At 39.9% G+C, this 144,179-nt stretch overlaps 2 protein-coding genes and 1 non-coding gene across 12 annotated transcripts; 1 reads left to right on the top strand and 2 right to left on the bottom strand.

The window, feature by feature from the left end:
- Window positions 1–34,250: 34,250 nt before the first annotated feature.
- On the top strand, window positions 34,251–35,510 carry GPR151 (G protein-coupled receptor 151). Its single transcript, XM_047851039.1, has one exon. It carries the CDS (start codon window positions 34,251–34,253, stop codon window positions 35,508–35,510), a length of 1,260 nt encoding a protein of 419 aa, XP_047706995.1.
- Window positions 35,511–37,602: 2,092 nt separating this feature from the next.
- Window positions 37,603–99,562, bottom strand: TCERG1 (transcription elongation regulator 1). 10 transcript variants are annotated; one of them, XR_007150526.1, is made up of 24 exons: window positions 99,469–99,562; window positions 92,716–92,941; window positions 90,317–90,469; window positions 88,959–89,406; window positions 84,116–84,358; window positions 79,731–79,793; window positions 78,384–78,584; window positions 77,287–77,399; window positions 76,436–76,524; window positions 68,460–68,620; window positions 67,161–67,217; window positions 66,944–67,010; window positions 65,794–65,844; window positions 64,313–64,448; window positions 63,368–63,457; window positions 54,780–54,898; window positions 50,080–50,230; window positions 45,600–45,764; window positions 45,158–45,340; window positions 43,005–43,184; window positions 42,253–42,336; window positions 40,820–40,920; window positions 39,902–39,995; window positions 39,485–39,625 (listed from the first exon to the last, which is right to left on the bottom strand). XR_007150526.1 is itself a non-coding variant. In XM_047850970.1 (23 exons), the coding sequence occupies exons 1-23, from the start codon at window positions 99,525–99,527 to the stop codon at window positions 39,424–39,426; spliced, it is 3,342 nt and encodes a 1,113-aa protein (XP_047706926.1). In that variant the 5' UTR covers window positions 99,528–99,562; the 3' UTR covers window positions 37,603–39,423. The 10 variants fall into 10 exon arrangements, 9 of the variants coding, with proteins under 9 accessions (XP_047706926.1, XP_047706954.1, XP_047706935.1 ...); XM_047850970.1 differs by lacking the exon at window positions 39,902–39,995 and having other exon boundaries at window positions 37,603–39,625; XM_047850998.1 differs by lacking the exon at window positions 39,902–39,995 and having other exon boundaries at window positions 37,603–39,625; window positions 84,116–84,274.
- Window positions 99,563–120,553: 20,991 nt separating this feature from the next.
- On the bottom strand, window positions 120,554–120,657 carry LOC125147107 (U6 spliceosomal RNA). Its single transcript, XR_007145010.1, has one exon. It is a non-coding gene; the product is annotated as a U6 spliceosomal RNA (small nuclear RNA).
- Window positions 120,658–144,179: the final 23,522 nt, after the last annotated feature.

Raw genomic sequence — 144,179 nt, 5'->3', positions numbered from 1 at the left:
TTTACCAATTGCCTAGGACTGTTTTATGCTCTAACAGCAGAGTGGAGTAGTGACCACATGGCCTAAAAAACATTTACTACCTGGACCTTTCCAGAGTATGCTGATCCCTACACCAGACTCTAGGTATCAGAAGGACAGAGACTATGTGCTTGTTATCAACATTTGTTATTTGGCTGCTCGGCCTCCATCTACTTCCTTTGAAAGGCCCAGTCTGGTTCCTTTCAGAGTCAGGAGGCGGGGAGCCTTTCCTCACTCCCAGCACAGTCCTTTGGGTGGGGCTCACCTCTGTGAGACCAATCAGTAATGCCAGTCCCCTCAGGCTCAACAGTAGGGTTGGAGGCACTTGACTCAGATGGTCCAGAGTGAATCCTAGGACTTTAAAGAGTTCCCTCCCTTTTCCCAAGGACATCAACCTGAGAGGTAGAATCAGCATCACTGCTTTCATGTACAAATTGAGTTAACACAGAGTGAAAGAAACAACAGGCATAGAAACAGATAGACATGCCAGGTGCCTGCAATATGATCTGAACCTGGATCGTGCAAAGTCTGAAGCCAAATCCACTCTTCAGTTCCAAGACAGTTTTGTTCATGTTTGTTTGAACTTGATTTCCTGTCACATGCAATAAGAAAAAAAAAAGAAGTAGTAGTCTTAGCCAATAATTCCATTTCCATTTGATTCCTGACAGCATGGAGGCCCACAACATTAATACCGGAAGGCTCTGTAAATGCCCATGAGTTGGAATGACAGTTTGAACAATTTAGAGCTAAGAAAAGGAATCCCTGCAGTTCTTTAGATATACAGAGGTAAATAAACACAAAGAATATAGAACCCTCAAAGGCAAGATAAGTTAAAAATAACAGCAGCAATATCAATGCCCACTGATTGTCAACACGTGCCCCACATTGGTTCAATCTTAACATGTCTTACGACAATGTATTAAAACCCCATGTAACAAAGACACAGACGCTGGGAAGTCTTTATCAGATGTTACACAGTTAGAGGAGACTGCAACCAGGTCTGCCCGATTTGAAAGCCCACACTCACAAATCCTTTGCCAATTAGAGCTCTTCTTCCTCAGACACAGGTCCTGTGAGGTAAGGCGGCCTGCCAAGGTCAACTTAAAAATCGGGTTCAAGTTGTACTGATCCCTTCCTATGTGACCTCCTGCAAGTGACCTTTCTGAATCCCCATTTCCTCACTTATAAAATGGGGTTATTGGGGCACCTGGATGACTCAGTTGGTTAAGTGTCTGACTTCAACTCAGGTCATGATCTCAACGACTCAAGAGTGTAAGCCCTACATCGGGCTCTCTGATGTCAGCACAGAGCTGATTTAGGATCTTCTGTCTCCCTGTGTCTCTGCCCCCATGTGCTTTCTCTCTCTCTCTCTCTCTCTCTCTCTCTCTCTCTCTCTCTCTGTCTCTCAAAAATAAAATAAAATAAAAACAAAAATTAAAAAAATAATAAAACGGTGTTATTATCTGCCTGTATCTGCCTTGGGGCACTTGGGTGACTCAGTCAGTTAAGTGTCCTACTTTGACTCAGGTCATGATCTCACTTTCTGTGCTTCAAGCCCCACACTGGGCTCTGTGCTGACAGCTGGAGCCTGCTTCGAATTCTGTTGTCTCCCTCTCTCTCTGCCCCTCCCCTGCTTGTGCTCTCTCTCTCTCTCCTTCTCTCAAAAATAAATGAAGTATTAAAACAAAACTTAAAAGAAAAAGTTGCCTTGAGGATTCGTTGGCCAAAACAAACGATAAAGCTCCTGGCACGTCAATTGACACATACTAGGAGCCTCAAAAGAGCTCATCTTCAGTTTCCATGCCTGGGCTAGGTCAGGGTGGCCCTGTAGAGCAGAAGTCTCTTCACAACCACAGTCTAGGAGAATTCATTCCAAGGGAACATGCACACGCTCAGCTGCTCTTGTGGGACCCAGAAGCAGGCACTAAACGCTGTGAGTGTACCCTTCACTGGCTCCTGGTAATGAATTGTGCTTTTAACCAGCCGGATGCAGCCAGACCTCACGTTCCCAAGCTGAAGCCCATTAGCATACACAGCCCCATTTACTGATAAATGCAAGTAATTTGTTTCTAGCGTGTCACTGTTTTATGGCTCCTTCCTGTCTTGGGGCTCAAGTGATGAAGTTTTATGCAGTTGTAGCTTTTTTTCCTTTTAATTGGAACTTTAGATTTCAAGAAACAAAAAATTCGTGTTTGATCTGAAATCTCTCACGGGTTTACAATCCTTTGGAGCATTTAAAGGGGAAAATGAAGGGGGAAAGAATGAGGGGGACGTCTAATTGATCAACCCAAGTAAAGAAAATCAAGGCAGCTTATCTTGTTAAATGAAGGAAACACCTAGTCACATGTCTTTTGTGAAAACTAGGCCATTCTGTTGTCTTTCCCAGCTGCTGTGACCATCTCTAGTGGACCAGGCAAGCAGAGGTACGAGTCCCTTTAACCTACACAATGGGTGTCAATGGAAGCAGCTACTCTGACACCCAGCCCTTCACCATACTTGTTTGTACAGGACCTTGGTTAATGATTTGTGTAAGTTTCAGCTTCCTGTTCTATAAAGCAAGCATAAAAGTTCTCAATTCACAGATATGACCAGAAATGTGGTTGCAGTCAAGGAGACTGTATGAGAATCTACACAAGTACAGATGGGCACACATGGAAGATCAGCAGGAGCCCCCAGTGCTCCACAGACAGGGCAGGAAGTCTGTCCAAAATGCTACTGCCAGCAGCTCAAACAGATTTCATCAGCCCCATTGCTGCCCTCTTGTCTCTTAGCTCATGCTAACATCCAGATAATCCAGCCTGAGGGTCTGCTTACCTAACTTGCTTGCTGGAGGCAGAGAGATTGAAAGTGTGGCAACCCTGGAGGGAGGCACTGCCCCATACCAGGGAGAGTCCCGTTAAGATACCCACCAAGGTAGCTCTCCTCCAGATGAGACATGTCTATGACAATAGGATGGTTTAAGAATAAACAACCTAACACACAGAAAGCTCTTAGCAATCTCCTAGAATATAACAGATGGCCAATAAATGGCAGCTATTATTATTGCTGTAATTAGCATTATTTTTAGCTACTACCACTCTGGCCACCAGGGGTGATACAGGCAGGTGATAAAAATAGACTCATTTTTGATGAATTCATGATGAGGGATCATGGGGAGAAGGCAGAACTATAGACATAAAACATACAGGCCAATGCTTCTGAGAAATAATACCTAAGAATATCAAGGCCACTCAAGAACTATTCTTTTTTTTTTAAGTTTATTTATTTATTTTGAGAAAGAGAGAGAGAATGTGCACACAAGCGCAAGCAGGGGAGGCAGAGAGAGAGAGCGAGAGAGAATCCCAAGCAGGCTCTGCACTGTCAGCACAGAGCCCAACGTCAGGCTTGATATCATGAACTGTGAGATCATGACCTGAGCCGAGATCAGGAGTTGAACACTTAACTAAAGGAGCCACGCAGGAGTCCAAATGATCCTTGTTGGGATCACCATCCACCTGGACACTGGGTTATCATCTCCACCTCCACAGGAAAACTGGTGTTGTTATGTCAGGGCCCCCCTTCCATTTTGCAGATTCCAGCACACCATGGGCAGGGTCCTCAGCTCTGCTCGTCAAGTTTCTTCCATTTTAATGACCTGCCTCACATCCCACATGTAGGCAAGATAAACCTGAGGTCCTCCTAAGGTTAACATGTGGGCTCAAATTTTGTCATTTAAAAAGAACATGGGGGGGGGGGGGCGCCTGGTGGCGCAGTCGGTTAAGCATCCCACTTCGGCCAGGTCACGATCTCGCGGTCCGTGAGTTCGAGCCCCGCGTCAGGCTCTGGGCTGATGGCTCGGAGCCTGGAGCCTGTTTCCAATTCTGTGTCTCCCTCTCTCTCTGCCCCTCCCCCGTTCATGCTCTGTCTCTCTCTGTCCCAAAAATAAATAAACATTGAAAAAAAAAATTAAAAAAAAAAAAAAGAACATGGGTATGCTTGCACATTGTTTGCATCCAAAATACAGTAGAAGTCTAATTATGAGCCCTGTGGAACTAGGAAGAAAATGCAAGGTTGACATGGCAATTAATTCTTTGCATCTCTCTGCAGTGTACAATGGGGATTTTTATTTTTTAAGGGGAGAATTCTCACCAGGGGCTCAAGTCCTATTTGTCAGTGGCTTTGAACTAAAATTACAACTGAAGTAATACCTTGCAAATGGTCTATAAGTCATTCTGTTATTACAAGAAAGGGAATTATTTTCCGAAATGTATGATTTGAGTTCCTTCTGGGAATGCTAAGGAAACTTCGTACTGCTTGGTTCTTCTACATAGACAGCGTACATGATGGTGTATTAAAGATGTACCTGAGGACTTAGAGGGCTCAGAAGGGACACGGCAGTTGAAAAAAAAAAAAAAACACAGCAGTGCTTGGCTGGCTCAGTCAGTGGAGTGGCATTGTGAGTTCAAGCCTCACAGTGAGTATGGAGATTACTTTAATAAAATAAAATATTTAAAAAAAAATCCCACATACTCAGTGTTGGGTAAGATTTAGTGAAATTAGTGGAAAATTAGTATTGGGTTTAAGGTCACTATCATCTAAAATATGTAATTATTACTCCATTTCCCACCATGCCAGATCTTTCCCAATATGTTTAAAATATAATTCAAGTTAGGATAGTGATAATGCTAATAATTTAGCATTATCATTAATCAAATTTTAGTTAAAAGTTAATGTACTGGGTAGTCATTCCTTCATCTGAACAGTAGCTATTCAATGCCTCCCATTTGGTGAAAGCAGTACTGAGTTCCAGGGATGCATTGAAGAGCAAAGGCAGTCAGGGAGTGCTGGAAGTTTCCTGACTTTTGTAAGAAAAAGACAGTGATTATAGAAAAATGCCAAGTGGTAAAAGCTATTAGTTCTAACAGAAGGGTAAGACAAATAAGGCTTCTCTAACCAAGTGCAGCAAACAAGCTGAGAAGTAAAGATTATGAGTTGGTACCCAGGTCAAGAGTGGATGGGGCAGGTAGAGAGGAAAATGTTTTGTCAGACAATCATCCAACTTGCCTCATCATTCCTTCCAAGGAATTTCAAAGGTCTCTGAACATCCTTGTTACCTGAAAAGTATAAACGTCCCTAGACCCATCCTTAGCGTGCCAACCAAATGAAAGACAAAAATTCTCAAATCCGGTGCTATTGTTTAAGCCACTATGAGTAAGACAATGAAGATTATACATACAACAATAAGGTGTGGCTCAGCCTTGCCCTCCATAATACCCAATCTCATTTTGAAGACAAATCTATAAATAAAAAATTAACTATGTTAAAAACCTAGTCATTAAAAATCTAACTCTCATGCATTGCTGGAGAGAATGCAAAAAGATACAAGGTACTTTGGAAGACAGTTCCCAAAGTTGCAAAACAGGCAGTTTCTTTAAAAACTAAAATTATTCTTACCATATGATCCAGCAATCACATACCTTGGTATTTACCCAAAGGTATTGCAAACTTAAATACACACAAAATCTGCACCCAGATATTTATAGCAGTTTTATTCATAATTGCAAACACTTGGAAACAAGCAAGGTATCCTTGTAGATGAGTGGAAAAATGCACTGATATATCAAGACAATGAAATATTATTTAGCGCTAAAAAGAAATGAGCTATCAAGCCGTGAAAAGACATGGAAAAACCTGAAAAGCATGTTACTAAGTGAAAGAAGCCAAGTTCAAAAGGCTACTTAAAAAAAATCTTACTATAGATAATTCCAACTATCTAACATTCTGGGGGAAAAGACAAAACTATGGAAACAATAAAAAGCTCACTGGTTGGGGGAGAGGCAGGGCAGGTGAACAGGTAGAACACAAAGGCATTTTTAGGGCCCTGAAAATGTTCTGAGTAATATAATGATGAGTACATGGCATTACACATTTATCCAAACCCATAAAATGTTCAACACCAAGAATAACCTCTAAGGTAAACTATGCACTTCAAGTGATTGTAATTAACAGAGGTTCATCTGTGGTGAAACAATGCACATTCTGGTGGGGATTGTTAATGCAGGAAGCTATACAAGCATGAGTGCAGTGTGTAATTAGCAAATATCTGTACCTTCCTCTCAATTTTGTTGTAAACCTAAAACTGGTCTAAAAAAAAAAAGTCTTTTCAAAAAGAAGAAACATAAGGTTTTCATCGGGTCTTTACGGGGAGTAGAAATTGATTGGTGAGAAAGTGAAGAAATACAGCCCAGGAAGATTTAATGGAGGAAATAAATTCATAGATACGAGATTGAATGTCCAGTTTGGTTCTGGCTGAAAAATTGATCAAGTTGGCCAACTTCTGCCTAATCTGTACCCAAGGAAGACAATTATGACTGATTGATCCCCATTCTATTCCTATTCCTAAAAATTTTTCTTTCCAGGCAACCAATCCTGAGAAGTTGAAATATAAAACTTACCCACAAAAATGGTGGCATGACTAACAGAAGCAAGGGAGAGAGGAAAGAGAGCTGAGATTTGAGGGAAACAGTAAAGATCAACTTAATTTGTCAGTAAGGGTGTGTCTAGGAGAAAACTAGTGAAATTCAGCAAGACATATTCATCTGGGAATCAGCCTCAGAAAGGTGCTTCCAGATTAACATTCACTCTCTTGAGGTCTCTTTGCTGTAGAAAAAAACACAAACCCAGGCTACTTTGGATGGGGATGAATAAGCTCTCCACTGCAGAGGCACCAGAGTTGTGGAGACAAGGTTGCAAACTGAGTGACTGTAGAAATATGCTAGTGGACCGGATCAGGGTTTTTCAAACTTCCTTCATTCATGTAACTGTTAGTGTAAAAAAGGTAGTGATAGATATACTAGCAACTAACCAAGATTTTGTCCTTGAAATGCAAAGATAACTGCAAGAATATACCTATGTAAGTTAAAGGCTATCCATCGGATCATTTATGTCTCACATTGTCTAAACATTGGACAACATGTAATTGAGTAAAATTTACTGATCATGTATCAGCCACCATTCTAAAAGATTTATGCTCAGAATGACTCTCTTATACAAAAAATATCTCCATGGCACAAGAACAGACACTCAGATCAATGGAACAGAATAGAGAACCCAGAAATGGACCCACAAACGTATGGCCAACTAATCTTTGACAAAGCAGGAAAGAATATCCAATGGAATAAAGACAGTCTCTTCAGCAAGTGGTGCTGGGAAAACTGGACAGCGACATGCACAAGAATAAACCTGGACCACCTTCTTACACCATACACAAAAATGAACTCAAAATGGATGAAAGACCTCAATGTAGGACAGGAAGCCATCAAAATCCTGAAGGAGAAAGCAGGCAAAAACCTCTTTGATGTTGCCCGCAGCAACTTCTTACTCAACACGTCTCCAGTAGCAAGGGGAAAAAAAGCAAAAATGAATTACTGGGACCTCATCAAAATAAAAAGCTTCTGCACAGCAAAGGAAACAATCAGGAAAACTAAAAGGCAACCGACATAATGGGAGAAGATATTTGCAAATGACATATCAGATAAAGGGTTAGTATCCAAAATCTATAAAGAACTTATCAAACTCAATACCCAAAAAACAAATAATCCAGTGAAGAAATGGGCAAAAGACATGAATAGACGCTTCTCCAAAGAAGACATCCAGATGGCCAACCGACACATGAAAAAATGCTCCACATCACTCATCGTCAGGGAAATACAAATCAAAACCACAATGAGATACCACCTCACACCTGTCAGAATGGCTAACATTAACAACAACTCAGGCAACAACAGATGTTGGCGAGGATGCAGAGAAAGAGGATCTCTTTTGCATTGTTGGTGGGAATGCAAGCTAGTGCAGCCACTCTGGAAAACAGTGTGGAGGTTCCTCAAAAAACTAAAAATAGAACTACCCTACGACCCAGCAATTACACTACTAGGCATTTATCCACGGGATACAGGTGTGCTGTTTTGAAGGGACACATGCACCCCCAGGTTTATAGCAGCACTATCAACAATAGCCAAAGTATGGAAAGAGCCCAAATGTCCACAGATGGATGAATGGGTAAAGAAGATGTGGTATATATATATACAATGGAGTATTACTCGGCAATCAAAAAGAACGAAATCTTGCCATTTGCAACTATGCAGATGGAACTGGAGGGTATTATGCTAAGTGAAATTAGTCAGTCAGGGAAAGACAAATATCGTATGACTTCACTCAAATGAGAACTTTAAGAGACAAAACATGAACATAAGGGAAAGGAAACAAAAATAATATACAAATAGGGAGGGGGACAAAACAGAAGAGACTCATAAATATGGAGAACAAACTGAGGGTTACTGGAGGGGTTGTGGGAGGGGGGATGGGATAAATGGGTAAAGGGCACTAAGGAATCTATTCCTGAAATCACTGTTGCACTATATGGTAACTTAATTTGGATGTAAATTTTAAAAAGTTAAAAATAAGATTAAAAAATATATCTCCAATTTATATACGAGAAAAAAAAGACACATGGACAGATTAAGAAATTTCCATGGGTCACACTACTGGAAATGGTAGAACTGGGATTGAAACCCCACCAGCCTCACTCCAGGCGCCACCCTCACTATCCGACTGTGCTGGCTGGCCAGCCAGTGGAGCACTCTTCTGTAGAGTGAGGTCATGGGAGCTTGAGTTGAGAGGTTGCTAAAGGTTCATGGACAGAGGGAAGGGTCTCTGGAAATCCAGAGTTTTGATGGATGGTATGTACCCCATAGTTACACGAATATAAGGAATAGCATTTAACTAATAAGACCGTTAAGATGAGACCTCCACAGGTGAGAACATCACAGGATTAAGTATTTTCAAAGAAGATAATTTAATATAGTCTATAAACTAATACAAATTCAAGATAGTATACGTGTGTACATGAGTATATGGAAGAGAGAGGAAATAAGTGTAAGATGGTATTTATTTACTGGTCAGAGTTTAGTGCAGAAAACAAAAACTACTCTAGGTATCTTGGGAAGATTGGAACTTAATTCAGGGATTAGATGCTTGCAAAAATCAATCTAAGAGTTAGCTGAATGTAATTTAAAAGTCTGCCTCTAGGCTTCTGTGGGAGTCTTAAGTGCTGCTCATCAGGGAGTTCAGCTCTCCACTTCTGGGACCACTTCCCAACCCCTTGGTGAGTAGGTGAAACTTATGACTAGTTCTGATCACTGATTTCTGAGAGCAAGGGGCATGCATTGTTTCCAGGTCAGAGAATTTGACTCTCAGGACAAATGAGAATTAATTAATGAATTACCCAGGACAATGTGCCTCCAGTTCTCCATCCCTCTTCCATGGTACCCAGCAAAGACTGAGTGGATGGCTACTTCATGTGTCTCAAGCTTAGAGTGAGGAGACGCAAAGCACAGCTCCTCGCCCATCCATAGGGGGCATGTAGCATAAACAAGAAATAAACTTTTGTTGTGATAAACCACTTAAGATTTTTGAGATTGTTTGTTACCCAGCAGAACCTCACCTACACTGACTCAAACAGGTTCCGACTTAAAGATTATCAACTATCACAGCCACGATCTGGAGAGCAAGAACAATGATTGCCAGTGAGCTATCAAGCTCTAGCTGTTTCCATGGCTACCACCACTGTTGAAGCCAGAGCTTCCCCAGACTACAAAAGTAAAGAACAAATAGTAAACATGGAGTCTGGCTGCTACCAATATTCACATATATATTGGCAGCACAAAATCTCAGAGCAAACAAAAAGAATGGTTTTTACCTCCCTACTACCTTCAAAATCTCAAGGTCATCTCCATGCCAGGACCTAAACTGTACCAAGAATCCTAAAAGCCAAAGAGTCAGGAGTATGTGATTTTTATTCTTCTCATCCCCGTGGTGGAGTACAGGGACACAGAAGGTGATAGACACTAAGTGCCAAAGCACAGGATCCAGCACAAATTCTGGAAGCTTGCTCCAGGGACCCTCTGCATCAGAACCACTGGGGGTGCCTACAACCAGGTGCTAAAAATACATGGGCGGAATCCCAGGGAGCTAGGCATCTGTATTTTTTTTAAGTTTATTTATTTATTTTGAGAGAGAGAGCACATGTGAGTGGGGGAGGGGGGGGGGGGAGAGATTCCCAAGCAGGCTCTGCACTGTCAGCGGAACCCAATCTCACACACCGTGAGATCATGACATGAGCCTAAATCAAAAGCCACACATTTAACCAACTGAGCCACCCAGGCACCCCTGGGCATCTGCATTTTTACAAGAACCTCGAATAATCCTCATACACACTGAAGCTCAGGTCCTCTCAATTACGGCAAAAAAGAATTGCCTATAAAAGAGGCCCAAAAAAAAAAAAAAAATCCAAAGCTAAATGGCTCCTACATGAAAATTACTTTTCTATTTTAGTGACTCCTATAAGTTGTATATTTCCTACATCGTTTTAAGTCATCTTAAAATTGCAGATTTTGTAAGTTCGATTTAGTCCTCAAAAAAATAAATAAAACCCAACTCTTTTGTCTCACAAACAAGGATAATAAAGCACAGACAGGTTGACTATGTTCCTTACGACAAAATATTTTTAGTGAAAAATTTTGTGGATCCAAGAAGTGATTGACAACCAAATAAATTAGATTTCATCTCAGAAGACAAGTTACCAGCCACCTGAGTATTACCTGCAGAGAAAACAGATCTTGGGAAACCCTTTATCCAGAAGCTACAAATGGATAGCTCAAGCCACAGAGATAATCTTTTGTTATATACTAGGTATCTCTTTAACATTTGAGCTAACATCTAAAATTTGGGAGATTTCACATAAAAATGCATATATTCGATTGCTTTTGAAAAATTAAAAGAGCTGACCATTTGGGGCCCACATTCCCAACTGGCTCTTCTGTGAAGCAGCTGCCAAATGGCCATCCAACCTCCTGTGGTACACTCTCCAGTTTACTATAATCCCCACTAGTCCTTACTCTCTCCTGGAATTTCAGACTGAGGGTCAATGTCCATTTATCACCAGGCTTGCCGTTTTCGCTGTTCAGAAAGATTTCTTGTAACTCTCTGTGAACCAAAAGTACAGTAACAAATATAGACAGTGAGGCTGCATGAGTTCTCGGATCTTCCCATTTCATCAATTTTTATTGCCTGCCTGGCCATTGGGGACAATCTGCCACTGTGACCTTAGTATCCGGTAGCATTTCCGTCCTGAGGACAAGTAAGCATGTGGCATACGGTCTGAACTCCAACTGAGGAGAGCCCCCGCCTGGTCACCTGCAGAACAGCACCCTGGAGAGCTCACTATTTTTCTATTCTGGCACGCAGAGTGGTTAGGCGTGCTTCTCCGTACAGAACACCACAGCGCTGTGTTTGAGGTAATTAGTTTGGCTCTAAAATTAGCAGTTAAATAAATGTTAATGAACAGCTGTTCCCAATAAACAGGATAAATTGAAATTAATAATTGCTGTATTCATTTAACTAATGAATTACCCACTTTTTAAACACACCGACATAACGTGTAATCTCCTGCCAAGCCAGGCCAGTCTAACGAAATTTATTTAGTGGCAAAATAGGGCAAACTGGGAACTGAGCAGGGCAGATACTGTGCCACCCGCTCTAAAGGTACCAAGAAAACAGAGGACCGCTTTGCTTCCATCTACTTTAAAAGGTAAAAATAGCTGATTGACTGTGATCCAAACACCAGGGAGAAGGGAGTAATTGCTTTTTGCTAAAAGTAGGATAAAGTTGTGCCACGTGTTTCCCAAAGGGCTTTGGTCCTGACACCCTCACCCTATCCCATCCCTTATTTTTTATTGAAGCTACTACTTGCCCATGACTCGTTAAGGAACCCAACCGGGTATTGCCAAAGAAGTAGAGAACCACTAGAAATCTTAAGTTCTCAAGCAGTGAGAAATCATGAGCTCAGGAGGACATGGGTAGTCCTGACGATGCCAATTACCTTAGTTTCCCCATATGCGCAATGCAAACAGCAGTGTCCTCACGGGACTGTGGTGAGCTTCGCCTGAGGTCATACAGGTCAAACAGCATATTTATTTGCCACATAAACTGCTTATTACGGAGTCATTTCCCTCTACACCCCAAAGGAAAAAGCAGATTCCAAGAGGCCAATGTGCCAGTCAGGTAAACCTTGATTTGCCAGAGCCTCTGCATTCATCATTCACACAACCCTCATTTACTGTGTCAGACTCTGTTGCAGGCAGAGATGCCAACGTGAACAAGGGCTCTGCTGGGTGGGGTTCACACACAATTGTCCTCAAAAGGGCAGACACACTGGTGATGCGCAAGGATTTCCAGGTGAGTAACCTCAGGGGACTTGAGAAATGGCTACAAGGCTATAACTAGAATAACAGATGTGAGGAGAGACCTCCCTGAGAGGACCCCGAAGCCAGCCTTGGAAAGACCTCCAGGTAAAGAACAAATGTGAGGATCTTAAAATGGGAACATCTGGCATATTCCAGTTAGAAGATCAGTGTAGAGTATAGTGACACTCTTTGAGTTTCACTTTTAAAAGGCCATTCCAGGTGATGTGAGACAAAGTCAGCAGGAATGAGAGAAGTAGGAGGCTCTTGCACAGTGACTTCAACTGGAGTTCTCCATATACTGCCATGACCTACCTCCTGGCCCCCTTTTGCAAAAGGATCCTCACTGCCCCAGGAATTCCCCCAGCACACTTTGTTTGTTACACGATATAAGGTCAATATTGAAGGGGCGCCTGGGTGGCTCAGTCAGTTAAGCATCCGACTTCGGCTCAGGTCATGATCTCGTGGTTCAAGGGTTCAAGCCCTGCATCGGGCTCTGTGCTGACAGCTCAGAGCCTGGAGCCTGCTTCATAGATTCTGTCTTCCTCTCTCTCTGCCTCTCCCCGACTCGTACTCTGCCTCTCTCTCTCTCTCTCTCTCTCTCTCTCTCTCTCTCTCTCTCTGTCAAATAAATAAAACATTTAAAAATTAAAAAACAAAAACCAAGGTCAATATTGACACAAGGTGTTATGGTGAGGACTACACTCTCTTCCTCACTAGGAACTGACCTTGAACGGAATGACCGGGCTGTCTGCACAACTCTTAACCACCACCCCTGTTCACTCCTTTGTCCCTCTTCCTACTCACAACATCCACACGCTTGTTATCAGAGTGCTGTGCAGATGGGGAGACTCAAAATGGTTGTGCTTAAAATATTAAATAATCACAGGCATATGCAGTGTTTCAGATTGGCTTAGAAATGCTAGCCAGCTTGGCTTGAATCCCAACACCACAATTTCTACCTGGGAAACCCTGGCCACCTCTTTCTTGTGTTGGTTTCTCCATCTTTGGAAGTGGGGAGGAAGGTCCCTACCCGAGAAGGTCAATTGTAACACATGAGAAGGTCAATTGGACATAAGCATGTCAAGCATATAGAAAATGCTCAGTAAGTGTCAGTTGGTACTAACAGGCTTTCAGTACATGGAGTTCTTCCCTGATTAACAGAAATTTGTTCCACCAGTGATCCAGGTGTGGCTATGTAAGAGACAGTTGAGGGGTGCCCCGGGTGGTTCAGTCGGTTGAGCATCCTACTCTTGATTTCAGCTCAGGTCATGATCCCAGGGTCATGAGACTGAGCCCTACACCAGGCTCCACACTGAGCATGAAGCCTGCTTAAGATTCTCTCCCTCTCTCTCTCTCTCTCTCTCTCTCTCTCTCTCTCTCTCTGGACACCAGGGTGGCTTACTCAGTTGAGTGTCCAACTCTTGATTTTGGCTCAGGTCATGATCTCATGGGTTCATGGAGTCAAGCCCCATGTCAAGCTCTGCACTGGCAGTGTGGAAAATGCTTGGGATTCTCTCTCTTCCTCTCTCTCTGCCCCTTCCCCAATTGTGTTCTCCCACCTCTCTCAAAGTAAATAAATAAACTTAAAAATATTTTTAAAAGATTCTCTCCCTCTCCCACTGCCCCTCTCCCTCACTCTCTCTCTAATATTAAAAAAAAGAGAGACAGTGGCCTTCAAAACTAGAAGCAAAGTTAGTGGTAAAATTACTTAATCGACAGGAGGTTTGGAGTTTTAGATAACAACTAATTTATAGATCTACTGGCAAACTCTTTAGTCTCAGCAGGCATTTCTTTGAAGCCAGTACAAGGGGCCCAAAACTTTACAGTAATCTAACATCAAGTGCAGGCAAAGTTAGGTGAGCCAGAACCCGCATACACAGATGGGGGAGGGTATACAATAGGATCGCCAGCTCAGAGGCAAATTTGGCCTTAACTGATATGTTCTGAATGTGCATAATTTTCAACTCACCATTTCACTTCCCAATCTCTCTTTTGGAGGATACCTGCTATGGTATGGATGTTTAAGTCCTCCCCAAAGCCTCAAGTTGGAATCCTACCACCCAATCTGATGGTGTTAGGTGATGGGGCCTTTGGGAGGTCATCAATGGTTGGGTCATGAAGGTACAACCCTCATGAAGGTGTTTAGTGCTCTGGAAGGTCAGGTGCCAGCATGGTCTGGTTCTGGTGAAGGCTCTCTTCCGGGTAGGCGGAGCTGAGGGGGCTCTGCACAGTACTACCCAACTGTGAAAATCGACTTATGTATAGTGAAACACTACAATCCCTAAAACATATTGTACTAGAGAAAAACAAGATGAAAAGTTGTATACGTGGTATAATAAATAAAAATAATGGTTTGTACTTTTATACACACATTTGCATGAAAGAAATTGCCAGTTGCCTTTTCCCCTGTTTTTTCCTAACAGAACCATGATTTTATTTATTGTAGCAATGAACGTGGCTGAAAGACTACAATTCCCAGCATCCCTTGCAATTATACCCTAATGACTCAATTCTGGTCAGTGAGAGACAATCAGAAGTAAGTCCAAGTGAGACCTTCCTACATTCCTTCCACGTCTGGCCCCAGATGTGGACATAATGAATGCTTTTGCCCCAATATTGGACCAGGAGGGGACCCTGAGGATGGAGAAAATGAACCGGGGATGGCAGACTGGTGCCTGGATCCCTGATGACACGATGCCAGCCCCGGACTGCCTGCACCCAGACTTTCCTTCTGTGACAAAGAAACTTCTATCTTATTTAAGCTATTTTTATTTGAGTTTCCCTATCACAGGCAGCCAAATCTAAATCCTAAGCAATACAGAAGCCAAATCCAACAGTCTGCAAAGATACACTCGACTCATTTCAGTTATCATCTGAAAGGAGGGCACGCCTGCAATTCCAGAAAGAAGTCCAAGGAAAATACAGCTCTTTCTCCTATTTCAGTTCTTAGAATCCATTCATGTGTCTGTACATCTAAGAATGGAGGTTAAAATAAAAGGGTACCATGCATGTTAAATGAAAACGAGAGAATGAGGCAGAGTCTAAGGAAGCAGCAGCTGGCAGGGCTAAGGGCCTCAGGTGCTCTGGAGCCGCTTCTCACTGAGTTGCTGTATGGAAGCCACAGAAGGGCCTGGCCATTTCAGCAACCACCTCCCCAGGGGACGCTTACCCACACTGTCAGCTGAGGACCCCCTTCGGACACACTGCACCTGCGGACTGACCGCCAGAAACCACCCAGCAGGCAGCAAGCCTGGTTCCTTCCAGATAAAAATGAATCCCAGCTGAGATATTTGCAGGGCTTTGTAGTCACTGAATCATTAGATCCCAGAAGGTGAGAGTTAGATTCATTTGCTTTCCCTGTCAGAAGGGTTTTGTCTTTCACCACCACTATTTCTAAGTCAGGAGGGAGGCGTATGGATGTAACAAAGATGATGTCATGTCAGACTTCTCCTGTATAGTCAGAGCAATGCCTTCCAATGCCATCCTGAGTCAGCCAAGGGCTGAGGAAGAAAGCTTGACTTACATATTCTGCTGGTCTTATGGTATCTCGCCAACCAACAAAGATAAGAGAAGCTAACGGGTTATGTCACTAAGATTTCACATCCACATTCAACTCACATTCACCAACTTTGGTTTACGTATTAGCAAAATCAGCAAGAAGCCCCAGATGTCTCAACAATGGGGCAGAAACGAAGAGCAGTTTTTCCTGATTTCAACATGTCTGACCTCTTTTGTTCCAGATTTGGCAAAACCCCAACCCTGAACAGCCCAACCATCAACTCCCTCTATGCACACACCTGTAAAGCCTCGCTTGCACAGACCAGTATCCTAGCAAATCAGCACCCCCTATCTCCAACAGGCATTAGACCAGACCCAATTCTGCTGTTGCAGAATGACCACATCTTCACTCGTCCTAATCCTCCCATCTTCCACCTTCGGTCCCCCTGTTTCTTGACAGTCTATATCAGGACAATAGTGCTAGACAGGAACTCCCACACCTGCCACCTCAAATGGAAAACCTCCATGTGTCTGCACCCATCTGTTCCTTCTGTCCTCTTACAAGAGCAGAGGACGGCCCGCCTCCTGTTTGAGGCCAGTCTGCCACACAGGATCTGGATTCCTACATGCCTCGCTTTGCAAAGCAATTGCTCCGTCTCTGGTGTGATCCATCTTTCCTTGGCTTCTCCCAACCCACGTTTACTCTAGTGAAATATAAGGTCTGATGTTGTTAATAGGAGATAGGATCTCCTAAGAAATACCAGGGAAAGCTTCCCAGAAGAAGCAATGCTTGAAAGATCTGAAGGATGAGGAGCAGTTAGCTCAGGGGACAGGGGGGCAAGAATATTCCATGCAGTGGGACCTTGCATGTTCACAGGCCCTATGATAGAATAAAGAGAGCACACGGTGCTTTCAAATTAACCTGTTAGAATCACTCATGTATTTTTACTGGCAAAAATAAATCCTGAAGAAGCAAAGTCTTCCTGACACATTCTTAACAACCAAGTAATCTTCATCTGGGAGCTATTTTAGTCTGCTCAGGCTGTTGTAACAAAATGCCACAGACTGGGTGGCTTGTAAACAGAAATTTATTTCTCACAGTTCTGGAGGCTGGTAATCCATTATCAGGGCACCCGCATGGTCAGATGAGGGCGCTCTTCCTGACCATAAACTTCTCATGGCTTCTCATGGTCATGGCAATAATCACATTCAGGAGGGTTTCACTCTCAGGACCCAATCACCTCCCCAAGGCCGTGCCTCCTAATACCCTCACCTTGGGAGTTAGGATTTCACCATGAGTTCGGGGGGACACAAACATTGATATCCTAGCAGTAGCCAATAAATACATGTGGCTATTTTAATTAAAATTAGTGTAACTAAATTTAAACTATTTAACACTTAAAATTAAAACTTTAATTATAAATTAAAACTAAGTATCCAACTCCTTAATTGCACTAGCCCATTTATACTGGGCAATACAAATGTAGAACATTTCCATCATCACAGAAAGTACAATCAGACCTTGCTTGTCTAGACCACTGGGAACAAGAGAATGGATACAAGATTCATAACAACGTTTATTTGATTTTATTTTTAACTGTATTGTTTGGGTTAATTATAGGAAGATTAGTAAACTAACGGTCTTTGGTTAATGTCACAAATTTAGTGATCCATATTCTTCTATAAACTTGTTAGCAAACGCAGTTTTCCCTACAAGTAGTTTCCCTCAAACACTTTCCAAGTTACAAATCCACAATCCTCAGAAGATAACTATCTAAGCTGACCAACTCAGTATTACAAGTTCTTTGCCCATTTTGAGTGAACACTTGGAAATTCACCTTTACGCTGAAAAGATGATAGGTAGAGATTTCAGTCAAATTTTATATTTCCCAATGTTATTATTCTGTCCTTCCTCTTATGTCTCTAAAGGATAAAGAATAACCTGAATTCAAAAATACTTGTGTCAATATCCTCTTTACTCAATATTTCTCATCATGTGCCATAGAGCTCATTGCCTGTGGTTTCAACTTTAACTAAAGCTGTCTTGGGGGGTTTAAAATAGTTTTGTTCCAAAGCTGTGAGGTCAAGAAAATGTGGCAAATACATGGCCAGGTGGCTGGAGGGCAAAGCAGAGGCCATGGTTAAGATCAATCCAGAGAAGCAGGCATGGGCAGGACTCTGGAGGGTTTAACTTGAGCCTAATGGCCAGGAAGAAGCCACTCGAGTGTTTCAAGAGTAAGAAGGAACAAGGAAGAAGGAAAAACTTGATCAAATTCGAGTTTTCCAAAGAGGATTCTGGTTGCTGTGTGGAGAAAAAGAACAGATAGGAGTCTGGAACAGGCCGAAGTAAATGCACACAGACCTCTTGGGAGGCTGTACATCAGTACTTGAGGGCAGGTGCCGGCCGGGTCATCAGCCAGAGGGTCACGACATTTCCCCAGTCCTAAGTCAAGAAGTCACGGGGAAACAAGATAGAATATTTGAAAAACAACCTCACAAACCTGAGTGTGTGGTCATTCCCACAAGATTAGGCTTATTATAAATACTTACTACTTATTATAAATACTGATTGAGACTCAAAAAAAGAATTTGTTGAAGGAGAATTTTTTACTTATAGGCAGCCCAACTCCTATCTCAGGATTCCAAAACAAAAATTTATGATCACCTTGAAATTTTAACCCAAGGAGGATTAACGACTGCATGACTTTCCCCTGAAATATTAAAGCAATTCTACCTTTTTTTCCCCCTATATTCCACACTCCTCCCTTATAAAGACATATGATGGTAATTTCCTTTTCTAAGAAGAGACAAATAAGTGTGGGCCATTTATAATCCTAGGATTATTGGCAGACCACAGGGCAAATTCAATCTACTTATGTGTCTTTTTTATCTGAATGATGCTTTAGAAGAAATTAAGAACTATTTTCCAATCAGCGAATTTCACAGAGAAAATTGCAATACTTTCTTCTCTTGAAAAAATCTCAAGATCTGACAACGGAGCTTTCTTCAAATGAGGCAACCATCAGCTAGCAACAAATGCAAGCTGGTCCTTTCAGACCCAGAAAACCGCTCCAGGTCAGGAAGATCTCCACTACCCACACACAACCTAGGTATTTAAATTCACACCCCCATTTGAGCGGTCAGCAGCAAGGTACTTTATTCCCTCGCCCTCTGCTGGCAAATCAATGCAACTGCACAAAACTACCACATAAGTCCAGTCGGCTGATTACCATCTGCAATTATCAGGTCAGCCTCTCAAAAACAAAATTCTCCTCCACCATATTCCTGAACTTCTTCTACCATCCAAAGATATGCGTTCAAGAAACACAAACTGAATCTGACTTTAACAGACAACTATTTAGGAAGTGAACAAGCACTTCATGGGATCAAGCCCCTCCACCGCTCTATCGTGACAGCCCAGCGCCTGCTTAGGATTCTCTCTTTCCCTCTCTCTGTGTCCCTCCCCGACTCCTGCTTTTTCTTTCTCTCTCAAAATAAATAAACAAACAAACAAACATTTTTTAAAAAGTGAACAGGAATGACAAACAGCAAATCCATTTAAACCATTCTCTTATTACAGTTAAGATTTGTATGGGGCACCTGGGTAGCTCAGTTGGTTAAGCGTCCGACTTCGGCTCAGGTCATGATCTCATGGCTTGTGAGTTCGAGCCCCACGTCGGGCTCTGTGCTGACAGCTCAGAGCCTGGAGCCTGTTTCAGGTTCTGTGTCTCCCTCTCTCTCTCTGACCCTCCCCCGTTCATGCTCTGTCTCTCTCTGTCTCAAAAGTAAATAAACGTTAAAAAAAAAAGATTTGTGAAGAAAATGCAGAATTATTTCATTTGCATAACAAAGCCTTGATTCCCCCCCCCAAATAGTCAGAACAAAATAGCTACCCCCCACCTTCCTGCATACGATTAAAGCCTATCAGTTTGGTCCTGAAGTTTTGAGAGCAACACTACATTTAGTCACTGTGATGCTCAACTTCTGGTCACAACATGATACTCAAAGTAGCCATCATGGAAAAGGGCTCAAAACGCAAGAGGCTCTTTGTCACTGAGCTGATGCCAATGCAACCATCGTCCAAGCAGGGGAAGTCACCAGGCCTGCCCAGTCTGCATGCAAACATTTTATAGCCCACTGCAACCTAACACACTTTGACAGCTCTATTTTGCTTTTTTTTTTAATTTGTATTTATTTATTATGTTTTTGAACTTCTCTGTGCATTGTGGTGCTTGAACTCATGATCCCAAGAGCAAGAGTCTCACGCTCCACCAACTGAGCCAGCCAGGCGCCCCTGACCGTTCTATTTTGAAAGACATTTATTTAATTAGAGATTTCTGCTCTATTTTTACCACCATTCTCCTCACTCGAGAAGATAAAATATGACAGGAAAGCCAAGCCCTGCTTTGATCCCACCCTGCAAGTTAATCACCACATTCCTAACTAGCAGCAGAACTGCCCGAGAATGTAAAATGCCAAGTATTTTGCAGCTGAACTGGAAATCGAAAGGTAATTGCCAAGTGTACCTAATCCAAGACTCTGGTGGAAATACGATAAACCCCACAGGTGTGTACAACCAATCCAAATTAGCAACGCTGAGAATTGTAATTCTTACAGAATTGTTTCAAGCCTTTCAAGTACAACCTGGGATCCCAGCAGAGCTCTGTCCCATTAAGCAATTAATTAATCTTAAAAAATTGTTTGCCTTCAACTACATCTATTTGCTTACAATGAATGTACTTTAGTCTTTTAAACTACCAGCTTCCTGGGAGTCCTGGAGACCCTCTCCAGAGGCCCATGAGATCGAAACTCTTTTCTATTAAGACTAAAATTTTATTTGCCTTTCTTACTCTCACACATTCATGAGTGCGCAGTGGAGTTTTCTAGAGTCTACGTGATGAATGATACTTCAACAGACTGAATGAGAAGCAGCTAGGAGAATCCAGCTCTCTTCTATTGAACCAGGTATTGAAAGAGATTTTCAAAAACATAGAACATCCAACAGTGCTCACTAGAATTTTGTCTTAGGAAGTGTGGTTATTTCTTAGGCGCCTGGGTGGCTGAGGCGGTTAAGCGCCCAACTCTTGATTTTGGCTCAGGTCATGATTCCAGGGTCGTGGGATTGAGCCCCTCACCAGACTCTGTGCTGAGTGTGGGGCCTGCTTAAGAATCTCTCTCGGGGCGCCTGGGTGGCTCAGTTGGTTAAGCATCTGACTTCAGCTCAGGTCATGATTTCATGGCTCCTGAGTTTGAGCCCTGCATCAGGTTCTGTGCTAAGAGCTCAGAGCCTGGAGCCCTGCTTCCGATTCTGTGTTTCCTCTCTCTCTGCCCCTTCCCTGCTTGTGCTCTGTCTCTCTCTGTCTCTGTCTCTCAAAAATAAATAAACATTAAAAAATTTAAAAAAAAATCTCTCGGGGCGCCTGGGTGGCGCAGTCGGTTAAGCGTCCGACTTCAGCCAGGTCACGATCTCGCGGTCCGTGAGTTCGAGCCCCGCGTCGGGCTCTGGGCTGATGGCTCGGAGCCTGGAGCCTGTTTCCGATTCTTGTCTCCCTCTCTCTCTGCCCCTCCCCTGTTCATGCTCTGTCTCTCTCTGTCCCAAAAATAAATAAACGTTGAAAAAAAAAAATTTTATAAAAAAAAAAAATCTCTCTCTCTCCCTCTACTCTTCCCCTGCGAGCACGTGTGCTCGTGTGCACACATGTGCTCTCTCCAAAAAAAAAATTTTAATGCAGTTATTTCTTATAAAAACTGTAACTTATGTTAATATGTTAATGGGCCATTACCTTTAAATGAATTAACATTTAAAATTTTTTCTCAGCTTTAGTTTCTAGTAAGGTCAATATAAGACAGGTATAATCCACACCAACAAAAACTCTGAGGGGGCCTCAATAACTTTTAAGAGTGTGAAGGGATCGGGACACCTGGGTGGCTCAGTCGGTTGAGTGTCTGACTTCAGCTAAGGTCATGATCTTATAGTTGGTGAGTTCAATCTCCGCATCAGGCTCTGTGCTGACAGCTCAGAGCCTGGAGCCTGCTTTGGATTCGGTGTCTCCCTCTCTCTCTGCTCCTCCCCCACTCACGCTCTGTCTCTCTGTCTCTCAAAAATAAATAAATGTTAAAAAAAAAAAAGAGTGTAAAGGGATCCTCAGATCAATAAGTTTCAGAACCACTGTGTTAAACAGATTTCCTGTTGTTTATTAGATTAAGCAAGCTCTCTGCAAGCTGGTTTCATCTTAAATAATCTTTTTTGCATCACTAATGAAAAGAGGGGTCAGGTTCAGAATTCAACCCTCAAATCTCCCTGCAGACCTCAGCACACGGCCCCTATTTGCCAACCCTACAGTCTTCACGTCTCCCATGGAGGCATTTCCGTTCTGTCCAGTGGCTCAAGGACTGTGCCGTATGATGATTACAGTCATCACAACCCATCATTTTTTCCACGGGTGAGCTTTTACCACTTGTCAGGCATGTAGCCTTCAATATCTCATTAAGAGGAGCTTCGAACAGGGCCTGGAATGCGATAAGCCCTCATTCGGTGTTGGCAGCGATGGCTGCCTTACAGTCGTCTGAGGAGGAATGTATGCTAGTCTCCCTCATTTGCAGTTAGACACCTGTTACTTGCTCACGCACACACAGCTACCAAGCAGCAGAGCCAGGATTTCAACCCGGCTCCATCTCAGTCTCAAGTCCAAGGGCCAAACACTGCTGCTCATGCCAGTCTTTCTCACCCTTCGTGGTATAGATAAACCCTCTAGGGTTCTTGGTAAATGCAGATTCTGACTCATGGAGTCTAGGGTACCTGGAAGTCTGCATTTCTTTTTTTTTTTTTTCTTTTTTTTCTAAATTTTTTTTAACCTTTATTTATTTTTGAGACAGAGAGAGACAGAGCATGAACGGGGGAGGGGCAGAGAGAGAGGGAGACACAGAATTGGAAGCAGACTCCAGGCTCTGAGCCATCAGCCCAGAGCCCGACGCGGGGCTCGAACTCACGGACCGCGAGATCGTGACCTGAGGTGAAGTCGGACGCCCAACCAACTGAGCCACCCAGGCGCCCCTGGAAGTCTGCATTTCTAACAAGCTCCCAAGAAGGCCAAAGCTGCTGGTCCCCGACGTACAGCTTAGAAGACTGTGCCACTGCCCTCTCATAAGCATCTTTAACCTTTTTTTTCCCTCTGCGTTCATTTCCCTCTGTCTTTACTGAGATGTCTTTAGCCCAATTAAAAGTGTTTTTCATCTTTGCCCTATTCAACAAGAGTCCCTAACCTTCCTTCAACCCCTGTTTTTGTCAGTCGTTCACGGGCACTCAAACTACCACTTTCACTCTTTTCTCCATCAGCTGAGCCAGTATTTCGAGCTGTCACAAGGGGGCACCGTCTGCTCTTCGGTAGTTCAGGCTCAGCATCACAGTCTTGGTCTGGATGATCTATGGAATTGTGTGATTTCGCGAACTTATTATTAAAAATGGACGGGAACTGGGAAAATCAAATTGCAGGTGTTGACCAGAAGTATAGGTCTCAAACACAGCACAGATGAAATAGCAATAGACATTATGAAGGGTGCCAAAAGGCAATAAGAACTATCTGGCCTTAGTGCAGGCTTTATGACAGTCCACTGTGTTTGTCTGTGTAAGATAAAAAAAAAAAACCAAACAAACAAGATGAAGAACTTGCCTGAGTCCAGGGCGCCTGGCTGGCTCATCTGGGAAAGCAGGTAACTCTTGATCTCAGGATCGTGAGTTCAAGCCCCATGTTGTGTGTAGCTCTTAATTGAAGAAAAAAAAAAAAAACTTGTCTGATTCCAGGAAATACGTCAAATATTAATTCTAAAGACAAGTTACTGGGTATTTTATCATATTTATTAACTACACTTTGAACAGAGCTCTGCCTCATTTTCCATAGATCACCTCCATACACACTTCAGGTATAAAAGCCCCTTACACCACTATGTTACACATATTACATAGTAAGAAAGATTCACTGGTGATGGAATCTAGTAAAATCCCATTTGCAACTGTATACGTATATATAACTTATTTGTAAATATGCATAAAGAAATATGTCGAAGGGTCTTCAGCAAATAGCAGGGCTGTTGTTGAAGGGGAAACTCTAAGAGAAAATGTTTAGATTCTGGTCGTCATCACAGGAGAAATAGCTAATTCATATCAAGCACATGGACACTGTCTATTACACACATTTCTACCATTCCCCAGGAGCTGATCCCGTACCTTCCTTTGACAATTCATTACCTAGGGTTCCATTTATTAGAAAGAAAATTAACTTTGGGGACATATTAAGGCTTTGGAGCCAAAGACAGACAACCTGGGATCAAATCCCAGGCCTACCACTTACTGACCACATGACTTTGAATTAGTTGCTTCCTAAAATGCAATTGAGTGGGCAAAGGCCTGGTAGTGGAGGATGTGAAGAATTCAAGGATTCAATATTCAATTGTCCAGGTAATCCCAGTACCCACATAACACAGGAAATGCAAATGACCTTAACAAGATTTAAGCCAGTTCAATGGTCTCCAGTGTCATTTGGCATTTATGGGCAAGGATGGCTCTTTCTAAATAACTGCTAATGCTGGCTCTGAGTAAGAAATATACCCGAGGTTGATGGGAATGGACTGACTTTGATCAGTGTCATGAGACCCTACATAAGTCCTTTCCTCCCAGACATGCGCTGTCCCATACAAACATAGAACAGAACACTCAGCAGCCATTTCAAAGATGTAGATCAACTGTTCAAGGTTAATTATGACATAATATGAAAAAGCCAATTTACAAAGTCATCTGGTAGCATTTTGTTAAAGTGACATATTACCTATGATATATCTTTGAAAATATACATATCAAGTTATCTGGGATGTGTCACATCTCACCCTTCCTGTGCAGCCTTCCTTAAGAAACCCAGAAACTCTCATGCCTTTCAACTTTTAACCCCTTTTCTAGATTCTCTGAGTGAATGATATACTCTGGAGTTTCAGAAACGTACCTCACAGGCCTCAAGAGTAAGTGAGGGGTGCTCAGATAATAGAACTATGATTCACTCCCCTCCTGCTTCAAAAAGAGCTTCTTTCATCTTACCTGTTGCAGATATTGGGCTCCTGATCAAAGGTTTTCCACAGCTAAATTAAGAATCAGCCCTACCGGGGCGCCTGGGTGGCGCAGTCGGTTAAGCCTCCGACTTGAGCCAGGTCATGATCTCGCGGTCCGGGTCACGATCTCGGGGTCCGTGAGTTCGAGCCCCGCGTCAGGATCTGGGCTGATGGCTCGGAGCCTGGAGCCTGTTTCCGATTCTGTGTCTCCCTCTCTCTCTGCCCCTCCCCCGTTCATGTTCTGTCTCTCTCTGTCCCAAAAATAAATAAAAACTTTGAAAAAAAAATTAAAAAAAAAAAAAAAGAATCAGCCCTACTGACCACAGTATTAGCTTGGTACATGCTTTACATTCCCAGTGGTATCATCTTATGTGACACTATGGATGATCTTTCACCAAAGTACATACTGTCTCCTCAAACAGCGGGCCTCAAAGACTTTACAAGACATTAGTCCTCCTCCCTTCATGTATCCACAATTATTACAATGGCTTCATAGATTCCTGTTGAACAACTGAAAGTAGTTCCACTAGAACATCCATCTTTACAGAGGCGGTCAGCTAACAACAACCAAGATACTTCCATCAAAGACTGGGACTCAATGGCTACAAATCTCCCCTGGCTTTTCTCATGACACCTGAAATCCTGTTTTACTGTCATCTCACACCCAAAAGCACGTCCTTCCCAGTGGCATTTTCGAAAGCTGTCAACAATTCTTCAAATAGAATTTTAAACCAAATACAGTATTATGCTCAAAAGTAAAGTAATTACATGGAGGGATGCCTGGGTGGCTCAGTTGGATAAGCCTCCGACTTCAGCTCAGGTCATGATCTTGTGGTTCAACGTCAGGCTCTGTGCTGACAGCTCAGAGCCTGGAGCCTGCTTCGGATTCTATGTCTCCCTCTCTCTCCCTCTGCCTCTCCCCCGCTCATGCTCTCTCTCTCTCTCTCTCTCTTTCTCCCTCAAAAATAAATATTAAAAAATTAAAACAATAAAGAATAAATAAAGTAATTACATGAATCTGGACTTGGGTCAACTTGAACAATAGATATGAAAAAGCAGAGTTGTGCTGTCCAGTGTAGAAGCCAACAGCCATATGTGACTATGTCTATTTAAATACTTCAAATCAAATAAATTTTAAAATTCAGTCCCTCAGCTATCTTCACAGCATTTCAAGTGCTCAATCACTATATGGAGTTAGTGGCTACCATATTGGAAAGTATAAATATAGAATATTCCCTTCATCACAGAGAGTACTGTTGCATAACATTGATATCAAGGCGACCGAGTCTATCATTTCATAAAGTGTTCTGAAGGACACTAGCCTGGTAAAATGCTATAATCCTGTCTAAATTAATCTGGAAAATTCTGCCTCCACACCCCCTGCCTTACAATGTATCAGAGTATTAACATCCTGAAACCTCAAGACTTAAGCTCTAGCGTCAGATCTGAGTTTGAATTCTAGCTCTGCCACTTATTAGCAGTGGGACCTTGACAGAGTTTCTTCCTTTGATAAATGAACTCCTTTGAATTCATTTGAACTCCTTACTATTGTCATGATAATAAAATGAGATACTACATGTAAAATTTAGCAAGGTGCTTCACAAATACAAAAGCTTTAACAAATACAGTTCTAGTAGTTGCTTTTTGAAGTGCAGAGAAGCCCTATTTAACTTTGTTTAGTCCTGCATTTCCCAAATTCACTACCACCAAACTTCTTTAAGAATACATGGAAGAGAGAATAATACCACCCTGCCCGCCCCCCCAATAAAGAGGCCTGTGCCCTAGCAACCTGTGAATATTTACCTCACATGGAAAAAAAAAGACTTGTCAGATGTGAGTGAGGAAAGGATTTTGAGATGAGATGACCCTGGATTATCTGGTGGGCCCAATGTAATCACAGCGGTCCTTTATATGAGGGAGACAGTAGGCTCAGAGTCAGAGAAGGAGATGTGATAACAAAGCAGAAGTTAGAGGGGGCACCTGGGAGCAGATGCTGTTCTGCTGGCTTTGCAGATGGAGGACAGCCCATGAGCCAAGGAGTGCAGGCACCTTCTAGAACCTGGCCAAGAGGAGGAAATGGAGTCTCCCCTAGAGCTCCTAGAAGGAATGCGGCCCTGCTGACACTTGACTTTAGGACTTTTCATCTCCAGGACGGTAAGATGGCTTGTATTGTTTTAAGGCACTAAGTTCATGGTAACTTATTACAGCAGGAATAGGAAACTAATACAGAATACCCGAAAACATCTCTCAAGCGACTGATGTTCCGTTGCAAGTCTTATCTGGTGGGAAGAGCTGGATCCAGAATCAGGAATCCGGGGTCTAGCTCAGTTCAGCAACTAACAGTTTTCTAACTATTATCAGGTCAAAATCTCTGGGGCTTTTAAGTTTCTTCTACCAAATGATGACACTATCAACTCCTTTATCTAATTTAAAAATTTTTATGACAGTAAAAATGATAAACCTACTTCATGAAAGTAACTCCAACTTACTTATTTCAACTTTTGTCCATTCCAAGTATGGGGGGTGGGGGAGGGCAGGGTGGGATAAAATAATGCAGAAAGTAGAAAAGTTTTACAAGAATGTCCTGAACTTTCATCAGGGATTTAGAACGAGGGGCTGAACGAGCATATGTTAATGCGCTCAGCAGCAAAGCTACCTGAACCAACATTGTGTACCCAGGTTGAAATATTTGGAATCAAGTTCTTGCCTCTTTCCCTCTCTGTCCCAACATCTTTTCTTTCAAAGATGTGGAGTTATGATATTCAGTCATTAAGGACATTTAATTTAAAAAATTTTTTTAACTTTTTATCCCTCCCAAGGATAAAAATGCAAGGACAAAACTTATAGACCACAAGAGCTTCCTCTCCCATTTTAAAAAGAAAAAAGAATCCCAGAGTCAGGGGTGGCAATGTACCACTCTTCCTTTCTTAACACACCTCGGGGAAAGGAGCTCAGCGCCGCATCTCTGAATACCGCACATTTCTTCCCCTGTCCGGCTGGTGCACAGGTGACAGACGATGCCAGGCGCCACCTGCTGGATTCTGTGGACACAGCTCTCTAGTCCGTGCCGAAGAAACCATCCCATCAGGACCGGCAAGAAGGTGCAAAGAGTAAAATACAAGAAACCACTGAACTGTACAGATGGAGTAGGCTGTATGGTATGTGAATCATAGCTCAACAGAGTTCTTTTTTAAAAAGAAGGTAAAAGAAATGGACATGGCATGGAATTTTGATTTTTTTTTTTGTTAACTAGATTTTCGTCTGAATGATGAGACCTGTCATTCCTTAAGGACCCACAACAAATGATACCCTACAAGAACAAAGTAGCTGTAGCCAGGGATGGGCTGACTGTGTCCAAAGCAGGATTTTAACCATTCTGGGCCCAAATAAATATTTTAGTCTTTTTCTTGCTGAAAGGTTATTCCTTTTGTGCCCTTTTATAAAACAATGTGCCCTTATAAAAGAGAGAGAGAGAGACCTGTGTCATCTTCACTGGGATGAAATCAATCCCTGACATAGTGCTCTCCAGGATGTCTTTGACCAGGGCCTCTGGTTACATTATAACAAAAACCATAGCTACAATTATCATTCACATTGTAACAATGTAAGAAGCAAACAAACTGTCAGGAAGGGAAAAAAAAGGTCAAATTAAATACACCGTAATATCAACCACAGCTGTGTTTCAATGGGACTTGGAGTGATTTTTTTCAAAAGAAAGTTTCAAGTTCTGCCTAAGCAGCCAAGATGCACCAACCTCCTTATACTCTTACTGTCCTTCACATCTATGTCCAAATGTTATCCTCCATAAAATCAAAACATGAACCATTAACAAAAAAAAAAAAAAAATCCTTAGCAGGAAAAAGGGCAAGACAATGTGAAAAACAAGAAGCGTCAGCTGAGATTCGTGGATCCCAGCCTCTGCCCTGCTACCCAGGATCCAGCGGCCTCAACAAGTCATGTCCACAGTTAGAGCATCAGTCTCCCTACCTGGAAAAGTTTTGACCCACACAGCACAAAAGGGCTGCTTTCAGGTATAACAGTCTCACTTTTTAGGGGCAGGGTTCAGATCTCCCGGCTCCCAGTCTACGGAATTTGAAATCTACAGGCTAGCCATCCCTACAGTGGACTTCAGAGGTACCTAACCAATAGCAGAAACAGGAGGGGGTGCTGTCTTGTAGGAGTGGCCACCCAGACCCGGCCAGACCCATTCACCACTCATAGACAGACTGTCACTCAGCATGCACCTGCAGCCTGGAACAACACTCCAAGACGCTAGACCCGAAGTAATGGGATGTGCCAGTCAGGAAGACCCCACAGCCAGAGCTACTCCACAGAAACAAGGTAACAGTAGTCCAAAAGATAGCACGACCCGTGGCCCTGGGAAAAGGGAGCCTCAATGAACCAAAGCCATCAGCAAAGAAGGAAACACCAACCATGTGTCGTGGCTCTTCCTCAACAGTGGAGTGGGAGAGAGGGGAGAGTAAGGAGTCTCCCTGAGGGCTAACCTAGAGAATGCCCGCACAGCCAGAGCGGGGCACACTCAACGAGCTCACCAACTGCTGGTCGGCAAAGCCCAGCCCGATCCACTCTGCTCCTCCCAGAGCTTCCTGGGCAATGTTCAGAGCCTGCAAACCTACAGGCAGAAGGAGAGATTAACTCTCGGACACCCAAAGCAAACCCTGCTAACTCCTCTGATAAGAGATAGCTGTTTTCCGGTGTGTTTCATACAGGGAGACTGAATTCACAGCACTGATGAACTCAAAAAAGGCTGTGGCAGAGAAGAGCAGGTCGGGGTAGGGCTGAGACTTCCCATCTGCAGGAGGCGTCTGATGGTCAGACCCTCCCCCACCGGCTCTTAGTTTGCTTCAGGTGCCCACGATGGCCACCCGCCTTGCGGCACGGTCACTGAACTTTCCCGTCCATTCATCTCTCCAACTAGATTGCAGCTCCTTAAGAAAAGGAGCTCTCGCACCGCCTGTGGCCCCAAGGTTGAGCACAGATGTTTGGTGTTTGGCACAGAGGTGAAGTGGCTCAGTGAATATTTAACTGAAAGAAAAGTCCACAAGCTTTGTATCCCCAGAGCTAAAGGGCTCAATACCTGTTGTTGGACTGAACTATACGAGTTTCACAATTGTGATCTTAAAGAACACTACCCCACAGCTTCTTTAGGGGTGCGGGATAGCACAGTACTTATGAACACCAGTTCTGGAACCCCAACTCTGGGGCCAGACCCACCAGGCTCGCGATCCCAATTCTGCCATCTATTAGCTGTGTGATCTACAGACCCATGGGAAAGTCCTTTCAGGTCTCCATGCCTCAGCGTCAGCATCTGTAAGAGGAGGGTCTTAGCAGTAGCACCGCCCCCAGAAGCTGTCCCGAGGTTCAGTGCACAGGACGCTTAGCACTGGGGTTGGCACTTAGGACTCCTCCAATCAGTGATGTTATTATCACTATGCCCTGGACCTGAGCTATAGGGTAAACTTTGCCCAGCCCTGCTAAGAGATCCTACTTAGCTCTGCTTTTGTCAAAAGCCACTTACGCACACCTAAAACTAATATAACACTGTAGGTTAACTACCCTGGATTTCTTTCTTTTCTTTCTTTTTTTTTTTTTTTAAGCCACTTAAAATCTTGCCCACCACTTTGCTTTGTCTGGGTTCTCTCTCTCTCTCTCTCTCTCTCTCTCTCTCTCTTTTTCTTTTTTTTTAGCATTTATTCATTTTTGAGAGATAGAGCATGAGCAGGGGAGGAGCAGAGAGGCAGAGAGACACAGAATCCGAAGCAGGCTCCAGGCTCTGGGCTGTCAGCTCAATGGAGGCTTGAAGCTGTCTGGGTTCCTTTGAAGTTTAAACTGGCTGAGGTCGTTTGCAACTTAAAATTAAAAAAAAAAAAAAAAAAGTCTATGGCTTATATTATCTGTTTTATTACTACCGCTCAATTTCCAGGGGGCTTCCTCTTAACGTCACCACCATGGGGGTGTCCCCATGGAAGAGCAGCCTGGGACCCATCTAGGCATTTGGGGGCGGGAGTGGCGGTGGCATTGCTGCTGGGGGCTTAGCATGAGTATGGAGTGGAGGCAGAAGGCTGTGTTGGGAGTCCATTTCCAAGCTGGGGAACCAGCACCAGAGACAACAAATTCTGAAACTCTCCCTTTCTCTCTGCTGACCTCAGATGTCCTCCTTCCCCGGCCAGCACTTTCCTTTGGGTCCTTCTAAACCACAATCTCTCCCTGGCTGCGTAATTTGTGTCTGTAAATCACAATCTCAGAATAGAATATCCCTTCTCCTGGAGCCAACTGAGCATTCTAAGAGCAGGGACAGATCTGCTCTTTACCTTTTATTTCTCCCTCCCAAATGACCCCTAAAAAAAAAAAAGAAAAGAAAAAAGCTTTATTGAGGTATAATTTGCATACCATAAAATCCACCCATGTTGAGTATACAAGAGTTTCCATACATTTAGAGTTGTGTGGCCATCCCCACAATCCACTTTCAACACACTTCCATGACCTCAAAAAGATCCTTTGTGCTTATCTGCACTCACCGCTTTTCCACCCCAGCCCCAGCCCCAGGAAACCACTAATCTACTTTCTGTCTCCGTATTTTTGTCTCTTCTGGACATTTCATCTAAAAGGAAATTTACAGCATGCGGTCTCTGTGTCTGGCCTCTTTTCACTTAGCAGAGTATTTCTGAGGTTCACCTATGTATGCTGTAGCATGAGTCATTCCTTCATGTGGCTGAATAGTATTCCGCTGCATGAATGTGATTTACTTAGTCATTCACCAGTGTGGGCATTTGGTTTGTTTCCAGCATTTTGGGATGCGGAGGCTGCTTCCCCTTTTCATCCCAAATAACTACCCATTTTATTTCTGTATTGTACTTGCTCAATCCACCTCCCTCTCATAATTTCTCCCCACGATCCCTTCTATCAAACAGGAAAGGGGCTCAAATATGAGGCAACTTTCCAAAATAAATAAAAATAGGGAAACCTGACAAATGTTCGCTATGCATACAACTTAGTCCTATATTTCAGTGAATATGTTATCAACAAAGATCAACTTACAAATAAGAAGAAATGCATATGGTGGGTTTTCTTCCTTTAGGTTTGCTAAGTTATATCTAGCCTTTAAATGGAAAGGATGTTAACATGAAGAAAAAGTGGATACAAGCTACATATAACACTTGCCAATACCTAGATGCACAAATGCTGATGTATCAAAAGAAAAGCAAAAACTTGGACTAGGTAATTCAGCTTGCCAATGGAGAAAATTCCTTTTTGCTGCAAGCATATAGTCTCTTTTCTTAATTTATTTTTTTAAAGTTTATTTATTTTGAGGTGGAGAGGGGCAGAGAGAAAGAGACAGGGAGAGAGAATCCCAAGCAGGCTCCACGCCATCAGCACAGAGCCTGATGTGGGTCTCCATCTCACATCTCCACAACTTTGAGATCGTGACCTGAGCCGAAGTCGAGTCGGATTGCAATTATTTCAAAATAAAAAGTTAAAACAAATTACCTCCAGAAAATGTGAAAAACTCAGGCTTGCAGTTCTTCAGGCCATACATTTGGTCTCTAGCTGGACCACCAAATTCAATTAAAGATCAGACTTTGGAGATGTTAAAGCCTTCTTGAACTCATGTAGGTAGCTGTTTGTCTTACCGGTCTTCAGGAGCCTGGACCATCATAAGCTTGAAGCCATGATACAAAGGAGTGTTTGTTTGTGGTCCCAGACCGCTGTCCTCCACATACTCCAGCTAGTGTATAATTCACACGATGTTCATTTGCTTCCAGCAGTGCTCAGTGAGTTTCTGTGCACCGCCCCCCACGTTCCTCCCCATGAGATGGAGGGGGCCTCTTCGCCCCCCACAAGTGCTGCTGCTGTTGAGGCGTCTATTGTTTCACCGTCCAAAGCGCTAACTGGGGGTTACGGCGCACTGCTGGGACAAGGCACTGCCCCCCACTACTGTTTGCTTAAGCACCATGACTTTCCAGAAAGAAGGGGAAGGCAGACAGACAAGGAAAACCAGCACAGACAGCTTTCCCAATATTCAGGGGCTGCTTATTCTGGCAGTGTAGAGCCGAGATGGCTCAGGCTTTGAGGAATTTGTCAATGTCATTCCCTTAGTTTCCAGAGACAAATTGATAGAAAACAGAGCTAGTACCAGAACCCAAAGGTCAGACTGCCAGCCCAGCACTTTTTGTGTCGGACACAAAGCATTCCTGGTTCCGCCAGGCTTAGAGTAGGGCGCGTCTTCGTGGCGATTCCACAAACCCCTTTGCCCGAATGACCCTAGCTCCTCAGATTCCTCCAGAGCACCTTTCCACTGGCCACCATAGAATGTCAAGACTGGTTCTAGAATCATTTTTTTTCTGTGAAATTTTTTTTTCTACTTTAACATGTAACTTCCTTTAAAATGCCTAAGGCGCCTTCCCCACAGAAATTGTTTATTTTTCTTTTATTCCTCCCGTCTAGGTAACTCCTCTGGGAGTTCTGTCTGCAGAGCAGCCTAATTCATCATTTGGTTGCCTTCATCATCGTCATCAGTTGCTGAAATGGTATTCAATGTGTTCTAGCTCAGAGTCTAACTATCATCACTTCTAAAGAAACTTGCAATTGTGCGACTAAATTTAGAGTCATTTGTAATTTGATTTTTCCGTAGGACTTCTTTGCAGTTTTTGTTTTCCTTCCTCAGCTCTGCGTGTTTGCTCTCAGCCGGCTGCCGGTGGGGTAGGATGGGTGAAGGCAGCAGCCCATCTCCGCAGGGGGAAAAGCAGCATCGGTCCTTGCTTCAGATCAACCCCTGACATCCACATCCCCTGGGGACTTGTTAGAAATGCACATTCTTGGGCCCTGCTCCAGACCTGCTGCATCAAGTAAGCGGGTGATTCTGGTCCAGGTTTCTGTGCAAAAGACTGACTTGCTCAGATGCAGGCTTTACTGAGTTACAGACGGCAGTCAAGATTTTAGAAACAGCTGGCTGAAAACGATTGCCTGACTGGCGCGCGACACCCCTCCCCCCCCACCCCAGGAACAGAGCCCACTTACATGTATGTTGTCCTCATTTATCATTTATGAGTCTCTGCGGCTTTGACCCCACAGGGCTGCCGATCTGACATGAGGCTTGCTAATGAGAGGCACCAGAGCAGCCCTGCTGCTCACCATTCAGTGCAGCGGAGACACGTCACATAAGGCAGAGTCGGGTCCACGTTCTTCCACACTCTGCTCTCAGGAAACAAGCAAGGGGAGGGTCCAGAGGTGTCATCTGACACGGATGACAGCCTATTTATTTCCTAGGCAAAAGAGCCGGGGCAGGAAGACAGAAAGAAGCTGACTTCTGTAAGGACGAGCCGCGTGGAAGAGGGGATGCTGGCAGCTGCCTCCACAGACTCCAACTCCAGCACCATGAACGTGTCGTCTGCTCACCTCCACTTTGCCGGAGGGTACCTGCCCTCTGACTCCAAGGACTGGAGGACCATCGTCCCAGCTCTCTTGGTGGCCATCTGCCTGGTGGGCTTCATGGGGAACCTTTGCGTGATTGGCGTCCTCCTTCATAGCGCTTGGAAAGGGAAGCCATCCATGATCCACTCCCTGATTCTGAATCTAAGCCTGGCTGATCTCTCTCTCCTGCTGTTTTCTGCACCCGTCCGAGCGACAGCATACTTCAAAGGGGTTTGGGACCTAGGCTGGTTTGTCTGCAAGTCCTCTGACTGGTTCATCCACACGTGCATGGCAGCCAAGAGCCTGACGATCGTTGCCGTGGCCAAAGCATGCTTCATGTATGCGAGTGACCCAGCCAAGCAAGTAAGTATCCACAACTGCACCATCTGGTCAGTGCTGGTGGCCATCTGGGCTGTAGCTAGCCTGCTCCCCCTGCCAGAATGGTTCTTTAGCACCACCAGGCTTCACGCAGGTGTGGAAATGTGCCTCATGGACGTCCCCCCCATGGCCGAAAGGTTCATGGCAATGTTTGGTAAGCTCTACCCTCTCCTGGCGTTTTGTCTTCCATTACTCTCTGCCAGTTTTTATTTCTGGAGAGCTTATGGTCAGTGTAAGAAACGAGGCACTAAGACTCAAAATCTGAGAAACCAGATGCGCTCCAGACAGCTCACAGTGATGTTGCTGAGTATCGCTGTCACCTCTGCTGTGCTGTGGCTCCCCGACTGGATAGCGTGGCTGTGGATCTGGCACCTGACGGCTGGAGGCCCAGCCCCACCACAAGGTTTCATAGCCCTGTCTCAAGTCCTTATGTTTTCCATCTCTTCGGCAAATCCTCTCATCTTCCTAGTGATGTCAGAAGAGTTCAAGGAAGGCCTGAAAGGCTTGTGGAAATGGATGATAACCAAAAAACCACCAACTGCCTCAGAGTCTCAGAAAACACCAGCTGGTAACTCAAATGTCCCTCCCGACAATGTCCCATCTCCAGAGTCCCCAGCACCCATACCAGAGAGAGAGAAGCCTGGCTCTCCCTCCTCCAGTGTAGACAGAACGGAGAAGGCACAGATCCCCATCCTTCCTGATGTAGAGCAGTTTTGGCATGAGAGGGACACAGTCCCTTGTGTACAGGACAATGACCCTACCCCCTGGGAACATGACGATCAAGAGACGGGAGACTGTGATAAATAGATTAATTTTCCAAGCAAAACAAATTGTGATTAATGTATTTACTTGCACTGCTGCTTGTCGATACTGCAGACTTTAAGACATAAACCATGGTCCAGTTACTAACTCTAGGAATTACAAAAATGCTTCACAGTATGCATTTTCAAAATGTGCCATTTGGTAAGTAGAACACCGTGTTAGGAGTCATGGTGATGTTTCAGAATTATATCCTGGCTATCCAAAGAATTAACTTCAGTGTCGTGTGAAGATGCTTCTGTCACACGTGAATAGAAATCCCAGACACTCTCTGTCCCTTGTTCACAACTGCTCTTACTGGGTACTCCTTAGGACTACCCTGTACTGGCTGGAGTAGAGCTTATCTTTGTCAAAGGCTGGACTCCTTTACTTTTACTTTCTTCCTGAACCTGCTAGCCTTAACTTCACTTAGCAAACTTTGTTTCACTTAAGCTCAAAATTTACTTTATGAAAATCCACGTAGATTTTCCATGCCTGAAGGTTGCCAGAATAAGGATCAGCACTTCATTGTGGGCTCATTTCAAACCGTGGCTTATTTTGGCTAAGCTTCGCCTTACACTGAAACCTGCTTCTCTAGTCTTTGTAAAGAGGTCTCCGTGAGTCTTCATTTGCTAAGTCAGAGGATTTTTGCAGCTTAATTAGCATGACATTCTAAATTCTGATATGGAGAAAGAACTTTAAAAACTGCCCTTTCTCTTCCCAATTACCTACGCTTCCAAGATGCAGGAGCAAAGTACTCTTCTACAAGCTGCTATCAATCTGTTCCTCCCGATACCTCCATTCTGTCAAGATAAATATAAACTGTAGTTAATGACAAAAGTATTAATTACTGAAGGCAATCCTCAAGTATAAAGAAGGAACGGAGATGGTGATCTTCCTTTTGTTAAATGGTACTAAATGTCCCCTGAACACTGAACTCACTGAACCCTGCCCAAGTTTTAAAATACCTCAGGGTCTTTGTTACAAAGATGATCAAGAGTAACAAGGAAAAAAAAAATAATAATAATAGGAAAAGAAAAAATTCCATGGATACAGGACAGAATTTGGCTAAGAATAGAAAACAAACAGCACAAAGGCGATGGAGAAAGAAAAGCAATACTACTAAATTTTGTGTTCCCAAACACTTTACCAATATAATTCAAGTAAAAGGCAACAACTTCATTTTACAGCAAGGTAAATCATACCCAATAAAACAATCATTATGATACATTTCTTTCCCTATTAAACATAAGGACATTTATCCATGATTCTTGATTACTTTATAATGGAACTCTGGGGTATTTTCATTGTGGGGTTCCCTCAGGAAAAAAAACTGCCATTTTGCCAAGCCATGGGGAAGTTAAAATACAAAAATATGCTGTGGATGGAATTTGTATTTTTTAAAAAATGTCCAGTCTATGGGTTTTAGGGTATGTTTTTTTGTCTTTACCAATGGTCGTGGTTTGCTTTTAACACAGAAGATAGGGCTGATTTCATTTTATCTGGTTCATTACAAATTTTTATTTTAAGGCTCACAAGATCACAAAGTACAATTTAACCCAAATACCCAAATACTGTTTTGTGAGACAGTTATACAAAGGGATTACCTTGAAAACTGTGGTGAACTATTTGAATTAGATTGTTCACTATATAATATAGTAAATGCTGGATGTGAGCTTCTACTGTTTTGACATTTTAACTTGTAAACAAATAAAAACAATTGCTTTACTTCAGATAGTCTTGGAGACTTAGAGCTGTCTTTGTCTTGAATGCGCCTTTCAAAATCATCACTTGGCACAATGGGGCTTTATGGGGAGGTCAGACCTTAGTATTGACATAGGTCTCAGGGTAAACTGTATCACATATCTTTAAGGAGTTTGACGGTAAGCGCCAAGTCAAGATGCAGATACTGAAACACAGTGTAATTATGATGACCTTTTCATTAAAAACCTAATATACAGAGTCCTGACTTGGTCTTTTAAAGAAATCTGCATAGTAAAGCTTGATTTGCACCTTAAATGAACAGTCAATCCCAAATACTTTACAACAGAAGTAGGAAATTAGGATAGGTATCACCAAACCGTTGTGGTTTTTTTTTTTCACACTTTTCAACTGTGAGAAACCAAACAATGAGTGGGCAAACAACACTACGTGGAATTCAGAACAAAATAAAGCATTCTAAGAGCTTTCACTTCTGCTGGCCAGTGATATTCCTACAACAGCTGTGCTCCTTTTGGCAAACACTTCAGTTTCATGCCTCACAGAACTTAAAAATCACTCAATGGGTTTATACAAATGACCTTCAAAAAAAGGGGGGAAAGGGGGATAAACTATCTTGTTCATTATCAAATTGTACAGGTTAGGACCTTAGTCTGTTAATTCCAGTTGCTCACATACATGATTTCTGTAACAATTAATATATTTAAGCTAAGTACTAAGTAAAGTTAAGTGTGAATGAGTCTGTATGCATGTGGTCTGTGTCTTTGTGCACAGAACACACAATCTACTGGTATTTCCTCATTTTAGGTTTTGCTGCAATCACAGGAGATGGGAGAGAAAAGGGAAGATAAGTTATCCAATTAACCCATTTTTCTTAAACATGGATGTGGTACTCTGAAATGAGAAAGCTATGAAGGAATGAGACAGGAATCTTTAAAGTGGGGAGGTACAGCTAGAAAGAGCAAGTGGAGGTCAAAGGTACGTTCCACGGTATGATGTGCAGGGCACACTGAAAGGGTGCCAAGAAAGCTTCACCATCAGTTGTGTTAACATAGAGACAAAAACAAGAAAACACACAAACAAAAAACCAGCATCTTCTTCCCATGAGGCAGTAGGATATTGCTAAGAGACTGAGCACCAAAATGGTTCTTTACAAATTTCTTCCCTTTTATACTGCAAATAATTTATTATATTCAAGCCTTTAAAAACTATGTGATATATAGGATTGGAAGTCAACTTTCTCTGTGCCAAATTACAGTTGCTACTGCTTTAATGAACAGGTTTAAAAGATGTCTTTGTTATAGGTTCCACAACAATAATCATATACAATCCACATATATAAAAAGGGTTGGTTTATTGTAGTTCAAATACATAAACTGAACATTCAAACATCTTAAAATTAAACTTTAGAAACAAAAGTTTAACATTCAAACTGGAGTATAGTTTACAGGGAACACCCAAGAAAGATAATTTGTTGTCTAATCCAGAATATTTGATAAAGATCACTTAATGGTAAATAAAACGTGTTTAACCATCAGTCCTATTCTGGCCAACATGTTAGTTATGACCGTGGTTCCATACCTGAGAAGAAATTACTAAATAAATCTTCTCTTAGGCTAAACAAGACTTGGCCTAGAATTCAGAGGGGGTAATCAAAGCACGTAAGTGAACAAACAAAACTAAAGTGTTCTTTAGAGACAAAGGTAAAAGTATGTCCATTATAATAATCTTAGCCTCTGGAAGATAAGAATTCAATTTTCAGTGTTTTCTCTTTTACCCGCTTTAAAAAACAAAATCAAAATAAAACAAACCCTAACTTAGGTTTTCTTGGAGTCTGTGGTATTTGCATCTTGCAAGTTCAAACCACAAATGCTCTTACGTCTTGCATGTTTAACACTGCTAGAAAGAACGTCACCAAGTCACTGACTTCCACACCTCATAAAAGGATGATTTTTAGCTTCAAGATTTTAGATTTACTAGAGACAGCCTATATTTGAGTATGTATGTCAGTCATGCCACACAAAGAAAAGCATAAATTATTTCCAAAGTGTTCTCTGTTCAGAAACTGTTCATGAATGCTTCTCCTTCTGTTCGTCAGATGGTTCTGCAATAGTCTGACTAATGCACATACATGTAAAAACCTGGAAATTGGCTCATGCAAGCGTTTTTGAATTAAGATACCCCTGTGGAAGAGTACTGAGAATTATTTTGTTGATCGTCTCGTGGGCTCTGACGCTGTGGGAGGTGGGGGTGGACCCCGGCGATCCAGGTCATCCACATAGGCCACAATCAGTTTACGCCTCTCTTCTGGCACACAGTCTAGTACTAGATACCGTTTGTCGTTCTGCAAAATTTTTTCTACATCTTTCAGGTGCTGATCAGATTCCTGGATTAGCTTTTTGGATCTGAAATAAGAAAACAAGTCCAAGAATTACTGACTGCTGTTCACAGGTCTTTCAGAAATGAGCTGGAAATGTCCATCTAGTTCCTAATTGTGTTTCCATTTTTTTTTTTTTTTTTTTTAAGAAAAATTTCACTGCAGTGGTCACCTTTGTAAATCGCCTCAGCAAAGACTCCAAGGAGTGAAAGGGCCTCAGAAGCTGAATTACCCTCCCACCCCTACTGGTGGTCCCTCCAGATCAGGGCTGAGGGTGGGTGGGTAAATCTTGCCCGTGCTGTACCTGTTCTGTGGATGAACAGAGGACTTCAGTCTGCGGGGCTGCCAATCCCAGCATCTTTCACAAGCTTTCACTTTCACATCTTTCACTAAATTAACTATAAAAATGTAGAAAGAAGTCTTACTTCACATCTAATTTAAAAGCCCAAGCTGATGCAAAACATTAAGGATCCTGACCAAAAAATCCAATGACAAAATACCTAAAAACCACACCCTCAGCACTATCTATCCTCCCGTGCACATACCCTTCATTAAGATGTTTCCAATTTTTCTCTTAAAGGAAGAAAAGCTGGAGCATGAAACAAAACTGCTTTCCTGTGCACTGACTGCTAAGCATTAAGCATTGTAAACTTGTTTTCCTGATGGTAAAACGGTTGGGAATGTGGAACTACTGGGCACGTTACAGAGAAATCTTGTCTAGAAACTCTGATTTTTATCGTTTAAAATTTGTATTTAAAAGTATCCAGCAAATTGCTATCATCCCGAAAAAAAAAAAGTTTTTGCTGAGCTTAAGATGATTTCAAGCTTAAGAAATGTTCCACAACACTGAATAGTCTTCACAGGAGGCAGAGACAATGGACAGTGAAGGACTGTTTAAGAAATCTCTTCACAAATACAACTCTTATCAAGCGGGGGTACTCCTAAAAAAGCAGTGAAGTAAAAACAAAAGTGTGTTTAAAAAACTGGATGGGTGGGTAACACAAAATAAGAATTGACATCTGGGCCCTTTCTTTAAAAAAAAAAAAAAAAAAAAAAGTAAGGTAGACATGGGCTGTATTTGGCCTTTAATAAAATTGGCTTCTTCTTATTCCTAAAAATTAATAATGTCAACATGTGTGTGAATGCATAGAATGCTCTGGCCATTAGAGTAAGGACTAGTAAAGACAATGACTGCGGATATGAAACATTTCATTGCACACACCTATATGTTATAAATTTGGTCTCTTTCAAAAGCGTCCTGAAGTCAGCTTTGGCTGTGATGTACTTGTCTCTGATGTATTCTTCAAACTCTCTTTGTTTTTTCTGCAAAAGGACAGTAAGATTTAAAAAAAAAAGTCACAAATTCCAAAATTACTATCAATTATTTATTAAACCGGTAATTTGTAAGTCACATCATAAATAATTCCAAAGGAAAAGGCTAGAAAGTACATTTTTGTTCACGCAGCATTCATTAAACTGCAAAATATGCAATGTACATTTTTAAGGCAAAAAGAAGCCAAGAACAAGGAACCACTCAATATATTAGCAGTAGCTAAAGCCCGAGGGCTTGCAATGTGCTACACTGTGCTGAGGGTTTTATCAGGATATCTCCTTTTGTGTTCCTAACAACCTCAAGTGGTAGACACTCTTGAAAATAAAGAAATTAAGGGGGTATTTCCTGTAGACTATACTTCTATCTTCTAACACCAAGACAATAATGTGGTATAACTTATGGAGAACCCCAAATAACATTCATAACTTAGTACTAACTGATCCTGAGCATTTAGCTTTTCTAGTAAGGAACAGGCATAATGGGTATAAACTCTTTGGGCTAATATTAATAATGACAATAATAATAATATTAAAAAGTATTATTGTCAATTTAAACAATCAGAAAAGTTAGAAACTAAGACTAGACCTGTCGGCTATCGGTCCACCACTCTTTCCCAGCCATGTGTACTTTGTCGTCCACACATCTACAATCCATCTTAAGGAAACAGGGGGAAGAATAATAGCTCTGTGGGGTTGTGCACCCTAGACCTAGAGAAACCAACTGGGAAAGGAGAATGATGGGGAGAAGGAACAAATGAAAGGCCAAGGGATAAAATAAGACTGAGGTCAGCTACCCTATCCTTGGCATCATTCACTATTTCAGAACCCAGGGGAGTTCATTTTCCACACAGGAGTGAGAGCATCCCAGAACAGGGCTCAGCTTCTATAAACTTCCCCCATCTGCAGTTCCTCTACTCCAGTCTCCGGGGCATGTAACAACAAAAGATCACATTATGGCATTCTGCTAACACGGCTCTGGTGCTCTGACAGCCTGGTATCCACGGCCAGGTTGAAAATGTCTATGTAGTGGGACCTGACTATACCAGAAACAAAAACTACAGCTTCAGTAAAGCTCTAACATCCCAGAACACAGGCTTAACCCCAAGGATGACATTTTTACAGTTTCTACTTTGCTGTCTTATTAATGTATAGTACAAGATAAAAAAAATATGACCTTAAAATTCAGATTTACTTCTCATACTCTTAAGTTATTCACTTAAAACCATCAATGTCAGTTTAATCAAAATACATACTGGTGGTGCTGATTAAGCCCACATTTAATATTTATCAACTGACAGTAAATCTCAGACAAAATCCTCTTACCCTGTCACTGGAGGAGAACTTAATGCACCGAGGATCTTCCTTAATGATTTTTTTTACTTCTTTCCATGTGGATGTTAAGGTAATCTTTGAAAGGCAAGGAAAAAAAACCACAAATACAACTCACTTTCATCGCAAAGATCAAATGGCGGGAGCATATACAGTACACAGTATTGCACGCTGACCTACAATCTCCTGTAATAATGCCCAAATGTAATTGGACTAGCTAGAGACAGGAAGCAGCTTTAATACAATTTCTTTTTGTTGTTGGCCACAAGAGTTATATTCATGGTCCTATTTCAAGGTGGCCTAAGACAATCACCTGCAAACCCTGGATCCCCATAGGCAACACTGTAACTTCTGAAGAAACCACCACCAAAAGGAGATCAGGTATCAGAAGAAAACGTGAACGACGGAGGGAAGAAAGGGACCATGGGACCAAACTGAAAATGGAGCAAAAGATGCAATCCACTCAGTCTATCATTCTATCATTAGGAGGGATCAATGATCACACAACAAAGCCCAATATCAATCAACAGGAATGTGAAAACTGCGGCAGGAAGTAATTTCTAAATAATTAAGAATGCCATTAACATTTTACTTAAAAAAGAAAAGAAAAGAAAAAAAAAACAGAAAAGAAAGTGTATAAAACCCATGCATTCCAGTAAGAGATCTAAAGACCAAGACACTACGATGTTTTTGGAATTATTCTTAAAGACCCATCTAGATTAAAACAAGGAAAATAAGAGACTTACTGCAGAAGTTTCATCCAGAAGTTGCCTAAAGTGCTCCCTCTTCTTTTTGGTAAGTGCTTCAATGTGTTCATTAAAAAGCTTCTCTTTCTCCTCTCTTTCCAACAAGGATCCAGATTCCCAACGGTGATCTTTTCGGAGAGTCCTCCGAGTATCAGACCATGACACATCTGAAGAACGCACCTAAAAAAGTACCAAAAAATTCTATCACCAAAGATCTCTTTTTTCACATTTCAACAATAAAAGGCTTATTTATCTAGTTTAGGAATGATACAATTAATAACGGAAGCTTCTGGTGACTCCACCTTAAACAGTCACTAAAAATCTGCTTCTTTAAACTAGAAATCCCACCTCTCAGAGCTCACCCAAGCAAGCTATCAAGTATGGATTCAGAGGTGTAGAAAGATGAAGAGAATTACTTTAATCGTACTTAGGCACTCTATTTAACATCTTACCAACCTTCAGTAGGAGAAATGGATAGAAATAAAACAGGAAATATCTTGCTACAGGACTAAAGAGGTGACAGGAAAAAAAACCCACCAACAGATCTTGAGCTCAAATTTGTACTTATCAACTACATACTGGAAGTGACATTTCAAAGCATAAGCAAGAATTAACATGGTCAGTAAGAGAAGACGTGACAGATCAGGCTGGTTCAACAAACAGCACAAGGCTATGCTTCACTGCTGGTAATAGCAATACAAGTTACTGCTAGTTACACCACTGCCAATGCTAACATGGGAGGCTAAAAAGACAGAAAGGTGAGAAAGAAGAAAAATATAAAAACATTTATTTAATCAACATTTATCAAGCACCGAAAAATGAGTCAGCTAAACACGGAGCTTGGTACTGGAAAAACAAAGTAAGACACTACCCCTTCCTTCAAAGGACTCAACTTTTTTAAGAGAAGACAGGCAAGTAAGCAAGTAACGGCAAAAGCACATAATAAGTGCTGTGAGGTGTATGCTGACCACAGGGCAGGCAAAGGGAACAGTGAAAACAAATCTGCCTTAGATGGGTCAATATCAGCCTCACAGAAGAGATATTTGGGTGTGCTCTTGAAAAATGAGTTTTTAAGCGCACTCAAAGTATTCTAGGTGGAGGGATTAGCATGACTAATGCCAGAATTCATTAGGTGTAAATATGGTTCATTAGAACTAAGTGCAGAAAGGCTAGAGCTTAAAGGGGCAAGAGAGAAAACCAAAGAGGGTAACATATCATGAAGGTGGTGGGGGAGTTAAGGAATGAAGTCATATATTATGCTAAGACAACTGAATTTTAAATGTTTGCAACCACTATGAGTAGAGAAGCTTCTCTCTGTGAAAGCAACAGGGAGAGTGACAAAATCAGATCTGGTTTTTAGGATGATTTCTGTGACTGCGATAAAGAGAATGAATGTGGGGAAAAGTAAACGCAGCGAAAGAAATCAGTGAATGACTGTAACTAGCCAGAGAACAGAAAGAGGAAACTCAAAACATACCAGCAGAAGCAAGGGAAGAAATCCAAAGAACTGACAGTAGTAGTAACAACAAGAGTCCTTATGAAAGAGAGAAAAGAAATAGTAGGAGAGATGGTGACACGGAGAGGGGACAAAACATGTGGAACAGCAGAGTGGCCTCGGTGCACTGGCTATACAGACAAAACCCTACACACCTCAGCAACCCTGGGTGATGTGCAGAAGCGCTGGCAAGAAAATTCCAGAGTATCTATCTCCTGGGGTCAGTACACCTCCAGTCTAGACCTCATACCATTTACATGTACAATCATTCATCACCACAGTGGTGACCCTAAATCACCAGGCAAAAGGTTTAACTCTATTCAGCACATTTTGTTTATTATTACGGCATGTAAGTGTGTGAAAATTTAAGATGACTTCCATCAAGAATAAAAAGTTATCTTTGAGACTAAAAGATTATACATTTTTATATGTACAAAAGAAACTTCTGAAAATGTTAAATAACAATGGTTTTCTTATTCTAGTGGGTGCTAATACTATTTTAAAACACTTTATGAAACTTACCAAATTATATCTCTCAGATTCCATTTAAAGAATATTAAAATTTGCACTAACAAGACAACCTAATAGATCTCTAATATCCAGTACTTAAGGGACAGGGCTGGGGGGGGGAGGAGCGGGGAGTGAGAGGAATATATACCATGTCAGATAAAAGAGCCTTGAAATTCTGGATAGCTTCTTCTCGTTTGTGTTGCTCTCTCTCTCGGTCTATTTCTTTTGTTTGCTCTGAACGTGCCTTTTGAACCTCTCTTTCTCGTTCTCGAAGGCTTGCCTCAATGCGGGCTTGCCTTTCAAGCTCCTTTTCTTTTTCTGAGTCCAAATTCTATAAAGTAAAATTACATTATCAAGATATGTTTCCAGAGTAAGTGGCTTGCCAAATACAGAATTTCAAACCTGGGTTTTACCAAGAATATACATTAACACTGTACCTCGTTTCCAAATCAACTACATGTGCTAGAGATCCTTATATTAATTATACTGACAGGAAAAATTCCAAATCCCAAACAGCAGCTAATACCTTTATGATGCAATTAAGAATTTTCTTATTCCATATTTATAGTATAAATAAACACAATAGTTACCTTGGCTATTTTTTCAATGTACTGTTTGAAAAGGTCTTCTCTCATTGAAGAACTATCCACTGCCTTGTAACGTGGATCACTTTCTACTTTGTCTTTTACTTTGCTCCATCGGGACTGACTGTCCAAGTGATGATTAGATAACAGTTCAAAGAAATCCGATTTAATCTGTATTTCAAAATATATCAGGGAATGGGGGGTGGGGGGAATCCACCATGAGAAATTCCTCATATGCAAATGTTTACAACCAGAAAAAATTGTTCACTTACCTTAAAGATGAGAATAATAACTTTTTAAATTCATTTATTTATAGTGGAATAAATTTTAGTCAGAGAGTATTAGAATTGCTCTTTCATGATAAATATAAAAATCAACAGACATAAACTCTCATTTAAAATCTACCAAACTCGGGGCGCCTAGGTGGCGCAGTCGGTTAAGCGTCCGACTTCAGCCAGGTCACGATCTCGCGGTCCGTGAGTTCGAGCCCCGCGTCAGGCTCTGGGCTGATGGCTCAGGGCCTGGAGCCTGTTTCCGATTCTGTGTCTCCCTTTCTCTCTGCCCCTCCCCCGTTCATGCTCTGTCTCTCTCTGTCCCAAAAATAAATAAACGTTGAAAAAAAAAAAATTAAAATCTACCAAACTCAAGATAAATCATTTTCTCCAAATTATTCAAATACAGAAAAAAAATTTTTTTAGGTTGTTAACTTTTTCATTTCAGCAATGCCACGTTTTTATAAGAGAGAAGAATTTATATTTATTTTTAGATAATAATCAGGCTTATGAACTGACAGTAAACTACATTTTAATATCAAGTTAATAATAATGACTTATTTTAAAAAGTAGATGAATATAATTTTTGTTTGTTACAATAGGGGAATTTAGAAATAGATGAGCACAAATAACAAGTCTCATTCATTAGAAACTTGGAACGGTACTGCCAAATGTCTAAAAACAAGTAAAAAGCAGGGTAAATTTTTGTATTTTAATTAAAAAAAAATCAATGCCTGTACCCTTACATATAAATTATAGGATTTCTATGATCATAATTAATCATTACTTTAAAAACTATATTCACATTTTTGGTATTTTTTAGCATTAAACATGTATACCTTTATAACTCAAATCTGTTAATAAATTAACATTCTGAGCCAATCAAGTACCAACTCAGTAAAATTACACCAAGGTTATTAAAAGATATTAATCCTTTGGTAGCAACATGTACAATACTTAGAATCCTTCTCCCAAACTATAATTCTTATTTTTTTAAATAGGGGATAACGAAATAAAGAAAGCGTTTATTTTTACATAACTTTGAGGACCTGTTTTAAAATTCAGTATCATTCAAGTTATCTTGTACTCCTATGAGGGGAGACACCAGAGGCAGCCAGTCAATTCAATAGAGAAGTCAGACCATGTCAAGAACCTCTCTTCCCTGTAGGAATTAAACATGCTGGCTTCCCGCGTGACCAAAGGAATCAGAAATTAGAAATGGAATCACATTCTTTCTGCCTATTCCAAACTCTCATTTCCCCTAACAGAGAATTAAGAGAGGATAATGTCATTTCTGGAAAACACTAGTAAGATTATAAGAAAAGAGTTTCTTTCCTATTAGAGAATTTTTTAAAAACCAAGAGCTAATCAGCTGTGGATTTCTTTTACTACTGAACTTGGCTCTTGACTTTGTAGTAATAAGAAATACTCATAAATCTAGTATTTTCACACAATGAAAAAGCAACTACTTGATATAGTGATGTAACAATTTTTCTGTTCATCTTGTCTACTTTGTATCTGACATGATGAACACCAAATTCCTAGATGCCTGTGAAAACTAGAAAGCAAAATTTACAAAATTTATGTTAAATAAAACATGCAAGCTACTTTAAATAGGAATCTTTTCAAGCCAATTTCCAAGTCAATTTATATTGACTTAAGACAATTTTCAAATATTAGACGCAAAGCCTACAAATGATTTTCTTACAGTTTTAAAAATGTGTGATGTATAAACAGTGAATTTTAAATGAAATTAAATTTTAACTTCCCCTCACTGTGGATATTACCATTACAGGCTATACATGGCTTACCAAAGCTGCCATTTGTATGAGAACTATCAACAACTGCATAAATGTCAAAAAATTTAAGTTACCCATTAGCAGCAATCCAAGACTCCACATTCCCAGTTTTCTTCTCTCCCCAAATCAAAGTACCTTACCATCTAGGCTGTTCACTTTAACAGGGAAAAACAGTCTCCTAAGCCTAATGTACTGTAACATACTTAACTTGTTCAGAAGAAAATTTAAGTGAGCAAAGAGAGAAAAATGCACTTCATGAGAGGATTAACTCTACTGTGTGCAACTTCAAATGTGTTGTTCCAAAAGGTATCTTATTTGAACCACAGTTTTATAAAAATGGGTTATACAATATAATAAAATTTAAAAAACCTTGAAGGTAGCTACTTTGGCAGACAAAACAGTCTAGCAAAAGTAAGCAGAATTTTAGGGGCATTTTTTATAAAATGGAAAATTACCAGTGAAAGCTACCTGCAAATGATTTTTCTCTTTAGCTTGAAAATGTCTACCAAAGGTGGGGGCTACTTCACCAAAAGTCAGTGTCCTTTACAGGTTTTTGACTTAGCAAAAAACTTTTATTATCTGGCTGTTAACTGCATTACCTCAATACTACAAACAGCAATTAGAGAATCATAAGAATAAAGAAAGCAAACTCCAATAAACTAGCACCATGCTATGAGCACTAATCTTTCTATTCAATTACATACAGCTAAAATGGGGTTTAAAAAAAAACAGTATAGACAATATACTTCATAGGAATAATCATTAAAAGTCATGAAGAAAGTAATAAAACTTCATTAACCAGCTACTTCTCAGACCGTGAATATAAAATACACTGTATTTAAACTCTTAAAGATTTGTTCCCAGGGCCTAGTTAGTAAGTAATTTTGCATTCTTTAAATTGGCTGAGAAAGTTTCACTTATTTCCTGGCTCTTTTTTAAAAATTTAGTAAAGGTACAAAGCCAAACCTATAACTTAGAGAATTATTTTACAATCAAAAGAAAGTAAAGCTGAATACAGCAGGTTTATTTAGATGCAATATCTATTTAATTTACTTTAATACATTTTGGGCACAACTCTCATCACTTCATAAGGAAAAAAGACTAAAAAAATGTAAAGTACCGGAACTGCGGGAGGCTAAAGTCACCACACAGAGATACCAATTCTTTCCTCACTAGGGAATCCCATAATACTTTGCGTATCAGTGATTGACAGCTGTCAGACTGAACTGATTGACAGGCCGCACAGCACAAAACTGTAAAGTCTATCCACTTGTTATAAAACAAAATACACAAAATAGTTACAAAAAGTGTTTAGAAAAAGAACATTGGTTATAAATGCAAAGAGAAAAATATTCAATTTGTATAAAAGCAATCACACAGTATCAACTATTTATTTTACTTGGTATTCTTTAATCAAATAAGGTATTACCAAAAGTCAAAAGTAGCAAACAATACATTAACATGATTCTAATTCAGCATACACAATGTTTACACAGAACTCAATTCTGCACATTTCCTGAGAAGCATAATCATTTACGGAAAAAAAAAAAAAAGTTAAAGGTGAAATAATAATTCTGGAAGAATCTCCACTGAAGCCCAAGAAACCAAATAATCAGGAAATTTCAGATACTTCTGACAAAAGTTATTTCACCCAATACTGTTGCTATTTACAGTGCAGGAGGCTTGAGCCCATTAAGAATGGTATTACTTCCCTCATGACATTCCTTAATAGAATTTGTGATGTTTTAACTTTCTGGAATGAAAGCCCATTTTAAATGTCAAAAATGATTAGGCTTCAGAGGTTCTTCATCTCCATCCACAAAGCACACAGGGGGACTAAGGAGAGTGGCTGCGTGTTCTGATGGCCCGCGCACCTCCGGTGCGGTCTCCACCCGCCTGCCTCCCCAGTGGTGGGCTCCTCTCCGCTCCTGACACCACTACCAAGTGACATTTGGAATTCATTAATCTTTCATAGCTGACCTTTATTTCTGATAAGCAATAATTTATACGTAAGATATGTTTACTAAAAGATTAGAAAGTCACTAAAATGCTATCTGTTAGAAGGCAAAAAAGATAAAAAAGCTTTTTAAAATTTAAAGGTTACCGCTTATTAGGAATCTTGAATTTTAGCAGGCACCAGTGAGTAGAAAGATCTAACAGTCAGTTCCGGGTGTACTGGGCAAACTCAGTATTAATAAAATTTAAAGCAAATCTATGTACTTTAGTAAACTTATTAAAATAAGCATTATGGAAGTAAAGTGACTGAATACACACACGTAAACAACTGTAAAAGTGAACTTACAAAACTAACCAGTCTGGGGGTCCTGTGATCTATGCCCATGAATGAGATCAGAAAAAACATGGCCCCAGCTTAGTCTCTTCCCATTCACGCTCCTGTCAATCACCTCATCTTACCTTCTCACCTCTGGTCTTCGAATCTTCTTTCTCTTTCTTCCTTGCAGCTGCCACAAATTCATTAAACAAGGCTTCTCGATCTTTCATCTTTTCAATTGCTTTGAATCTTGAATCTTTAGCATGCTTGGCTGCAAATTCACTAAAAGTAGCTCTGTAACAAAATGGCAAGTGTGCTAACTTTGGTAGAGCTATTTCTGCTTATAGAAAGGTATAGAAGAAGATACCATTTTTCCAGCCAGAATATGTGCCAAAGACTCACTAAGTCCCAACATTTGCCTAAAGAGTAAACAATGAGCTACAGAAAGGAGTACAAGAGGGCTAAAGGGTGAAAATGTGGTTGGTGATTTGTACGCTGTCAAGCATGACACTGGGGGATAACACATCAGAGAACAAAAAATGTATGTGCTTCAAGAGACTTAAGAGCTCATCTATTTCCACACTAAGAAGAGGCTGAGTCTTGCTTCTAGCCATGGTGGAGTTAACTACCGAATTAGATCTCCTTCCAGAAACAACTGTGAAAGAAGACAAATGTATGAGGCAAATGATTCCAAAACAGTGCATAATAGGTAGGGTAGTAGTAAGACTGAGGAAAGGCCCACTGCCCTATGCCACAGGACAATTTCCCAAGGTACAGAGAGCTACAGTCCAAGCAGAGTACAGCAGTCCCAATAGCTACAAGTAGTAAAGATCAGAGTCTGGGTGTTAAAATGGCAAGGGAAGAAGCTCTAGAAAGATAGTACCCAGTAAATATACCACAAGGCGATTCCCCATGAATAGAAGGCCAAGGCTGAAGGGTACAATAGCAGGGAAAAACCATATCCCCTGCCAAAGTGCTACCTGGTTAAGAGCAAAAAACAAGTGTTAGAAACTGAGTAGTGCAGAAAAAGAACAGCATTCGGACACTAAAGTCCACAAAAGCTGCACAATGGAGACAAAGCTGGACTGCTGAGAAACTTCCAACTTCTGAGACCCACACTAACAAAGCCTTAAATCAAAGCTATATTCAGGTGATCAGCCTGTAACTAAACTGCCTGCGAAAACAAAAATCCACTCTTCAGAGTAAGGGAAGAGACTTTCAGAGTCTCTATAATCCACTATTTTCAATATTCAATCAGACAACACTAAACATACAAAGAATGTATAACCCAAATCAAAAAAATTTTTCAATCCACAGAAACTGAACTGAAAATGCTCAGATGCTGTTCTGGAAGAGACAAATCCTTTAAAAATATTGTAATTATATTGAAAGAATTTAAGAAAAATAGATTCAAAGAACTAAAAACATGGCCTTAATGAATGAATAAAAGGGAGTTTTAGTAAAGACACAGAAAATAGGAAAAAAGAACCTAAAACTAACTGAAAGGAAAAATTCATTGGGTGGGCTTAACAAAAGAGCAGACCTAGAATAAAGAGCTACTGACTCCAAATTAGATCAGTAACAGTTATCTAATCAAAAGAATACACACAAAAAAAAATTGGGGGAGGAGGGGAATAGTCTCAGGGATTTGTCAGATAATTAGAATTCTAAAAGAGAAAACAATCAGAACAGAAAAAATGCTGATCAAAAATTTTCCAAATTTGATGAAAACATCAATGCATAGATCCAAAAAGCAAAGCAAGCTGCCAAGAAGGCTACATAAAAAAATGAGGCCTACAAGGGATAATGAGGCTCAGTATAAAAAAAAAAACTTTCTCCACAAATAAAAGGCATTTATAATTCATACATTTGGATGTATTTCAATATTTGAAGCTTTCACCTCACATAATAATTTGCCTTATAATAAATACTCCCATATTTAGCAAGTTTTTTTAGAAGGGAAAGCTAAATCTTACTCTCTCCCTTTAAAAACTGTTTATTTCAATACAAATATAGAACACATCTTCTTAGGTGTTAAAGCAAAGATATACTACAACTTTAATTGTAAATAAACTGGTTAACGTCAGAATTTAGTATTTAAAACATCAACTGAAGATTACGAGTACCATTCATAGCTAACATTTGCTATTTTGAAGCTTTGCTAACCAAACCCGTATTCTAATAATCTTTTACATATAACTATCGTTACTCACAATACCTAATTTCATTAATTCAACACTTTTTAACAACAGGATACACTGCAAACCTGGTTTGAATACTGGATAGGTAAACTTAATAAAAGTTTAAATAAAATAAAAACGTGTATCCCAGGAACAGGATGACATACACCTAAGTCCACTAAATCTGTTTTGTTTTCATGACAAACTAAGCACCTTGCATTATAATTTTAAGAGAGAATTACTACTATGATTAAAGAATAAACCTGTTTTTAAATGTAAAATCGGGGCACCTGGGTGGCTCAGTCAGTTAAGCATCCAACTTCAGCTCAGGTCATGATCTCGCAGTTCATGGGTTGGAGCCCCACGTTGGGATCTGCACTGACAGCTCAGAGCCTGGAGCCTGCTTCGGATTCTGTGTCTCCTCTCTCTCTGCCCCTGGCCTGCTTGTGCTCATTCTCAATCTCTTTCTCTCAAAAATATACATTAAAGGGGTGCCTAGGTGGCTCAGTCAGTTAAGCATCTTGGCTTCGGCTCAGGTTGTGATCTCACGGTTTGTGGGTTGGAGCCCCACGTCGGCTCTGTGCTGACAGCTCAGAGACTACAGCCTGCTTTGGATTCTGTGTCTCCCTCTCTTTCTGCCCCTCCCTGCTCGCACTGTCTCTCACTCTCTCTCTCAAAAATAAACACTAAAAAATAATTTCTTTAATAAAAACATTAAAAAACTACAAATAAAATATAAAATCAATTTCTAAAAGTGAGAATTATTTTACACATATTTATATCATTTGTAATAAAATGGGTAAAATAATTATTTTTTCACTAGAAAAGACTAAAATGAAATTTTAGCATTAGATTGTGACAGATTTTTATAGAACTCATCTCTCAACTCCAGAAAGTGCTGCTTGGTAAACAGACAGTCACTCTTTTCTCTCAGGGAGAGGTGAGGGTGGATAATAGTGGTAGGAGACTGGGAAGTGACCAGGAAATGACCCAAGGAGATATGCCTTGAAATTTCTTTCAATCCAAAAAGAAAAAAGACATAGAAATAGGCACTAAATTCTCCCCAGTCATTTTTTCCTTCAGAATAAGCTCCAATGTTTCTTATCTACAAAATCTAGTTATAATATATAGTCTCTTCCCATTTCAAAGAGAATTTAAGTTAGCGGACATATTTTCTCAATTTTAAGTTTTTCCTCCTCATTTTCTGCTTACTAAATTTGGTTCTAATCTCTAGGGTCACGTTAAATGCATCAATATAGCAATACAGCACAATGTCCCAAGTGCTAAGACTTCTAGTTATGTGTCTCATGGCTTTATTTTCTGAAGTAACCTGCAAGGTACAGCTTGCTCCACCAATTCTGTCAGCCCCAAAAGAGCACCCGCCTGGGTACTGGGATAGAGCAGTAACTTAATTTGTCAAATCCAAAAAACGGAAATCTCTTCAGAGTCTCAGTTATTGTCAGATCCATAAGGGTTTTAATAAATAAATGTATTTTGCTGAATCATTTGAAAATAAGCTGCAGACATCATGAGACTTCATCTATAACTATTTTAGCATGCATCTCCTCAGAGCAAATCCTTTTTCCTCTATAACCACCGTACCCAAGAAAATTGTGAATTCTCTAATACCATGTAATACCAATGCATCCATGCTCAAATCTCCTCAACTGCCTCCCCAAATGTCTTTTATAACTGAGTCACAAGTACTGACCCATGAACTCAATGTTTTGATTAACCAAAAAGAAAGGACCAAGACCCCTCGGAGAGTCCGAAACTCTACTCTCCCCTGACAAATGTTACGTTCTTCAGAGCTCCAAATACTCTATTAACTTTGTTATCTGAGATGTGTATTAATGCCCTAGGTTCCTCTTCATGTTTCAAATATAAAATTATAATATTAAATATACTTTCTCAAACAACATTCTCTCTTCTACTTCCAATGACAAAAGTAACCGTTTCAACAAGATGAACTTTTATAAAAAGTGCCATTTAAACAAGACACTCCATAATTCTACCCTGCAGTTTTAAAAATTTTCCACGTTATGAGGTATTCACAGCAACCAAGTAACAAACACTGTTGCCAAAACTAAACCATAAATAAAAAGTAATTTTCTCTTGCCTAGACTATTCTGTATTAACACTGGAATCCAGTTGAAATCCTACATTCACTTGGGTAAGGTATGAGACAAGCATATAAATCTATACTGGCTGTTTTAGAAGACTGAGTGAGATAATGAGATAACGTGTGTATACGTATATGTGCTTAAAGTGCATGTATGTATGTATGTATAAGTTTGTACATACAACTTTTTAAGTGCACATAAGATATCCGCTAAATGATGCCAAATATTATTGTTTTTATGATGCTAGTCACGTTGTGTTAAATGTCTCCTCTTCTACACCCCATTACACATACTCATTAACAATCAACTGAATCAACAATCAACTGAAAATATCAGACAAAAACATATCTAGACACTGCCTCTCAAAGAGCACAAGAGGTTCCTCTAAAGGAAATATATTAAGAATAAAGATTAGAAATGCATAACCAATAATGAAATAAACTTTTCATGTCCAATTATCCAAAAGATACATATTCTCTTAGCTGATCTTAGAAGAAAGCACATACATATTTTGAAATGTTACAGTAATGAACCATATACCTTGGATTAAATTTTGCTTCTTCCATCATTTTTTTGAAATCTTCCTTGGCTTGCATTATTTTGTTTTTCTTTTCCCTGCGTTCTTCCTCTGCCCTCGTCTTTACATATTGATCAAATACCTATCACAAAAATAAACCAATTGGGCAAGTTAGTCTTCCATAGGAATAATTTAATTACCAAACTATGGAATCTGTTAAGAAAATACTGAGTCAATGTCTTTGTCCAAACTATAATAGAAAAAAATGAATTAGATATCTCAATTGTATGCAGATTATCTGTAGCAAGTCTCACTTTAAAACTTCAGTTGACAGTGTTACAGAACCACACAAGCTCTCGGCTGAGACTTCAGAACAAAGTTAAAAGCCCCTTTAATTTTCATTGTCCCTGATTACAAACTGAATACACGCATATTAAAAAAATTTCAGGGGATATAAAATATATAAATTACAATCCTTCCAAATCTCTTCTAGAAAAAAAACGTTAAGAGTATGGAACAGATAGTTTACATTTATTTCTGTGCTTCTTTTTAAGACATAATTATCTCTACCAAAATGTAATGCTTTACATCTATCCCATAATATTTTCCCCCACCTAATCATGTACAGACAAGATAATAAACTGAACATGCACATCTATTTCCTTTCTTCCAATGCCAATACAATGACAAGAGGATTTCCCTTTTTAAGTCACAAACCAACAAGACCAGGCAAATGGGAAAAAGAAAGAGCAAGTCTTGAAGATGAAAAGCACAAGGATAAGCAGTAAAGGACTGGCAAAAAAGAGAGCTGACCCAAATTCAACGGTCAAGAAAAGAAACCAATTCTTTTTTTATTAGAGAATCCTCAAACAGTTCCAGAAGTGACAGCACCAGATATCCATGGAAGTGAGGGCAGAGTACAGCTACAATAAGGCTGTTAAAGAAGGAGTCCATCAGAAAATCTCCCTTGCCAACAGCATGTATCTGGGGGCTCTGCCACTTCTGAGCCTCAGTAAAAGGCAAGTGATTATTCTCTAGAACCAGGGTGGGCAATTCACAACCTGCTGGCCAAACTTGGCCTGTTGCCTATTTTTGTACAGCCCAGAAAGAGTTTTAACAGTTTTTAAATAGTTACAGAATAGAGAATTTTGTAACATTTCATGACATGTGACAATTAAATGAAATCCAAATTTTAGTGTCCACAAGTAAAACTTTATTGGAACAGTCAGGCTCATTCCTTCACATCTATCTACCTGTGGGTGCTCCTTTGTTACAGTAGCAGAACTACACTACTATGACAGAGACCAAATGGCCCCCAAAGCTAAAATATTTATTGTCTGACCCTTTATTTTAAAATCTTGCTAGGGGCGCCTGGGTGGCTCAGTCGGTTAAGCGTCTGACTTCGGCTCAGATCATGATCTCACGGTCCGTGAGTTCAAGCCCCGCGTCAGGCTCTGTGCTGACAGCTCAGAGCCTGGAGCCCATTTCAGATTCTGTGTCTCCCTCTCTCTGACCCTCCCCCGTTCATGCTCTGTCTCTCTCTCTGTCTCAAAAAAAAACAAACATTAAAAAAAAAAAAATTTAAAAAAAAAAATCTTGCTAATTCTTGCTCTAAAAGGTAAAGCAGTATCTCTCAAGGTAAAGGGGGAGGGGGGGGGCATACCTAATTTAACATACTAAAGTAAGTTTTATTTTCTAATAAAACTAAGAAAATGTACTGTAATCATAAAACAAGAAAAACTTAAAGAACAAAAAGAAATCCTACAAATTAAAGGAAACAAGGAAAACTCAAATTAAAGGATTTGACAATAAAGTTGAGAAAGTCATCCAAAAGAAAGGGGCAGAGGTAGAAAATAGGTGAAAAGAGGGCACCTGGGTGGCTCAGTAGGTTAACTGTCTGACTTCGGCTCAGGTCATGATCTTGCAGTTCTTGAGTTCGAGCCCCACATCAGGATCTGGGCTGATAGCTCAGAGCCTGGAGCCTGCTTCAGATTCTATGTCTCCCTCTCTCTCTGGCCCTTCCCCTCTCGCATGCTGTCTCTCTCTCTCTCTCAAAAGTAAACATTAAAAAAAGAAAAATTAAACAGGTGAAAAGAAAATTTAAGGACTAGACCAAAAGGGCAAATTCTCTGTCCCAGAATGAAAAAATAAACAGGTTGGAAACAAATTCAAAAAAGCAATGTAAGAAAATCTCCCAGAACTGAAAGACAGGAGTTTACATACTAAAAGGACCACCAAGCACCCAGCATAATGGGCCCCTTCCACCAAGGTACACAATCACGGTGAGATTTCAGAACGCTATACACTAAGAGGAGATCCTACACATCCACAAAGGAAAAATAAACAGGCCCATAAACAAAGGCCCATAAACTGATGGCTTCAAACACAACACTGAAAACTAGAAAAAGAGCAACGTCTTCAAAATCCTGAAAGAGAAAGATTTCCAATTTCAAATATCTTAAACAACCAAACAATTTCAAATTAAGGGTACAATGAATGTTTGCAAACACGCAAGGCTCCAAAGTTTATCTCCCATGCATGTTCTCTCAAGAAGCTATTACAGGGATGGAATGGGTCAAAAGGGAGTAAACCAAGAAAGAAAAAGACTTATGATGAAGGAAACAGGTGAAGTCTCTACCCCCAAAAACAAGAGAGATGAGGGAAATCTCAGGATGATGGTAAAGACTGGTCACGCTCAAAAATAACAGCTGTATGTCAGGTGTAGAGGGTAACCAGTCCAAAATGAAGCAAGGCACACGCTCTGGAAGAAATGTCTTGAGAAAGATAAAACTGGGCAGCACTCTATTACTTTTCCTAGCATATTTTACAGAAATATTTGTCTCTTTAAAGGTGTGCATGTACATCTTTAGAAAAAGTCAAACAAAAAATGTTCTTTACAAAACTGAAAACTTTATTCCAGGTCAGGCCATGTCTGTCTACCAATCTTTAATAGCTGTACAGAGATACCTACAACTATCTCACCATCTCCCGCCAGGCACGTTGGCCATTTTCAGCACCATCCCAATACAGCACTGCAATAAATCCTGAAAGCATGTGCAGGCTGACCCATGTGGGAAAGAGGGTTCTTCTCAAGCCCTCTCTCCCTTTTTGGTATATACTTTCTTATTTGTAAAAGTAGTGAACTACAAATAAACCCAATGAATTTATATTAACTTTCTTTTCAGAGGCTGGAGAAAACTTCACAACCCTTCCTCTGGGATATCCCACACCAAAGTTAGGAATCGCTAGCTGAGATCACCTTCTCAAAGAAAATTAGGAGTTCTGGTATGCTTCCAAGCTTCTCCTAATTATTTGTGTCATGCTTCCCAATACACTTGAGCTTTTTAGGTCCCCTATTTTAAGCGGTTATTTTCTTAAAACATCAACTTGTGAATGTTACAATAAACACCACAAAAGTTGTTAAGTTTTTATAAAAAATTTCTTGTAGACTTCTATAGATGTAATCAAAACATCCATATTAAAGAGCTACATTGTCTAAGCCAATGTAGCTTCTAGGGTGCTATATTCCATTTCTTTTCGTTTTTATTATTTTTTCAAACAAATTTTTTTGACGTTTATGTATGTTTGACAGAGACAGAGGGGGACAGAGGGCGAGCAGGAGAGGGGCAGAGAGAGAAGGAGACACAGAATCCAAAGCAGGCTCCAGGCTCTGAGCTGTCAGCACAGAGTCTGATGCAGGGCTTGAAACCATGTACTGCGAGATCATGACCTGAGTCAAAGTCGGATGCTCAACCAACTGAGCCACCCAGGAGCCCCTTCTTTTCGGTTTTAAACAATTTTATTGAGGTATAATTGATGTACAAAAAGTTGTTCATATTTAATGTATACAACTTGTGAGTTTGGAGATAAATATACATCTAGGAAACCACCACAGTCTATGACGTAAACCTATCCACCTCCAAAAGGTTCCTCGAGCCCTTTTAATTTATTCTCATTTTTAAGTGATATTAAAAACCCTTAACATAAGATCTATCATCCTAGCAAAAATTTCAGTATACGATATAGTACTGCTAGCTATAGGCACTATGCTGTACAGACCTTCAGGACTTAGCCATCCTGCACAACCATTTCCATTTCTTAATCTACATAATTACACAGTATGCTCACTTTGTGAAATTTACGACGTTTAGATTTTAATGTATGTATATTTTTCTTCAACATTGAAGTTTGTGAAAAGTATGGGTGTGATACTGTGTTTTAAGAAAATATATATGTTTGCCATTTCCAACATGGATGGAGCTAGAGTATTATGCTAAGCAAAATAAATCAGAAAAAGACATATCGTATGATTTCACTCATGTGTGGAATTTAAGAAACACAACAAATGGCAAAGGGAAAACACAATGGCAAAGGGAAAAGCGAGAAGCAAACCAAGAAACACTCTTAAGTACAAAGAACAAATGGATGGTTACCAGAGGGTAGGTGGGTGGGGAGGTGGATTAAATAGGTGACAGGGATTAAGGAGTGCACTTGTGATGAGCACCGGGTATACCTGGAACTAATATTACAATATATGTGAAGTGGAATTTAAATTAAAAAGAAAAGAAGAAGAAGAAGAAAAAAAAAAAAAAAAATATATATATATATATATATATGGTCTCTGTCCTGGCTCCAGGCAAGAGCTCCTAAAACCCTTTTAATTTCCTAAGTGATAGGAGAGACAGGAGCCTCTACTGTTGTACCTGGCTTTTGTCCTGTCACTGAATTAGATAAAGGAGAAAAGAGCAAGTTTATATTGTTCATACCAAGCCCCTTTCAACTACATCAAAGTTAGTGTCAGGAAGTGATTTCTGGAAAGTCTCTCTAGAAAACCACAGGATGGCAGACAGTTGCCAGTGGAATCAACCATGTGATTAGAACACTGGAACTTTCAATGGCTGGTGACTGAGTCCAATCACCAATGGTAAATGATTTAATCAACCATGCCTATGTAAGCTGTCCCCATAAAAATCATAGCCAAAAGCGTTCAGAGAACTGCGAGCTTGGTGAACATATCCATGTACCAGGAGAATGGCACACTCCAACTTCACAGGGACAGAAGTTCAGGGACTCAGGACACTTCCAGACCTCGTCCCACGTGTCTCATCATCTGCCATTCAACTGTACCCCTTATCATATCCTTTATTACATTATAAACCAATAAACATAAGTGCTTCCCAGAGTTCTGTGAGCCATTATAGCAAATTATTAAAGCTGAGGAGGGGAGCAGGGGAATCCCTGAGTTGTAGCTAAACTGAAGTGTGTAGAAGGTACTACTTGTGATAAGCATTTGAAGAGAGGGAAGGTCTTGTGGGTCTAAGCCTTTAATCTATGGGATATAATTCTAATTCCGTGCAGTGTCAGAATTCAATTCAATGGTAGGACACCAGCTGGTATCAGAGAACTGACTGATATAGAAAAATCCCTACACATTTGACGTCCAAGTATTCAATGTATAGAGGAACAGAGTTTTTCAAGACGCCTCTATTATTTCATTTCATTCTCATTTCAATTTAATTCAATTTATACTTTGATACTGATCCAGTAAAGAGTGGCCAAGACGGCCAGTTGACAATGAGTAACTATATTGGTAATGTATTACTATTTGTAATACATCGACCTTAAAAAGCTCTCAATAACACTTACTACATTAAAATGCTTATTTTTGAAATAAGCTACCTTTTTTTTTTTTTTTTTTTAAGGAGGCTTCATGCCCACCACTGAGCCCAACACAGGGATTGAACTCACAACCCTGAGATCAAAAGTCGGATGTTTAACCTATGGAGCCACCCAGGTGCCCCCAATTTTAAGTGTTAGCATAACTAGTCTCTACCTCAGAGTCTAATATCCTGCATGGAAATGGTCTGCTTCTGTTTAAAAATGTTATTCAGTTTAAAACTTTGTCAAAACAGGGGCACCTCAGTAGCTTCGTTGGTTAGGCATCCAACTTCAACTCAGGTTATGATCTCACAGTTCGTGAATTCAAGCCCCGAAGTGGACTCCCTGCTGTCAGCACAGAGCCCACTTCAGATTCTCTGTCTCCCTCTCTCTCTGCCCCTACCCCACTCTATCTCTCTCAAAAATAAACATTAAAAAAAAACGGTCAAAACAAAAAACAAAACAAAACTATTTCTGACTCAAGTGATCTTTTATCAAAAACAAGATTAAATAAAGAAAATCTTAAGTTAAAACTTATAGTTACAATTATATAAAATACTTCTAGAATGATGTAAAATATACATAAATGTACAGATATACGTAAATCTACAGATAGCTAGAAAAGTAAAAGAGATGCACTTGCAGACTGAGACATTTTCAATAAAATTGTTAGTTGTTTTAAATCAAAATACAAATTTCAGAAATGGAGTTACAAAGTGCAAACACATGACCTAGATACTTAATATGTAACTTAAATTAAACTTAAATTTAACTTAAATATGTAACTTAACTGGTTTCTCCCTGATTTTACACTCTCATGCAAATAAAACTAAGTACTAAAAAAGTACACATATTAATTCCAAATGTTTGCTTCTCCTTTCATTTCTTACACTCCAGTTTTAAGAATTTTACTCAAAAAGGATGAGAACCTTTAAGTAGTCTTTATTTAAATGGAAAAATGCTTGATATTTTTCATCTTTTTAAGTATTACTCTTAATAAGAGGTAACACCATTAGCTTACAAAATGCCTGTAAAATTGGGAAAGAATTTTAGCTCTCAATACGCACTTGTAATTTAACTCAGAAACTATAACACTCAGCAGCATGAAGAGTCACGTCACTAAGGTTTTAAAGTAACCCTTCAGGGATATTTAGGTTAAGCACTGCTGCAGGCGTTACACATATAGCAATGAACAAAGTTCCAGCCCTCAGAATTTATATTCTGCAGCCGGAGAAAACAGTAGATAATTTTAGATAATTAGAGCTGTGAGTGCTATAAAGGAAAGAAAGCAGAGACACATGGCTCAGAAGGCACTTGGACAAGCACCTGAATAAAATCATGGGGCATATGCAAACACCTAGGGGAAGAACACTCCAGACAGAGGAAGAGCCAAGTATCAGAATGTACCCAGCTTGTTCAAAGCACAACAAAGGAACTGTGGCCAGAATGAATGAATCTAAGACAAGACCTTCAAGAACTATGCAGATAAGAGTGTAAGTATAATCTTACAAGCCATGATAAAGAATTACAGTTTTATCCTAAATGAAATGGTAAGCAATGTACATTTTTTGAGCAAGGGAACAGTAACAGTGCCTTAATTTGCCTCTTAAATGTAAAATTAGTCTGGCTGCTATGTGGAAAAAGAACTTGACTCCAAAAAGCAAGAACGGAAGGAAGCAAAGAGGTCAGTCAGGGGCTACACAGATGCTGAGAAATGGTAACCGTGCCCTGAACTACAGTGTTAGTGGGGGAAATGGTGAGCAAGTTGTATTTACAAGCTTTTGGAGGTAGATTTTGCTGACAGACTTGAAATGCACAGAGGGGAGAAGTAAGGAATCAAGGATGATTTATACTTTTTGATAGAGACCATTACACACAGTTTAAAACACACACACACACACACACACACACACACACACACACACACACACGCTGTGTTTGAAATGCAGATGCAAGTATCTTTGGAAAGTCATGCTTTTCTATTACGCAGACTAAAATACATGTCTGGCACAGTGTAAATTTCCTCTCTTTATAAAAAGTTTGTGATGAGACCTACATGCATAATGGCACAAACAGTGCAGAGAATTACGCCAACTATTAAATTACAAATCAAGAATAGACTACCAAATGAAATCTTGTCGTAGCTCAAGAGCCCTCTAGCAAGTAGTTCAACATACTCACCATTCTACAGAGCTCAGTGTCAGGGTGGTCCAGGTAATTCAGAAACTATGTAAGTTGGAAGTGTGCAAGGATTTAGAGGACGAAGCGATCACTGTGAGAGGATATATACTGCTGAATCATCACAGGAATAACGGCACTCAATAACATGGCAAGTCTAATTCATGTTGACACTAAATGAGCAGAGACCCTGAAGTGTCCATCAATTCTTTAAGCTTATGATGAAAAGACATTCTAACAGATGGTGCTTAGATGTAGACTTGTGTGCTTAAACGTAAACGGGTCTCTGAGTGTTGTCTACCTACCACACACACTCATGCATATATACTGGCACAAACAGGAAGGCTACAAGACCAGGGTCCAGTCATGGTCCAATCAGTCGGGTAGGATTGTAGGTGTTTCTTCTGCCTTTCTACTCATCTGTATATTGCTATTTTTCTACTATAAATCTGCAACATTTGCCCAGTAAAAAGTAAATTAATAAACGCATTTAAAATGAATTTTGAAAACTCCCTGATACAACATCAGCATATTATGAGGCACAAGGACAGAATACTCATGAAGCAATACCCACGTCCATAATAAAGGCAAAAATATGCAAGTATTTCTGAGGCAGAAATGCCCACAGAGAGGGTAAATGTGTTCTAAGATATGAGACTATGCGTTTTGAGTACTGTGTGTGTGTGCGGGGGAAGGATGGCATTTTATTCCTTACGTTTTTAAATTATGCTGTTAAGGGATATACATTTTTTAAATAATGTTATTTTCCTTTTACCTGTTTTCTCTCTTTAGGATTGAGAAGTAAGTACCGAGGATCAAAAACTATCTTGTGCAACTCCTTCTCCCACGTTGAAAAAGCAGACACCTTTAAAATAAAAATGTATTGCCTCATAATTAAGTTGGCTCTAAAAACATAAAGGTCATATAATTTTCCTTGAAATCTACAGGACATCTGCTTAAAAAGGAGGCATAATAAAAACCATACTGAAGTTTCCATCACTAATAAATGACAAGCAGTGGGAGGCTAGCAACGGCAAATTTCCACACTAATTGGCTCTGAACATTTCTGTATTATATAGAAATAACACACACCTAATTACTCATTAAAATAACCACTACTGTGTGACATTTTAAAAATCAGTACATCAGAAAAAGCCTTGAAGATATGCATTTTGATTTCCCATGCTTGCTCCAATCTTGTGAACAATGTTGCAATTTTAAAGTGAACAGTTAAACTTATTCAAATGAATCTGTGAACATAACCAAAACGTCAAAACCCCTCTCAATTAAGCTCTATTAATAATATCATAAAGTACCAGTTCTCCTTTAACCAAACGCCATTCTGAAAGTATTAAAAGAAAAATTACATATACCTTACCTATCCCATGTCGTCCGCCACTCTGTAATGTTAATACTCTGTTAATACTCATCTTATATTACTCACCAAAATTTAATGACCCAACAAATGTTGGGTCAACATTTGACCCAACAAATAACATTAAATGTTATTTGTATTTAAAAGGACAGTAAAAAGGCATTTAGTCAAACATGATATGATGAGCCAAGAAAAAGGCTGCTTGAGAGAGTACAGTAATTTGATAGGCTTCCCTTACCTCCCCCCCCAAACATGAGCACTAACCTTAGATTTGACCTTTTAGCAAGACATATTTATATTACTTATACAAAACAGAAATATCTCCCCCAAAGATTGTTTTCTGACCCCTCTCTCTAGCAGCATGTCCTTGAACTGCTTCATTCGGGCCTCCAGAGGGACAATGGCCCTTTCTCGGGCAGCTTTAATTTCAGCTTCCATGGCAGCTTCTTTCTCTGAATCAATGTCTTTATTATCGTCTCTCCTATAAAAAATAAAATATAAGGCATCAACTGACAAAATATTAACAAGGAATCTTACTAAAATCTTTAAATCAATGGAATATTCAAGACTCACTACTGAGCAGCATATTTTTGGCAAAAAAAAAATTATATTGAGGGTTTCAAATGAAGTCTAAGGGATAGGCAACTTTCATTATAATAAAGTTACATGAGCTTCTAATGATGTTACAATGGCTATAGTGTGCTGTCTCTCTGTCTGATACACAAAATGAACTACCTTACTTTCAAAAACAAACAAAAAAAAACTAACATTGCAATAAAACTCTATGTGTTAGAAACAAACAGCACAAAACATAATTTTTAGTTCTTGAAATGATATAGGAAAAATAGTATTTTCCAGAATGTTTTACATTATAGATCCGTAAAATATTTTTATCTAATAAAAACTGGTATAAGTCTTAGTAATCTCAAATATTTATTTTGAAAATAAAATGCAAATATCTGCAAACTTGGCCAAGTGGTTATGTGAGATATATACCTTACCTACCTGACATCTTTTTTACTCACTTTCTGGGTGGTAAGTTGAGATTTAAGTTGAAGGACAGGTCCCAGAGAGCAACATAGGCCCAGGAGTAGTTAGATGGAATTAGAACTGTTCATCAATGACTAAACTACTTCTTTTTCCTCCAAAAATGCACCTCAGGGCTAAGGACAACCCTGTTGCTGTACGGTACTCAAGTGAGATTGTAAACATGAAATTGAGTCACCTCTCAAACATCTGCACTATGAAAAAGGCCCATTCATATGAATAATCCAAAAGAGAAAGTAATTCAATAATATTTGAGTGTGTCTCAGCAGATCTTCCTCCTTAAATACGATCTGCTAAGTATCAAAATAAAATTGGTTCATACTCCCTACACAAACTTAAGGGAATTGGGAAAAACAAAACATCACAAATTTCAAAAGCATGCTATATAGGGAAGTGAAGGTAGCCCAAGAGATTTAAATGGCTAACCCGCAAATATGGTTAAGTGAGAGGTAATTAGCAATTTAGGGAATGAATCAAAAGAAATAGAAGACATAGTCCGTGACCTGCAGGAACTTAGCGAGATAGTCTGTGACCTAAGATATGCACAAAACAAACAGGTAAAAGTAATTTGCCAAACAATATACCCTCTTATAATAATTTATTTAAGAACTATTTAAATAAAGAATTAAAAGACATCCAAGAAATATAACTAATGAAAACAAATAACCTTTACAGAATTATACTAAATGAAAATGTCACAATACAAACTATCACTATCTATCTCAATAAAAGAAAGAAAGAAAAACTAAGCCAGGAAAAATAGGCTTTTAACTTTGTACCTAAATAGAGAAGCTCGGGCAATCCACATAAAGGACTTCTTTGACATTCTCCTGATAAAAGCAGTTAAAAACCTTACAGAGTTGTCTATAAGAACAAACAATTAAAAACAACCTAAAAGTTTAACATTGTAGGAACATCCAAAATTATGGTTACGTAAACAGAATGAATACAGTCATTTATAATAATTAAGAAAACAAATGTCTTATTCTAATTTTTTTTTTTTTTAAAGCACACAAAGTCAGTTGATTACAACTAATAAAAGTATTTACATATTTGGTCAAGAACTAAAAAGTCAACTGCAAAAATGAAAATAGCTGTGTTACTTTGGTTGATTATGAGTGACTCTCTTTAACATCTTAATGTCTTTAATATTGTCACTAATGATTTTTTAAAAAGAACCACCCTTCCGAGGGTTTGTCTCACTGATTTCCTTGCCATAATTTGGCTGCATTCAATCTGTCCTTTTCAGATAAGGACTATGGATCATCCAGTTCCTAATAATGTCTTCAAACTTTCCGTTTTGCTGCTAAATAATGGTCCCATTCCCCACCCCCCACCACAGCCAAATACCATCTACCCCCCACCTAATTAGTGATCCCCCTTAATTAGTAACATTCCTATTTCACCCAACTACAGAGCACTGGCCAATCTAATGCTCCCACTTGTGGCAGTCTCTTTCTCTCAAAGCTCGTTCTAAGCTCACAGGTTCCCTCTACACCAGGTATTAATAACCACAGACTCAAGGAAGAGCTAGGTGACAAGTATATAAAAAAAACAGGGAAGTCTGTGTATCAATAACTATGAACTTTCTGAAATGGTGTCTGTTAGGGTCTACACTAAAGGAGGAAGTTCATTTTTTATAAAATTCCAGCTTAATGAATATCTGAAAATAATTTATCAACTAATTCCTAAAATGTCACTTGGCTTCATAATATACACTTAAATAATCAAATATTCTGCAAATCTAGCAACAGTAAGGACACCATTTCTACACTCTAAAGCAAAGCTTTCTAATATCAGGCCTTAGAGAGCAATCATGACTTCGGTCTCCTAACAACATACATATTAGTTGTCACATCCACAAACTGACTGTGACTTAATTAATAGCTATAATCTGCCTGAATTACATAAACTATAAGTATTACTTACTTCCGTTTTTTGGCTTTAACAGGTTCATCTTCATTAAGTTCTTCCATTAATTCCTGTTCTTCTTTAACTGTAAGATCAAATTTAATTAAACCTTGTCAGAATATAAAAATAAGCAAGCAACAATTGAAATACTTAAGTACTCATCCTTCTGCTACCCACTACCAGAACACTTGCTTTAATAGTATGAAAAAGTAGGTACAATTTATAGTTCACTCACTTGCACTCATAGAGAATTGCCATTTTTGGATGGACAGCATTGTCGGGGTCGGGTGCCCTGGCAAAAACGTATCAGTTATTATTATGAAGTTACATGCATATATTACACAATCTTTTCCTTTAAAAAGTCACCGTTTCCATAACGTATCCATCCCATAATATTCTCTCCTCTATAAAACATTAAACAAAACACAATTCTATACTTCTTAATCTTCCCTTTATATTAAATTTCTAATTCACTTTGAAATGTTTATTCATGACACATGGGAAAAACCAATGCCTAGTGACTCTAGCGACAGACAGGGAAAGTTTCACTGATTTGAAAGTGACTCCTAAGCAAAAAATGTAGCACCAAATATACACAATCCATGAAGACTTCTCAATTATTATAAATGACATGGATGAGAATTTATTTCATTGGAAGTATTAGTGATTCATTTATGCTTCTACATTTGATGAAGGGGGGTCTATAAAAACAATCCTATCAAAATGAAGGCAAATTACCAATAAAAAATATGCAACCAAAATTATGTATAAATATTGGTGTTCATTATATACATTGAAATGCTGCCTGAACATGAGGTACCTTAAAAGATAATCTCTTAAAAAGGTTTGTCTTTATATTGTCAGAAATAAGGCTTGCCTTCCCTAAGTTTCAATTACTTTAAAAGACTAAGCTTTGGGGTGCCTGGGTGGTTTAAGTCAGTTAAGCATCTGACTCTTGATCTCAGCTCAGTCCTGATCTCTTGGCCAATATGGAGCACCACGTCAACCTGCTTAAGATTTTCTCTCCCTCTACCTCTACCCTGACCCTGTTCGCTTGCTCTCTCTCCAAATAAGTAAACAAATAAACAAAAGACTAAGCTTTCATAGTTTACCAAATTTTGAACTTTACAAAAGTTTAATAACCAATATTTTAAAAATACTCTGTACAATTTTATTCCAAAAAATATTACTAGTTACAAAAGGTGCTAAAAGAACACTGAGAAATGTTTTAGTATTATTAATAAGCAAATGGCAAACCTTAGCAAAGACAACATTATCTTGGACTAAAAATCTTGATGAGGCAATTAAAAAAAACACACATATAAATATCTTACAAAAAAAACTGTCCAAATTCTCTATTTTTTTTTTAATAACTCTGTTATTGAACTCAAACTAGCATCATGGACTATTTCCCATTTCTCAAATTTGTTATATTCCTTGAAAACAGCAAGCTTTCCTAAATGGCCTCATATTTTCTATAAAAATATTAAAAGAATGTTAAAATTAGAGGACAAATTCCTAATTGAAAACTTACTTAGTTTCTTTACTTCTTCCATTCCTTTTTTATGAGGTGGCTCCTGAATAATTTTGTCAACATCCGCCCTTCCAATCAGATCATCAGGTCGGTCCCACATAGAGAGACGGGTGGTAGGATTATAAAAGAAGACCCGCTCATCACCAGTCCAAACAACACACCTACGAATTGATTCAAATATCAGTTTCTCAGGTTATGGAACATATTTGACAGATAGGTCTCTTACTGTCATCCTGCTAAAGGAGAGGTGGTGGTGGTGGTGGGGACACCTCCAGACAGCAGGAGTTAGCCAAACATGACTTTTAAAGGAGAGAGCTGACTGGCAAAGGTTAAGAACAGCAGCTCAACACATTAGTGGATAAAACCAGGAAAAGCAAAGTAATTCATAAAATTAGTAACTTGGTCTGGTTCACTCAATCTGAGAGTGCTGCATTTTTACCTACCACAAAAGATGAGTTCAATGGCAACAAACAAGAAAGCTATCAAGCAGTTCTAAAGCTAAAGAAGAGACCACAGCACAGTATCTATTACATAGTTCTTCTATATATTTCTTACCAAATCAGAATTTTACATACTCAAATGCAACCTGCTATGAAATCTTTAATATCTCATTATATCTAATACAAAAAATAAGAAAGTACTGACTGCACTATGACACCATAGCCCACTACAGTTCACTGTTCCTATTCTAACAAGAAATTCAGACAAAATAGAAAAACTAAGAACATAAGGGCTCTGTACAGTTTTTAAAAAATAAATATTTAAGTTTGGAAGAGAGTCAATGTTTACAGCAGCAACTGCAAGGGTATAAATTTCCCACTTTTCCTCCCTGAAATCTCTGCCCCGAGAGCCCCGAGTCACACAGTAGCATGGTCAGAGTGGCAAAGACAGCAAAACTTCCAGTAGAAACCAGGTCTCTATGGTCAGATAATTAAAAGTTCATCAACAGCTGCCAAGCCAAGTTAATCCAGATGTTGAAATTATCAGACAAAACCTCTATTGCTGAAATAATCAAAGACTTTCAAGAAGCAATTATAACTGGAGTTCATGAGATGAAGAAACAACCTGAATGAAAACATGGTTCTCATTACTGAAATAGAAACTGTGTAAAAAAAACAAAAAAAAAACAAAAAAAACAAAAAACCCCAAAAATTATAGAGACAGAAAATACAGAAATGAAGCAAAGGAAAAAGACAAGCCAAGAAACTTAGTCTCATACCACAGAGAACAAACTGCTGGTTACCAGGGACACGGTGGGTGGGGAGAAGGGTGAAACAGGAGATAGAGATAAAGGAGTGCACCTGTGATGAGCACTGGTGTGGTATTCGAGTGCTGAAAACACTACTTTGTACACCTGAAACTAATAGAACACTGCGGGCTAACTATACTGGAATTAAAATAAAACTAAAACGAAAAAAAGAAAAATACACAATTGAAATTCAATTTCTCTAGCATAGAGATGAGAGGAAATGATCAGTGAACTAGAAAGTAGATCAGTAATTATCCCACCAGAAGAACAAAGGCAGTAAAAAGAATCAACAGAGATTCAGAAACTAAAGTGACTATGTCAAAATGCCTTATGTAAACGTCACTGGGATCCCAGGAGGAAAGGATATTGGGGCAGAAAAAATTTTGAAGACACAATGCCCCCACCCCCCCAAAAAAGTCCAAATTTGGTAAAAGATACAAATATTAAAGAAGCTCAGCGAACCCCAAGCAGGATAAACTTCATGAAAACCATACTTAGAAACAACATAATCAACCTGGTGAAAATCAAAAATAAAGAAAAATCCTTGCTAGTTGCTAGTAGCTAAGAAAAACTATGGCACACTACAAACAGGGGAACAAGTCCAATGACCGTGGATTTCTTACCAGATATCCTAGAGACAAGAATACAGTAAAACAACATCCTTAAAGTGCTGGGGTGGAGGGAAAAAACACTGCCAACCCAGGATTCCCTATACAACATAAACATCCTTTGGAAACAAGGGCAAGAAAAGATATTCCCAGATGAATAAAAAATAAGAGACTTCATCTCCAGCTGACTATTAATGAGCATGGGGATTTTTTTTTGGGGGGAGGAAATAATGAAAATATTCTAAAATTGAATATGGTGATGGATGCACAATTCTGTGAATATATTTAAAATCAATGAGTTGTGCACTTTAAATGAGGGATGTGATTTATCTCAATATAGTTATATTTTTAAGAAATAGCTAGACAAAAAAAGTATATGCTACAGGATTCTTGACACGATATTCTATAAAATACAAAGTAATCTAAAATAACAGAAAGCAGAGGGACACTTAAGGATGGGATTAGAGGGAGGGATGGACTACAAAGGGATACAAGGAAACTTTCGGGATTACTAGAAATGTTTATTTTGATTGTGGGAATGAACTTGAACTATTTCAGCTCATTGTACTTCGACGATTGTACTTAACACACATAAAAATGAGAAACGTAACTTCTGATTTTGGGGTTTAAGTTTGAGCCCCATATTGTGTAAAGAGATTACTTAAAAATAAAATCTTTTTTAAAAAACTGACAAAATGTGTAATGTACTACCAAACCAAAATCTTTTGTGCAAATGGACTAGATACGTTTTGTCATGGAATCCAACAAAAAAAGCAAGGCTCACTGATCCTAGGGAATACAAAATGCTTCTACTTCTGATCTCTCTTTACAATTAATTTTAAAAGCATAGGTGAAGATAAGTGTTATTATGTTCCATTAGACTAACCCTGAAAGGGGCACCTGGCTGGCTCTATAGGGGGAGTTTGTGACTCCTGATTCTCAGGGTTGTGAGTTCAGGTCCTGTGATGGGTGTAGAGATTATTTAAAAATAAAATCTTTAAAAAATAATTTTTTTTAAAGAATAATCCTGAGATACTTAAGCCATCTCGTTAGATGTTTAACTTTACTGGGAAAAAAACCTATCCTAAATTTTCTATGCCAGTTTCTAAAACACTATTTAACTGATATAAACAGTAGTAACTACTTTAAGACAGAGATTCTATTTTACTAATTGATGTTGGTTTCAAAATACCAAAGTGTGCCAATATAGCTCCAATATAGCTCCAACAGTACTAGCGGTAAATGTGCAGTGACGTTTCAGAATTAACAGGGGAAATAATGGACAAAGAATTGTGTCAAAAAACTGCCCTGTGCTAATAATATGAAAGATAAAATGTTGAAGGGTGAAGTATACTACTATCTGCAACTTTTAACCCATGAAAAAAATAAGAATGGTTGGAAATGCATTGAGGATGAAGCAGATACGATAAAACGTTAGCTGTAAAAGTTAGGTGGTCAATATTTGGTGCTTGCTGTTCTAGAAACATTCAATGTTTCTCTCTGTTTCAACTTTTTCATAATCAAATCCCACCGTAAAAAAAGCTCTGGAAACAGCAACAACAAAAAACTTACAGAAACACAACAGCAAGCTAATTAATTAGTAGACCTGTGCCACTCTCAGTATAGGCAGAAGAGAGTAAAAATTAAAAGATAAATTTTCCTAAGTTAAAACGCAACATGCACTACAACACAGATAAAGCATGGCAAATACAAGCAGCCCTCACTCTGCACTTTATGGGACACTGTAAAAATAACTGCAAGTTAAATCTGTATGATGCAATCTTAGTAAGCAATGGAAAAAATTACAGTTAGTCCATGACCTTTAAAAACTTTTGTTGAAACATTAAAAATTCTCTTAGAACCAGAAACGAAAATTTACTGATCCTAAGGAATACAAAATACTAAATTTGACCTCTCTTACTTTAAAAGAAATAAACTAATGCTGTGAAATACCAGGGAAAAAAAATCCCAACATAAGTAAGGGAAATATGAAACTTCATGTTTTACATTTAGCTTAACTCTAAAAAACAGTTCTTCGAAGAGCAACATCTGAAGATACCAAGAGATAGATAAATTTGATTATCCAAATGAAGTGGCATACTCTGCTCAGCTGAGTAATTTGTTTTTTCTTGTTTTAAGATTTTTAAATTTTTAAGTGTTCTCTAGACCCAGCTTGGGGCTTGAACTTACAACCTAAGATCACAGACCAACTGAGTCAGCCAGGCACCCCGTGAGTAATTTGTTTTGCTTAAAGTTAGCACTTACCCATTTTATAAGATATAGAAAATAATTAATTAAGGAATTAAAGTTCTACTGACAATACATTCTTTCACTGACAAAACTTGGAAAATCATCTAGACAAGCAGGTATCCTTCATGTATTCAGATAGACTATAAAAGCACCAGGAACACATAGCTGCATATGGGGAGGTGGACTTCCTAAGAAAGACCTAGAAGCTGTAAACAGAAGATCAATACATTTGATTTCATCAAAATATAAAATTTATGTATGAGAAGACAGCAAAACAAAAATGAACAAATAGGGAGAAGCTGTAATGTATGTAAAAGTCAAAGGTGTTAAGAGCATACATAATAAGCTCTCTCCTATCATTAAGAAAAAGACAAATCCACAAAAAAGATGAGGAAAACTGTGAAGAAGCTATCGACAGCCAATGAACATGAAATAAACTCAATTACACCATGTATTCTGGAAACATCCAATAGGACTCCTTTTCTTAAAAGGTTACCAAAGATTAAAATAGACTATCCTAACACTGGTGTGAGGGAGAGAACACTGGTAGGCTATTGCAGGGAATATTAACTGGCACAATCCAGCCTGTCCCCCCAAAAAACCTTTCTGAGGTCAACTTAGCAGTATCTACCAAACTATTAAAGAGGAGTATCACTTGATTCAGCAACTTCACTTCTAGAAATCAATCCCAACAGAAATACTTGCAAGTGTTCACAAAGAGATATGTGTAAGGATATCCTGAATGTCAATTTTTGTAATGCTGGAGGGGTGGGGGAGGGAAGACAAACTAATCACCCATTTATAAAAAAAATTATACATTTATGGAAAATTATGCTATCACAAATATATTTGTACAAAAACAGCAAAATTTCTGGGACATATTTAGTAAAAAAAACATGGAAAATATATTGTTTTTAAGACACTATAATATGCATGCACACCACACATAAAATTCTATACACATGTATACAAACAACATAGCAAAGGGTCCAGAAATTGTATGAAATCAAATTTTTATTAATGAGAAGGCTTGTGAAGGTGGAATTCTGTAATTTTTTACTTCCTGTAATTCGTTCATATCGTATGTTTTTACAGATTCACATATTCTTTTCTAATATATGAGACTGACGAGAAAATAAAGCAGGACACAAAAACTATAGATATAAAACACAGTAAAAGAGGTTTAGAGGATAATAAATACAAGAGACCTGACGTGCAGATAACATGTTCCAGAAAAGGAAAAAAACAGGTAAAAAGAAGCAATAATGAAACAAACTCCAAAAGACAATTTCACTCATCTGGAGAGAAACCCAAACTTGAAAGCTGATGAGGCCCACAAAGCTTCAGCCTGGTGCAGTTTGAAGTTGGTTATCAGCTTTTCATGTACAATACTCAAACTCAGAAACCACAACCTAGGAATATATTCGTTGAATAGACTCTTTCCATAACTTTGATTATGGATCCATGGCAGATATTTTGCATAATTATTTTTAAAAATGAGGGTGTGTATCACATTGGTAAAGTGAAATATACAGAAAACAATTATTCCAAATGCCTTTAAAACACAGTAATTTGACTACACATCCCTGGAGGAACATATCCTGAACACAAAAATAACAGGGAGAAAAAAAAGCCTGAACGATCTTCAGTATCGCACTGTTAATGACAGTGTCAGTACTGTTATTGTGTGACCTGTTGTGTGAGCAAAGCAAATGAGGGGCACCTGGGTGGCTGAGTCAGTTAAGCATCTCTTGATTTCAGCTCAGGTCATGATCTTAGGGATCCTGAGATCAAGCCCCATGCTGGGCTCTGGCTGGACAGCACGGAGCCTGCTTGGAATTCTTTCTCTCCTCCTTTCCCTGCCCCTTCCCCGCTCAGAGGCCCACAAGCTCCCTCTCTTTCTCTTTCAAAATACATAAATATTCAAAACAAACAAAACAACAAAAAGAAAAGAAGTAAATATGTCACTATTACTCAGAAACAGGATCTTCAGCAGGAAAGGGGATACTGAATTAAAACAGATGATGAGACTCAGTAAAAATCTTGTACTAAACCTGAACTGCAAGTAATGATAAGAACTAATGATGTATCTTTAAATGTGTGCATGTTCAGTCTGTGTCTCCCAAAGAGACTTAATAATGACTTATTCAGTAATAACACCTATCCCTAGATCCTATAAATGCCACTTCCCACAAAAGGAAACCAGGCTCCACAGCAAAATGGCCGAATCTAGGTCTGAGACAGGAAATACATGAGGAAAGCCAGGAACATCTTTGCCAAACACAAAGTAAGGAAGGTATCAAAAACAGGGTTGTAACAAAAAACCCTGGAGTCAACCTTAAGAGGTTTCACCCAGCCAAAGATGAAACAACTGAACTTCAATAAGGATATTAACTGTAATGGATAGAAGCATATAAAATATATTGAGGGGCGCCTGGGTGGCTCAGTCGGTTAAGTATCTGACTCTTGGTTTCAGCCTGGGTCATGATCTCACAGCTCGTGAGATCAAGCCCCACATTGGGCTCTGCACTGACAATGCAGAGCCTGTTTGTGATTCTCTCTCTCTCTCCCTCTCTCTGCCCCTCCCAAGCACACGCTCTCTCTCTCAAAATAACCTTTAAAAATATATATATATTTAAATGTATGAATTTACAATACTCAAACCAACTCATTATTCTGAAAACTTCAGCACTGTTGACATTTGGGGCCAAATAATTAACTCTTGTAAGGAGCTGTCCTGCACATGGTAGGACATTGAGGAGTATCACATCCCTGCCCTCTAACGACTAGACGCTATATACTATTAACACCTCCCAAGTCATGACAACCAAAAAACATCCCCAGACACTGCCAAACATCCCCTTATGAACTATTCTTGCCAAAAAGATCAAATCTGAATCTGATCGTTTCTTCTGTATCTACTTGATAGTTTGCAGGAAAATCAGGAACAGAAGACTCAAAGAGTACCATCGGGATGCAACAATAAAATCCAGACTGTGAGTCTCCATTTAACAAATATATTTATCTTTTAAACGACAAAAATGAGAAAGAAAAAGCAATGAAGATACAATGGAGGGGAAACTAGAGATTACAAGACTTAAGAAACAATTCACTACAACATGTGGACTGTATATGGATTACATAGGCTGGAGCAGGAACAGAAGAGAGAGCATTGATGCAGGTAGAAGAAGGGCAAACCAAACAAAAGAAGGAAAGAAAAAGTCTACCACCATTCAACTCTCCAATTAGAAGTCAACTTTATACAGTTCTATAAATGTAATCATGGATGTGGGTATACACACAAAATCAATTTGCAAGTATTTTAAACAATAAAAAGTAGATTCAGAATCTCACAGTGGCTCAAGTCTGTAACTATGTATGATAAACATTAATGAACAGTACCATGAAAGGAGGAAGACAATGTAGCAAATGAGTTTTAGGTTTGAACACCAAAAATATTCATTAGATAAAAACATCTACTTGACATGTTTGTTTTTTAAAGCATCTTTTCTTTCTAGATGATAAAGTATGTAACAATCAAATATGGTAATTAAGAAAAAAATAATTAAATGGGGTGCCTGGGTGACTTAGTTGGTTAAGCGACCGACTTCTGCTCAGGTCACGATCTCAGAGTTTGTGAGTCTGAGCCCCGCGTCGGACTCTGTGCTGACAGCTCGGAGCCTGGAGCCTGCTTTGGATTCTGTGTCTCCCCCTCTCTCTGCCGCTCCCCTGCTCATGCTCTGTCTCTCTCTCTCTCGATAATAAATAAACGTTACCAAAAAAAAATTTTTTTTAATTAATAAAAAAAAGAAGAAAGAAAGAAAAAATAATTAAATAAAGTAACTTACTAAAGTAAGCCAAGTACATACCACGGAGTACCAGGAATAGGGGTAGTAGCTACTGGCTTTGCCTTCTGGGCAGCCTTTTCTTCTTCGGTCATCTCCTCTTCTTTGGGCTCCTATAGGAAATAATGTTACTCCCATTTATTTAGTATCACAAAACTATACTGAATTACTACACAATACAAGTAACACTGCAAACACCTCAAAGTGCAACCAACATAAGATTGGTTAGTAGCACATGGAGTACAGACTCTGAGTAAGAATTTCTAAGAAAGTTCTAACTCCTTGCTCCCTAGACAGAACGCATTCTATAACAGCAGATGCCAGCAACAGCAGATGGTTCTATCTTACAAATTCACTGACCATCTGCTTAGGAGCAGAAATGGAGAACATAGTATAGAAAATTAGAGAAGACCTCTTCATTTAACGTTATGTCTTTCTTCTGCTAACTTCCTTACTAATAAACATGACTACCTTTGGTCCCTGACCGAATATACGAAGCTTTGAAAAAGCAGAGCTCTTTCAGTACTGTATAGAGATCATTCCATGCCAGAAGACAGATAAAATATAACATTCCCCAAATGTAAAACTGTACTTATAATTTTACCATGTACCAGTCTATAAATAATCAGGAGGCTAGAGACTGGGTCCATGCTCTGGTCCAAGGCCCTTTCTTTCTAGGGGCCGTGGTTTATTATAAGTAATTTAACACAATTTTCAAAGGAAAAACTATATGACAAACTTCAAAGAACCCTAAAATTTCAGAAATAAGATTATAACAATTAGGTGAAACTGTATCAGATACGTTTTCAAATTACAAGTAAATTGTACCCAACAATTAATTCTGGCTCCCAGGTTAACGGGTCGTGGCCCTTTACCTCCTTTATCTCCTTTATTGGCTCTTCCTTAGGGTCTTCCTCCTCCGTCTCCATTGGCAGAGGTTCTTCAGAAGGTTCTTTAATTGGCTCTTTAATCTTCTCCTCTAATTTTTCTATTACAAAGTTAAGACAATGTCACTTGTTGGTTTTTGGTGTAACTTTCCAAGAACTTTCAGAGACTAAGCAGGTAAGATATTCAGAACTAGGGGCACCTGGGTGGCTCAGTCGGTTAAACAACTGACTTCGTCTCAGGTCATGATCTCACGGTTTGTGGGTTCAAGCCCCACATCAGGCTCTGCGCTGACAGCTCAGAGCCTGGAGCCTGCTTCGGATTCTGTGTCTCCCTCTCTGCCCCTCCCCCACTTGTGTTCTTGTCCCTCTCTCTCTCTCTCTCTCTCTCTCTCTCTCTCTCTCAAAAATAAATATAAAATGTTAAAAAAAATTTTTTAAAAAAAGGATATTCAGAACTAGAAGTTATTAACCACAAAGATGAAATGTTCTTCTCTGTATCATCATCAATTTCAACCTAAAGCACTGGTAAACTTCAAACTCCTCACTATACCATGAGAAAACTGTCACTCAAAAAGAACCACTCATTTCAGAGAGATATGAAGTCTTTTAAGTCATTCACATATCATTTGTAGCAATGAGTCACTCTGTTGAAAGGGATGAGATACTAAGATACTTAGAAACAGGAACTGGTGGTAAGAAAATTTTGAGTCTTCTTCATCCAAGACTTCAAGGGCCTCCTGTTTTCTTCAGGACACATACAATATACATATTTCAATATACTACCAATGTCAGTAATTACACAACGGAATAATTATGTAATTCCTGACAACAGAAAAAAAAAAAAATCTATGTGTGTGTATGTATGTATAATTTAAGATGGATGGAAAAATCACAAACATGGAAGTGGAACTGGCTTTTTAAATAAATACATGCTTATGAATTCGGTAAAAATAAAGAATCCAACAACTACAGAATTAGCAAATCCTGCAAATGTGCTAAAAAGGAAGTAACTCAGAATTTCAAACAGCACCCTATTAATAGCATCCCAGTTTTTACTACGTCTCAACAAGTCATGAAAACTATACCTTTTTCCTTTAGTTCTTGGGGTTTTTCCCAGGTTGATTCTAATGTTCTATTATTATAATAGTATGTCTTTCCATCGGCTGTTTTATATTCAGTCCACTCAGAAACTGCTGTTGCTCCAGCTAAGGTAGCAGGTGAAGCCGCAATAGCAACCTGGGGATGGATCATAGGTACGATAGGAGGGGCCATTCCTGGCAATACACCTAAAAGAAGAAGCAGCAGCAGTTAGGTCCAAGCATCAAACTGCAATGCAAAATAAAACTCTAAGATACGAGCTAAATCTTTCTATTAAATATTAATAAATGAATGAGCAAGCTGGAACAAAAACAAATCATATAAAACGTGAATCACTTAATGCTATTTCCCTGTTCAGTTCTAAAGTCTAAATTCAGTTAGATTCAGAAAATCAACTCAAGAAGTAACTTAAGAACAGTCAAAAATTCGGGTCACATTTAAGAGGAAGTCTTAACCATAAACTATAAAAATCATGACATATTCTCTACATGTGACTAGAAATGTATTTTTATAAAGGATTTCTCAAATTGTAATGAAATCAAGGTAACAGGCATATCTCCTGAGCATATTTCCTGAAGCAAAATTATTTCCTAGTTCTAAGGTACCTAGAAGGGTACGAATAAAATTCTCAGTTTAAGTAAAAGACTGAGTTCATTATCAAATCTACTTCAACAGATAAGTGATTAAGTCCAATGTCCTTTTTAAGTGTTTTGTCAGTTTAGTCTTTTCCTTAAAAAAGGTCATTTCTTCTATTTTTTTAAAAGATAAGCCAAGGTTAATATTCTTTTACAATACAGCTAAACAAGCTGATATTACACAAATAATTAAGGATATATGAATCCAAATTGAACAAAAACTCTCAAAGCCTCTTCTAGGATTTAAGTTTCAGGCAGCTATCAATAACTTTACAATGTAAATTTATACTACACACACAAATATTCACACACATATACTCACTAGCATGCAAGCATAATCACATCACTTTACACATGGAAATGATTTTTTTATATTTAACTTAAAAACACAGATCAAAATAACAAAATTAAATGTTATGAGTATGAGAATGAAGTTGTTTACACTTATTACAAAAATTAAGATATAAAGTGATCTGACCTTATTTGCTTTTGTGAACCAAAGAAGCTAATACTACAGGCAATCGGGAAAATTAAGTGTTGGCCAAATATGACAACTGCATTTATACTGCTCATTAAAAAGAAAAATATAAAAAAATCCACTCACTTGGGCAAAAGTAAATAAATAAAAAGGATAAACAACAACATTCACTACCATGCCAACTTACAGACAAAACAAACTAAGATGGTTTTAAAAATTACCGGTCTTGGTGGTAGCGACTGTCTTTACATACGGGCAGCTGACTATTTGCATCATTGCTACACCTGTAAAATGGATAAGCAAGCATACGTTGGAAAGCTGCCATGGTATGTCGGCTACCACTGGGATTCAGGGAAATAATTGACCACTACAATTTAGGATGCTATTTCCAATGAAAAAGACCAAGAATGGAGTAAAATTTCTTTGTGTGTGACATTCTGTGGGAAGTAGTGCCAAATCTAAGGATAACTAATTCTAAATTATAGCATCAATTACCTTTTTATCAAACCAGCTCTGACAATATTTGAAGGAATCTCAAGAATTTAAATTCAATGAAGGAAGCCCCTTCATTATACAGATGTAACAAGTTCTCACGTGGGACATTCCCCCACAGGACATCAAACCCATGCTGCTGTTGCTTAGACACCAGTGAAAGGCAGATGCAGCATGACACTGACAAGACACTTTCTCTGTGCTGCTAAGTGGGAACTACATGCAGAAGCTGAGGCACGGAGCGTAACCATGCAGAAGTAGAACAAGAGTAAGATAGGACAAAGAGGGGTGCGAGAGAAAGGAAGACAGTAAGGTATGAGATGGATTCAAATATTCCACTGCAAATAACATTTTAAATAAATGGGCATAGATGAAGAGAAGGGTAGCATTCAGCTAATGACAAAATATCCATGTTTACTGCCTGCTCTGGGGAAGGTCACAGGCTTGAAACAATGTTGAAGCAGGCTAACTGTAAACATAAAGAGAGCCCCTTTAGTATCATTAATGACTACATGGGCTGATTGCTTCAGAAACCTCTATTATTTAAGCCAACTAAAGGAGTAGCACTTGTATTAAAGAATGGAAATTACGTACAGTTCTTAGAAGAATGAAGACTCATCATGATGCATTACAATGGTGATAAAAAGGGAATGAAAGGGAAAGCTGGAAAACTAAGACTGATTAATTGAAGAAATCCAAAATGAAGTGTGAATTTAAAAAATTTTTTAAAAGAAAAGGCCAAAGGCAGGAGGAAAGGGGGTTCAGGGATTGAATTATAATTTCTATTTGTTTTGGCTGAAAAAACTAAACCTAGTTTGGTACCAATAAAAATTCAAAATAATGTACTATTTGCCCCACTAAAGTACAGGAAAAGAAATTTCTCTTAACTTAGAGGTGAAAATTGAAATTAAACCCCTGGGTTTGTAAATAATGTACCTAAGTTCACGCACACACACACAAAAATACTGCCAATTTTCGAAAAATGTCTTTAATTTCTTAATTACTATTTTAAATAAAGAATATTAAAGCTAAACTTTCTATTAACTCTGAAATGAAAACAAAAGCACTGGATCATAAAAGCATGCTGAGTTAAGTTATATGTATAATTTTGTTTTCCCTGATGTTGTAAGAAAGCAATGGAAAAATTCATTTGGTTAAGGAAGTTACAGCACATATTAAGTTTAAATTAGTATAAATACTGCCATCTGCAGGACCACTGAAACTATTAAGCAAGCACTGGAAATTTAATTCTTAGACTATATGAACTTTATTCTCAAAAAATGTTCTCCAAAACCATCCCCCAAAAAGTAATTTTAACTATTCAACTTAAACAGAAGAAAACCAAATATATTCATATTTAGGCCTAACCACCATTGTTAAACATAAATTGGGCCAACACAAAACTCCTGTATTTGACTAACAACACATAAACCATATTGAAAGGTCATATTATGTTTCTTCTCATGCTAAAAACATAAGATAAACTTCACGTTTTCTTTGAGGGTGATTACATACAAAAGAGTCACAAAATTACCACATATCTAAATGTTTAACCTTCTATTTCAAGGGAACATCTGTTCAATTTTCCTGTAACTTTATCAAACTGTGTTCTACTAGGAAATTAGAATATTCCATCATTTAGCATTTTGAATAGTTCTGATGTCACTGACAGTAAGTTTCTTAAATTCCAAATTAAGATTTTATAGTCTTAGAAGACGTGCTAGAATTCTAATCCAATTTACTATCCCCAATTCCAAATCTTATTCCTGTACTTCACCTACAATTCTTCCACTCCTTTCCTTTATCTTGTTTGAGGATCCCTTCCTTAATCATTCTCAGTAGAGCCATACATTGCTATTACAGATAGAACTTAAAACTCCAAGATAAATTATATCTAAATCTTTCCTGTCACCTTACTGCCAAATTGATAAAAAGAAAAAAAATGATAGAAAAAGAGATCAATCCCATCATATATGAAAGATTTGGGAAGGAAAAAAAAACAAGTATTCCCTTTCTTTCTTTTTCACTAAAGGACCTTGGAGGACCGAATTAAAAGGCAATAGGAGAGGCACCTGGCTGGCTCTGTCAGTACAGCGTACGACTCTTGATCTTGGGGTGTGAGTTCAAACCTCACATTGGGTGTAGAGATTACTTAAAAATAAAAATAAAATCTTTAAAAAAAAAGGGAGAATGAGAAAATGAACATTAGTATCAAAGATGACTTACTATATAAACAATTATGATTACTTTCTAGAAGACATTAACTCTCTTTAAAGAATCTTTGGCAACCTGGACAAAATTTTACAGATTATCTAACTCAAGGTCTCTTCCAAATGACCTACAAAATGACATTAGTGGCTGCCATTAACTAAATGCCTGTTACTGCCAAACTTCATAGGTACCACCTCATCTGCTCAAATGGTCACCACCATCTGTTCTAAACTTTAAAGTGGGGGTAAGGGTCAGAGAAGACCATGACATCAAAATAGAGATATAAGTGAAGGGATTTTATTGTAACAAAATTCAACATTCTATAGAAATGAATTTTTGCTACTCTGACCTTTCACCCACTGGTCCTGTTGAGAAACATCAAAGCAAAACAAAGTCCTTTTAGTAAGCCTCTCAATTACTTCAGCAACATTACTATGCTACCTCTCAATCTCCTCTCTACAGAATTAACAACCCCATGCTCCTTGAGATCATTCAGAATCCAGTATCTGGTCTGAATACTATCCCTGACCAAGACTGTGAGAGGCTATGACCAATGTCAAACTATTCTCCATGTATCACTTAGTTTTCTACAAAAAGTATATCCAAAGGGTACCCAAAAGCTTGTCTTAAATTAAATTTAGAAAAAGGGTAATCCCTAGTATGAGGAAACTTTTTGGTTTCCCTCTTACTTTCTTTCAAGTGATATGAGTTTCTTAAAACATCACATATTGAGCATTATCTGACACTACATTAACAATGTGCAAAAGGTTTTCCTATAGGGAAAAAAAAACACCACTAATTCTTAGAATTTTGGTTTTTCTTTCTTGCTAAGGTATAAAATCTAAGTGACTGCCTCTTTTCCAAGCAGGCACAAGGAAAAAGACAATTAGAAAAGCAGTTATAATTAAAATATGTGCAAATCTAAGAAACGGATGTAGTACAACCCTCTTCTTACATAAAAACTAGTACAATAAAGTGGCAATAATAGTGGGAGGAATGTGAAAACGGGAGACAAGAGGCCTACATTCTATTCATCTTTGCCACAAACTTCACAGCAAAAACTGTGAACATGAGGTCTCTACGTCAAAAGCTTCCAGTTGTAATACTAGGAGAACAGACATGGATTAAGGGATAAACGTGTTTGTCAACAACAAATGCATCCAAATTAGGATGCCCAACACTGTCACTGTTTAATCCCTACAGGGAAAATTCTACTCCACAATCTCACTAGAATTGCTTAAATGTTTACACGGTACAGGTTATACTTCCCTTCACAACTGTTACAAGGGTTAAGTTCTGGCTTTGCTTTAGATCAATTTCTTATAGTTAGGTGACTAACACTTTCCTCCCAGTAAAACAGTTATTAAGAGCATGGTATTTGGGTCTGGAGCACCCAGCTCAAATCCCAACACCTTCACTCATTAGCTATGCGTCAAGGGCAAGTAATTCAGCCTGTCTATGTACCTACCTCCTAGGATAATTGCAAAAATTAAACTGAGTTATCACATGTAAAGTGCTTAGAACAGGGCACAGTATAGAAAATCACTTAGTATCAGCTATTAATAACTTGTAATTTCTCAACTTTACAGACTCAATCCTTTAAAAAAAATTGCATTTGAACATAGTTACAGGAAAAGATGATCATTTTTAATTCATTGAGGCCATTATCCAAAAATGAGTGTAGCTTCAAATGTGGCTCTAATTTTAAGACATGTAAACAACAACAAAAAAAGGACATTTACCAAAACTGAAGAGAAAATACTGCCGTTAGCCATGAATCTTTTAAAAACATTTCAAACAGGTGAGATTCAAGGCAAATTTCAAATGCAACAGACACATGAGAACAAACTAACTGACAATATGAAAACATAACTAGAAGGACTATTCTCATCCATTGATTTACCTGGAAGCGGAATTGGCATGCCAGGAAGGGGAACACGAAACGGAGGTACCATGACTGGTGGAAAAGCAGGTATTGCTGCTGCTGGCTGAGGTACTGAGTGAGGAACAGCAGGAGGTAACGTCTGGGGGTGCGGCTGGGGAACAGTTTGCACAGGTGTGGCTGTAGGAGCAGGAGTTGAAACACTAACTGTAGGCGTGGCAACTGAAACAGCAGAACTTGGGGTCTGATCTTGTGTTGTGGGTGCTGATAAAAGATAAAACAAAAATATGTATCATTCCTTCATAAACCATTTCACTATATTCATTCATCATTCACTCATTCAGTTAAGTATTTAAGAGCCCATTCCATGCACTGCAAGAAATTTGTAAAAAGGTCTCTGTCTTCAAGAAGCTTGAAGATAGTTAAATGAAATATAAAAATTAACTAAAATATAAAGTGAAATGCGATAAATGTATAGGAGTATAAATCAAGACGCAAAGACCATTTCTAACTGTGAGAGGGTACAGAAAAAATTATATAGTGTGATGATAGGCCTTGAGAGATTAGGATTTCAACAAGGACAATGACAGAGTGGAAGGAGAAAATAAGTAAGTGGTGGGAAAAGTGAGTAAAAAGCCAAGAGGAGGTAGCAAAAGGGAATTGTTTAAAAAATACAAGGCAAGCAGTCAACTAGTAAAACAAGAGGCATACCAAAAGAACCAGTGAGTTATGGCTGGAAAGCAGACCAGAGGCATAAAGGAGAAGGCTTTGACAGAAGGCTAAGGAGTCTGCACTTTACTGGGTAGGGAAAGGAAGAAATTATGTAAATGTAGAGAAACGACCTAGAAGAATGCACACCAACATGTATGTACTCATTACATCTGTGCATGCCTTTCACATTTTGCTACATATCCTTCATTAGTTTAATTTTTTTATAACAATGCATTCATGTGTTATTTGTGCGACTTCATGAATGTAAAAGGGGTGCAGGGGAGGCAAAATGAAGGTTTCTGTATGGAAGAGAATTAATCAGTGTTCATTTGATGAATTAACCTGGCAGATGAACAGGAAGGAAAGCAAGAACAGAGGTGGGAAAATCAATTTCAACCTATCTGGAATTGTCCAAACAAGGAAGAACAGAAGAGAAAAAGATATGCAGTGACTAATGACTGACTATGAACAAATGGAGTAAAAAACAAGTTGGGTTTCTCTACAGTTATTTCAAAATAAGAAGGTAAAAAAAAAAAAGAATAATAATAACAACTCAGGTTTCCAGTGTGAGAGACCAGGAGAATGTGAAATTTGGGATAATTTATTTCCAATATGTTCTTTTTAAGTATCAAAAATAAAACATTTCATCTTTAGTTATCACATTTAAAATCAAACTGTGACCAAAAAATAAAATATGTGTTTTATACTTCAGAAGTTACAGTACTCAAATATTATAAAACAGTTTTGTAATTTTATAACCCATTTAGTTCTAACACAAAACTCATTTTTGGTAATTCATTGGTAACAAATATTTCATGGGTTGTTTTGTTTTGTTTTGTTTTTGATGTAGAGAAAAATTTCAAACTACCTGTATTGGACTAAGAATGAATTTATCAAATCAAATAAAATAAAACAGTGCATTCCCAATCTGTATGCCAATTTTATCCTAAGGGAAAGCGCACTGTTTAATACAAGCCACCCAATACTCCAACTGACAAAATTTGTATCTTTTTTCAGCTCCTAATAATGAAAAACTCACTTAGGCTGGGAAGATGTGAGCAATTTCATACTTGTTAATGAGGGACTCACCTTGGCTAAATAGACAGCAGGGCCAAACAAGTATCTTCAGGGGCCCAGGAATGAATTGTTGGTCTAGCATAGACCTAGCCTTAGGGTACAGTATCATATTAATATAATTTTATAACAGTGTGAAAAATACAAATTACATGCAACATTTGCCCAGTCCCATAAATATACCACTTAGCATTTGTAATCTACTGTAATGGCTGAAAATATATCTAGTTATTCTTCCCAACTTCCCTGAGAAGCAGGATTTCATCAGCATTTTTCACAAACTTGCATCGGATAAAATGAGTTTATGCTCAACTGGGGCTAAAATATAAATTTCTTAATTTTTATTTTCATTTACCCACAGGTCTATACTGCAGTTCATACAGTTACATTTTTTTTTATGTTATGGTAATAATATTTAGATATAATTACTAGAGGTAATCTTACCAGAGGTAAGATAAAAAAATACTGTAGTCAGGAAAGAACAGGAGTTACAAAAGCATCAAATTTCAAGCAGAAAAGAACACCAATGGAGATGGCAAAAATTTATTCACTCAACCCATTCCTCCTGCTGACACAGGATTTTCTAAATTTGATAAGTGGCCATGAGTCATGAAAGGACAGAGATAAAGGCAATGAAAGAATTCAATGGGAAACTAGGAGAATGGTAGCTAGGACTTAATGCTCAGAAAAATTCCTACCAACTTCTTTTGCTAAAATAACTAGTAAAATGCTAGGCCTCAAAATATACTACTTATCCAGCCTCAGATCTTAATGAAAAAAGACAAGCGAGTGCAACAGATGGAGAAATACTAAGATTGTAGTAGGACAACACTTCAGGATACTGAACCAAGTGAAATAAAAACAGACGTCAGGAATACTCAGAAAGAACATCAAAATTAATGTTTAAAGGCAGTAGAAAGAACACCCTTTTGCTATTCTGTTCTTAGAATAAAGGCCTCCCAATCACTGAAGCGCAGTGCAAAAAAGGACAAAAAGGAGTTCTGAATAGAACAGCTCATAACAGCAAGACAACTATGGGCCTATATGGACAGACCATTCCAACACAGAAATGGAATATAGGACAGTTAAATTATTTCACCTCCAACCTTCCTTAAAACAAAGTACTACTATTTCTCCTTCCTAAGAAGAAAGGGAACAAAGCATAAACAACACAGAGCCTCCACATAGAACTGCAACGCTTTTATTAATCCCTTTCTGCCATTACCACAACAGGTACTCCATAAACACTGGCAGTTTCCTGCCTTACCACACAGGTTTTTAGAAGCACTAGCCTCTAAAATGGCAAAGCCCCTCAGTCAGCTGGCTATGGTCACCGTTACGCTTCTCTATCAGAATTCACCTTAGCTAAGAAAGAAAAGACTTTTATAAAGCATTATTTACATCTCCCTACTAAGTGCATTTTCCCCCAAGCTGTTAAAAAAATATCAAGTGCAGCCATTAAAAAACTGTCTCCAGGGGCGCCTGGGTGGCTCAGTCGGTTGAGCATCCAACTTCGGCTCAGGTCATGATCTCGCGGTTTGTGAGTTCGAACCCCGTGTCAGGCTCTGTGCTGACAGCTCAGAGCCTGGAGCCTGCTTCAGATTCTGTGTCTCCCTCTCTTTATGCTCCTCTCCTGCTCACATCCTGTCTCTCTCTCAAGAATAAATAAAGATCAAAAAAAAATTTTTTTTTTTAATTGTCTCCATATTAGGTATACCTTACTTCCTCAGTTACTTTTTCTATCAATCAAATGAGATAAAATTTGAATCTACTATGAATCTCTCTCATTTACAAATTTCTTTCAGGATAAAATACACTAATAATTCCCAAGTCCCTGAAGCTAGGGCACTTTTCTTATTCTCATCTATTATCGAGGTAGCAAGATAATCCGACTTCTAATCACCTATAGGGATAACTATGCATCTTCATACCAGTATCATAACAAATAATCATATCAATAAAATCATTATTTAAATATTTTGGACTTCAATCTCAGCCTATAAATTAAAAAGATACATAAAAATATATAAAACATATATATAAACAGAAATCTCCCAAAGCTAATAGTATACATATTAATGACAATTGTTTCAAACAAATTAATAAAATCTTCTCTCCCCATTCCTAAAATCTATTAATCCCTCTCATCTTTTTAGAAAAAGTCTAACCTTGAGGCCTCTGTGACATTATACCTGAAAATTCTCTTACCCTTCTGACTGCTTCTATCTCCACTCCTCATTCATCTGCCCGTATCCCATTCTAAAACCTACCTACCTCTAAATGAGATTACTGAAAAGTTCCTACCAACTTCCCCTTATTTCAATACTACCCCTCACCCAAAAAAAAGAACACCAGAAAAATCTTCCAGAACACTTATGCTAGACCCTGGAACCTGCTCACCTCACCCATTTGCCTGGTTCTTAAAACTCTCTGTTACCTGGTCTCACTCTTACTCAATCTCTTAACCAATATAACTCCCCCTCCCCACCTCAGAAGAGCTTCTTAACAATCCAATAAACTGCATTTATCCTCATCTCCTGACCTTTGTTTATGATGTTCCCCTTACCTGAAAGACCGGTCTTTACTTTCAAATCCACTCAAATCCTACTGCACATCCTTCACAATCAACCTCAATACCCACAGTCCACCCACTTACTTGTCTCTCCCTTTTCTTGAATTCCTGCATCTTCTATTTTCACCGTATAGCTGTGCACACTACTCTCTAATTGTTTCACATGCATTATTCTTGCCTCAATTAGAAAAACTGGAAGCCCTGTGAGACAGGAACCAAGACTTCTACTTATGTTACAAACCCCACAGCACCCAGCGTTATTACTTGGTCAAGATGGATAGCTACTCTGCACTTCCTAGTTTAGCTTTGTGAATTCCAACAGGACAAATAATTTCTTCTACTAATGGAAATTTCTGTTCTTTTTTAACCCAAAAGGCTTAATGTCAAAAATGTATTTTAAGTAACATGAAGGATAATACCTGAAACACTAGGATCATTTTGCAATGCAGTCCCTACCTGTCCATTTCTCTAACCCCTAAATGAAAACACATGCTGGCTGGTACTCACTTGATACTGTCTGCGAAACCGAAGAGGCAGTTGTTGTGGTAGAAGTGGTAGAGGATGGGGTGGATGATGATGTTGAAGTGGACACTGCAGGTGCTGGGCTACTGGTTGTAGGGGTGGAAGCTCCTACTGCTTGTGCTTGTACTTGCGCCTGCACCTGTGCCTGCGCCTGCGCCTGAGCCTGTGCTTGTGCCTGCGCCTGCGCCTGGGCCTGGGCCTGGGCCTGAGCCTGGGCCTGGGCCTGGGCCTGCGCCTGCGCTTGAGCTTGTGCTTGTGCCTGCGCCTGAGCCTGCGCTTGAGCCTGGGCCTGTGCCTGGGCCTGCGCCTGGGCTTGGGCCTGAACCTGAGCCTGGGCTGCAAGCATAGGTGTCAGTTCTGACTGCTGAATAACCTTAACTCCATCTGGTTTGGTCCATGCAGATTCACGTGTCCGAGCATTATAATAATAAACCTGCAGAGGAAGCAAAATCATTGGTATCCCAGAATCTGTCAACTATCATTAAAAAACACTAATGCAACTATACCTTCTCTAAAGAAGTATTAAAAAAAAAAAAAAAAAAAAAAAAACAACTTAGAGAAGAGGGAAAAAAAACTTAGAGAAGAGAAACTGGCTGTTGAAACCATAGGTAATAATAGGTATGAAACTAAGTAATTTTCCCCTTCTCCACCTTCCCCTAATTTTCTATAATGAGCACACTATATTTTTAACACAAAAAGGAAAATCGAGGTTCTATTTTATGCGGAAAGTTAAAAGCAGGCCTTAGAATGCTCTCTTCAGAAAGCCCTGCTTGCAAAGCTGGCGTGTGACTGGCATTTGGAAACCTGAATTTTAAGAGGGTTCCCATCATTCCCTGAAAACCCCCAACCACCTTGGCTCAGGTGAGCTTCCTTGGTAGACAACACTTCACACGTGTTGTAACCATTCCATGCTGGAGGAATTAAACATGTCCTATGTAATTCCACTGACAGGATTCTTAGAAGCTTGTGCTTGGTCTCCTCCAGTCTTTGCCCCATGTACCTTTTTTCCTTTGCTGGTTTAGCTTTGGATCCTTTCACTGTAATTAGTGTTAGCTGTGAGTACTCTTATATGCTGAGTTCCAGAAGTCCTCCTGGCAAACACTAAACCTCAGAGTTACTTTGGGGACTCAGAATCACAGATAAACATATACAAGCACTCCAGACAACCTTATGTCTGTGCAGAAGTCTAATCCAGTGAGCCTTTCTTGAGTTCTACCCTATCCAATGCTTATCTGAGACTCATTTTAATTGCCAAGGATACTGTCGTTGATCTCCACCTGCCAGAACTCTTAACTTTTACTCCTGTCACCAAGATCACAACCTAAATATACTTTATAATTTACCTTCCCATCTGGAGTTTTATTTTCAACCCATATCTCCTCAGTAGGAGGCAGTGCTGGAGTACCAGGAGCAGTCACAGGAGGCATTCCTGGTGGAAACATCATACCCGGAGGAGGAGGCATGGTTCCCATGGGTGGAGGCATAAAAGGTGGTCTCTGTTAATTAACAACAATAATAATGGTCATTTGTACTTCTCTTTTTTACCTTCAAATTAGTAAATTCTACCCAAGCATCAAGTACTATAAGAGAAACTAGTTTCACTCTAGTAGTAAAAACTAGTCCATGCAAATATATTCATCAAGGTTATAGAAGTTACTCTTTAACAAAGATGACTACTAAACACACTAGAAGGAAATATATGAAAATACTAACAGGGTGAATAGCATTATGGGTGAATCTTACTTTATTCTTTACACTTTAACTGCATATTTCATACAGTGGGCACTGGCTACTTTTCAAAAGGAAAAAAATGAGTCATAGATCTTGTTTAACACTAGGCACACCAATGCCTCCATAGGTCACCTATCGCAGGAACCAACCATAACAGAAACATTATTTTATTTATAAATAATTTTCTAAGAAAAGAAAAATCGGCTCTACCTAACCCTTTTATTCTCTTTTCCCGTAAGAAGCAACTATAAGCTAGGAAAATATTCGTCATTTTCTATTTTTTGAAGCAATACTAATAATGTAGCTCAAACACATAAACATCAGTAACTTTAAAAGACACAATCAAATAGTTACCCATTTTACTTTTAGTGGAAAATAAGAATTTAAATGACATAACATTATAATTAAAAAAAATCCTGGAGCCATTACTGATCCAATCCTATCTCTGATAATTCCTTCACTGTCATTCTTCAATGACTGCTGACACAAGACCCTCAACCAAACAATTTAACTGAAACTGCTATATCTTAGCAGAAAAGTGGCCTGACATTTAAAAACAGATTCTGAAAAGGAACTAAAAAGATTTCCTCTATAATTTATGAGTAACATTAAAATTCAATTATTCAAAGCATCTTATTCTGTGTCATGCAATGGACACTATAATAATGTGAAAATGCATTTCCTTTTCCTAAAAATGTCTTCTTTTCCATACTCCAGGTTTTTCTGGATTCAGTTTCATGTGTTTCCAGCATCAGCACACAGACCCATGTTCTCTGAAATAACCACCCCAAATAGGTCTCATGCACCGTTAGCTGGAAATCATTTGGATTTAAAGTAAAACCACACAATTATCCACGGAGAACAACAAAAGCTTCACAACATTAGAAAGCATCGCATTACAACATCTGATTTATTTCCATTAGAGGGTTACATCAGTCCATTACATTTTACAATATTCTACAAGTAGATTTAACTCTTGAAAGCACAAATAAGAAAAAATCCACCCATAACAAGTTATACCACAGTCAGTAGGTCAAAAAGTGATTTCTTCTAATCTTCAAGGAAATATAAAAGCATTTAACATTTTGTTTAAGGGTGGGGGTAGGAACTATTCATTACTTGGAAGGCAATACAATTATTAAGCAAAATATTAAAATTTTGTGTCTCTTCCATAAATATAACCCTATCTACACTGAGTTAACATCGTTTAAATGCTACATCATTACCCTTTTCTATTTTTAGTAAGTTCATTCTTGATTATCCAAGCAAATGGAGGGCAGATGACAGCACTGTATTTATTTGGTTTCAGGGGTGTGCAGACTGGATAAAGTAAGAAAACAAAGATATATACTCAAACAAAAAGAATACATTCTCAAAAGTAGACATTTGAGACTTGATACCTTCAGGACATCATTTCAGACAGATAACTGAGTCTACATAAACTAGAGTAGAATATTATGCTTCAGGTTAAAATACCAGAAAAGTTTTTATTTAAGGAAATCCCACAATAATTCTATTTCTAAAATTGTAAGATAACCCTACTTTTCCCCCAGGGAGACAAAATCTAAATTCTATCCTAGGCATCATTTTCCTGGGAGAACTGCTCAGAAATACAAGTACTTCATAATATTTAAATACTTACTGGCAACATTTATCATTGAAAACATATTACCCCCCACTCTATGCATTAATATTTCAAACTTCGTTTCCCATAAAGACAGATTACTAGAGACAATTCTCAAGATATAAGGCAGGTAAGAACTACCCTACTAATTCCTAGTTTTGTATGTATGTTTTTCTATGGTTTTTCACCATCTAATAAATTCCCGTTCAGAATTTCTATACTAATTATGTTGTTACTACTGCTTTTGGAGCAACACATTTACATATGGATGTTCTCTTTAGCTCCCATTTTCCTATAAATGAAACTAAGAACAAGTTTTTAAGCAAAACTCATACACAATATCAATACTGACATTGACAAACAAATGACAACTTCTACATTCTTTACCTGGAGGTGTGGAGGGCCCATTGGTGGAGGAATCCCTCCTGGAGGAGGCATTGGCGGCATATTGGGATCAAAAGGAGGACGTCCAAAGGGGGGCCGAGGTGGTGGTGGAGGGCCTCGCATCATACCAAAAGGGGGAGGAGGTCGCATGAGAGGTGGTGGGCCTCGCATCACTGCATTTGGTGGGGGAGCCGGGCCTCGGAACCTCAAGGCCTGCTGTTGAGCCATCCTATGTGGGAAAGCAATGTATAAATTTTTCCTTCTCAAACATATAAAATATAGCTATTCATCTCTAATTAAAATCAAACTTAAGAGGCCCTAAGATCAAGTGGAGCTGGAAAGTCATCATTTCACAACCATCGTGGTAAAAAGTGCATCAGTAAGAATGATCAGTGGTCACCAAATCCAGGAGGAAATCTGGATAAGGATGATATCTGATGGTCTTAAAATGTCTCCCCACATGCTATGTTCAGTTGCAGGCAGGATGAAGAAACATCAACTACATATTAGGGAAACTGGGCAACACCCTGACCAAGTGATCAAAATTATTATCACCTAAAAAGAATAAATGGGGGCGCACCTGGCTGGCTCAGTCAGTTGAGCTTTGGACTCTGGATTTTGGCTCAGGTCATGATCTCAAGGTAGTGAGATGGAGCCCCACGTCCACCTCCTCGCAGGATGTGGAGCCTACAGATTCTCTCTTCCTCTCCCTCTGCCCTCCCGGCTCATGCGAGCACGCTCTTGCTCTCTCGCTGTCTCTCTCTCATAAATAAATAGATAGGTAAATGGACAAATGGACACCAAGTGACTGAGAGGGATACACAATCACCTATTCCGAGCACCTCAATCTAATAATGAGGAAATATTACACAAATGTAAAATGAGGAATGTTCCATTACAAAGGGAGAATGAGGGCTGTATTCTTCACAAATGTCAATGTTATACATAAAAGACAAAGGAAGGCTGTGGAAATGTCGTAGATTTTAAATGACGCTAAAGAGATGACAACACAATACTAACTCTAGACTGGATTCGGTACTAGAGAGAAGACTTGCTAATAGGATATAGTGAAGTAATGGGCAACGGTGGGATATGGAGAGTAAGTACTGTTATATGTGTAAATTTATGAAGTTGATAACTTATCATTAGAGAGGAGAGTATGTCCATTCTTAGAAAACAGACACTTAACTATATCTTACCCTCAAATGGTTCAGAGTAAAAGAGAACATGCATACGTGCAAATAATAAGGCAGAGAGGTAAAATATTAACCCTAAGTGTATTAACTTCATTTTTGCAACTTTTGGAAATTACTTCCAAGTACAAAGTTTTTACAGGGGGTGGGGGGTAGCAGCTTAAGAGATCATGAATATTCTTTAACTAAAGGACAAACCCTTCGCTACACTGAACCCCATCCCATCCTTCAACCTCTAGATCATCACCCTGGTTTATTTTTCCCATGGCATTTAAACAGATAGGAAGTATCACATAAATGGTATTACCTATCTCCTCTCACAAGTGCTTTTTTTAAAAAACAAAATTTTAAAAAATATTTTATGCTACCATGTATCAGGCAGCGCTCTAAGCTCTTTTTAAGTCATTTAACCATCTTTTTTTTTAAATTTTTTTTTTTAACGTTTATTGATTTTTGAGACAGAGAGAGACACAGAGCATGAACGGGGGAGGGTCAGAGAGAGGGAGACACAGAATCTGAAACAGGCTCCAGGCTCTGAGCTGTCAGCACAGAGCCCGACGCAGGGCTCGAACTCACGGACTGCGAGATCATGACCTGAGCCCAAGACGGACGCTTAACCAACTGAGCCACGCAGGTGCCCCTCATTTAACCATCTTAACGCCATGAGATGGATGCTACAGGTGACCCTTGAACAAAACAGGTTTGAGCTGCACGGGCCCACTTACAGGCAAATTTTTTTCAATAAATTCAGTACAGTACTAAATTATGTTCTCTTCCTTGTGATTTAACATTTTTTCTCTAGCTTATTTTATTGTCAGAATACAGTATATAATGCATTTAACATACAAAATACATGTTAATCAATTGCTTATGTTATGGGTAAGGGGTCCCAGACAAGAGTAAGCTATTAATAGTTAAGTCTTGGGGAAGTCAAAAGCTATATTTCAATTCTCAAATTGTGGGGGGTGGGACAGCATCCCTAACCTCCACATTGTTCAAGGGTCAACTGCATTATCAACTTCATTTTAAAGATGAGGACACTAAGGCACAGAGAAGTATCACTTGCCCAAGACCTCACAGCTGGTTCAGCAGTAAAACCAGGATTTGAACACAGGCAAACAGTTCTTAAACACTACACCATGCTGTTTATGTAAGCCTCTCTAGAGCAGGAATTCTGTCTTGCTCTCCTGTATATTCCCAGCACATAGTAGGTCTCAATATTCGTTGAATAAGCCAATATTTAGGCACTATTGTACCTAAGTTACCTTACAAGTAGGGTATACACATTATAAATTTATTTTTAATATAATTTCCTTATTCTTCTCAAAAGCTACTATAACTCTCTTTATATATGAAATTTACATTTTTGTGCCCATGAGATTAATAGTTACATTCCTTATGCATATCTGAAAATAATCATTTTCATACTCTCTTCTCACCAGGCTCTTCCAACTTTCCTACATCCTTCAACCCTCTGCTTAAGATTATCCTTTGAACTTTCTCTAAATTTTCCACACTGTAGTTCAATTCTGTCACAAAAAAATCTTAAGAACCAGTATGACTTCCATGAGAACACTAGGATTGTAAACACATCCAAGAGCTACTATTCCAAGAGTATTTAACCAAATTTGCAAATTATCCTGCACTCGGGATTGCAAAGTATGAGGTAATAATGGTGACGGCAAAAAGAAGTAAGGATGGGATCAAAATAATCAGTCTTCATATTATACACACTCCCTAAAGACAGACAGGAAAGTCTTAACCCCTGGGCAGAAAAAAAGTGAACCACCAAGGAAAGATACTGTGTTTCAGTCTCAAGTTAATAATGTACCTTAATCTTCTGATTTCCTTTGAATCTGCCTCTCCCTTTTCAGAAAAATTTACAGTAATTCTTTCTTTAGATTTTCACTTCCTAGTTACAGGCTGAAGTTAAGCGGTGAGGCTTTTGAGTCACAAAAAAGTCAAATCAGGACTCTGCCTTTTGTTGTTAGGCTAGTTACATAATTTCTGAGCCTGAGTATACTCAGTATTAGTATACTAATGTAAACTAGCAGGGGCAGAGAAATAAGACCTATCTCCTATCTCACTGTGCAGTGAGATAATCCCTGTGAAGCATTTAGGATAGCATATGCTACCCAGTAAATTATCATTACCTAGCACAGTGCTCAACTTCAAAAAGCAAGGTCAATTTGACTAGACAGCTTAACTTTCAAGTCTGCCACTAAAAATGGTGACAAAATTCACAGAATTTCCTCCATCAACAGCCTAAAGGTGCCACCTTCTGATGTCAGATATGTATAGCACATGTGTTGAGCTCTCTGTACACGCAGTTGCACCCCAACAACCTCACCAGAAACTTCAAGCTGGAGTAAATGAACTAATAAAGTACTTGGAAGAGCACCTAACACTTAAGCCCCCTGTAAGCAGGAGCTATTATTACTGTGGCCATAACATTAGTGTAACAGTAGTAAGTGTTAAATGGTATTAATGTGAGAAAGCTAGCTATACTGTAGTGTTAGCTACATTACTATAATTACTATTATTAGAATCTATATAACCTGACCTCTACCGACCTATTTTTTGATCAAATACTTTAAATAAAAGTTCATTACCTTGAAGCCTGTGCACTTGTTCCCTCGGCCTGGCATGCTTCACCCCAGATGTCTACCTAACTGGCTCCTTCTCATTCGGCCTCACTTCAGATGTTACCTCAAACTCTTTTCTCACCCCAAACCCAGTCCCTCTCTGGCTCGTAACCCAATTTGCGTTTTCAATTATGATACATGTTACTAAGAAATCTTTCACTTGTTTACTTCTGGGTTCTCTCCACCCGCTAGTATATAAGATCCTCTTTGGCATACTGCTGCATCCCAGGGCCCAGGACGGTAACTGTTCAAGCATTACTCTTGCAATGGTCATGTAAACTGGGTACTTCCTATATACCAAGCACGGTTACATGGACGGTGTTTGTACTAATTCTGGTAGTCCTCACAATCCTCATAAACTTACCAGTTAGGTAAGTTTGGCACCATTTTTACAAAGGAAACTATGGCACAGAAAAATACCTTGTTTAAGGCAGCTGGCTAGTGGTAGCACCAGTGTATTCTTATTCCCATTTTACAGTTGAGGAAATCGAGACTCCCAAGTACCTTGTCATCAGACAAAGTATTAACAGGTAAACAAAGGCCTTGGATAAAAGATCTAGACAAATACGACTCTACAAAAGCGCTGTTAATGGTCTTCAACCATTAAGGGACGGGTGGCATTTGGACCTCTAAATAAATTTTTGTCTACTGTAGGTTATTTGCATCCCTACCACTTCTAACCTTTTTGGAAAACAGAAGGCTCCTTACAAGAATAGAAGACTCTTTTTTTTTTTTTTTTTTTTACAAGAACAAATGTATCTCCCTAGGATATACAATCTCCCCAGTGGTGAAGACAATGCTGCAAATACTTTAATAGGAAGGACAAAAATAGAGAGATGCTACATCATGATATATGGGAGTCAAATTATGTGGTAAAACTGTGAGGAGACCTAGACCCTACCAATTACTCAGTGACCTTGAATAAGTCTCTTCACACTTGGGAGGTTGATCTCATTTGATATGAGGTTAGTTCAGTTTAGAAATTTTGATCAATCTTAATTAGCATGGAAGCTCCTTGAGGTCAAAAGTTTTTGGTCTGGTTCAAGGCTCCCCTGCCAGCAGGTACCTAGGTCAGTGACTGTCACAAAGCACACACTGAATGTAGGTCCATAAGTAAACCATCTGTAATCTCCTATATTCTTTTATTTACCATATATCCATCCAACACCTCCCTTGCCAGGCACTATGGCAGACACAACATGATACACATTAAGAATACAAATACAAAAATAAGCCTCAATTTGTACCATCAAAGAAGCCACATAAACAGGTAATTTCTCTTACAGTATGAGAAATGCTATAATCAGTTATTTTATATAAGTAAAAGTTTTTACAATATGCTCTGGAAGCAATTTCCAACCCAGGAGGCTAAGATCTAAAATATTTGCAAGAGAACACCTAATTTAGAACCCTATTCAAATCACTTTTACAACAATGTCTAGACTACTAGTAACAAAGTCTAAAAGGCTACTCTGTAAAGTACTAAAATGCAAAGTAATGTTCCCAATAACGAGGTAAGTAACTATACCCTTGGGATCACAATCAGTAATAAACTTTCCATCACTAATACTGAACCACCCTGACAATGCACTTTGATCACTCATTACTAACGTACATATGGGGTTTAAAGGATATGAAATTCGCCCCTGAAAGAAAACAAGATTTTACTCCTGTCAAGTAAGGATTTCTCTGTGTGACAATTCAGAATTGAGAAGACAATTTTTTCCTGAACACTTGAGCAACAATACCCATTTCTTTCTACAATTTCATCTTGAGCTCCAGACAATACTAAAGAGTCCTCATAACCTACACTGCTCTTTTTCATTTTCAAATGCTGACAATGGCACAATTCAGAATGAGAGCTGAACATCTGAAATGACATTTTCCCTTATCCAGAAAAAAAAAAAGTACCAAACATATATAAAGCTCAGTATCTCTTTTCCTCAAAAACCACTGAAACTAAAGAATTTTACTTTATCAAGACACTTTTACTGTACCAGATCTTAATTACAAATCCCATAGGCACTAAGATACCAACGGAAGAAAGGTCACTGCACTCTCTAGGGCAATGGCGTAAGCACGAGAATGGAACAGCGATCCAGATTGCTGGCTCTGGAGCCTGACTGCCTGGGTTCAAGCCACTTCCTGGAGCCCCAATTCCATCAATGCGACCTTGTCCTACTTCCTCGACCTCTACGAGGTTCAGTTTCCTCACCTGTACGATGGGCCAGTAACTTAACTGAAGAGGGCTCTGGTCTGTGGCCTGCAAAAATGACAATAGCCAACTACCCCAAAGGCACACAGAAACACGTACCAAACGGCTGTCGCCTATGGCTGTTATTCACAAATGCGGCATGAGGCATAAACGGATGAGAGAGAAAGGAAGAAAACACACAGGAAGTTCAGAAAAAGAAGCGATGAGGCGAAGAAGGAACAGGACAGACGTGGGGACCCCCGAGGGCCGCGGAGGGCGTGGGGAAGGCTGAGCCAGAAGTGGCGAGGGATCCCGAGGAGTTAAGTGCGAGTGGAAGGGGTCGATGGGGGAAAGCCCGGCCCTCGGCGGAGCTGAGCCGGGAGGAAGGTTGAGGTGGGCCGAGGCGGAGGCGGCACGAGGCTGAGGCGGGGCCCCAAGGCGGGAACGCCGGACCCGGCCCGCAGGCCGCAGGCCGCGAGGGGCGCTGGGGCCCAGGGAAAACCGCAGGGCGCGCCCGGAGAGGGCACAGGAGGCCGCGGCCCAGCCCCGGCTCGGCTCTCTCATTCAAGCCACCTTCCCCTTCCCCCTTCGCCAACCCCATGCGGTCCTGGCCCCGAGCCGCTGCGGCTCCTCCGTCCACCCGCCGACCGCGGATCTCCGCGCGGCAGGCCTAGCCCCTGGGGCCCCACTGTGCTGAAATGTAAGGGAGGACAGAGCCCCTTACCTGAGCTCCCCCGGGTTGAATCGCTCACCGTCCCCCCCGTCCCCGCCACGCTCCGCCATTACAGAGGGCCGCGTTCATCCACCCGCCGACTGAGCGTCCCCGATTGGCCGGTCGGATCGTCAATCCCGTGCGAGGGCGGGGGAGATCGCAGAGATCAATGAAATGATTGGTGAAGCTTTCCATCAATCTTCAGGCTGAGAGAGGTATCTGCCTTGCGATTGGCGAAATGGCCCGCCGACTTTGAAAGCGGTATCCAGACAGCCAGGTGATTGGTTACTCGGAGGCTTTATGGGAAATGAGACTAGAGCAACGAGAAGCCGCCGGCGCCCTCTCGCGGTAAGCAAAATTAGGTCCTCCCACGTACTGCCGGGCCTGCGGTAGCCACGTGTCTGCCGGCTTCCAGGAAAGCCAATTGTGGAGCCATGTTGGCCGCTTATGGGTAATAGTGGCTCAGGCAGAGACCCTGTCCATTGCGAGAGCCAATCAAAAATCGACCTGAATTGGACCTAAGCCAATCACAGAGTTGCTGTGGAAATCAGCTATTTCCCAGCTTTTCAGAATCGCGTGTTAAGCGACCACCCGTTGATAGCCACGTTATTAATAAAAGATTACTAACTACCAAAGTGTCTCCTAAAGTGTATCGTCATCTGATGAGTGTTATAAGTTGCCGTATTAAGACAAGTGGGAGATGGCAAACCTCTGCGCAATTTACAGTAGAAAGCATCTGCCCTTCATGCCTCTCTGAATTCAGCACACCCTTGTACCCAGAAGGAAGTCTGTTTATTGCTCTTTTTATTAAAGGGAAAATGTAAATAAATAAATAAATAAATGGAAAATTTTTAAATAAAGCTGTAGGCTCTAGGGTATTAAAGGCATAAAGATGATGAGCCCTATCTATCATGAAGGAATTCAAAATATTAAAATAATAATACATAATTTTTAGTCAGACCTAACCACATGTACGAGGCACTGTCCTGAGTACTCTCCATGTACTAGCTCTTTTAAGTCTCATAAACACTGAGAGGTGGGCACTGTGAATAGCTACAGTTTATGCATGAAACTGAGACAACAGAGAACTTAGGTAACTTCACAAACTCGCAAATGGCAGAGCGTAATAAGGGCTCTCTCCTCTCTCTCTCTCTCTCTCTCTCTCTGTGTCTCTCTCTCAAAAATAAACATTAAAAAAATGTTTTTTAATGTAGTAAGAGCTAAACACAGCTTCAACTGGTGAAGGAAAAGAATGCAGAGCGCCTGGGTGGCTCAGTCGGTTGAGCGTCTAACTTCAGCTCAGGTCATGATCTCTCCGTTTGTGAGTTTGAGGCCCGCATTGGGCCCTGTGCTGACGGCTTGGAGCCTGGAGCCTGCTGATTCTGTCTCCTCCTATCTTTGCCCCTCCCCCACTTGTTCTCTCTCTCTCTCTCTCTCTCTCTCTCTCTCTCTCTGTCTCTCAGAAATAAATAAACATTAAAAGAAAGGTTTTTTTTAAAGAAAAGAATGCTTAAAATTTCACTAACTATATGACATTCAAACAAACTGGAGCCTAAGAGTGGGAGTTAGATCCCTTTTTCAGTAGCAGCATACATCCCCAAATCATGCCAAACTATTCTGAGAATAATACTGATATAGATGGCTCATGACAAACTATTCCCCAGTGCTGAGGGGAAATAAAGCATCCCAAAATAGATACCTTATAGAAAGCAAATCAGTGGCATGTATAAAAGATGAAAACAAACTGTCAGTTTGAATGAATGGGAGAAACACTCTGCAGTTGTAATGAAAGTTTTATCATTTGATAGTTTTATTACTTATATCTATCTATAGAGAGAGAGACATTAAGATATTTATATCTAATTTTATCATCTTTTTTTTTTAGATATGTAGAGCAGGCATACCTATATATATGTATCATATGTATATGATTTTATGTTTAAGTATTTCATTGTTTCATTGCCATAGCTTATTCACATAAACATGAGCTTGAAATTTGCATATTTTGCACTCAACAGTTACACAAAATATACAACAAATATCTCATCTGAGCTGCATCTACAGTGAGCCATTTTACTGAATCAATGTGAAAATATAAAGGGGCTCAGTGCATCTTGCAAGAGACCAAATGCAGTTCCCTGTGGCCAAAGCATGATAACTCAGGTTACTGAAAACGTGCATAGCTGCACAGAACAGAACAACAAATACTACCGTTGCCAAATTGGCAACAATTGAATTACAGAGCCTGAAACTTAGTCTGTCAAAGTGAGGTAAAGAGACAGTGTTTGTTTAAGACTAGTTAATATCATCAGGGCTTTAAGTTTTGGCTATGAAGTCATCCTGCAGAAGTGACTCTTGAAACGTGGTTCCAATGCAGAATCAGGCATTTCTGAACACCTATCTTAAACCTATCGTAGGTACTTTGCATACACTATGGTTAATCCCCTCAGCAGCCCTACAGGCAGACGTATTGTCACCAGTTTATATGTGGAGAAACGAAGGCTCACGGAGATTTCATAGCTTGTGCAAAGTGACATTCACACAGCCAATAAAAAGTGAAGCTAGGGTTTCGAGCACAGATGTATCTCACACCAAAGCCAACTGGGGACTGCTAAATCCCACCCAAACCAGAAAGATAGCATAGTTAACAGACCATTTCTGCCTCTTCCCTCTAGACTGAAATACTTTGAAAGGACTCTATTTTCTTCACTGAATCCCCAACATCTAGCAGAGTGTTCATTCACCCGAGAGGCCAGTGTTGTCTACTGGGCTGTGCAGCTGTATTATTCCTCGTTGGGGGAAATAATGGTCTTTGAAACATTGGAAGAGAACTCAGTAATGGAGATACACCTGCTGGCTACCTAAGAGGCAATATGGATAGCTGATTGATGAAATGAGATCAGGATTCTAGTCCTGGCTCTATGAATTACTGGCAGCATAATCCTGGGCAAATTACTTGACTTTCCATAGCTTCAGCTTCTCTATTTGGAAAATAAAAGAGCTGCCATGAGGTTTCATAAGTGACCATTTACCATGGCCTAGGCAGCAACAAACAGGCCTCAATAAGTAATATTTGTTAACTGAGTTGCTTTGGGGCATTTTGCTAGCTGATGCTTTACCTAAACGGTTAAAATCAAGATAATTTTCAGCTTTTTGCACATGTCTACACGAAGACATTGAGCTATCAGCCAAGAAACTAGAATAATATTACTCTATGAAGAGTAAACATCATACTAAATCAACATGTGGGTCAGAGCAGCAAATAAGAATAGTAGCTTACCCCTGCTTTCTTTCTTATCTGTGTCTAGTTGTCTATATCTGGGCAACAAGTTGCCCCCGAATTTAACAGCTTAGAGCAACAAAATTTCTTATTTCACAGTTTCCATGGGTCAGGAATCCAAGCTCAGCCTCTAGCTGGAGGTCTCTTGTGAGGCGGCAATCAGGTTGCCAGCCAAGGGGGAAGATTCACCTGAAGTTCAAGGATCTGCTTCTAAGTGCTCTCATCTGGTTGTTGGCATGTGTCACTTCCTTGCACGTTCTTAAAAACTGAGGACATCCCCATGGATGTCTCCATGGGGCTGATGACAACATGGCAATTTGCCTCTCCTCCCATAAGCAATCTAAAAGAGAAAGAGACAGAATGCCCAAGACAGAAGCGACAGATTTTTTGTAACTTAATGTTGGCAGTGAAATTCCATCACTGCTGCCCATATTCTGTTCACTAGAAGCAAATTGGTAAGTCCAGCTCACGCTCAAGGGGAGGAGATTACCCAAGAGTTGAATGCCATCGCCAGGGGTCATCTTTTAGCTCTCAACTTCCACCTTACTTCTCCAGAAAGCAGTGTTCGGAGAGAAAACCTGACTTCCTGCTATTTCCCCTCTTAGATTCTTTTCCTGTAACACCCCTCATGTCTCTGTAACATTCCAATCACTTGTTACTACGTATTGTAACAATTAGCAGTGTGTATATGATATGTTTTACATATATTGTGTTATTTCTTTTCCTGTTAACTTTTTTTGTTTTTAATGCTGAAGTACTTTAAATTATAAACATCGTAACATTCTACCACTAAATACATCAGTATGTATCTCTTAAAAAAATACATAGTTTTCTATGTATCAAATATAACATTTTCACACCTAACAAAATTAAGGGTAATGCCAAGTCTATATTCACATTTCCCCAGCTGTCTCTAAGATGTCATTTTTAGCTGGTTTGGCCAAAGCAAGATCCAATTCAGAACCATGCAATGCATCTGGTTGCTATGTTGCTTAGGTCACTTTTAACCTACAAGAGTTCCTTTTATCAGGACACTGACTTGCTGAAGATACCAGGCCAGTTCCACCCTCTGGATGTCTCTGATTGTTTCCTCTAACCCTTGTATTTCTGGAAGCTGGAACTTAGATCCGAAGACTTGGTTAGATATAAGTTGAACATTTTTATGAAAAGAGCTTCATAAGTAGTGCTGTTTATTTCAGTTATAACACACCCAGAAATACAGGCATATCTGATTATCCCATCCTTAATGATGCTGAGAGTGACACTGGGTTACCGCAGTGACAGCTCTATCCTTCCACCGTAACCAGTGTACTATCTGTACTATTAATAGTTACACCTGGACTCTGGTCAGAAACCAGGACTATTTTGGGCAAAATTGGATGAACGGTAATCCTACCTATCAACCACTAATTTAAACGGTTTAATGGTTTTATCTTTCCCTGAATCAATATTTCCTCGGGGTGGCAAAATAACGAGTTTCTAATTATATGTTACCTTCTATGTATACTACCTAACAATTCTGCAAATTGGAGATTTCCCTGAACAAGAGGAGCTATTTACTTACCCAAAAATTCAGTGTGTGTTTTAAAAGGTAGATAAATGTGTGATTCTTTCCCTTTATTTGTGAACTTTCAAAATAAAAAGGTGTCTTGATAGCCGACTCAACTAGAGACAAATTGGGTGTTTTTCGAATTCCTTTCTTTAAGTTTAACATAGACTCATGGGTTGTCAATAGATTCATTCCCTTTCAATTAACTAAAATCAATAATAATTTTTGATGCTCAAATTTCCATAGATTACCCATTTGTTCTTCACAACAATCTTCTTTTTTTTTTTTTTAATTTTTTTTCAACGTTTTTTATTTATTTTTGGGACAGAGAGAGACAGAGCATGAACGGGGGAGGGGCACAGAGAGAGGGAGACACAGAGTCAGAAACAGGCTCCAGGCTCTGAGCCATCAGCCCAGAGCCCGACGCGGGGCTCGAACACACGGACCGTGAGATCGTGACCTGGCTGAAGTCAGACGCTTAACCGACTGCGCCACCCAGGCGCCCCAACAATCTTCTTTTTTTTAAGTTTATTTATTTATTTACGTTGAGAGAGAGTGAAAGAGAGAGAGAGACAGAGAGAGAGAGTTTGTGTGAGCAGGGAGCAGCAGAGGGAGAGGGAAGGAGAGAATCCCAAGTAGGCTCTGCACTGACAGTAGGGGTTCAATCCCATGAACACTGAGATCATGACCTGAGCTGCAATCAAGAGTTGGAGACACAAATGACTGAGGCACCCAGGCGCCCCAACAATCATCTAAGTAAGGCATCATTACTATCCCGTTTTACATATCAAGAAACTGGGACAAAGGGAAGTTAAGTAACTAAGAAAGGAAGTAACTAAGCTGGCTCAGAGAGTAACTTCAAAGTCCAATTGAATCTAGATTCCAAGACACTAGGGAATGAATTCATGTTTTTTCAGTTCATTTCTCTTGAATGTAGCTCAGTGCCAGTCAATAAATCAGTCAATGAGCAAACTGATTAATTGATGATCATTTCTAATTGACTCACAAAAGAAGTTATAGTACCAACTGAAGACTTTCAGATTAAATAACATAATGACTGGGATTAACTTCAAAATAAACAAGTGTATGGGAATGCAAGCTGGTGCAGCCACTCTGGAAAACAGTATGGAGGTTCCTCAAAAAACTAAAAATAGAGGTCACCCTATGACCCAGCAATTGCACTACTAGGCATTTATCCAAGGGATACAGGTGTGCTATTTTGAAGGGACACATGCACCCCCATGTTTATAGCAGCACTATCAACAATAGCCAAAGAATGGAAAGAGCCCAAATGCCCATCGATGGATGAATGGATAAAGAAGATATGGTATATATATATACAATGGAGTATTACTCGGCAATCAAAAAGAATGAAATCTTGCCATTTGCAACTACATGGATGGAACTGGAGGGTATTATGCTAAGTGAAACTAGTCAGTCAGAGAAAGACAAAAATCATATGACTTCACTCATATGAGGACTTTTAGAGACAAAACAGGTGAACCTAAGGGAAGGGAAACAAAAATAATATAAAAACAGGGAGGGGGACAAAACAGAACAGACTCATAAATATGGAGAACAAACTGAGGGTTACTGGAGGGGTTGTGGGAGGGGGGATGAGCTAAATGGGTAAGGGGCACTAAGGAATCTACTCCTGAAATCGTTGTTGCACTATATGCTAACTAATTTGGATGTAACTTAAAAAAATTAATAAAAAAATAAAAATAAAAAAATAAACAAGCGTAGGGAAGTACAAGGCAGGAGAGAGGGTCATAGATGAAACAGGGCTGACTGTACCTTGATAACTGTTGAAGCTAGGTCATAGGGAAGTGATAGTTTATGATGCTATCCTCTCTACTTTTTAATAGTTGAAATTTTCCGCTAACAAAGAAAATAGTCTAAGCCTTGAAACATTGAAATGTAGGGAACTACATAAAAGAATGTTTAAACTGGTACACAGCAAAGTGTAGCTGCTTACATTTTTAGTCTATAGTCTGACAAAAGATAAGAGAATAAAAGCAAACTGATGATACCAACTATCCCAACACAAGCTAAAGTAGATAGGTAAAGAGTAAGGTCTCCTCTGTAGTCATAATGGTCACTATACTTATCATAGTGAGCTTTGCATAATGTATAAACTTGTCAAATCACTTTGTTATGCACCTGAAACTAATGTAACATTATATGTTAACTATACTAAAATAATAAAAATAAAATTAGAAAGAGTAAGAGCATCCTATTAAACAGATTAAGGTAACAGAAATCTCCTGTCTGACTCTTTCATTGGAAAGCTGATAACAATGGTATGTATAATATTGTTTAAATGCCAAAATGTAGAGAAAGCCTGATCACTACAGAAGGAAAAACCTGTGAATCTCTCTTCTAGAAGAAAAGATATTCTCAAGAGAAGGATTTAGCCACAGAAACCAAACTGAAGAGGCAGATGAAAAGATGCCAGGTCACAAAATGCACTGGAGTTTTGACATCCATTAAAAATATTGTTTCTAATAAATGTAGAAGCAACGAGGAAAACAGAAAATCACCGTTAGGATACCAAAGTAATCATGCTGCAGGCAAGTTCTTCTGATGCATGCCTAAATTAGTGGATGAAACTGTGAAGACAAACAAGATACTGCATAGGCTCAAAATATCTCCACCCCAAATTTATAAAATACTGCAGTGGTTTTAAGATATGCCAATGAATTCTTTGAGACTCCTCCCTCCAAAAGGTGGAGGTTGATGTTCTTCTCCTTGAGTGTAGGCTGAACTTAGGGACTCTACCTAACAGAGTTTACACTTAGAGTGAAGAAATATGGCACAAACGATCTCAACCAAGTGCTCAGGGTTAATATCTTTAGTGAAGGTGTGCACCCCTGATACGATGTGATGAGGAGGTCTCTTCACCTCCGTGGCATTCCTCCCCAAAATCCATAACATCAGTCTAAACCTGAGGAAACATTAAACAAATAGCAATTAAGGGCATTCTACAAAATACCTGACCGATATTCTCCAAAAGTGTGTAAGTCATGACAGAAGGGGAAGGACTGAGAAACTATCACAGCTTTAAGGCAGCAGAGGAAATGTAACAACTAAATGCAATGTGGTATCTTGGATTGCATCCTGGAACAGAAAAAGGACACTTGTGGGAAAACAACTGAGGAGATTTGAATAAAGCTGGTAGTTCAGTTAGAATTGTACCTTTTGGTTTTGATAAATGTACTATGGTTGCATAATAGGTTAACATTAGGGTATCTCTGTGGTAACTTTGTGTCTCTTCTGTAAATCCAAAATTATTTCAAAATGAAAAGATTTCAAAATGCGTCATAAGCTTCCAGACAACTAGCTTTCAGTGGTGCTAACCAAGGACAGAGGGTACGAACCACAGCCATATTATGATGTTTACCTTAATTTATCCATCTACAAATTGAGAAGACAAGATGAGACACTTATCCAATGATGAGGGCAAGTAACGCAAAGAGATGTCCCTAGAAAAGTCTCAGCTACCTAAGTGCCGAGTCCTCCCAAGATGCCCTTGATCTCGGGAAATACTTGTGGTTAAGGATTGCACTCCTAGCTTTGCAGTCTCCCCAACAGATTTTGTTGACACAATAAGACCAGAACCAAAGTCAAAACACTCACTTTAAAGTGAGCACGTAAAGACCCATCTCCATAAACCAGAATGCCAGTTTATTTACAGAGAATTACAATAGTCGGGTGAGCCAGATGTTCCTGTCCTCCCTGTGGGCCAACTTACAGAGCCAGCGAAATTATCAGAAAACAGCTCAATGAGATTGGAAGCAGAACAAGGGAAGTAAGTTATTTGATTTGAATTTTTAATAACAGTGGGTCATGACGGACTGATAATTCACTATTCCAAATAGAGATATACCTTCCATTTGGACCACCTCTGTATGCTCTTGCATTGGGGATCTCTCTGCTCTTCCTCTCATGTGTACCAAAGCCTACTTCCCTAACTAGAAGGGCATTTTATTTATTTATTTTTTAATGTTTATTTATTTTTGAGAGAGAAAGAGAGACACAGTGTGAGCAGGGGAGGGGCAGAGAGAGAAGGAGACACAGAATCCGAAGCAGGCTCCAGGCTCTGACCTGCCAGCACAGGGCCCGACACGGGGCTCGAACCCATGAACCATGAGATCATGACCTGAGCCAAAGTTGGACACTTAACTGACTGAGCCACCCAGGCATCCCTAGAAGGACATTTTAAAAAGAAATGTGTTCTTTTCCATTCTGCTCTGTAGGGAGCAAACAGAAAGGAAGTCATTTTTATCATTAACATAATTGATTGATTCAGTCAACAGACAATAAGTGGTTGACAAGCTCATGAATTTGTAGACCCTTAAGATAGTTCCATTGACCACCTGGGATCTATGAATCACAGAGTAGAGGACACCTGCACTAAGACAACTATCTATGTTTCGTTTCCACAATTTTTCCTCAATTGGATACCATGTGATTACTTAGGCCTCCGCTTATTAAATGGTAATCGTATTCCCTAAGATTACCCTCATTTGGATTTGTCCTGGAATAGTCACCTAGTCATCTGCAAGCTTTGGTTTTATTAACACAGATGACTGGATCTAAGTCCACTGTGTATGCATTTTGCTAGAACCTTTGGATTTGTCCCCAGAATACTCAATGACACATTTACAACATCTTGGTTATTGATCCAAACAGTACACCAAATCCACTGTGTAAAGTAAACACTATTTCTTTTACTGAATTGGTCAAAGGGAGCCCTTCTCTTTCTTTTATTAACAACAATCCTGTCTTTTATGGCTCATTCCAGCCCCAGAATCATACTATTAAGATTTTGTTCCTCAAAATTAAAACAACATCATCTCAGGAATCCTTGTTGAAAGTTAATATTTAAGACTTGTTTTAAGACTATCTGTCACTTGTTATATTACATGTTATATTACACTTGTTTTATAGACTATCTGTCAGATACAAATTCCCTACATTGCTACCTGAGAAGTTACAAAAGGAGTTTACTGGAGAGCTGAAAGGAATCTCATCTGGTCCAACATTCTTTGTCTACGGATGAGGAAATAGAGACCCTGAGAGATTATTAACTTTGTCGTGGTCATATATCCAGTTAGTGGCAGACACAGGGCTAGAACCCAAGTCTCTACGACTTTACTTCCTTGGTTAAATCTGACAGAAAGCTCTGTCTCTCAAAATTTATAAAACTCAACATCTGCAGTGTCTCATTAAGCTTCACACAAGTGTCAGGACAGATTGAGGCAATCACTGTTTTATTGCTCAAGTAATAACTCACCATTTTAGAAGTTACTTGAACTCTTCTTCATTACACAAAATGTATCAGACCAAGGGTTCTAATTTTGGATTCAGAAGATAATTAACTTGTCCATTTGGCAAATCCATTCATTTGTCCCTTTAGCAAACATGTAATGAACATTCATTTTGTGTGAGGAACTATCATAGCTGCTAACGATGCGAGATTCATTGTCCATGGAGTACAGTCTAGAAAAGGGGTAAATAAGCCAAATCTTAGCCAAGACAAATGACTAATATTTACCGAATGATTACTACATGCAAGCATTTTACATGGAACTTCGCACGTAACTCCTCATGACAGTGAAACGCAGCTGTGACTTATCATCTCCGTTTTGCAGATGACATTACAAAGGTTAACTGAGTGGCCCCAACTCCTACAGTAAGTGCCCTATTCAGGCAATGCCACACTACTACATTTGCTTCCAACGTTTATGCCATACGGCTTGGAACTCAGGCAGAAATACAGAAGGGGCAACTATATTTGGAGGGAGACTGCGCTGTGGAGGTGGAAACTGAGCTAACAGAAAGGACTAGGAAAGGATGTATTAAGGACAGTGTTTTGGAAGTAATTTTAGGAACTACGTGACGGAAGGACTAACATACAGGGGAGTGGCAGGCAGCAGGACTGAAAAGGTGGGTGAGGTTCTATTTTATTCCGCAGGTGATAAATTATTTGAGAATTCCAAGCTGGGGAGTGACAGGATCAGATCTGCTTCTTAAAATGATCACTTGGATTACAGTGCAGATAAGGAGTTGAAACACAGCAAGCTTGAAGTCAGGAAGACCTAGAAAGCTTTTGTTTTTGACCACGATGGGGCTTTAAGCTGAAACAATGACAGTGAGATGGAGAAGAGGGAGCAGGTTCAGAAACTATTTAAAAGATAGAATCCAGAGCCAGGCAATTGGGCAACCAACTTCCGCTCCTGTCATGATCTCGAAGTTCACGTGTTCGGCCCCCGCGTGGGGCTCTGTGTGCTGACGACAGCTCAGAGCCTGGAGCCTGCTTCAGATTTTGTGTCCTCCTCTCTCTCTCTGTCCCTTCCCCACTCACACTCTGTGTCTCTCTTTCTCTCTGGAAAATAAATAAACATTAAAAAAATAAAAATGAAAAATAAAAGAATCAGGGCGCCAGGGTGGCTCAGTCAGTTAAGCGTCCAACTCTTGGTTTCAGCAGACGTCGTGATCTTACGGTTTCTGAGATGGAGCCCTGTGTCGAACTCTGTGCTGACAGCCTGGAGCCTGCTTGGGATTCTCCCAACCCTCTCTCCCGGCCCCTCGCCCACTGGTGCGCTCTCTCTCAAAATAAATAAATAAAACCTTAAAAAAAATAAAAGATAGAATCAACAAAACTCAGTGATGGGTTGGATTTGAGTGTGGGACAGGTGGGGAAGTTTTAGGCAACATTAAGATTTCTGACTTGGACAGCCTAGGTAATACACAGGGATAACTTCTCCAACTTTACAGATCAAGTATTAAGTACTAACACACACACACACACACACACACACACACACACACACACATATACACCTATATATGCAGTATAGTACAGATGTATATTCTCAACAGACTTGTTCTGGTTTTAGACTTTGATTCACTCTGCTATATTCAAATTCCCTTGCTAATGAAATCTGTTATCACCAGATACTGTAGGGTTTTTAGAACAAAATAGAAAACAGTAGAAATAATTTACCCACAGCCCAGTCACTTTCGCCAGAACATCAAGACTCCACGAGCTTTTAATTAGCAAGCTTCCAGGACTGTCATGAAAGGTCACAGCTCCCTTTATGCAGAAGAACCTGTTAGGCCAAAGTATTTGCACTAAAAAGTAAACAACAAAGCAAATCACTATTAGTGGAAGTCACTATTAGTGAAATGACACACTCACTCATTGGAGAAATTCCACAGCCTTTCTACTCTGTACTAGCCCTACACTAGGGACATGGAAACAAACCAACTCCTGTCCTTAAGGAGCTGGTGGTCTAAGGAGGAAGACTAAGAAACAAAATTGGCAACACAGATGATAAGACCTCCAGCAAGGATTAGCTCAGATCCTGGGGAGCCCAGCAGAGGGAGAGGGGCAAGAGACCCAGCCCTGTGGGCAGGGGGCTCCTCGTCGCTGAGGTCAGGCCAGCTCCTATGTAAGAAGCATGTGACTACACTGGGCACAGATAATCTGGGGAGGCATTTTGGGTGGCCAAAAAGCATGGGGTGAAAGAAGGGCATTTTGACTCATGGCACCATTTTGTTCTAGAGGACATTTTGATGCTGCAATATTGAGAAGTAAGCAATCAAGGCACAAGGACCGCTGTGGCTTCTCTGCTGCAGGCTGCCTGGGTTTGAATCCTGGATCTGCCTCCTGCCGGCTGTGTATTTTGGGATAATTCACTTCCAGTCTTTGTGCCAAAGCTTCCCCATCATGAACCGGAAATAACAATTATATCTCTGCAAAGAGTTATTGTAACGGTGAAATGAATATAAGCCCATTTAAAGAGTTTAGAACAGGGCTCATAGTAAGTGCTCAATAAACGATACCTGTTACCATTATTATAAATATAATTTTTATTCTTTTTTAATGTTTATTTATTTTTGAGACAGAGACAGAGACAGAGCCCAAGCCGGCTCTGCACTAACAGTGTGGACGTGGGGCTCGAACTCACAAACTGTGAGATCATGACCTGAGCCGAAATCAAAAGTCGGGTGCTTAATCAACTGAGCCACCCAGGCACCCCTAAATTTTATTCTTTTTACCTGATCTCCGCTTGCTTTATTTATCTCTCCATGCCTGGATCCTTCTCTCTGTTTTATGTAGCTCTCTCTGTTGCATAAAATGCTCCCAACTTTCTCACAGGTAACCAAGAAATAAATATAAACTATTAGTCTAGTGTCCAGTTCATAATGGATATTTCTGGTAAAAAATAACCAACACAAATTAAACCTAAGAACGGCTATGGTTGTGTGTGGCAAAATATGGTTGCTGACTAAAAACTGACCCAAAGGTCAAATCTTCAAGTGCTAATTTGCAAAATTTGTCTTGGAAAAGTTGGGTCTGGCAGAACTAACAGTCACTGAAGGACCCTCATGAAAACAATACAAAAATTGGTAAAATTTGATGTAGATAAAACTGCTGGCTGATTCAAATCTTCCCTCTGAAATTTAAGTGAACACTCAATTCTGTCTGAAAGACAGTATTGTCAGTCTATTATTATTTATTACTAACTTAGTAAATGAAAAATCAATAGCAAAAATGGTAAAAAAAAATATTTCATAATATAGAAAGTTGACCCACAAATTGGTTTATGTTTTGGGGGCTTTATTAGTATTGGAGTTTGTTGGAAGGTATGGGGGCTAGCGGTGTTTGCTCCTGAGAAAGCTTTCTCGGGGCGCCTGGGTGGCGCAGTGGGTTAAGCGTCCGACTTCAGCCAGGTCACGATCTCCTGGTCCGGGAGTTCGAGCCCCGCGTCAGGCTCTGGGCTGATGGCTCAGAGCCTGGAGCCTGTTTCCGATTCTGTGTCTCCCTCTCTCTGTGCCCCTCCCCCGTTCATGCTCTGTCTCTCTCTGTCCCAAAAATAAATAAACGTTGAAAAAAAAATTAAAAAAAAAAAAAGCTTTCTCAGTGAACATATAATAATGTCAGTGTAATTTTGATTCAATGTCAAAATGCCACTAGGGCCCAAGGGTTGGGATGGGCATGTAGGTGAAGACGTGTGTGGGTGGGAGGGTGGGAGAGGGTGTGCGCACACACAGATGTGTAGAGGGGAAGTTAGGGGAAAAAAAAAACAAAGGCAGCATGGCTTCAACAGAAAAACAGCAGAGCAGAATACCCCTCATGCCATTAGGAATCTCATGTTATCCTAACTGATGGGCCAGAGACAGAGCGGTGCACAGACTTCAAGATCAGACTTGCATTGAAAAAGGGTCCTACCACTTACCAGCGCTCACCCTGCAGAAGTCACCACCTCCTCAGACCCCAGCTTCCTCATATGAAAATGAAAATAGCAGTTGTACTCACCGCCTAAGGTTATTATAAGGCCCACCTGAGTTAAGGCCATCGGGGCAGGTGCCTGGCGCGCAGTCAGGCCTCAGTATAGACGTCAGCTACCATTGTTTTTATGTGACTTTTTCAGCGTGTATGTGCTCCCCGAAGTTACTCATCCAGCTGGCAGTCAGCTCTGAGTAGCTTCTTCTGAGAGGGGCCTTCAGATCCTGTTTCTAGGCCCCTGAGCCCAGTTTCCAGGCCCTCAGCACAATTGCCACGCTTATCATCTGATCCCAGCGATGTTGAGCCGTATGTTGAACACAGAGCAAAGAGAGAGAAATAAAAGAGGAGAAATAAAGGGCACTAGGGTCGTGGCTGTTAGACATATGGGGTACATCAAAGGATTGTCAGGCAGATGGTGAGCAGGGCAGCGGCTCAGGGCAGGAAAACACCTGGGTAACATGCACTAATTAGCTGACAGGTGGGTCAAGGACTGAAAGAGGCGGGAAACAGTATGTTGTTTATTCCCCAGAATCAGAGGCTGCCTGAGGCCAGATTCCCTAATACCCCTACTCCTCCCGGCTGAGTTAGTAAGAATAGTTACAAAGAGCTGGTAGTAACGTTAACTCTCTCTTCAGACTAATTCGTTCCAAGTAAGAAGCAGTTAAGAACATGTTCTGCTTCACCTTGAAGAAGCCCCGGCCGGGTGCATAGAAGCTTTGCTGACAGGTTTGATAACTGGGCCTTTCAAGAAGGGCTGGGAGCCACTGTGGCCTCACTAGTACTCCGCTTCCTCCGGTCATATCTCCCCCGAAACTAAAATACAGCTTGGAAAGACAGCTTGGTGCCCTCACAGTCGCTGTGGCTTCCTCAAGCCACGACACGCTCTCTCTTTTATGAGGCTGCGGGGCTATAATTCTCATCCCCTGACATTTATGGGAGGCTTCATATTAGCAAAAGGCTTTACAGCCATTTTTATGAGGGATGCCTCCCCGGGAACTGTCGGGTACAATCACCCAGACTGAGGCGAAGGAAAGAGAGCAAAGCACACACGTGTACAGCCCTCGCCTGCTGGCCCGCAAGGAGCCAGGGTCGGAGCCTGCAAACGCCACTTCTCTTCAGCCGCGTGTCAGACCTGATTTTCATGCCCTTGGCAGCTCTCTCTATCTATCACCATCTTCCATCTGCGGCCAGTCCCCAGGTCCTGAAGGTGCACCTCCCGGCCTCCGTTTCTGTCCATCTCCGCACGGTCGCTCCGGCCCAGCGTGACTCCCGCATGGCCCCATCTGGCTCGGCATCCCAGTCCCGTCCCCTTCCTTTAACCACACAAGCAAGACAAAGTATATTTACCTATTAGATGCTTACTTACTTGTTTAACGTATGCACCTTTGTGAACTTTCTCCTACTTCTGGAAACATCTGTATTGATACCCTGTAGCAAATATGTTGCATCATAAAGAATAATGTTTTAAAAACAAAAATAGCAAACTTCAATAGCTTCCTCTACAGAGTAAGATTTACTCTGAATAAAATCCAAGTTCCTTTGCAGACCACAGGGTCCCTTCATGACCTGGTCTTTCCTCCACTCTGTCCCCTGCTCCACCCTGGATTCAGGACCCGCCAAGCTCTTTCCTGCCTCCAGAGTTGACACCCCCTCCTCAATCTGCCTGGAAAGCCTTTGGTCCTGTTCTCAGCACTGCCAGCTTTGTCTCCCTTCCAGTCTCAGCTCACACATCACCTTCCCAGCCCATCCGATCTTAAAGTGTTCCTTCTCCCCTGTTTCCCTGGTAATTATTTTCAGAGTATTTTGAACAACCTTAAAATATTTATGTGTTGCCACATACACAGTCTATCCGCTTTGCTAGAATGTACATCGCATGAGAACAGGGTGTATTCCTCACTATTGGATTTAATGCCTAGCCCGGTGTCTGCACAGAGGATAAGCTCAGTAAATACCTACTGAGAAATTAGATGAAGTAATAAAGCAATGTACTGAAAAGCCTCTCTCCTTCTCTGAACCCCCTGATAGTCTTCACTATTGCCACTAGAGGGCAGCAGAGACCCTGAGTTATCTACTCTCTGATGTTTATGCTGGGAAACCTCCAGAAAACTTTGCCAAATAGCAGACGCGAGTTTATCAGGAATTTCAGGAAAATGTCCAGGTTTACAAAATCTTTCTTCTCCTTGTTCCTGAAGCCTTCTATGCTCTGTACCATTTATATAATTTTATTTTTATATTTAAATTTCAGGCTGACAACACTTCTCAGGAAATGAAAGCAGATGTTGTATTGCCTAAGCCAAAAAGAAACCCAGTGGCCTGGAGCCTGTCCCTTCCTGCCTGACAAGTTAGTGTGGGAAAAAAAAGACACGCCGATCCTGACTGGCAGCTGTTTGGGACTTAAGGATTTACAGCTCTCCCTTATGGTGTGTGGGGAGGAGCAGGTACCAGGTAGGCAGCTGCTGCTTGTGTTTTGAGCACTTGCAAGGGCTGTGTGTGTGTGTGTGTGTGTTTATGGTTCTGTCTTCTGCTTGTATGTCTCCTCTTTTTGTTTAACAATCCCCCCACCCAGGGCAAGAACCTCACAGTCTTTGTGGGCTTTGTGGGCTCCTTCACTAAGAATGCCCACTGAACCCAGGTAATCAGCAGCAGAAATGGCATCCACACACCCTTAGAACGGTGTTTTCATTCACTGTCTGTCCAACAAATACTGACCGAGTCCTATTCTGTTCTCTGTGGGTACAGATACTCCATTTGATTGAAAGAACAGTCACTAGAATCAAAAGGGAGGCAGGGGTTCTCAATCGCAGCAATATTGACATTTGGGACTAGATAATTTTTTGTTGTGGGAGCATCCTAGGGTGTTTAACCACATCCCTAGCCTCTGCCCATTAGATGCAGGTAACACCGACCCCCTAAATTGTGATAACCAAAAATGTTTCCTGACATTGCTAAATGTCCTCCTGGGGGGCCAATCTTCACCGAAACCTTGCAAACCACTATCTTGAAGATCATGACGGATAACTTTGGGGATATCTTTCCAGCCTGGGTCAATGACCCCTTTCTCCTAGCACTGTTCCTCCTCCCTGTCCCATGCTTGCAAGTGCTGTGACCTGAAGCTTAGAGACTTGGTATATTGGTCATCTGACCCAACTTAGGCCTCTCAGCTTCTCTCCTCTGGGAATTTGAAACTAGGACCTAGGTACTGACTACCGCCTGGGTTCTTTGTGGGGCCAAAACTTTAGGGCAAATTTAGAAGGTATGGGTGAATGTTTGATAACATAGGGCCAGCAAGCAGAGACATTCTACTGCAGAGATAAGAATGAAATCGACTCCACAGAAACACAGAGGAAGAGTCAGAGACAAGTCACCTAGTTCTAGCATTTTCTGGACAGGCCAAACTCCTACCTTGGGTAGTTTAAGAAATTCCTGTACATTTATAAGTAATTGCTCTTTCATGCTGGGACAGTTTCTTGTTTGTTTGTTCTGTTACTGGCAGACGAGTCCTAACTGCTATATTCTCCGTGACCTGGAACAGAAATCATAACCAGGAAACGAGGGACCTAGGCAGTTGAAGAGCAGTATTTAGCCCTCAAGGCAGCTCCACTCTCCTCAGCACAGGTGCTGTTTTCTCCTTTCTCTCCCAAATGGCTTCCTCACCCTCTCTAGAGGGTTTTCTCTTGTCTTAACCTTACCTTGTACACAGCCTGCTGTGCCATGGCCTTGACTTAGCTTCTGGTTGTCCATTCATCACCAGCTTGAGTGCTAACAGCAAACCCAGGCCAGGTTTCTTGGCTCAGATTCCTGACCAAGTGAGTCTGATTGGCTCATGTGGCAAACATGGTTGGCTGGCCCTCCAACAACCATCACTCTCAATCAGTTTTGTTCAGGTGAACAACCCCAAGTGGCAAACTAAATTAATTTGTAAAGCAAAAGATATAAGAGGAATCTTTAGGAAGGGGAGGCTTATGGGAAAGAATTTTATCCTTGATGTAAGAAGGCAAAGCCAATGGAAGAATTAGCCCATGTCCTTCCTGCTGGGTTTGGACATGTCATGTGAGGACGTGATACTTGAAGCCATGGCAGCCATTTTGCAACCATGAATTAAAGCCAAGAAAACTGCAGAGAAACTGACAGAGGGCTGTAACATCCTTGAGCTGACGAATCAACCAACCCTTGGAGCCATTTACCTTTAGACTTCTTGTTACATGAGATAATTAGATGTCCTTACAGTTTTAGCTACTTTGACTCAGGTATCCTGTTACTTGAAGCCAAAAGGATCCCAACAGATACAGGACAGCTCATCTTTTCAGGCCAGGTCACTCAGGTCCTAGGTCACTAGCTGGCTACCCTGCAGATTTATTGCCTTGCAGTCATGCCCCTACCTCCGGACCGTATGTTTGTCCCTCACCCTAGCCTTTTATGATGAAAATTTAAAAACCGACAGAAAAGTTGAGAAAATAATACAATGAACACTCAAATATACTTCACCCATATTCATCAGTTGTTAACATTTAGCTCCGTACATTCACTGCACGTAATCCCCTCTATGAGGTTATTTTTTAACTGAATCATTTGAAAGGTGGTTAGAGACTATGAAGCTTCACCCCATAGTATTTCACCATATATCTCGTAAGACACAAGGACATTCTCCTACATAACCAGTAATGTCCTTTGGAGCTTTTTTGGGTTTGCCTTTGTTTTTATTTTCATTCTTATCCAGGATTTGTCAAGAATCACATGCTGGTTTAGATGAACATAAGGGAAGGGAAACAAAAATAATATAAAAACGTGGAGGGGGACAAAACATAAGAGACTCATAAATATGGAGGACAAACAGAGGGTTACTGAAGGAGGTGTGGGAGGGGGGATGGGCTAAATGGGTTAGGGGCACTAAGAAATCTATTCCTGAAATCATTGTTGCACTATATGCTAATTTGGATATAAATTAAAAAATAATAATAAAATTAAAAAAAAGAATCACATGCTATTTTATTTATTTATTTATTTATTTTAACGTTTATTTATTTTTGAGACAGAGACAGACAGAGCATGACCAGGGGAGAGGCAGAGAGAGAGGGAGACACAGAATCTGAAACAGGCTCCAGGCTCTGAGCGGTCAGCACAGAGCCCGACGCGGGGCTTGAACTCACAGACCATGAGATCATGACCTGAGCCGAAGTCAGACGCTCAACTGACCGAGCCACCCAGGCGCCCCAGCACATGCTATTTTAAAGTCATCTCTCTCTCCCTCTCTCTCTTTCTTGGGATGCCTGGGTGGCTCAGTGTGTTAAGTGTCCACTTCAGATCAGGTCATGATCTCACAGCTCGTGAGTTTGAGACCCGCATCAGACTCTGTGCTGACCGCTCGGAGCCTGGAGCCTGCTTCAGATTCTGTGTCTCCCTCTCTCTCTGCTCCTCCCCTGCTTGTACTCTGTCTCTCTCTCTCTCTCTCTCAAAAATAAACATTAAAAAAATAATAATAAAGTCATCTCTCTCTCAAAAGCCTCTCCTTTATTCTAAAAAAATTCTCCTGCCCTTCCCGTTTTTTGTTTTTTGTTTTTTCTTTTATTGGTCTTTCCTGTCATTGACTTTCAGGCCAGTTCTTTTACACAATGTCCACAATTTGAGTTGTCTGGTTGTTTCTTCTATAATTCTTCAGAATTATATCCAGTTAAGATTTTTAGCAAGACTCCACAGAGGTGAGGCTGGGACCATCTCAGCACATCACAACACAAATGCCTTTCTGTCCTTTTATTGGTTACACTAAGCTGAATTAGTCGATTGAGGTGCTATCTGTCTGCTAGCACTCCTCACCGTAAAGGCATCTTTGCCCTTAGTGATGAATGACTAATCTGCGGGATGGTACTTTGAAAATATGAGAGTATCTGGTGTCCCCAACATTTTCAGCGACTGTTTTAACAATCATTAATAAGGCTTGCCTGAATCAACTATGATATTAGTGATTGCAAAAATCACAATTAAAAAAGCTTTATCATTTTTCCATGTGTTTTAGCTGTCGTTCCACTGTTCAAGAAGAGCTTTCTCTTCCGTCACACACACTTCTGCAATTCTCTTCAATATCATGATGAACTCAGAATATTCATTACCACTGATTTTCTTTTTAATTTTCATTTTGTCCCAAATTTGTCCCCTCCCAAATGGGAGCCCCTTCAAATTGGTTTCTGGGTCCTTCTGACATATCCCTATCTGTTTTTGAGCACTTCCTTCCTCTTCCATCAGTGAAAGTCCCAAGCTCATCTTCTACTTTCCTTGACCCAGACCTGGAATCAGACCTGGGTCCTTTCAGTGAGAAAAGTTTGCTAGAAACCAAGAACTGAGTGATAAGAGTGCTCACTGTAAGTGGGATGTCACTGCTTCTAGGCCCTTTCAGTAGACACAGCCAGGAAGTGTATTTTATTTTAGATCATTAATTTATCTCAATCCCCCCAATTCTAATAGAACATCACAGGGTTCTTCCTCCTTTCCCCACATCCCTATTTTATCTCCTTTCTCTCACATTGAAAACTCTAATTTTCACCAACATCAGCATAGCTATTCATTTACTGCTCGTTATAATACACCCAATAGTTTCAGAATTATTATGTCGATACCACTACCAACAAACTTACTAATGAAGTACAAGATTGTTTGAAGCTTTTATTTTATCCTTAGAGTCTAGCCCCCTAAAAGTAACGGTGTGTCTAAAGACCTTTAACCTTGACATAAGTTCATTTGTTTATCTTCAAATTAGGATTTTCCTGTCCATGTTGATTTCTTTTCATTTCTTTCTTTGTGGTAGTGGGTTTTTTATTATCTTTATTTTTAAAGATTTTATTTTTATTTTTAAAAATTTTATTGAGACATAACTGATATATAGCATTGTGTAAGTTTCAGGTGAATCACATAGTGGTTTGATATATGTACGTATTGCAACATAAGTACAACGGTAAGTTTAGTTAACATCCACCATTAAAATATGGAATACCTCATGAATTTGCGGATCATGTTTGTATAAGGGCCCTGCTAATCTTCTCTGTATCATTCCAGTTTTAGTGTATGTGCTGCTAAAGGTAGCGGTCAATAACTTTATGAATATGTAAAATGTTCTGTAGTTCAAAAGTTAAAATCATACGAAAAGGTAACCCAGAGAAGTTTTCTTCAATCCCCATATGCATGAATTTTATTAGTTTCTGGTTTATCCTCTCTTATTTGCAAAAAAAGAAACAAATATATACGTGTATGTGTATACATATGTATGTCCTTATTTTGCCTTTCTTTTAATTCAAATGGTAGTATTTGGTATACACTCCTTTGCACTGTATTCTTTTCACTCATATTGCTCGCTTTTATGTATACACAAGTCTTTCATAACACTAATTTTTCACTATACAGTCTATTTTATTTGCCCTATCAAATATATTTGTACTCACTTTATTTTAAGGGTTAGTTTTATATTAAAGCTAAAATAACCTTAGTCCCCCCCTCTTATTTTTGTTATTTTCTATTGGTTTCCTAACAATATATTTTTTTAATGGATTATTATTATTATTTTTTTTTGGGGGGACAGAGAGAGACAGAACATGAATGGGGGAGGGGCAGAGAGAGAGGGAGACACAGAATCGGAAACAGGCTCCAGGCTCTGAGCCATCAGCTCAGAGCCCCATGCGGGGCTCGAACTCACGGACCGCGAGATCGTGACCTGAGCTGAAGTCGGACGCTTAACCGACTGCGCCACCCAGGCGCCCCTCCTAACAATATTTAAATTAGTTAATAATTTATTTTCTCTTATCCCAATGCACCAGTTTGCCATGTGAATAAATATCCTTTTACCCTCACCAGTAACTATAAAATAATCAACAAGTATATTCTGTTTTATATCTCCGTTACCCTTCTGGCCCTTTAATTATTGTATAATATATGCTGGGTATGTACTCTTCTCATAACCATCATAGTTTTATGGGTGATTACATAGTTATGCTCATCATTAGTCCTCTTGTCAATGCCCTTCCCTTTTGGTGGTCTAAAACACCTTTCCTTAGGAAATTCCTCAGGATGGGCACATGGAAGCAACAGTCTCTGGTTCTATCATGTTCATAACTTTTGACATATTGGCTAGATGTAAAACCTTTGCCTTAGGATTTCTTTCTTTGAATCTTTTCAGTATGCTACTTTATGTATTCTGGGATAAAGCCAAAGACAGTCACTTAAGTCATTTGGTATTTTGACTAAACGCCCAAATCATTTTTTTTTTTTTTGTAAACTTCAGACATCTCTTAGAATATACCTTGACAATCTTCATTCAGGATTGATTTTCTAGGTACTAGTGTCAAATCTCTTTATTTCAGGAAAGTTTTCTTAAATGTTACCTTTTTAAATTTCCATTGCTTTTTATTTTCTTCTTCGTGCATCTTCTAATAGATTATTCAACCTATGTATGTGTGTGTTGATTTTTTTTTTACTTTATTACATTTATTTATTTTTGAGAGACAGAGTGAGACAGAGCATGAGTGGAGGAGGGGCAGAGACAGAGGAGACACAGAATCTGAAGCAGGCTCCAGGCTCTGAGCAAGTGTTCAGCATAGAACCCAATGTGGGGCTTGAACCCACGAACCGTGATATCATGACCTGAGCTAAAGTTGGACACTTAACTGAGTGAGCCACCCAGGTGCTCTAAGAAATCTTTTTAAATTGCCTTGTGCTTTCTGAGATGTGATTCCTCTGCTCTTTTATTTAGGCTTTTTCCTTTCCTCTACTCTTTTTCCTTTCTTTTGAATTGAATACTACTCTCAGAACTCCACCCTTTTTGCCTGAAAAGGAGCTTATAATTTTGAAAGCTCTCACACCCCAGGCTATACCAGCTCCTTTAGACTCTATCTCGAACCCCACAGAGCCACAGCTTTGTTGGAGTGTGCAAGAGTCCTTCTGGTTCCAGTTGGTCTCAAATTGCTTTACTCTGCATTTCACTGAGTCGTGTTGTCAGTTCTAGAATTGTGTTCTCACGTCGGTCAGATACCTCCCTGCTCCCTCCTGCCCTGACACGGATATGCAGAGCAGTGCACGTTTAGTAGTTGGTGGTGTTCCTCCACTTGCTCGTGTTTGGGGCTTCGTGAAGATACCATGTTCATCTAGATTTTTGAAGGTGTTGACCTTGGGCCTTGGATTTTCCCCTTAGAGTTTATCTGTCTTTTTTTATGGGGGCAGGAGGATTTCAGAAGATTTAAAAACCTCGCTGCCCCTGCTACCGTCTTCCCACCACACCCATTGGTTTATTCGTTCATTCATTTATTCAACAAATAATTTTGAGCCCTGAATTGTAATCTTACGCCTTTTCGTATTCTCTTGGTACCCTTAACTTTCAGGCCCCTGCTGCTTGTTCTGGCCTGACTGCCATTGTAATTACCCGTCCATTTAGGCGCATACGTATCTGCCACCTAGGGCTAATCATCCATTACTGGGAGAAGCCGAGGGCCCTCCCCCCATTACCTCTGCACAACCATACTGAAGAGCTACATGCCCTGTGTCTCTTGCTTCTCTTGCCACATCTGGACTTATAAAATACTACAACATAGTGCATTTAATCTGGCTTCCCAAATGGCTGCTAAAAGGAATGCATGAAGATACTTGAGGCATAAGAGAGTTAACTTCCTTGGGGCAACCATACCAGTGGGAAACAGAAAAAAGGTTGGAGCTGGCCAGATAGATTCCCTCTACCTTCTTCCTACCTGAGACTATTACAAGGCACCTCTTCTTTGTTCTGCCTATCCTGAGACATCCATGAAGTTCACTAAGGCACCATCCGCCAGCCAAGGAGTGCTGCATAGCTCTGCACCTCCTCTAGGTGGAGGTGCCTGTTCTCATTCACACAAGAGTCAGGTACAGGCGAATAGCTGCCCCCTGAAGCGCAGACATGTGTGAACAATGATGGGCACCTAGAAAAAGGAACAGGAACCTCAGAAATCATCAAATCATCACCTACCACCCAGTTCCTTCCATTACATCTTTGCCAGATGGTCTACACTCTGCTGGACTAACCTCTATGAGGAGGTGTTCACAATCTCATTTTCAGCTTTAATTGTTTGAACTTCTCTTTTCCTTTCTGTTTATTAATTTTAAGTTATACTTATTGATCTATAATTTATATAATTAACAATATAAATTGTGTTACCTTAAAATATAACTATAATTATATATAAAGTATATATAATTATACAAACTACAAGTAGAAATACAAACTATAAATTATAGTTTTCATTATAATAACATCAAATTGTAGTATATAATTCAGTACATTATAGACAACATAATTATAAATTATCATATATAATTTAAAATTATTAATATATGCTATAGAGTTATATACTATGTAGTATATAATATGTAATTATAATTATACTTAATTGTATCTATTAGTTATAATTATATATTATATACTATATCGTATATAATTATAATATAAACTCTAATTTATAACTTAATCTATAATTTCAATTTTAATTTTTAATCTATGATTGACCTTTTTCGGTATAAAGTGAGTTTTGATGAATGCACGTACCCCTGTGTGACCACCAACGCAATCAAGTAAGAATATTTGCATCACTCTAAAAAGATCCTTTGTGCTACTATATAATCATTTCCCTCCTCTCACCTCCAGCAACCACTGATCTGATTTCTGTCCCTATATTTTTCCCTTTTAGTGCATGTCATATAAATACAATCGTGTGTAACCTCTTGTGTCAGATTTCTTTCACTTGATCCAGCCATGTCGTTTCACCTATCAATAGTTTGTTGCTTTTTATTACAGAGTTGTATCCCCTTGTAAGGATGGACCACAGCTGTTCATCTGCTCACCTGTAGATGGACATATGGATTATTTCCAGCCTTTAGTGATTATGAATAAAGCTGTTATAAACATTTGTATACAGACTTTTTTTGCGAACATATGCTTTCCTTTTTATTGGATGGATAAGAATGCAGTTGCTAGGTCACATGCTAAGCATATGTTTAACTTAATAAACAACTCCCAAACTGTTTTCAAAAGTGGCTGTATTGTTTGATATTCCTAGCCACTATGTATAAGATTATCTTTCAATAATTTTTACAATTTGACAAGTACTACACGAACCCATGCTCGTTATTTAAATAAGTCAATCAATACAGACAGGCAAAATTCCCATTTGTCTTCTTAGCAACCCCTCTCCGCTCCCTAAATGCAGCCACTGTGACTGATTTGGTGTGTGCAAAAAGTATTTCTCATTTTGAGAAAAATTAAAAACTCTTTGAAGCACCACATCCAAATTCTAATCCCTCCTAGAAGGCATGGCAGTGTGGCAAGACTGCTGTCACTGGTGTCAGCCACACCTGGAATTTAGTCCTGGGTCTGCCACTCTCTAGCTCCAAACAAAGTGTGGAAATAGCAGCATGCGTATAATTAAGATGGAGATATAAATATCTCCTTATAATTCATATATGAAAATAAAATATTTAAATATACATTATATATATTTGAGTTTCCATTTGCCATTCCTAATTAATATAGATTTCTAATTTCTCTGCCATTACTGGACAGTAAAGGTTAACACATTAATAATAGCAGACTGCCTTGGACCCTACACAAGGCACATTAGTGTAAAATATTCATCTGGAACTTAGTTGTCCAGAAAAGTCTGCAGGAAAGCCTTAGGAAGACGAATAACGGGAGCAGCGACTATATATAGCCCATTTCTAATATTTATAAATTCGCTGTGACTGACCAAATGCAATCATGAGCTTAAAAGTAGCGAAAACTTAGAATGGTGAGTGCCAGGGGCTTGGAGGGAGGGGGAAATGGGGGAGTTGCTGTTCAACAGGTATAAAGTCTCAGTCACGCAAGATGAGAAAGTTCTAGATCTGCTGTATGACATCGTGTTTATAGTTAACAACACTATACACTCAAAAAGCTAAGAGGGTAGATCTCAAAGTATGTTTTCTTAATACAATAATCAAAAAGGGAGGAATGTTAGTGGAAAATTTGGTAAAATCCTAGTGAAATCTGTAATGTAGTCAATAATATTGTATTAATGTTAATTTCCTGGTTTTGACAAATAGATAATGGTTATGTAAGATGTTAACATTCAGGGAAGCTGGCTGAAAGGTATACACTAATTCTCTGTACTATCTTTGCCATACTTCTGTAAGTCTAAAATTATTCCAAAGTAAAAAGTGTATTTTTTTAAGTAATGAAAACCAAGTCACCCACACAAGGGTATTCGCTGTATGATTTTTATAATGACAAAAAGGGCGGGGAGAAATCATTTAAGAAGGACTTGACTAAAAAAAATTAGTATGTATCATATAGTTATTAATAAGATAAAGTTAATGGTGAATATTATGTAACAACATGGAAAGCAGTGCATAATATATTAAGTAGGAGAAGAAGCTTACCAAAGCTCATTTGTGTATGTATGCATGTGTGTGTATATATATATATATATATATATATATATATATATATATATATAAATTTTATGTAAAAGATATGTATGTGTGTGTAGGTTAGTATAAAAGATGCCTAGAAAATTAAACCCCAAACTGTTTACATGGTAATTTATTCAGGTACTGGTTGAGGGAAAAGCTATGTCCATTTTTTATATATGGGTTGTACATATAAGTTGTGTTGAATATTTTATTGAGCTCAGGACAGCCCTTGGTCAAGAGAGGCTCCCACCTCAGAACTCAAGAGTCCAAAAATCACAAGCGCACAATGCAAAGGTAAATTTATTAAGGGATCCAGTACCCTCTGCTGACACGGAGCAGCCACAGTCCTAGAGTCCACACTGGTGACTTACACCATTTAGGCCACAGGAAACGTTTCTCTGCATCTCTTGCCCTCTGTTCTAAAAACAGTAGGTGACTTTATCCAAACGTCATGAGGAATCGTGGGTTGTTCTGCAAACATCATGGAAGGACATCGCTTAGGACTGTCAGGAAAATCTGAGCTGTGGAAGCACTCCGGTAAGAGAAAAGACAAATTAATTAACTTGTCAAATCCTTCCTCTCACATATCATTGATGTTATAGATTCTTGCATAATAAAGTACCAATTCCCCACGAGTGTTTAGCATCTATTTTCTTGCTTTCTTGAAGTTCCAGTTCGCAGACCTATAAGTACTCACAAATCACTGCAGAATTTGCAATAGTCACATACAGCAGCCAAAGAACAGTATGCAATAATAAACCAAACATCCCTAATTCTTTTTTTTATACATAGTCTAGACACAGCATGCTTAAGCATGAAGCATAATCCCAATTTTTTGCATTAACAGCTGATGGTCACAGAACACAGGAATTGCTAATCATTTTATATTTATAAAAATATCTTCTAAGATATAATTAAATTTTAAAACAAGTAACTAAGCTTTATTTGAATAGTTTTTGTTTAAATTTTACTGTTCATTAAATATTATTTCATTTTTGCTCCTTAATAACTTTTTGAGACATTATAGGAAAAATAATTTTAGCTTTTCAATATTTTAACATTTACCTTAATTACATTTTGATGAAATACAGGCAAACTTGGAATCTTTTGAATATGATTGCATTTAATCTTTTAATCCTATAGATCATAGAGAGTGAGAACATGCTGGCATTGGGAGAGAACCACACATAATGAGCATGGAGCTCAGAAAAGGAAGGGCTGAAAAGAAAACAGAAAAAAAGCGGTTTGCTTCAATTTTTTTAAATTGCAGGCAATGAAAGTGAGCAGACTTCTGCTAAGCATGACCCACATACAATTTACAAACATTACAAGTTATTTACTTAATGAAGACTTAGTGGCTGAGCAAAACAAAAAAATGGGCAAGGAAAGTATTCCTAGCAAATCTACAACCTGAACAGATCAGATCAAACACTTGTGGCTTTATGTACTTGAGTAATGCAGTGTTTTTTCCCGATCAATGTTGATAATGAAAAAGATAATATAAAATTCACAACTTAGAAAAAAATAAATGTGATTCTGGCCTGCCCATCAGACAATAAATTACCAAAAAAAAAGAAAAAGGCAAATTGGATGAGAAAACTAAAAACTTTGAATTTGTACTGTTTATTGGAAAGTCACCCTAGAAAATGTCTGTCATGACCTTTTAAAATCATGAGAATGCGTCCAGAACAACATAAGTTACTTCAAATTATTGGTTATGAATTCTCCATTGGATAACGATGGGAGAAAATGTTATATTTCATATTATAATAAAATGTTTTTTTCAAATGGAGAAACTATAGAAATTTTGTTATATTTTAAGTTGAAAGACAAAATATTATGTTACAATTACCACACATTTCCCAGCCAATCTTCACAAGTCTAGCTAAGGAATATGTGAGTGGAAATACTTAGTTTCTCAATTAAAAGAACGCACAGTGTTACTTGCAACCAAAAATAAACAAAACCAAACAAAAAACCTGTTATGCAGGGGCGCCTGGGTGGCGCAGTCGGTTAAGCGTCCGACTTCAGCCAGGTCACGATCTCTCGGTCCGTGAGTTCGAGCCCCGCGTCAGGCTCTGGGCTGATGGCTCAGAGCCTGGAGCCTGTTTCCGATTCTGTGTCTCCCTCTCTCTCTGCCCCTCCCCCGTTCATGCTCTGTCTCTCTCTGTCCCAAAAATAAATAAACGTTAAAAAAAAAAAATTTAAAAAAAACCTGTTATGCAAACACAAGAACTGTTTAAAAAAAAAAGTCTAAAGTAACAGTAAGTGAACAATAGTAATCTACAAAGAAACTACTAAACACAGATATAAAATACTGCTGTGATATTATTAAGAGAATAGTAATAGATGTTCCATATTTAGCCAAACTTGTGGGACAACAGCGGCAAAATAGTCACAGACAACAATAGAAATGTTCTAGTTTAGTAGAAAAAAATGACTTTAAAATTTGACACCAGAATAGCCAAGTCTGTAAGATAGATAAAAGCTAACCTTTTAAAATCACATAAAAGGAAGAGAATGCAAAATAGTATTAAAAGTGATGAAAGAAATTATACATAAAATTCTAAAAATTAATAACTTCTTTAACTAGATTATATTAGGGCAGATCATACTCAACAACATTCATTATACCTACTGTCAAACTATCAGAAGATTAAAATAGAAGAAATCAAAATTAATGAGTATTTTATTGGTGATGCCCATTGTAAAAAAATAGAATTGCAAAAATAACTTTGAGTTTTAGTCACTGGTTTAAAAGAATAACGAGGGCTAGCTACTGAGAATAGCAGTTGGTAAAGAACAAGCATTTTTTGTGAGCCACGGACAAAGCACCAGTTGAATTTCTTATTAAGGCATGTTCTTGAGGCACCTGGGTAGCTCCATTGGTTAAGTGTCTGACTTGGGCTGAGGTCATCATCTCAGAGTTCCGGGAGTTTGAGTCCCGAGTTGGGCTCTCTACTGTCAGAGCAGAGGCTACTCCAGATCTTCTGTCCCTTTCTCTTTCTGCCCCTCCCCACACTCTCTCTCTCTGTCTCTCTCTCTCAAAAATCAATAAACTTTGAAAAAATATAAAAAAAGGAAACATGTTCTCATCTGTGCCAATAAGGGAGTGCATCTTTGAACAATTCAATAACTGCAAAGGTATTCTCTGGATCTGCCCAAATAGGAGGCATCATGAGGAAAACCATGTCATCTCTGCCATGACAACTACTTTTGGACACACAAAGGCAATCCTGATTAAACACCATTAACGCAAGATTTAACTTACACATGCTAACAAGATGGGCTAGAATTGTGCAAGAAAGAAAAGATTCTCCTTATGTTAAAAAAAAATCGTGATCTTCAACAGGAAATTATCTTTGATTTTGTAGTATCCACAGTTACCTGGTGTGAACTGTTCCTAGTATTAATAATGTTAGGCAAAGCTTGCAGGAACTCCAAAAGCTTGCACTGACAGGACTTGGGCTATTTTGCCCTTCTAAGATTCATTTGTGTTTCATTTAGAGAAAATGGTTTAACTAAATTGAAATAAAGTCTATGTGACACTTGTGATAAACGTGGCATTCCTAAAAATATTAGAAAATCAGAAATGTAAACAAAAACATTCGCAGCACTATAAAAGAGAATATTCAGAGACAAATAATCTCCAAACTAATTGCTACTGAGATTATTTTGGGGTTATTAGAAATCAACGTGTAATGTCAATTCAAGAGAGATTTGAATAAGTCACCTAACATATTGCCATTTTTTTGGTGCTCTTTATATTCCAGCTTTCAAGTTTTTGAGAAAAAGAACTAAAGAAATAATTTATAGGGGTGCCGGGGTGGTTCAGTCAGTTAAGTGTTGGGCTTTTGATTTCAACTCAAGTCGTTATCTCATGGTTCATGGGATCAAGCCCCATGCTGGGCTCCGTGCTAACAGTGTGGAGCCTGCTTGGGATTCTGTCTTTTCCCCCGCTCTGTCTGCCCTCTCCTGTGCTCTCTCTTTCTCTCAAAAATAAATATATAAACATTTAAAAAAGAAGTATTTTATAGTTCTAGATATTGCTCTTAGAGAAGTTGAAAATTACAGCAAAAGTGATAGTGATTTATATGACGAGAATATTTTATAACATTTTCAATGGTAATAACTTGTCATGAGAACCCACCACACTATCTGAACTTTAGTAAAATCCACTGCTGATATCTAAACATAAATGTTACTACATAACTTTATTGACAACTATTGGCTTACCAACTTTTCTCAATATTAAATTAATTTAAAAACGAGGGGGCGGCTGTGTGGCTTAGTTGGTTAAGCATCTGACTCTTGATTTGGGCTCAGTGATGGGCTCTCACACTTTATGAGATCAAGCCCCGTGTCAGGCTCTGCACTGAGTGTCTGGAGCCTGCTTGGGATTCTCTCTCTCTCTCTCTGCTCTTCTTGTGCTTTCTCTCTCAAATAAATAAACTTAAAAAAAATGCAGATTTAAACAAATAGATTCTTCAAAAATTAAAAAACTTGTAAAAAGGACAAAAGAGAACTACACCCAATTAATTTTGTTACGAAGGTAGAAGGACAGGAGTGTGTGGGTGGCTCAGTTGGTTACCTGGCCAACTTGATTTCTGCTCAGGTCATGATCTCGCAGTTTGTGAGTTCAAGCCCCACATCGGGCTCTGTGCTGACAGTGTGGAGCCTGCTTTCGATTCTCTCTCCCTCTCTCTCTCTCTCTCTGCCCCTCTCGAGTGCTCTCTCTCTCAGAATAAGTGAATAAAACTAAAAAGAATGTTAGAAGGACAGAACATATTCTATTGTACTTAACAGTTTGTTAGCATGTTCATATCTTTTAAAGTTTTAGACATCTGGTTCCCCATTTATATTTTTGCACCTGGTCCACAAATTCAGGGGTGGCTCTGATTGAGCATGTATTAATTTTATAATTAATACCACTAATAACTACTATTTACTAAGTGCTTATTATGAGCTAGGCACTGAGCTTGTTACTGTTTATACAAGAGCTCACAACACCTCCGTGAGGTAAATATCCGAATTTCACTTTACAGCTAGGGAAACTGAGGCTTGGAGAGGCAAAGACGCTTGCCCAAACACTGTCAAAGCTGAATTAAGTTTACATTCACGGTGCCCATCCTGATGGAGACTAGTGCTAAGGGCTGACGGAACACCAGGGAATGAGCTTTCTAAGTGTGGGGCCTACCTCTGGGAAAGATCTCTCTCTCCCCCAGATCATGCTGCCTGAAATGCCACTATTATGCACTGACTGCTTTTCATTTTCAAGACTCTCCAGTCTGCACCTAGGTGGCTCAGTCAGTTAAGCGTCAGTTCTTGCTTTCCTCTCAGGTCATGATCTCAGGGTTTGTGGGAACGAGCCCTGAGTGGGGCTCCATGCTAAAAAGCACAGGGCCTGCTTGGGATTCTCTCTGTCCCTCTCTCTGCCTTCCCACTCGTGTTCACATACACACTCTAAATAAATAAATAAGTACGTACGTATGTAAGTAAGTAAATGGAGTCTGAATCTTGATTTTGGCTCAGGCCATGATCTCACAGCTTGCAAGATGGAGCCCTGCATTGGGCTTTGTGCTTGGGACTCTCTCTCTCCCCCTCCCTCCTTCACTCACTCTCTCTCTCAAAAATAAACTTTAAAAACAAAACAAAGACTTTCTAGTCTCCAAAAGAAACCAGTGAAACTGGAAATAGCCCCCTTCCCAGGGAGGCTTAAGATGATAACATATGAAGCCAGTAGTATTTCTCATATTTTTTCCACCAAAGTAAGCTACCAGACCAAGAGTGCATTCCTAACCCCCAGGCATCTGAGGGCTCCACCCAAAAGATTCTTATCAATTTCTTTAAAGTCTGGTGCTGTCTCTTTAAAATCATACACAGGGGCACCTGGGTGGCTCAGTCGGTTAAGGTTAAGCGGCCGACTTCAGCTCAGGTCATGATCTCGCGGGTCCGTGAGTTCAAGCCCTGAGTCGGGCTCTGTGCTGACAGCTCAGAGCCTGGAGCCTGTTTCAGATTCTGTATCTCCCTCTCTCTGACCCTCCCCCGTTCATGCTCTGTCTCTGTCTCAAAAATAAATAAACGTTAAAAAAAAATCATACACATATTTTCCCCTATACTGTGTGTGTGTGTGTGTGTGTGTGTGTGTGCGCGCGCGCCAATTTTCCCTCTTCCTGTCTTCATGTATTTCCCGGCTTCAAGTAAAAACAATGCTTCAGAAGAGATTCTATGTTCACCTTAGAGTTCAAGGACTCTGGCATTCTGCCTGCTCCTCTGGTTTGAAAAGCAGAGCCTTAAACTGCTATCTGCGGCTACCTTGGTGGGGTTTACGTGACCCTTAGGGGAGCTCAGGGCCCTGCAGGAAAGGGAGAAGCTAGATTAACTTCTTCCCAATTTAGTCCAGGACCTGTCCCATTTGTCTTTTATTTTAGTCAGCTTCATAGTCTACCTCTGACTGTTTTGAAGGGAAGTGAACACTCTGTCATTACAAATGTGTAAGCAGACTGGGCACCTGTTTGCTTGCAAAGCTCTGGGAGTTGGCAGGGGTGGGGCAGGCAATGAAGGAAGGAAACTTTCGAATTTGATATCCTATGATGCTGAAATTATCTAAGTCCTCTGCAGCTGCAAGTTCAAGGAAAATGTACTTGATTCAGTAAATATTCAGCTCTTCTTAAAGTGCCAGATACTATACTAGGCAGTGATGAACAGAACAGTCTTCTTGAAACTCAGTTTCCTAGGAGAGATACAAGCAAGCAGGTAACTGTAGTAAAGCCTACAGCCTCATACAGGAGAAGAATGGGAACTCTGGAAGCTCAAAGGAGGGTCATCAAGCCTGGAACAGTAGACATGAATCCTGGCAGGCTTCTAGGAAAAGGTGACATCTCAACTGAGGTTTGAAGAATGAGTAGGAGTTAGCCCAGGTCCTTCTGAAAGTGAAAACTCCTGGAGTTGGCACTAATTTCAGCTAGCCTCAGGTTGCTTCTCTGCCCTGCTACATTTTGTTTACCCATTCTACCTGTCAACTGGGATATTTAGGAACAGAGATGCTAACTTCTTTTTTTTTAAGTTTACTCGTTTTGAGACAGGTGCACGTGTGTGTGTGCGTGCACACACACACACACACACACACCTGTGAGGAGGGGAGGAGCAGAGAATCCCAAGCAGGCTCCGCCCTGTCATCATGGAGCCTAATGCAGGGCTTGAACCCATGAACCACAAGATCATGACCTGAGCCAAAATCAAGAGTCCATCGCCTAACCAACTGGCCACCCAGGTGCCCCAGAAGTGCTAACGTTTTAATTATCATTTGGAACCATGGAGGTGAAGAGAGAAAAAGGAGTCCATCCCATTACACAAAACTACATCAGAAAGGCAGACCAGACTCCAGGTTTTTGGCATCAAAGTTACAGGGCAGATCCTAAACTCAGTTTAGATATTCACAGCTGTTTAACAAAGGGGAAGGGGGGTGTGATTTGTGCTGTCTTTGCCTCATGGGCTGTGAACACAAAGGAAAGAAAATATTGTTCAGTGAAGAAGCAAGCTTCTCCCTCTAGTAGTATGTTTTTTGGTCATCACACAGTAGACAGCCAAGCCAATAATCCAGTCTGCAAAATTGCCAGCTAAAAAAACCAAATCCTTTGAAGTGGCTAATGAATACGCTCTTTTTAACTTACTCCGATCTCATTGCTGAGAGCTGTACAGTTGCTCCTGGGCAGAAGTTTCACTAATGTAGGGATGTTGACTGGCCACTGCATCAAATATTTATCAAGTCACAGATGGGAATCTACAAAGAGTTTGCAGAGAGGTTTAGTGTCTCCCTTTGGTTCTCAGGGAAGCACGTCAGCACCGCAAAAAGCAAGCCCACAATCACACACCTTTAAGCTGATGCTGATGGCAGCTGACCCATTTTAAACAGGTTAAATGGGGCTCCACTTAAAGAAATCACTGTTTCTTCTTAAAGTAAAAGTAGTACATCTTCACTGTAGTCGTTTTCACAAAATACCTTTACATTAGAAGAAGAAAGCTCACCCTTAATTTCGCCATCCAGACATACTGTGCCTATCTTTTAAACAAAACTTAAATCCTACTGTATCCGATGTTCTAAGCAAGTTTCACGGTTTTGCTTTTCTCACTTAACAATAGATTCTTAACGTCTTTGCCCAACATTAGCGCTTCTCTACAGCATATTTTTATATATTTATACAAGATTCTAGTTCATGAATGTGCCATGATTTACCCAACCAATTTGTTGGGGTTGGACATTTAACTTGTTTCCGGCTTTCCACTACTGTAAGTGATGATTTTGCCAAGCATCCTTATAATTAATTATTTGTGCCTAGTGATGGTGTTTTCTCAGGCAAATGAGTGGAAAAGGAATTGCTGGGTCAAAGAGCTAGTCCGATACACCAGTGTACATTTCCCTGATCAGAGTCTGAGAGGGCGTGGGGCTGTTGCTTTGAGTGGGCTCTTCTGCTCATCTGTCCCAAGCGGGGTTGGTCTGTGAGGTCACCAAGAGCTACAAATTTCTCCAGGAGTTTGGGGGTGGTTGGTTTGTACATTTGTTTGTTTTTGTAACAGCCTCCTTGAAACTTGAACTTTTTTCCTCTTTAATTTAACAGCTATCTTATTTCGCTAATCTCCCATCTTTATTTGGTGACACTGGAGAGAAAGAAGGATCTGTTCAATGATAAACAGAGCCCTTGGGTTCATAAGGAGTTATGGCTTGCTGTTTGGCATTACCACAGTTATTATGCCGGCTCTATCAGTATCTTTTTCCTCTAACAATAGAAGGCAAGCTGCCTCCAGCAACTGAAGTCTCCTGCAACAGAGGTTCAGTGATATGTAGAAAAAAGTAGAGGAGGGAGGTGTCAAAATAAGATTGCCAGCTTTTTGTTTTGGCCAAATGAAGATATTAACTAACAGTAAACACTGGTCATTTACTATCATCAAGTAATCACTAAAGAATGTGCATTTAACACACCAGAGAAGAAGGAGGAGGAGAAGCAGGGTGGGGGGGAGAGGGAGTGGGAGGAGGGGGCAGGAGGAGGGGAGGGGAGGAGGAGGGGAGGGGGAGAAGGTAATTCCAGAACAAAGTGCATTCTTACCTAGGAAAGAACAATTGACATTCTTGTGCTGACATACACATTACCCTTATTTTTCTTCTCACAAAGGGTTTGGAGACAACCCTTTGGATCAGTATCAATCTGTGGACCCTGGCTTGAGAACCACGGTCTTACAGGCTTGTGACTATGTCTTCCACAAGGAGTGGTATCTGGCCCAGTCCCCTTCCTCCCTGGACAAGAGAGAAGTGAGAGAAACCCTCTATTCCTTCTGGAAGTCTATTCCTACTTGCTTGGTCTCTGTAGTGTTTCCAGACTGCAGTAATCTGGGTATCATTTTTTATAGCTAGCACATCTCCATAAACCACCTATATTGTTATTTATTTAGCATTTGCTTTAAAGCAATACTTTCTTAAACCTCAAAAATATTTTTTAATATTTATCTATTTTTGAGAGAGAGAGAGCGAGAGACAGAGTGTGAGCGGGGGAGGGGCAGAGAGAGAGAGAGAGACACACACAGAATCTAAAGCAGTCTCCAGGCTCTAGGCTGTCAGCACAGAGCCCGATGTGGGGCTCACCCCCACGGACCGCAAGATCATGACCCAAGCCTAAGTCACACGCTCAACCGACTGAGCCACCCAGGTGCCCCCAAAATACTTTGTTTTTGATAAAGAAACTTGGCAAATGTTAAAAATAATATCATTTGTCATAAATGCAGTGAAATGTGTTATTAGATTCTAGATCTAATTTACTTGCCAAAGATTCCGGGACCGAGTCCTGTACTTTCTTGGTTTCAAAAGAGAAAGAGATAGAGAGAGATTTAATAGCAAGTGAAAGGTGTTAAAGATGTATTAGCATGGATATGAGACTCTGCCCTGGGCAGAATTATAGAAATTGAGGGACAGTTGGCATGGAAATAAACTTCTCACTATGCGAGGTCATGTGTTTTAATGCTTTGTATACCACTGGTAGGGGTGCCGCAGTTTGGAAAGGACCCGTAAAGTAGAAAGAGAACCGAGCTTGGTTTCCAGCCCTGGCCTGGCTGTTTTCTGACTATGAATCCTCAGGCAAATCACCTCTTCTTAGAAACCTCAGCTTCCCCTGCTGTAAAATGAGAAGATCAGACTCTCCACCAGGGATATCGCAAGGAATAAACGAGAATAAAGCATTTTATCATGTCTAAAATGCTATACACGTCATGGAGGACTGGCCTCACTTGTGAGAGTATTTTTATTTATGGGTATCTAATCTTTTCTCCAGTGGCCCAGAATATACTTCCAGGCTAAACTCAACACAATAAAATTAGTAAGTGGTAAGCCTAAAATTAGTAGGTGGATTAAAGCCTTTAAAAATGAATTACTGGATCCCCTATCATGTGGGATAGAACCGGGTAGGACTGAACTAAGCATTCCTAGGAATTCTGATCACTTGATCAATGGCTCTAATCAAGACAGCAGGAACCACTCCAGTTGCTTCTAGTCCCTTGCACCTAGTTCACACCTAGTTCATGGTGTGGCACATTGGGGATGCTCAGAAAATGCTGAGTGCGATGAATGAATGAACCGATAGGTGAATGAGATAGCATCCCTATGTTACACTTCGGTCTTGGGAGTAGGTATCTGTGGCTTTTTGCCACCTAGTAGCATATTAATCATGTTTTTTAGTTTTCTATATTTTATGATGCTTTGACATCTTGGAACCTAGCAGACCCAGCAAGGAACAGCCCCTCCCATGGGTAGCTAATTCAACTTGCTAGTGAGCACTCTTTTAATATGCAAACCAATCAATCCTGAGTCATACCCCCATCTGCCTCTTTTCTCAGACCCCTGCAGTGGACAGCTATCCTCCTGCCTTAAATCACCCTAAGGCCAGGTATGAGATAGCTAGGGACCACCTCATTGGTCCAGAGCCCACTAAAATAGTTCAATTATTCGAACTATCCAATCTTAAACCTGGTCAGGGGTTACCCTTTCTTGCCCACTCCTTCCCAAGAAAACCACCGCAAAGGCTTTTGCCCTGCCTTTTTTTTTTTTAAGTTTATTTATTTATTCTGAGAGAGACAGAGACAGAGAGAGTGGGTGGGGGAGGGGCAGAGAGTGAGGGAGAAAGAGAATCCCAAGCAGGCTCTGCATTGTTAGCGCAGAGCCAGACATGGGGTTCGATCTCACGAACATGTGAGATCATGACCCGAACCAAAACCAAGAGTCGGGTTTTTAACCCACTGAGCCACCCAGGTGCCTGGCCCTGCCTTCTTTTCTTTACTCTTGCCTCCGCCCCCTGATGCTTCTTCCCTGTGGCCCTGCTTGGTGTGGCTCACCCCTTCCTCTTGGGAACTGTGGGTAACAAACTGTCTTTTCAATGGCAATCCTCTCTTGCTGTGTTGACCTGGCCATATCTGAATAACCAACTCCAGGTATACTTTAAAACAAGGATCAACCTTGAGAACACTCCAGTCACAATTCATGGTTAAAGGAGAGTTAATCCCCACTCCGACTCAGGGAGGAGAGTACAGGGGGGTCAGGTCTGAGCCCACCAACTCATGGAATCACGGTAGTCTCAAAAATGAACACATGAGCATATTAAAGTTGGAACAAGTGTTTTGCTAGGACAAAAACTCTTGATTTTTTTTTTTTTCCCCCTGCTGGATTAGAAATTGGGAAAGCTTTAGGTCTGGAGCTATGCAGCCATTTTGCTAGCTGGAGGCAAAGAGCCTGTTTGAAATGGGGCCAAGCTGAGAAAGCAGTGCCAAAGGAGGAAGCGAAATCAGTTCCTCGAGGCTTCATTTGAGCCAACCCCACCCCCGGACTTTCCTGTTCCCTATTTTTAAGACAATTTAGATTGGGCTTTCTGTTCTTATAAATAAAAGAACCCTAATTTACAGGGTTTTCTTTCCCCCTTTCTTGATGCCCAAAGCCACATTTGGAGACATTTATAATTGCAATTTTAATTAATTCTGTTCCATAGTTAGCACATGCCAGGCACTGTGCTGGGCCCTAGGGACACAACATCTACCAAAACGCTTGAAGAACTTGAGTTTTTATAGGCAGACAGACATGCAGACCACCAGGAGAGGGTGGGATAAGAGCGTTCATAGAGGTTCATACAAAGGCTGTGGAGCAGGGAAAGAACAATCAGATCTGCCTGGCACTTCTCCTTCTTCTGTCCTGGATTAGCCACAGCCTTGACTCAGCCCAGTCTTGTGGGGTGTCTCTCCCACCTGCAGGAGCCTCAGCTCCATTGAGTGCTAGCATTCAATGACGACTGCCTGTGTTACTGTGCCCATGGTCGTGTCATTCTCTTAAGGCGGATATTATCCTCTCCATTTTAGAATGAAGATTCCTCTATTCAGAGACTTAGCTAGGGTAAACCACCCCAGTCAACCCAGTGGTCGACCTTGAACTCAAATGTAGAATATATGACTCCAGAGGCCCCACACTTCATTGTTAAGCCACTCCTCCGTATTTGCTGAGGACTCATGCATGCCACGCTCCACCCCAAAATTGTAGAGGGGCTTTCCAAAAGCATTCACTACTTTACAACACAATTGGCTACATTCTAGTAGATGGCAAACGGTAGTCAATGGAGAAAAATCTTTTTAACACACGTTATTTTGCGAACCGCGGCTAGTGAGTAAAATGAAGTCCACCTGTGTCTGTGCACATATTTGCTCAAGACCCCAAACTCTCCTTTGAGACGTCTCTCTGCCTGGTGGTCCTCTGAGAGGGGGGCAGCCAGACGCAGCCCTAAGTGGAGAAGAACCCCTCGGGCCCCAAGATCAGGACTGCCTGTGGTCAGAAGGGACGAGGGGAAATTTCCGACTGACACCGGTCAGCAGCGAATGGTGTCTGTGCTTCGAGCAGAGCATGTGGGGCTTTTGAGAATTTCACTGTGCCTGATGGAGGCACCGGAGGCAGCTTGAGCCCCAGGCATATCGGCCACCTTGGCAGATTTCCTTTTTAAGCTTCATGTTGGCTTGTCAGCCTCATCATCCCAAACCAGTTAAACAAACAATTTATTAGACTGGCAGCCCCTCTGGATGCTGCAACTTTTATATAAGGGACCGTTGGCTTTTCAACTTTCAACTACACTATAGTGATTTTCTTTCCAGAGGAAACAGCGTGGATCCTTCAACTTGGGTAAGAAGTGTATTACATGGGTGTGGCTATGCAATCCATATACCGGCTATGAATATTCATAGGCTCCCAGAGACATATCACATCAAATCTGTGCAAGGGAAGAAGGATTTCATTTTAAACTCAAAGCTGAATAAGATGCTTTTAAATCATCATTAGGTTTTTATTATAAACGAATGCATTTATATTACATTTGGATTCGAATTAGGAATAACTCACACAACGCATAATTAGACAACTTGCTTTCTTCCCTTAATGGTAGTTCTCAAAGATCTTTTTATGATCATTTAATTTTGAGTCTTCTGAAATACATGTGAACAGACACATTGGATTTTGTAACACATTACCGCCTCCTTTATGTCAAAATCGCTGCTCTAGTTTTCTTGACAACTAAGAATGGTCTTATTTCTTTCTGACACTTTTTCCAATGATTGGTCAGGATCACTGGGACTTCACTGCTCTGTTTTGCAATCACAGATCTCCTTGGAATTTAGTGTTTGCTCCTATAAATTCCTAATTGTACTGTTCACTTGTCACAAGAGAAATACAAGTCTTAATAATGACAGTTAGTGCCATCTGCTCCAGCTTACTCTGCGCTGCTCACTGTGACCCGCTGTGCTGCATGCACGGTGTCTTGTTTACATCTTGTAACAAACCCAGGGGCAGGGCTGCATTGTTCCTCTCACTTTAGAGTTGAGGAAACTGAAGCTCAGCATGTTTAAGGTACCTTGCCCAAGAAACCTCACTCAGGAGAAAAGGATCCAATTTGCCACTCGTCCCAAGTCGGCACACTTACCCTGCCCACTGGATCTTTCATTCCACACACACCGGAGTCCCTTCCAGGTCCCAGCCACGGTCTACACATCTACATGCTGGAGATACAGTGGGGAGAGGGGCAGACAAAGCTCCCTGAGAATGGCTGGCAATCTCCCCAGGTTCCCGATTAAGGCTGAATGGTGACTCTGGACTTCCCACCCCCCAGGTGTGGTGTCAGGGCCACACCCCAGCATGACTGCATCCCCTGGCCGGTTGGAACCCACAGCTGAGCATCTCTCAATCTGGGGCTGGGATTTATTTCCATGCTAGTTCTGTGTCTGCACCACTCCAAGTTCTTAATAAATATTTGTAGTTGTTGCTTGACATCTGGGCCTCCAAAAGATGGGGTGGGAGAGTTGCTTCAGAGGAGAACACCTCATTTAAATACCCCTTTAAAAGAGTTCCCGCTTTGATTTCAGGGGATGACCTGAATTTGCTCTCCTTCCTTCTTCTCTTGCAAGTGCCTGACAAGACTCTGAGGATGGTTCAGAAGGCACCAGCATCTGATGCTGCACAAAAGTGTTTCCATCCTTTCTGAGGACCAGGGCTATACTCCTTCTGGCCTGATCCCTCCCCTTCTAAGGCTGCCACTTTCCAGGGGTCCGGCTGGCTTCCCACCCCTTGGGTCTCCAAAAAAACAAGAGGGAGTTAAGGAGGGAGCCGCTAGAATCTCAGCCCTTGCCATCGGATTCACAGCACCTGCCTCTTGATCAGCAGAGAGGGGGAGATGAAAAGACTCATCAGCCCCTCCCGCTCTCTCCTGTCTCTGTCAGAACTGCTTCTTCAGCCTCCAAAGCATTTGGAGCTTTCCCACGGCAGGAAACTAAAATGCTTTTTTCCCAGACATGATAGCTCAGGTTCTTCCCAAGCCATGGGACCTGTCTGTCTTCCATTGGAATCTTTCATCTTCGTTTACATTCCCTCCTTTCAGAGCTTCTTCAATAATTGATGGAGTTCTGAGTGGCACGTTTGGCTGTGGCATCTGCGTGGCTGAGTCAGGCTGGGGAGGGTGCGGGAGAGGAAGGTGGCGTTGCTGTGGTTCCTGCCCAGCGGTAGCCCATGCTCCCTTCTCCACACCCCCTCCTCCAGCTCCCTTGCCCAGCACAGTGTCCGGCAGAAGAGACCTGTATTGGGTCAGGTGGTGTAGACACAGAGGCTGCAATGGGAATTTTTGTGCCAGTGACTTACTGAGGACCACCTTCGGAAGAAACCTGTAATGGAGGGACAAGGAAGAGAGAGAAACAGAGCAGGGCAAGGGGAAGAGTCGGACAGATGGGGCTTAGGAAAAGTCCAGCCCAGACCTAACCTCCCCTGGAGCTCTGCAGGATGAATTGCATCTCAGAGGTTGTCCTGCCCAGGTAAAGGGGCTGGGCTCTTATGCTCCCCTCCCACCCCATCAGTCAGCCAAACGCCACACCTGCCCTTCAGCTGGGGTGTGGACTCCCAGGCATGTCCCACCAAGAGGCTCTCTGCAGTCAAGAATGACCCTTTCGAGACAAATACAAGTGTGAAGGACAGTAGCAGCCAACACGTACAGCAGCTGGGGACAGCATGTGGAGGCCTGGTAACGGGACCCAGGCTGGGTGCTAACAGCAGGTGCCATGGTGCTCAAGATCTAGTTTCTGAGAATGTGAGGGTGACTAAGCAGTTCTATTCATGCTGGAGATACTGGGCTCCCTCTTCCCTCCCTCCTTCCTCCCCTCCTCGCCTCCCATCCTCCTCCCCACTTTTTCCTCCACCCTCCCCCTGACCTTCCCTCCCTCCCTCCAACAGATATTTATTAGCAAACCAGTCCTCAGGTAGCTTAGAGTCTATGTAAAGAGAAGGCAGTGGACAGGCAAATGAATAAACACTCAAGATAATTCCAAATTGAGATCATTTCTCTGAAGGAAGTAAATAGAGAATAACAGACAAGGTGGAGAGGGATATATTTTTGGTTAGGTAGTCTAGTCATTTTCTCTGAGTAGGTGACTTGTAAGCTGAACCTTGAAGTTAGAAGAGACCTCGGTAGTGAGAACTCAGGGCCCAGGGGATCCCAGGGAGGGCAGGTGGCCATGCGAGTCCACAGGAAGGAGGTCTGCAAGCTCTAAGAGTTGATGCAAGGTCAGACAGACGCTGGGGGAGTAGGGCTTGGCCCAGATGATCCCAAGCCTTGTGGGCCATGGGAAGGGTCCTAGAAGTGATTTACTTGTAGTTGGAAACCTTACTCAGCTGCATTCAGATGTGCCAAGAAAATGCAGTCTGTTTACTTCCTCTCATGGATCCAATCTTAACTGTCTCCTAACTCCAGCAGAAAGTTGACTTGTCAACATTCATCTCTCACTCTCACAGAATGCCAGGACATGCTGGCCCCTTTCCTACCCAAGATGACCTCCGGGGTATGGGCAGCTTACACATGGATCCTGGTTGTGGCCAGGGGAGGGCATTGGCCCTAACGTGGGTCCTTGTGAGGGTCTCGGAGTCGTTTTTAGGCCCTGCACCAGGACTGCTTGCTCTCCCCTTATTACATCCCTGCTGCAGAAGGCTATAGCTGGTGAGCATGCCTGTGTTTATCCCCAGTTGTATTCTCCGACCTCCAACACCCCAGCCCAGGTCCCTGGCCCCAGTCTTAATCTTACTGGTGCTGCACACCTGCATCCTGCCTTTGACTCCCATTCTTCCCGGGACTTGGAGGTCAGCCTTGCATCTTCAGCTTTTCCGAGGTCACTGACCTTTCCAAACATCTCTACCACATCCGTCCACAGAGCACATGGGAACTGCTGGACACTGTTCGTGCTGTAAGGGGCCTATGCTAGATTTTTTGTGATTTAGCTCTATGCGTGCCATGACATCAGTTCTACCCTGATGTGGCAGTTCCACACATGCCTGGATGGTACCCTGCAAAGTAGAGACACACTCCCCACTCTCTGAGTCCAACTCAGAATCAATTAGCCAAGTGAAAATTCCCCCTCAATCTACCTAACAGAGGAAACCAAGCACACGTGTTTCACCATCTCTGTCCCCTAATCCCTCTGGCGTGGATTTCCTGCCTCACTTTTCCCTTCCTCCAGGAATGACATCACCATTCACTACCACCAGAGGCAGCAAGTGCAGATTAGTTGTTTGAGACTGTTTTAATGGGCGAAAAAATGATACATTGGTTTAATATTTTCAAATTATTATTCCCATCATAAATGGTATAAAAAGATCATTGCAGTTGCAGTATAGAAATTCAAGGGGCCAAGGATAGAGGCAGGGACCATCGGAAGCTGGTTTGTAGTTCTCCAGGGCAGATGTTTGTAGCTTGAACTGGATTTGCAGTACAGAGGAGGAGAGTGAACAGAAGTGATGCATAGTGTGGGTGTAGATGTGCCCAACAGTCTATGGAACAAGAATTTACTGAGCACATGCTCTGAGAAAGGGCCTGGAAAGACATAGAGATGAGAAGGACATGGTGCCTCTACTCAGAATGCTTGCAAAATAACAGATAATAAGAAAAGACATGTAAACAACTAATGTCACACTAGGTTGGCACTGGAATTATGGATAAAGGAGATGAGAAATAGGAATCCATAACAGTAAACCTCCAGTAATGGTTAATGCATCTCAATACCATCATTCCCATAATAGTTATGTGACCTTGAGTAAGTTGCTTAACCTCTCTAATCCTCAATTTCCTCAAAACACAAAAAGACAAAACAAAACAAAGCAAAAAAAAAAGGGGGGGATACAATAATAAAGTCTACTTCGTAGGGATGTATGAGGACTCAATGAGATTGTATGTAAAGTACTTAGGATATCGACTAGCTCATAATATATATATTATATATGTGTATATATAATATATATAATTATATAATTTATTTTATATTATAATAAATAAATATATATTTATTAATAATTTAGAATAATTATTATTACATAATTTATAACAATATATTTATTAAATATATATATATATATTTATCACCCAACAACCTAATTGAGCACCTGTATTACTTCACTTCCCTGAAATACACTGCCCTGACTGTACATTCTATTTCCACAGAAGGGCTTCCAGATGGTGCAATCTTCCATGGCAAAGACAATCTTAATCAGCCACTGGTATCCACCCAGCACTGTCTGCCTAACACTTGTACTGAGGATGAGAGCTGAG

The sequence above is a fragment of the Prionailurus viverrinus genome, chromosome A1 (genome assembly GCF_022837055.1).
Source record: "Prionailurus viverrinus isolate Anna chromosome A1, UM_Priviv_1.0, whole genome shotgun sequence".
Taxonomy (NCBI): Eukaryota; Metazoa; Chordata; class Mammalia; order Carnivora; family Felidae; genus Prionailurus; species Prionailurus viverrinus.
Note: the sequence above shows the minus strand (reverse complement) of the source record. Positions and strands in the feature narration are given on the sequence as shown.

Excerpts from the sequence above, each read along its gene's own strand:
- GPR151 (XM_047851039.1), top strand. The coding sequence starts at position 34,251 with ATGCTGGCAGCTGCCTCCACAGACTCCAACTCCAGCACCATGAACGTG.
- TCERG1 (XM_047850970.1), bottom strand. The coding sequence starts at position 99,527 with ATGGCGGAGCGTGGCGGGGACGGGGGGGACGGTGAGCGATTCAACCCG. Across the intron at positions 65,845-66,943 it reads GTTAAAGCCAAAAAACGGAA|GAGAATGTCAAAGAAGTCCT; the intron begins GTAAGTAATACT and ends TGCTTTTATCAG. Across the intron at positions 45,765-50,079 it reads CGAAGACCAGAGGTGAGAAG|ATTAAATCGGATTTCTTTGA; the intron begins GTAAGATGAGGT and ends TTTGAAATACAG.